The following is a 135,461-nucleotide window of genomic DNA, read 5'->3' as shown; positions in this document are numbered from 1 at the left end:
CCCAAAGGCCACCATAGCCCAGGCCAGGGCCCCAAGTATCTTGGCCATCTTCCTCTGCTTTCTCAGGTGCATTAGCAGGGAGCTGGATCACACGTTGAGCAGCCAGGACTTAAGCCAGAGCTCATATGGAACACTGCATCACAGACAGTGGCTTAACCTACTGTGCCACACCATCTTTGGATTTTCTTACTACCAACTTTAGCTACTTCTAAGTAAGTTATGTGGGGGTGTGTGTTGGGGGGCAGTGCTGTGGCATATAGCTGCCACCAGCAGTGCCAGCATATCATATAGATGCTCCACTTCCTAATCCAACTCCCTGCTAATGTGCCTGCGAAAGCAGTGGAAGATGGCCCAGGGGCTTGGGCCCCTGCATCCACATGGGAGACCCGGAAGAAGCTCCTGGCTCCTGGCTTCGGATCAGCCCAGCTCCAGTGCTTGCAGCCATTTGGGGAGTGAACCAGTAGATGGAAGATTTCATACTTTGTTTCTGTCTCTCTCTCTATGTCTCTGTCTCTCTGTAGCTCTGCCTTTCAAATAAATAAATCTTGAGGGGGAAAAGTAAGAATATTTGAGGCCAGTGCTCTGGTGTGGTGGATAAAGCCACTGTATGCAATGCTGGCATCCTATATGGGCAACAGTTCATGTCCTGGCTGCTCCACTTTTTATCCAGCTCCCTGCAAATGGTCTGGGAAAAGCAGCGGGAGATGTTCCAAGTGCTTGGGCCCCTGCCAGCACCCTTGTGGTTAAGCTTCTGGCTTCAGCCTGGCTCAGCTCTGGTTGTTGTTACCATCTGGGGAATGAACCAGCAGATGGAAGATCTTTCTGTCTCTCCCTCTTTGTAACTCTGGCTATCACATAAATAAACAAATCTTAAAAAAAAAATCTGTGAAGCCATAGCTTATAAATAAATTAACACATCTTCTATTTTGTTTATTTTAAAGGCAGAATGACAGAGAGAGAGGGAGAGGCAGAGCCCAGGCGCACGAGGTGAGTGCTCTTCTATTTGTTGGTTTACTCCCCAGATGGCAGAAGCCAGGAGCCAGGACTTCTTCTGGGTTCCCACATGTGTGCAGGGGCCCAAGCACTTGGACCATCTTCCACTGCTTTCCTAGGCTCATTAGCAGGAAGCTGAATCAGAAGTGGAGAAGCTAGGACTCAAACCAGCACCCATGTAAAATGCTGGCATTGTAGGCAGCTGCATAACCCACTAAGTGATAACTCTGGCCTCAGAAAACAAATTTTTTTAAATTACTTTATTTATCTGAGAATCAGAGTTACAGAGAAAGAGGGAGAAACATCTGTTAGTCCACTTCCCAAATGTCTCAGTGGCCATAGCTGTGCTGATCTGAAGCCAGGAGCTTCTTCCAAGGTTCCCACATGGGTGCTTTCAAGTTGATATAAAAAATTAAAAAAAAAAAAAAGAGAGAAAAGAATGAAAAAAATGAATAAAGGGCATTTGGCCTATTTGGTTAAGATTGCCCATATCCCACATTGTAGTACCTGACTTCAGTTTCCTACTAATGTGGACCCTGGAGGCAGCAGTGATGATCCAAGTAGTTGGGTTCCATTTACCCATGTGGGAGACCTGGATTGGGTCCTATTGTGAACATCTGGGGAGTGAGCCAGGGGATGGGAGCTTTCTCTGTCTATCTGTTTTCTTTCTCTATATCATCTATCTATCTTCTATCTTTCTACATTTCTATCTCTATCTCACTATCTCTGTATATCTATCTCTGTTTCATTATCTCATCATTGCTATTTTTATCATCTCTGTGTCTGTTACACAAACAAACAGGGGCCATTACTGTGGCACAGTGGGTTAATGCCCTGGCCTGAAGCACCGGCATCCCATATAGGTGCCAGTTTGAGACCCGGCTGCACCACTTCCGATCCAGCTCTCTACTATGGCCTGGGAAAGTAGTAGAAGATGGCCCAAGTCTTTGGGCCCCTGCACCCAAGTGGGAAGTCTGGAAGAAGTTCTTGGCTCCTGGCTCCTGGCTCCTGGCTCCTGGCTCCTGGCTCCTGGCTCCGGATCGGCTCAGCTCTGGCTGTTGCTCCCAACTGGGGAGTGAACCAGCAGATGGAAGACCTCGCTCTCTTTCTCTGCCTCTCCTCTCTCTGTGTAACTCTGACTTTCAAATAAATAAATAAATAAATCTTTAAAAGCAAGCAAACAAAACCTGGCTGGCTTATCAGAGAGGGAGTGGGGAATAAACATTTGGACCCTCTATCTTCCATCTCAGTGCTTCTACTAGCAAAACCTAACTAGAAGCCAATGGCGTTAGTGCAGTTCACTAGGGATGCCTTCCAGGAACAGATACAGGATGGAAAAGGGGAGAGAGGACCTGAAGAAGCAAATGGAAGGCATCAAGTTAACAGGAAGCACAACTCTGAAGTTTGGGTCTTCAGAGAAAAAGGCTTCAGATTAGAAAAGAGGGTGACAGCACCAGAAAGTACCTTGTTAGCTCATTTTTTTTTTTTTTGTAAATTTTATTTCTTTATTTTCATTTGTTTTGAAAAAGCAGAGAGACAGAAATATTTTATCTGCTGGTTCACTTCCCAAATGCCTGTAACAGCCAGGAGCCTGTCGGGTAGTGGCTTAAGCTACCGCCTGCAGTGCCGGCATCCCATATGAGCACCAGTTCAAGTCCTGGCTGCTCCAGTTCTGATCCAGCTCCCTGCTAATGCACCTGGGAAAAGAGCAGAAGATGGCCCAAGTCCTTGGGTCCTTGCACCCATGTGGGAGACCCTCATGAAACTTCTGGCTTCAGCCCGGCCCAGCCCTCCTGACCATTGCAGCCATTTGGGGAGTGAACCAGGAGATGGAATCTCTCTCTCTTTCTCTCTCTCTGCCTCTGACTCTCTGTAACTCTGCCTGTCAAATAAAAAAATAAATCTTAAAAAAATGGTCATTTTAATTGTTAGGCCAAGAACCCACTCTGAGGAACTTTTAGCTCTTCTGTTCCTGGTAGAGCTTCCAGGTGACTGTAGCCAACTGAGTGTGGCCAGCAGAGGAAATGGAAGAACCCCAATCAAACTCACAGAATACTGAGAAATCATACATCCTTTAAAGATTTACTTATTTAGGGACTGGCACTGTGGCATAGCAGGTAAAGCCACTGTCTGCAGTGCTGGCATCCCATATGGGTGCCGGTTGGAGTCCTACCTGCTCCACTTCTGATCCAGCTCTCTGCTATGGCCTGGAAAAGCATTGGAAGATGGCCCAAGTCCTTGGGTCCTTGCACCTGCGTGGAAGGCCCCGAAGAAGCTCTGGCTTTTGGTTTCTGATCAGCACAGCTCTAGCCATTGTGGCTGTTTGGGGAGTGAACCAATATCTCTGTCTCTCTGCCTCTGCCCTTCTGTAACTCTGCCTTTTAAATAAATAAATAAATCTTTAAAAAAGTTTTTTTTTTAAATCGTCTTTTTAAAAATATTTATTTATTGGCCGGTGCCGCGGCTCACTAGGCTAATCCTCCGCCTAGTGGCGCCGGCACACCGGGTTCTAGTCCCGGTCAGGGCGCCGGATTCTGTCCCGGTTGCCCCTCTTCCAGGCCAGCTCTCTGCTGTGGCCAGGGAGTGCAGTGGAGGATGGCCCAAGTGCTTGGGCCCTGCACCCCATGGGAGACCAGGAGAAGCACCTGGCTCCTGCCATTGGATCAGCGCGGTGCGCAGGTCGCAGCGCACCGACCGCGGCGGCCATTGGAGGGTGAACCAACAGCAAAAAGGAAGACCTTTCTCTCTGTCTCTCTCTCACTGTCCACTCTGCCTGTCAAAAATAAAAAAACAAATTTATTTATTTAAAAGGCTTAATGAGAGAGAGAGAGAGAGAGAGAGAGATCTTCCATCTGCTGATTCATTCCTCAAATGGCTGTAATAGCTAGGACTGGCCAGGCTGAAGCCAGGAACCAAAAACTCCATCTGGGTCTCCAATGTGGATGGCAGGGATCCAATCCAATCCCTGGGTCATCGTCTGTTGCCTTCTCAGGGACATTAGGAGAAAGCTGGATCATAAGTGGAGCAGTGAGGCCAGTGTCGTGGTGCAGGGGGTTAAGCCACTCCCTGTGATGTGACATGGGCATCCCATATCTGAGTACCATTTCCAGTCCCAGCTGCTCCACTTCCAATCCAGCTCTCTGTTAATGCATCTGGGGAAGCAGAGGAAGGTGGCCCAAATGCTTGGGGCCCTACACCCACATGGGAGACCTGGCTCCTGGCTCCTGGCTTCTGCCTGGCCCAGCACTGGCCATTGCAGCCATCTGGGGAGGGGGGGTGAACCACCAGATGGAGGAGCTCCCTTTCTCTTGTTGTCTCTGCCTCTCTTTCTGTAACACTTTCAAATAAATAAATCAATCTTTAAAAAAAAAAAAAAAAAAGGCGGCAGAAGGGAGCATCTGGATGGAAAGTGGAGCAGCCAGGACTCAAACCTGCACCCATCTGTGATGCCAATGTCTCAGTTTTTTTTTTTTTTTTCTAACACAAGTTATTTATTGTTTACTATGTAGATTGTTGGTCTTTCCTGAAAGGATACTTGTATCTTCCCAGCAAAAATTTTACATTGTTCACTACTGTATCCCAGCACCAAGAAGGTACCTGGGACTTGGGAATAGTTTAATAAATATTTGTTGGCAGATGTATGAATAAAACCAATTATCAACCTTAGAGCTGCTGTTGTGAATATTAAGGTTTTGTTGATTTATTTTTGAGAGAGAGAGAGAGAAATCTTCCATCCATTGGTTTATTCTAAATGCTTCACAAATAGCCAAGGGTGGGGCCAGACCAAAGCCAGGAGCCAGAAACTGCACCTGGATCTCCCACATGGTTGGTAAGAACTCAGAACTTGTATCATCTGCTGCCTTCCCAAGCCCATTAGCAGGAAGCTAGATTGAAAGCAGAGAAGCCAATCCTTGAACTGGCATTCTGATTTTATATATATATAGCACCAGTGTCTCATGAAGTGACTTAACCCATTGTACCATAACATCCACTCCTGTAGTGAATATTAAAAGAGGTAACTCAATTACCTGGCTTATAGTAGAACTCTATAAATTTAGGTGTTTTCCTTCCTCTTTTCCTCTCCCTCACTTCCTCCTACACAATCCTTCAGCAAGTCAGCTTGACCACAGCTTAAAAACATAACATGGGGGCAGGCGTTGTGGCACAGTGGGTTAAGCTGCCACTCGGATGCTTGCAGCCCATACTGGAGTGCCTGGTTCTAGTCCCAGCCACTCTATTCTTCCTATTCAGCCTCCTGCTAATGTACCTGTGAAGCAGATGATGGCCTAAGCACTTGAGTTCCTGCCACCCATGTAGGAGACCCACATAGAGTTCCTGGTTTACCCCTGGCTGTTGCGGGCATTTGGAGAGTGACCCAGCAGATGGAAGATCTGTCTCTTCTCTCTGTGTCACTCTGCCTTTCAAATAAATAAATGAATGCATCTTTTGTGAAAAACCCTGGCTTTTCTGTTCATTCATCACCACCACTGTAGTCAAACCACCTTTGTAGCTCACCTGGACTTCACCACTCCACCTACCAATCTATTAGCTGATCTCCTGGCCCCCCACTCCTAATCCTTTCTCCACATTCCGAGAGATCTTATACAAAAACAATTCCAAATCATCTCACGACTCAGTTTAAATATCTTCTGGTGCTTCAAATTAGCTCAGACCTTTTTCATTTAAAATTTTAAAAAGATTTCTTTATTTGAAAGGCAGGATTATGGGGAGAGAGACAGAGAGAGCAAGAGGGATCTTCCATCCACTGGTTCATTCCCCAAATGGCTTCAACAGCTGGGACTGGGTAAAGCTGGAGCCCAGATCCTAGAATGCCATCCAGGCCTCCGAAAGGCAGGGAGCCAAGGACTAGAGGCATCTTCCGCTGCTTTCCCAGGCTCAATGGCAGGGAGTTGGATTCACAGTAGAGCAGCGGGGACTGGGTGCCATTGCTGTGGAAGGCGGCTTAACCCGCTGCACCAAAATGTTGGCCTCAGCTCAGACTTCTTAGTGGCGGGGCCTCTGTCTTCCTCTTCAGAGTTAATCTGGGTGCCAACGTCGCGGCTCAATAGGCTAATCCTCCGCCTTGCAGCGCCGGCACACAGGGTTCTAGTCCCAGTCCAGGCACCAGATTCTGTCCCGGTTGCCCCTCTTCCAGGCTGGCTCTCTGCTGTGGCCGGGAAGTGCAGTGGAGGATGGCCCAAGTGCTTGGGCCCTGCACCCCATGGGAGACCAGGAGAAGCACCTGGCTCCTGCCTTCTGATCAGCGCAGTGCGCCGGTCGCAGAGCGCCAGCCACGGCGGCCATTGGAAGGTAAACCAACGGCAAAAGGAAGACCTTTCTCTCTGTCTCTCTCTCACTGTCCACTCTGCCTGTCAAAAGAAAGAAAGAAAGAAAGAAAGAAAGAAAGAAAGAAAGAAAGAAAGAAAGAAAGAAAGAGAGAGAAAGAAAGAAAGAGTTTATCTGGGGACTGGCGCTGTGGCATAGCCGGTAAAGCTGCTGCCTGAAGTGCTGGTTCGAGATCTGGCTGTTCCTCTTCTGCTCCAGCTCTCTGCTGTGGCCTGGCAAAGCAGAAGATGGCTCAAGTCCTTGTGCCCTTGCAATCGGGTGGGAGACCCAGAAGAAGCTCCTGGCTCCTGGCTTCGGATCAGCGCAGCTCTGGCCCTTTAGGGAGTACTCTAAATAAGTAAATCTTAAAAAAAAAAAAAAAAAAAAAAAAAAAAAAAAAAGAGTTCATCTGGTTTAGGCTAACTGGCTGTCCCGCTGGTTCCTGGAATTAACAGAATTAATTTTCATTTTAGCACTTTTTAGCATTCTTGATTCCTGCTTGAGAATCTCTGGCTAGTCGGCTCCTCATTGTTATTCAGATTTGTTTAAATGGGGCTTCCTCTGAGACTATCACTGATCTAAAGTGATCACTCCTTTTTCATACCCACTTTTCCTTATGTTTATTTCTCCCCCAGTATATTTTTTTAAGATTTATTTATATATCTGAAAGATTTACAGAGGGAGAAACGAGAGAGCGAGATCTCCCATCCATTGGTTCGCTTTCCAGATGGCCACAACGGCCGGAGCTGGGCCAGGCCAAAGTAAGGAGCCAGCAGCTTCCTGCGGGTCTCCCCTGTGGGCGGTAGAGGCCCAAAAACTTGGGCCATCTTCGGCTACTTTTCCAGACCATCAGCAGGGAGCTGGAATGGAAGTGGAGCAGCCGGGACCCACACGGGATGCCAGCGTTGCAGGCGGCGGCTTAACCCTCACGCCGCAATGCCGGCCCCGGACCGCCCAGATTTTAAATTTCTTGAAAACAGAGACTCTACCTGTCATTTCCCTTGCTTTAACCCTCAAGTTGGAGCAATGTCGTGTATGCTCAAAACATATTTGCTGAATAAATGAATTATGATGACGACGATGACGAAGCCTCAGACCAACTGGTCACAAGTTATAGTAATTTTCTCAAGAAATGCAGTTCCGAAGTTAGATCCTGGAAGACTGGAGACCAGGTAACAAACGCCACACGCCTCAGGGTGGTGGATGGAAGACATCGAAACTCTGGCTTCTTCCCTCCTATGCAAAAGTAGGCCTAGAATCGCTTGACCAGAAACTGCAGTTGCACCACAACTGGCATTTTCTTCGCAGCCACTTCAGCCTGGCAGCAAACGCGCAAACACCTCTAGGACCCCGGGTTCCTTTCTGTTTCTTTATGAATGAACCGGCTCCAGTGCGCGCATGCGCATCTCGCCGTTCTCCCGTTCCACGTGAGGCCCACCCTTCCCTCCTGCTGGAGACCCCGCCCTCATCCATTCTAACAGACCAATGACAAGCGGCCTTGGGGGCGGAGCCGGCGCGGCCAGGCACTGTAGTTCCCCCGGCGCCCGGCTCCCTCGCGCTAGTCGTGCTGTGTTGTGATCACGTGGCCGGCTCCGGGCGCGGCGCTTGTTTTGGTTTCCTCCAGCTTGCCCTGCAAGCCTCGAGGTTAGCTGCTTTCTTGCACCGGTTGCCGCACCTGCAAACGCCCTGGTCTCGGGTTCCTCGGGCTCCGCCCGTGCTACCCGAAGCCCTCTCGGGGCGGGCTTCTGCCATGCCGCTGCTCCGCTACAGAAAGGTGGTCATCCTCGGATACCGCTCCGTAGGTGAGTCTCCGCCCTGCGGGAGCACGGCCGCACCCCGCGTGGTGGCCGGCGGAGGCGCGCTGCCGCACCGGGAGAGCAGAGACAAGGACTGAAAGGGTGGAGGAAGAAAGGCTGGCGGTGTGTGCGGGGCTGCAGGCAGCCGGAGCACGCAAGGGTTAATGTGGGCTTGGCTGCAGGGAGAGCAGCAGGGTCTCCGGCGATACTCTGGGAATAAGGGTTGGGGTCGATTGAAGACGGTGGCGGGGCGGGAGGCGGGAGGGCGCGGTCTGCTTGGGGCAAATAGTCGCAGGTGCCCTGGGGCGGGGAAGACTTGATCCTTGGGGAACCTGGATCTTCTGGGGGGTGGGGGTGGGGGGGCGGAAAGGCCGCCTGTGGTGCTCTTGAATGCAGCCTGTAGTGCCCAGACTGGTGTGGGCGATGAGAAGAATCGCTGCTTGAGACACTCAGACCGGCCCCCGCTCCTTTGAAAGAACAAGAGGGTGTGACTGTGGCTGGATGATGTGGATACAGCTATCTTTGCTCCCCACAGGGAAGACATCCTTGGCACATCAATTTGTGGAAGGCGAGTTCTTGGAAGGTTACGACCCCACAGTGGAGAACAGTGAGTCAATTTCTACCCTGATGTGGCTGGGTTGGAACTAGTTGGGCTTAGCTGTTCCATCCAGCGTTATAATTTGGGATTTCTCTGGTGTCAAGGAGTGGATTTGTTCAGACATTGCTTCTAGCAGTCTTGTTTTATGATTGGCTAGCATGTGGATTTTGCAAGATAACCTCGTACACGAAAGTAGGGATATAGACAATAAAAACCTTGCATGTGTTTCCCGTTTCCTGGAGAGCTCCCTGGAGCTGGTCCGTCTGTGTCACTTTCACCTTCAGGGTTAAGGATGCATGGGGGCATACATCTCTAGCCCTGCAAGATGTCTCACAGTCAAGTTTTCTTTTCTTTTCAGCTTACAGCAAGATAGTGACTCTTGGCAAAGATGAGTTTCACCTACACCTGGTGGATACAGCAGGGCAGGTACCAGTTGGGGTAGGGTTTCCATATGTAGCAGCTCAGCCCTAGGTGAGTCTGCTAACCTCTGGTGCATGTGTAAAGTAGCATCAAAAGAAAAACATGTAAGCCACTAACAATGTGCTAGGCTCAGTGCAGCTGCTCCAAACATACTTGTTGAGTAGAGGTGACTAGAGTAGGGAATGCCCCAGGGAGGGTTAAGTGGATGCTGTCCCACCAACCTTTGCCATCTGAGAGGTGTGGATCTAAGGTGCTGATGTTTCTTTCTCGGTAGGATGAGTACAGCATTCTGCCCTATTCATTCATCATTGGCGTCCATGGTTATGTGCTCGTCTATTCTATCACCTCCCTGCATAGGTGAGTGACCAAGGTTGTGGAACTTGGGTGGATCTTACAGTTGTCCCAGAACTGAGGTTATAGCTCCATTTCTTGTATTTAAAGCTTCCAAGTCGTTGAAAGTCTCTACCAAAAGCTACATGAAGGCCATGGGAAAACCCGGTAAGTGGCCCTGAGGGTGGGCAAGGAGCAGAAGGAAGAACTGTGTAAGTTAGAGAGGAGGCTGGGACACAGATCCTGTGGCAGCCTGGTGGGGAGCTGTCTACCTTGACTTCAGGGAGGCTGGGGTCCACATCGATCAGGAAGAGAACCTTGCAGTAATTGCTGTTTCCTTACAGGTTGCCAGTGGTACTAGTGGGGAACAAGGCGGATCTCTCTCCAGACAGGTGTGAGTCCTTGCTACCCAGGGTGGACAGCAGTGAGCTGGAATGGAGCTCAGCAGAGCTGTAGCCACAGACCCAAAGAAATCGTTTCACCTCTTTGCTTTGCTAACTTAAAGGTTAACAGGATATAGCCCTTGAAACGCAAAAGCAGGTCCCTATTTCAAACCTAAGTCCATGGTTCACCCATGCTTACTTTGTTTACCTGCATGTTCTTCCTTCCTCAACCCTCATCCCAAACCGTGGGTACATGGGACAGGTTAGAGGAGGAGGGCTAGAGAGCACTTGGGGGTCATTGCCATCTTCCCTCCATGCTGACTTTCCACACTTGTTCGCAGAGAGGTGCAGGCAGTTGAAGGGAAGAGGCTGGCAGAGTCCTGGGGTGCGACATTTATGGAGTCATCTGCTAGAGAGAATCAGGTGCTGGTCCTGATGATTAGAAAGGTGTTGGGTGGTGCTCTTCTTAGAGCATTGCTGGGGGTGGGAGGGTGGGGTGTTTGCCTCTGAACTAGGTGGTCTTGATTTTGGACTCACTCAGTTTTTTTGCCTTGCATCTATATCCCTTATAGCTGGCTCAAAGCATCTTCACCAGAATCATCCAGGAGATCGCCCGGGTGGAGAATTCCTACGGGCCGGAGCGGCGCTGCCTCCTCATGTGAGCCCTGAAGCACAGGATGATGGCTTCAGGTCTGCCCCTGGCATTTGCCAGGCTCCAGTGGTCCAGGGCAGGGCCAGCAGGCCCTCAAAGACTTCACGGGTACTGTTGCCACCGCGCAGTGTGGCACCCTTCATGTGTATACACTTTCCCTGGGCTCCAGCAGCCTGGGCGTCACTGTTTACAGTGGGGCAAAGATGTGGGTGGGCACTGGCCTCTGGCCCCTGTTTTTTGCTGTATGAATTCTGTTCTAACCAGCAGGGCTGGGATGTGGGAGTCCTGGTCCCTGTTTATCCAGGTCCATTCCATCCTGTGTTGGTTGGGTGAGCTAAGCTGGAGGCACAGGAAGCAGAGCTGGCTCCCTGGGATGACAATGTACATATGCAAATAAACTAAGAACTCTTTTGTTGTTGACTTCTCTGAATCTGGGGAGAGTGCCGAGCCAATGGCTCCTCTTCCAAGCAGTGATGGCTGTGACCTATGGGGAGGTAGGGGGAAGCGTTCCTACCCCCATTGCTTCCTTTCTTTTAAGCACAGTTACCCTGAAACTTAACTACTTACCTTCCCTACCTTTCCATTCTGCTGGGTTCTCTGTCCCCTCGGCCGCCACTCCCACCAGTTTGTAGGCACTGGAGATCCCCTTCCCTACAGAAACACCACCCCCTAGTGGCCAGATGCCACTTGCTGACCCAGCCATCCTGGTGGGGCCTTGGCATTTGCTAGGACCAGAGGGAAGGGTTTGGGAGGAACGAAGTCCCCCATGCCTGAGTTTGTGGCAGTGGAGGAGACTAGAGGCAGGCATTAAAAGTGTTGTGAAGATCTGGATTCCCAAGAGTTGAGTAAAGGAAGAAATAATGTCCCTGGTGTATATCCCTGGTGTGTATCTCCCTGCTGCCCCCTTTCCCACTGCCTTCCATTAAAATGGACTTTGCTCCTCTCATACGTTTGGTAATCTTTTGGTAGCTTTTACACCATTGGAGTTGCCCCATCTTTTGGTAACAGGTTACTGCTTCTGCCTTTTCTTACCTCTACCACCTCAGGAGCAGGATGAGAAGTTCAGCCAGGAAGGTTTGGTCCTGTTTGCCTCTAGTTTACCCGACCCTTCCTCTTCCAAGGACTTCTAAGGGTTCTCTAAATGGTGCATTTTTACAGGGAAGACACGGACCTCTCTTGCCAACTGTGAGAAGCGTTCCTACCCCCATTGCTCTGTCCGGGCACTTACTTGGGGAGACAGGACAGAAGCTATGTGGGATTTTTTTTTTTTTCTTTTTTGCTGAGACCCAGCTCTGGCTTCTGGTTGGAGCTGGTGGTTTGTCATGTTGGTTTTCAAAGGTCCTGCCAGCTGCTTTGGCTTCTGATTCAGAATATGAAAAGAAAGGAGATGTTCGAAGAAACATAAAGAATCGTCTCAGTTGCCTATAAGGTTCTCCAGGGTTGTCACCAACTTCTCACATTAAAATCATGTCCATTTGCATCTCTGGCCTGGTGTACTTGTTACAGGGACCCACCCACCCACTGCCGCTTCGAACTCTAGCGTAAATTTACAAACATCTGAAGTTTTCTAATAAGCCATCTCCAGGCATGAAGACAGTAAAGAAAAATGGCTCATAGCTGGTTGATGGCATCTCCACCTAGATGTGTGAACTTGGGCATTCGCTTAACCTCTCTGAGTCTGTTTCTCATTTATGAAGGATGCTTCATAAATCTGCTTCATAAATCTGAAGTGACAAACACTTACATATTGTGATATGTAATGCCAAGCACAATTCTTTATATATAAAACATCAGAAACAGTGGCCGACAACTCCTGAAGGCCTTTCCGACGGTGACCTGGTTCTCCTTGCCTCTAGGCACATGAGAGTAGGGAGGGGGTACCTTCCATTTTCCAACATCTGTCTCTTGGTCAATTTAATCTACCGCAGCTGAGACAGGGGCAGAGTCACTGCTGGAGTTGGTTGCTGACCTAGGTGCTCAGCAGAGAACACGGTACTGGTGTGTAACAGGGGGCATGCCGGGTCCCTATCCTTCCTCTAAACCTGGCCGGTAGGGAGTAAGGTTTCCCGTCCAGGAGGAAACCACAAACTACATATGGCTAGTTATGCTTAACTTGGTTAAAATGAAAAGTTACCCATCTTCAAGGTGCTCGATGGTGGCAAATGGGTACTACATCAGACAGCGTCAGAGTGCAGCAAACCCTTTCTCACAAAACCAGCTCTGGACCCACACTGCCTGCTTCCTTCTCCACCATCTTCCTAGGAAAAACACGGCCCTTGGTTTGAATCACGGCCCATCTCTTCATCAGTGATAGGCAGCTCAAGCCATGTAACTCTTAAGAGAACATCTAAAGAGTATAGAAAGTATCTAACACATAGGTAATTTGTCTCCTAGCTGCCCCACGTGTAAAGTTCAGTCTTCCCAATCCTCTCACCTAAAGTTAAGGAGGCTGGGGGTGGGGGGGGGTGGGGGGAGGGCAGGGTGCCTGCCTGCAAGGAGTGTGTTTTGGGACCTTGTCTAGAGCGACAGCGCGCTGGCCAGGTATCAGCAGCGAGCCGACCTTCGTTTATTGAAAAGGGACTGGAGATGGGGGTGGGGGCACCGTGCAAAGGTTAGGGGAGCTCTCCATGTATGCTCTGGTGGGTCTATGTGTGTGTGCCCGCGGGCTGTGCGGGCATTCACAGCCCTTTCCCCACGAGGGGCTCTGGGAGCCGGAAGGAAAAGAGCCAGCATCGTCCGGTTTTCCTCGGGGCCCCTCCGGAACGTGGCAAGAACCCACGCCAAGCGCCGTGCCTCACTTTCTCCATTTGCGGACTCCAGTTCCCAGGATTCCGAGCAGCGGCCAATCTCCTGGCTCTCTCCTTCCATCCCCCTCCTCCCGGGAAATACTGCCCCTGGCCAAGGCAAGGGGGACAGTTCAAAAAGAGTTGCAAGGGCCAACGACTGCCAAAGGGACGGCATCAGAAGGCGGCCCGGGGTCCCGGGGCTCACAGACCGGGAGGCACAGGCGGCAGGTCCCGGCCCCGGCGCGGAGGAGGGGGCTCGGTTCCCACGTGTCCGCGCCGCCGCCGCCACCGCCGCCGCCGCCGCCGCCCGGCACCGCCGGGGTTAACCCGCGGCGGAAGGATCCGCGGCGTGTGCGTAGAACTGCAAAGTCACAGCCCTTCCTCCGCGAGGGCCGAGTCCCTCCGCCGCCCCGCTCCAACACAAAATAGGGCCGCCTCTCCTCCTTTCTCCCCCCCGTCTTGAGTGGGGTTCTCCGGGCAAGAGGCCCTCCCGGATTTCGCACCGGAGGCTTCGCGAATCTCCACGACCGCCGCCCAGGTCTCGGGCCAGGAAATAAGCCCCTTCGGAGGAACCACCCTACCGGCCGAGCAGGAGGCGGAGGGGGTGGGGGGGAGGCGGAGCGGCGCCGCGCTGCACTACTTTCCTCTCCGGTTGCAAATGGCTGCCTCGTTCCCCACTTTCCGCTCAGTTTCCTGACCCCCCGGCGCCGGGAGCCGGGGTTGGGCCATGCACCTCTAGGCCCCCCGCGACCACAGCCAGCCGGGGGTCGAGGGGGTGCCGCTGACCGGAGCCGGCCAGGCCGGGGGCGGGGCAGCTCCCGAGGCCAGAGGGGAAGGGAGGCGAGCGCTGGGCCTGGAGCGGCCGGCGGGGAGCGGGCAGAGGGCTCGTACCGCCCGCCCCTTCCTCTTTCTCGCCCACCTACCCTCCTCCTCCCTTCCCGGGGTGGGGGGGCCGGGGAGCAGAAGGTGGGGGGCTCGAGGCCGCCGAGGGCGAGCGCTCGGGGTCGAGGAGCCCGGCCGCTGGGTGTGTGTCAGGCTCAGCCCCGCGGCCCCGCCGGCTCCGCGTCGCCGCCGTAGCTCGCGCGGCCCCGGGGCGCCGGCCCGGGGCGGGGGAAGAAGGGCTCGGCGCTGCGGCCGGGGGGCGCTGCGGCCGGGGGGCTCCGCTTTGCTCCGGCCCGGGCGCGCGCGGCGGCGCGGCGCTCCTTCCGGGCTGCGGGGAGGCGCCTCGGCGTTCCATCTGGAGAGCCCCGGCGTTCCGCGCGAGCCCGGCGCGGGCGGCCGGGGCGCTGGCCGGGCCCCGGGACTGAGAGGCCGCCCGGCGGCGCGGATGCACAGCCTGCTTGCCCAAGATCAAAGCCACCGGTGCTCTCTTTGTGTCCGCTCGGGATTCGTCGCCCTGGGGCTGTCCATGGAAACCTAAACTGCTGGAACCCGAAGCAGAGAGCCTCCCCCCCCCCACCCCTTCAGCTGCTTGCTTTTTTTTCGTGGGGAGGGTGGCCACTCCGACCTGGATTTACCGTTCTTGGCCCCCGTGAGCCCCCCCGTGCGGGGGGCGGCTGTGATCGCTCTGGCGGTTGGAGGTCGGGGAGCGGCCCGGGCTCTGGCCATGTTCTCGGATGAGGATTTCTGGATCGCCCTGTGAAGAGGTGAGTGGAGTCTGCCCGCCCGCCAGGGCCCAGGAAAGGTTGAACTTGGGGGCACGGCCAGATGGACTCTCTTTGGCCAGAGCTGGCTTTGGGTCGGGGGAGGGGGTGGGTACCAGGCCTGGGGAGGGCTCCCTTGGCAGGCAGGGTCTGTCAAGGGAAGCCGAGCCCGGTAAGCCGGGACAGAGCTGAGGCCTGGTGTTGTGGGGTGTGCCTCTTTAAAGACGGGGGGCTCGGGGAGCCACGGGAGTTTGGGAACGTGTCCAGGGAGCCTGTCTGCCTGTTTATTTTTGTGTTGGGGGGAGTCCGGCTAAACTAGGACCCAGGCCTTGATGCCAGGAGCCAGTCCCGGGCTGCTGCCTCGCCTCCTCTCGGGGTTCCTTGTGGGTTTTGGGATGGAACAACTCGGAGTTGGGAGTGGGGGTGCCGCTGCCGGGTCAGGCTGACTTCCAGGGTGGACCCTAACGTTGCTCCTGCTTGCCCCGGTGCCCAACAGCAGTGTCTGGGAGGCTCAAGGAACCCTAACTCCTCAACAGGCCTCCCTTCTGTGGGTGAAGGGGAGGCTGTGTGGAAAGTGGCCAGTGTGATCCAGGGGCTGGTTGGGGCTGCTGCGGCCCCCGCTGTTCCACTTTAAATTACCCCTGCCCAGCAAAGTGACCCCAGCAAGGCCTAGTGCTGTCTTAGCCTGCTTCACCTCCCCTCCTCTTGGGATGGACATAATCTCCTGGGGATTATAGAGGAGGCCGTTGAGATTTGCTCCCTGCGAATGTGGGCTGCAAAAAAAAAAAAAAAAAGAAAGAAAAAGAAAAAGAAAAAAGAAAAAAAATGGCTTTTGTCTCCTGCTTTCTCTGGGGCCTGATGTGGAGAGCTGGCTGCCCAGGAGTCCCTTGGCCTGTGCTACAGGCCCCTCCCAGACCCCTTCAACCCTTTTCTAAGCAGGGACTGTTGACTAGGCCCCTAGGCCTCTCTCAGCCTTGCAGAGGTAGGGTGGCCTCTACCTCTTAGGAGGAGAAGCCAGCGGTTTCCAGCCCTGGCAGGAGGGGTTGGGGAGAAGGGGTGTGTGTATGCACACAGGAAAGGTGCAGCACGAGCCTCCTGCTTCTGGGCTCCGGGCTGAGATAGCCCCTCTCACACCTGTCATGCTGCCCAGCGGGGATTCGGCTGTGCATTTTGCTCCCTCCCTGCACCCTCTCCAACATACATGTGCTAGCTCTCTTTGAGTCTGGTCTTGGAAAGGCAGAAGTGGGGGGTTTTGCCCTTGGGAGGTGTGAGAGGTGGCACAGGGGTGGTAGAGATAGGTGAGCTGTCAGCCCTGTTCCCTGCTCCTAACCTTCCCTGGAGGATGCCTTCTGCTGTCTCCAGATAACTCCCATGGGTGAGGCTGCTCCCTGGGAAGCTGTGGCTGCCCCTGGACAGAGCCAGGGACATTCAGAGGGTCTGCAGCGCCAGTGTTGCTTCCTGGAGGGCTGACTCAAAATGGGGGTGGGGCGAGGTGTGGTTTGATCCTCAGACTGGGAACCAGGAAGTCCTGAGTCCTGCTGAAGAGCTGTTCACTCAAGGGCCTGCTTCTGCCGTGGACCTCTCCAAGTCTCTATTTCCCCCTGGGCTGGGAGAATGAGGACGAGCTGCTGGTCTGGGAGGAGGCAGAGGAGTGAGGTAGATGGAGAGTAATCCCTGCCGACCTCTTGCTGTTGGGGGCCTTTTAGGTAGGACTGAGGAGTGTCAGCACCATATTCCACTCTGGCGAGGCACTAGCCCAGTTTAGATCCAGGGAAAGACCCTCGTGGGGTGTGTGTTGTGTGTTTACTGGCTTTGAATAATGGGGCTTAAGGGGGGGCCTGTGGTCTTTTTTTTTTTTTTTTTTTTTTTTTTTTTTTTTTTGCTGAGTTATGTTCAGGGGCCTGATCATTGGGCCTTGGCATTAGGGTACAGGTGGTAGACTGGAGGTGCGCCTCCCTAGATTCTTTTTGGGACAGCCGACAGGATCCTCTGATTCTCGGTGGCTGCCTAAGTGGGATGGAGGTGGCTTCTGTACCTTCTTGGGCAGTGCCAACCTTACCAGGCGAGAGGGCTGTACTTGGGGGAGTGTGGGGGAACCTGCCCCTCTGGCCTTGTGTGAGGCAGTCCTCCTACCCACTGTACTATTGCTGTCGCTTCTTTATTTCTTGCTGCCTGTGGCTCCTTCGGCCTTGGCTTCGAGAGTAGAGCTGGTGGAGAAACTCTGCGGCAGGTGGTGGTGGTAAGATACCGGAAAGTGCAAACATCCAGAAACTGGGACCTCTTTGGACCTTTGGGGTGTGGCTGGGCCTTGAACAACTGCATAGGAAAGGGGGCCTGGCTCCTGTCCCGAGCTCCCTCGTGGAGCTCCTGCTTCCCTCGGGTTGCTTCTGGGTGCTCCTTGAAGTTCCAGAGCGGCTTTGCTGTGCGCTGGCCCAGGACCCACCCTTGCTTTCAGGTGTGGTTGTGTGGCAGGTTTGGGGATGGAGGTGGCAGGTGGCAGGTGATCTTGGCTTTCCCTGTCCAGTAGATGATGAGTGTTAGCAGGGGGGAAAAGTGGGAGAATTTCCCAGCCTACGACGTGTTGGTTCAGTGGGTGTTGCTGATAGGTGGAAATGCAGTATGAACTCGAGGGAGGAGGGCTGATTTTGTGGTTCTTGGGGGTCGTTTGCCAGTCTTGGGCACCTGGGAGGGTTCCCCCTATGCCTTTTTTAAGTGTACGTGCTGCTGAAATGAGCACTGCCCCCGTTGCACCCCAGGCAGCTCCTGTTTGGGAGGAGTGGGTTATGGTCATTCTGGGTAGAGGAGAAGGTAGGAGATCAGGCTCTGGAGTGCGCTCACCACTTATAGTCTTCTTAGGGACCGCCCCCATCAGCGCCTTCTCAGTCACCTCGAGCTCCCTCTCCTATCGCTCACCCTGGTAACTCTTCTTATTCTTTACTCCCCTCTTTGACTGTGCCGGGCTTAGTCCCACCTGTCAGCTCCAGGAAAATATGCCCAAAGGTGTGGTTCGCAAGTTTTTGAAGGATGACTCTAGCGTGTTGCATTGGCCTCTGGTACAGGCAGGCATGTCTTCCAAGAGGGGACTTGGGACCGTTACTCCCTCTGCCCCCCACCCCCCAACTCCTCAGTGTGTGTGGAAACCCTGCCTGACGGAAGAGGAAGGAAGCTACTCAGCTCTGCTATGTCCTGTCCTGTTTAGAACTCCTCCAAGTGGCAGTGTGCTTCCTGAGACTACAACTCCCAGCATGCCTAGCTCCAGGCCTGACTACACATGCTCAGTAACTCTTAAGGCACACTTACTGTTAACTACTAGGGGCAGCTGAGGAGGAAGGGCAGTTGGTGTCGCTAAGGGCAACAACCTGAGGCCTTCAGGCTGGGTTAGGGCAGGGGCCAAGGGTGGGCCTGAGCTGGATCTGGACTGACAGTGGGTGGAGATCGGGGAGTTTTCCTCTGTAGTGGTTGGGATTGGGATATCCTCATTGAGACCAGCAGAGGTGGAGGAGATCCGTTCATGCTTAGGCTTTAGTTCCAGTAGTGTGTTCCATCTCTCACAAGGTCCCAGACCACCGCTGGAAGAGGGATCTGGGCCGAACTCAGACTTCCTGGGTTGGCACCGACAGGCCTCCAGGATGGCAGTGAGGAGCAGCACAGGGGGCACAGGGCCCCCCAGAAACCAGGGACTCAGAGATGAGGCAGAGTGTGATGCTAGCTCTAAGTGGGATGTACTTCTGGTTGGATGCTGTTGCCCTGGGAACTGTTACAGAGGAGGCTGGAAGTGGGACAGCGGAGTGGGTCCCCTGAGAATCCAGAATGGGCAAACAGGGTTTATGTTTACCTGGAGAGGAACTGGATGGTGGCACAGGGCTAGGGAGAATGACTTTCCTTGTCATTAGTGTAGCATTTCTAGGTAAGGCTTTGCTCTGGGGTCTGGGTACCATGAGCTGACTTCCCCCTTGAGATTCTGGAAAAAGTGCTTATTGAGGAGACTCCCTGGACAGACAGATACCTCTTCTGGCACCAACAGGTCTCCCCGAGAGGGCCCTGCCCAGTCGGAGAGAGGGATGGCCAGCCAGAAACCGCCTGGCGAGGATAAAGACTCAGAACCGGCAGGTGAGTAGGGTGCGTCCTGGGTGTGCTGTCAGCTTTCTGTCTTCGTGGGCAACCTTAGACTCCTGGTGCTGATGTAAGGACGCGGACTATGTCTGTGTACTCGGCGGGTAATTACAGGACTTTGTTCTTTGAAACAGAAGTTTAACTGCCATCGCAGGTTCACTGATGGCTTTGGATGATCTTGCGGATCCGGGGGAGTGGACGTGGTTTGTAACTCCGGCTGACGTGAGCCGCGTTGTCTGTTGTTTCAGCTGATGGAGCTGCAGCTTCTGAGGAGCCAGGTGCCCCTGAGCCCGAGCTTCCCAGCCCTCACGTGGGGGAGGCGTCTGTCCCCAGTCCTGGGAGTCCCAGGCTTCAAGGGCCTCGCGGGGACTGCAGGTAACTCGCGTTGGGGAGTCGGGGATAGGAAGCACCCAGGAGGGTTTGATTTGCGAATCTGGGGCTCTGAAGGAAGAGGATTGTTTGGGGAGCAGGGGCCTGCTGGATCATGGGTTTGGCGGGCCTGGCACAGTGCTGATGCTTGTGTGTCCACAGTGAGGGTCCAGCGCGGCGCTGTGCTCTCTGTAACTGCGGGGAGCCTAGTCTGCATGGGCAGCGCGAGCTGCGGCGCGTTGAGTTGCCGTGTGACTGGCCCCGGTGTCCAGTGGTGTCCCCCGGGGGGAACCCAGGGCCCAGTGAGGACCTGTCACAGATTGGTTTCCCTGAGGGCCTTACACCTGCCCACCTGGGAGAACCTGGAGGTGAGTGAGGGAAGTGGGGGCAGGCCACGGGGAAGGGGCTCGGCGTGGGCACCTTGTTGTTAACTCTTTCCTTTCTGTTTACCTGTTCCTACCTGTGAAGGGTTCTGCTGGGCTCACCATTGGTGTGCTGCGTGGTCAGCAGGCGTGTGGGGGCAGGAGGGCCCAGAACTATGTGGTGTGGACAAGGCCATCTTCTCAGGGATCTCACAGGTGGGGCTGGGGTGAGGGGACTGCATAGGCATAAGGGCAGGCAGGCTGGGGTGGGCATCCTGGGGCAGGGCCAGAGGGGGCTGGCTGGCACTTGAGGCTTTGTCTCCACCCTGACAGCGCTGCTCCCACTGCACCAGGCTCGGTGCCTCCATCCCGTGCCGCTCGCCCGGTTGTCCACGGCTTTACCACTTCCCCTGTGCAGCTGCCAGTGGTTCCTTCCTGTCCATGAAGATGCTGCAGCTGCTATGCCCAGAGCACAGTGACGGGGCTGCACATCTGGGTGAGGAGCTCTGCCCTTTGGACACAGGGCAGGTGATGGGCACTCATCAGAGTGTGTGCTTATGTGCCATCAGGAAGTGTGAACGTTGTGAGCCCAGGGGTGGGGGCTCTGCCTGGCTCCCTGACTGTAATGTCTGTAGGGCCTGGGATAGTAGTAGGCACCCAGTCACTCTCTCTGTCTCATTCACCCCGTGTTGCAGAATACCTCTTGGGTGCCCAGCACCATGCTGAGTCTTGCAGAATATCTCTTGGGTGCCCAGCATCATGTCTTGTGAGGCACCTGCAGGTGACCTGTGCTGTGTGCCCTTCCCCTGCAGAGGAGGCGCGCTGTGCTGTCTGTGAGGGGCCGGGGGAATTGTTTGACCTGTTCTTCTGTACCAGCTGTGGGCATCACTATCACGGGGCCTGCCTGGACACTGCTCTGACTGCTCGCAAGCGTGCTGGCTGGCAGTGCCCTGAATGCAAAGTGTGCCAAGCCTGCAGGTAAGAACGGGAGGGCAAGAGGGAAGCACAGCTTAGGGTGGAAAATGAAGGTGGGAAGGACACTGTGGTGTTCCCCATGTCCCCACAGGAAACCTGGGAATGACTCTAAGATGCTGGTCTGTGAGACATGTGACAAAGGATACCATACTTTCTGCCTAAAACCACCCATGGAGGAGCTGCCTGCTCATTCTTGGAAGTGCAAGGTGAGTGACCCCTCTTCATGCCTAATTCTATCCCACAGACCTCTCAGAATATTCCTGTGGTAACAAGTCAAGCACAAAGGGACTTCAAGAAGTTGGCGCAGCAGTTAAGTCGCTGCTTCCAACACCCACGTCCCACATCAGAGTGTCTGGTTTGAGTCCCGGCTACTCTGCTTCCGATCCAGCTTCTTGCTGGTGTGAACCCTGGGAGGCAGCAGGTGATGATGGCTCCAGTACTTGTGTCTTTGCCACTCATGTGGGAGACCTAAATTGAGTTCTGGGCTCCTGACTTTAGCCTGGCCCAGCCTTGGCTGTTGCAGCCATTTGGGGAGTAAACCAGTGGATGAAAGATCTCCATCTCTCTCTCTTTTCTCCCCGTTCCCCCGACCTTTGTCTCTTATTTTCAAATAAGATAGAAATAAAAAGAAAAATGGTAAAAGTTTGTGGAAAATGGAGTTAAAAGGTAAGTTTATTTTGGTGTAAAGAATCTGGAAATCCACGCATATGGAGGATATCACAGAGTTCACGGAAAATGAATATTATGAAAACTATGCATAGATTTCAAAACTTTCACACCGAAATGAACTTTTCTTAAAAATTTATTTATTTATTTATTTGAAAGGCAGAGTATCAGAGAGAGACCTTCTGTCCGCTGGTTCAATCCCCAGATGGCCACATATGGGATGCCAGCACTGCAGACGGCGGCTTAAGCTGCTGCGCCACAGCGCCGGCCCCCAAAGTAAACTTTTAGAACTTTTTTTTTTAAGGGATTTGCTTATTTATCTGAAAGGCAAAGTTACAGAAAAGGAGAGACAGAGATAGCAATCTTGATCCACTGGTTCACTCCCCAAATGGCCACAATGGCCAGAACTGGACCAGGCTGAAGCTAAGAGCCAGGAACTCCAATCGGGTCTCCCATGTGGGTGGCAGGGGCCCTAGGACTTGTTCTGTCTGCTGCCACTCTCCCAGGTGCATTAGCAAGAGCTGGATCAGAAGTGTAGCAGTGGGGATTTGAATTGGAACTCCTGTTATGAGATGCCAGTATCATAAGCAGTGGCTTAACCTGCTGCATCACAAAGCTGGCCCCCAAAATAAACTTGGACTTCCATTTCCCTTGAACTTTTTGAAGTCCCCTCGTATCTTCTTCCAGTCTCTGCTGTCTGTCTGACCAGTGCCTTTTTGGCCCGCTCCCTTCTCCCTAGGCATGCCGGATATGCCGGGCCTGTGGGGCAGGCTCAGCAGAGCTGAGTCCCCACTCTGAGTGGTTTGAGAACTACTCCCTCTGTCACCGCTGTCACAGAGCCCAGGGAGGTCAGCCTGTCAGTTCTGTGGCTGGGCAACATCCCCCTGTCTGTAGCAGGTAAGGGTGCGGGCTGGCAGGAATTGGGATGGGCGGTGGGAAGGACTGGAACTTAAGTGGCCTTTGAGGAGAGAGCAAGCACTAGGGTGGGGAGGAAGGCCTGCGGCCTTCCCCCTGCTGCAGGGTACTGTCTGTGCATTGTTAGCTGGCGAGAGCCACAGTGCCTGCTTCCCTGTACCCTCTGCAGATTTTCACCCCCAGAGCCTGGTGACACCCCCACTGACGAGCCCGATGCTCTGTACGTTGCATGCCAAGGGCAGCCAAAGGGCGGGCACGTGACCTCTATGCAACCCAAGGAACCGGGGCCCCTGCAATGTGAAGCCAAACCACTAGGTGAGTAGGATTTGAGGGTCCTTTTCCTCTGTGGTGAGAGATGGCCTGTGCTTTGGTGCACACCTGAGCTAGGTAGGAGTACAGTGTCTTGTGTCTACAGGGAGAGCAGGGACCCAACTTGAGCCCCGGTTGGAGACCCCCCTGAATGAGGAGATGCCACTGCTGCCCCTCCCTGAGGAGTCACCCCTGTCCCCGCCGCCTGAGGAGTCACCTACATCCCCGCCGCCTGAGGCATCGCGCTTGTCCCCGCCACCGGAGGAGTCTCCTCTGTCTCCTCCGCCTGAGTCGTCACCCTTTTCTCCACGGGAGACGCCCCTGTCCCCGCCCCCTGAAGCATCACCCCTGTCCCCGCCATTGGAGGAGTCCCCGCTGTCCCCACCACCTGAGGAATTGCCCACTTCCCCGCCACCTGAAGCATCGCGCCTGTCTCCACCGCCTGAGGAGTCGCCCATGTCGCCCCCACCCGAGGAGTCGCCCATGTCACCACCACCGGAGGCATCTCGCCTGTTCCCACCTTTTGAAGAGTCTCCCCTGTCCCCTCCCCCTGAGGAGTCTCCCCTCTCCCCACCACCTGAGGCTTCACGCCTGTCCCCACCACCCGAGGACTCGCCCATGTCCCCACCACCTGAAGACTCACCCATGTCTCCCCCTCCTGAGGTGTCGCGCCTGTGCCCACCGCCTGAGGAGTCCCCCCTGTCCCCACCGCCTGAGGAGACTCCCACATCACCTCCCCCTGAGGCCTCACGCCTGTCCCCGCCACCGGAGGACTCACTCATGTCCCTGCCCTTGGAGGAGTCACCTCTGTCACCGTTGCCTGAGGCACTGCCACCCTGCCCCCGGCCTGAGGAACCACGACTCTGCCCGCAGTCTGGGGAGGCGCGCCTGTCTGCTCAGCCTGAGGAGCTGTGCCTGTCCCTTGCACTTGAGGAACCCCGTCTGTCCTCACAGCCTGAGGAGCTGCACCCGTCCCCTGTGCCTGAGAAGCCACACCTGTCCCCCCAGTCTGAGGAACCTCAACTGTCCCCCCGGCCTGAAGAACCACACCTGTCCCCCCAGTCTGAGGAACCTCATCTGTCCCCCCGGCCTGAAGAACTGCGCCTGTCCCCCCAGTCTGAGGAACCTCAACTATCCCCCCGGCCTGAGGAACCGCCCCTGTCTCCTGGGCCTGAGGAGCCACACCTGTCCCCTCAGCCTGAGGAACCTCAACTGTCCCCTCAATCTGAGGAACCACACCCGTCCCCTCGGCCTGAGGAGCCACACCCGTCCCCTCAGCCTGAAGAACCCGCCCTGTCCCCCCGGCCTGAGGAACCACACCTGTCCCCCTGGCCTGAGGAACCACGCCTGTCACCCCGACCTGAGGAGCCACACCTGTCCCCCAAGTCTGAGGAACCTCATCTGTTGCCTCAGCCTGAGGAACCTGCCCTGTCCCCCCGGCCTGAGGAATTGCACCTGTCCCCTCGGCCTGAGGAACCACACCTGTTGCCCGGGCCTGAGGAGCCACCCCTGCCCTCTCGGCCTGAGGAGCCGCACCTGTCCCCCCAGCCTGAGCAGCCAGGCCAATGCCCAGTCCCTGAGGCACTGCCCTTGTTCCCCCAACCTGGGGAGCCATCCTTATCTCCCTTGCTTGAAGAGCCAGCTCTGTCTGAGCCTGGGGAACCACCTCTGTCCCCTCTGCCTCAAGAGCTGCCTTTGTCTCCATCTGGGGAGCCATCTTTGTCACCTCAGCTGATGCCACCAGGTAAGGTAGTAGTCCCTGACCCTGGGATGTTGGTATCCCCTTTCTCTGGGAACATCTGAACCCCTCATGGTGCATCTGATCTAAGAGCCCCTCTTTTTTTCTTTTCCTCCAGATCCTCTTCCTCCTCCACTCTCCCCCATTATTACAGCTGTGGCCCCACCAGCCCTGTCTCCTTTGGGGGAGTTAGGGTACCCCTTTGGTGCCAAAGGGGATAGTGACCCTGAGTCACCATTGGCTGCCCCTATCCTGGAGACCCCCATTAGTCCTCCACCCGAAGCTCACTGCACTGACCCTGAGCCTGTGCCCCCCATGATCCTCCCCCCCTCCCCTGGCTCCCCACTGGGCCCGGCGTCTCCCATCCTGATGGAGCCCCTTCCCCCTCCGTGTTCTCCCCTCCTGCAGCATTCCCTGCCTGCCCCAAGTCCTCCTCCCTCCCAGTGCTCTCCTCCTGCTCTGCCATTGTCTGTGCCCTCCCCGTTGAGTCCGGTCGGGAAGGCAGAGGAGCTCTCAGATGAGCCTGAGCCGCATGAGATGGAGACTGAGAAGGCCCCAGACCCTGAGTGCCCAGCCTTGGAACCCAGTGTCACTAGTCCTCTCCTCTCCCCAATGGGGGACCTGTCCTGCCCTGCCCCCAGCCCTGCGCCAGCCCTGGAGGACTTCCCTGGCCTTGGGGAGGACGCAGCCCCTCTGGATGGGATGGATGCTGCTCGTGCACAGCCAGAGGCTGGAGAGGCCCCTGGCAGTGAACTGAAGGGCTCCCCTGTGCTCTTGGATCCTGAGGAGCTGGCCCCTGCGACCCCTATGGAGGTCTATGGCGCAGAATGCAAGCAGATAGGGCAGGGCTCTCCTTGTGATGAGCAGGAGGAGCCATGTGCAGCGGTGGCCCCCACACCACCCATTCTCATCAAATCTGATATTGTTAATGAGATCTCCAACCTGAGCCAGGGTGATGCCAGTGCCAGTTTTCCTGGTTCAGAGCCCCTGCTGGGCTCTCCTGACCCCGAAGCGGGGGGCTCCCTGTCCATGGAGCTCGGGGTGTCTACAGATGTCAGTCCAGCCCGTGACGAGGGCTCCCTGCGGCTCTGTACCGACTCGCTGCCAGAGACTGATGACTCGTTATTGTGTGAGGCCGGGACGGCCGTCAGCGGAGGCAAAGCTGAGGGGGACAAGGGGAGGCGCCGGAGCTCTCCAGCCCGCTCCCGCATCAAGCAGGTGAGGAGATGTCTCTTCGTGGGATGAGGTCAATGTGTTGGCACTGTCGGAGGTCCAGTCTTGTGCTAGCGATAACCTTCCTGCTCGGCTTACTGAATCCTGGACTTTTGGTGATTTTGTAGTCCGATGTTTGGCTTCACTAGGGAGATACTGATACATGGAGGGGGCGGTGCAGATCACCTGCCCTGGTTCATGGTCACTCAGTAGTAGAATTGGTACTCTCACGTTGGCCACTCCTCCACCTTGAGGGAGAATGGGCCGGGTTTGGACTCGAGCCACCTGCTTGTTGGTGTCTGGGAGCTTGGCTCTTGCCCTTGCCCTGAGTGGACCTCCTTGCTGTATTACCTGTCTGGCTCCGGTCTTCCATCCTAGCTTGGAGACCCAGCACGCCGACCCTTAACGTGCCCCTGTGATTGTCCTCCGCTCAGGGTCGCAGCAGCAGTTTCCCAGGAAGACGCCGGCCCCGTGGGGGAGCACACGGAGGGCGAGGCAGAGGACGGGCCCGGCTGAAATCCACTACTTCTTCAGTTGAGACTCTGGTAGTAAGGAGAGACCCGCCATTCCCCCACCCCCACCCCAGCACACTTTGGATGCCTCTTTCAGTCCAGCCTGTCGCCCCGCCTCGCCTGAGTCTGTGCTCCTGTCCATTCAGCCTCTAGGCGTCTGTCTGGAATCTCTGCCATTGGGCTGAGGTCTGGCTTGGGGGCTGGGGTGCTCTTGTGCCTCTTAGTCCTGCCTCCTGGCCTTCATCTTAGCCAGGGCTCCCCCCTCCCTGCTGAACCATGCAGGAAGGCGGTTTAGTTGGGCAGATTCACCTGCCTCACTTCCCATGACTCTCTGCCCTTAAGGTTGCTGACATGGACGGTTCCCCCAGCAAGGAGGAGGAGGAGGACGACGACGACACCATGCAGAACACCGTGGTTCTCTTCTCCAACACCGACAAGTTTGTTCTGATGCAGGTACTGTGCTGGCCTGGGGCAGTCCCGTCCTTGGCGGGGAGATCTGGTGTAGCGAATGTTGTGAGTTTTGGTGGGAGAGGCAGTGAGGAAAGCTAGGATGTCCTTGTGGGGATGCTACCTGAGTGTCAGGAACCCAGTTACTTGAGCTAGCACCGCTGCCTCCCAGGGTCCGAATTAGCAGGACATTAGAGTCAGGAGCTGGAGGCGGATGTGGAACTCAGGTAGTTTGTGCGTGTAGGCGTCCAAAAGGTGTCTTAACTCCTAGGCCAGATGGCCACCCTGTGAGTAATCCTGAAGCTGATAGGCTGGTGTCATGTATGTGAGTCTACCTCCTCTTACCTTTCTTTAAGTTCTTAGGACCTTTACCCACGTCAGGCTTTATAAATTCAAAAGTTACCTGACGAGGTGAGCGAGGCATCCTGGGAGGGAGCCATGTCTGTGGGTTGGTTGGGTAGGAGGCACAGAGCCCTGTGGTGGCTGCCAGTGTCCTAGGGCTGTGGGATGGACTGCCGACATCCCCACTCCCTGGGCTCAGGTTAGTCAGTTGGCTGGGCCTGCATGAGAGGAGACCCAGCTGGACATGTGTTTCTGCTTGTTTCCCCAGGACATGTGTGTGGTGTGCGGCAGTTTCGGCCGAGGAGCAGAGGGCCACCTCTTGGCCTGCTCGCAGTGTTCTCAGTGCTATCACCCTTACTGTGTCAACAGCAAGGTGAGTTCAGTGCCCAGGAGCACGGGCTGTGGTGTAGGGCCAGTGGGTTCTCACCTAAGTCCCTTAGCCTGGCCACACTGCTGCTTAAAGCAGCCACTGGTCATAGAAGTCATTCATGATTATCAAGCATGTCTTGGGGAGAAGTACTTTGGAACTCATGACAATTTCTCTGTGGTAGATGATGACTCGCTGGGGTAATTCAATACATCATATAAACTATGATAACTTTTTAAATTTTTTTTTTGAGAATCAGAGTTTCCACCCACTGGTTCACACCTCAAATGCCTGCAGCAGCTGGGGCTGAGATGGGAGATCGGTAGCCACTCAGGGTCTCCTGTGTGGGTTGCAGAGACCCAGCAACTTGAGCCTACCCCTGCTGCCTCCCATGGCCCATGTTCATAGGAAGCTGGAATGGGGCAGAGCCATAGGACTCAAACCCAGGCATTCTGTTACAGCTGCAGGTGTTCCAGATGGTGGCTTAGCCATTAGGCCAAAAGCTGGCCCCTAAACTATGACAGCTTTACTAGTAGGAAACACGCAATTGCCGAGAGATACATAGAACATAAAATCATGAGTACACATTTTTTGACCTAATCATGATCTGTTGTTTTGGGGTTTTGTCTACTGCTAACATTCAGTACCTTGCAGCACTAGCAGGTTCTAACTGTCAAGGGAGCACAGGCCTACCCAGTCTTGCGAGGCTTGGCTCCTGACAAGTTGCCATTCCACTCTTAGGGTGAGGCAGAGGGTGGATGGAGAAGCATCCCTGGGCTTCAGAGATCCCTGGAGCCTGAGTTCAGAGCCACTGATTTGGGAGCAGGAGCACCCCTGTGCTCCAGTGGAAGTCTGACCTGGCTGCTGAGGTCACCCCAGCCCCAGTCCGTGCACAGTCCCATCCTGCTCTGCACTCAGAGCCTGAGGCATTCTCGCCTTCTCCGTCAGATCACCAAGGTGATGCTTGTGAAGGGCTGGCGTTGTGTGGAGTGCATCGTGTGTGAGGTGTGTGGCCAGGCCTCTGACCCCTCCCGCCTGCTGCTCTGTGACGACTGCGACATTAGCTACCACACGTACTGCTTGGACCCCCCACTGCTCACTGTGCCCAAGGGTGGCTGGAAGTGCAAGTGGTAAGGAGGCCTGGGGTCTTCAGGGGACGTGGGGCCTGAGGAGCTGGAACGCCAAGGACGTGGTGGAGGCCATGTTCCTAGTGGGTGCCTCTGGGTGCCTTGAGCAGGGAAGGTGTTAAGGATCTTTGTGCTCCTCCCAGGTGTGTGTCTTGTATGCAGTGTGGGGCTGCCTCCCCTGGCTTCCACTGTGAGTGGCAGAACAGTTACACACACTGTGGGCCCTGTGCCAGTCTGGTGACCTGCCCTATCTGCCACGCTCCATACGTGGAAGAGGACCTGTTGATTCAGTGCCGCCACTGTGAACGGTGAGACGGTCCCTTTCCCCTCGAGCTGGCTCCTGCTTCCCTGCGCCAGCCTCGTGTGGTGGGGGCTCACCTCCTGTCTCTGCTCTCCCAGGTGGATGCATGCTGGCTGTGAGAGCCTCTTCACGGAGGACGATGTGGAGCAGGCAGCCGATGAAGGCTTTGACTGTGTCTCCTGCCAGCCCTACGTGGTGAAGCCTGTGGGTGAGTACCAGGTGTGGGGGAGTTGGGGCAGGGGCCTGCTGTGGGGCAGGGCCTCAACCGGCACCGCTGTGTCCTCTCTGCAGCACCTGTTGCGCCTCCAGAGTTGGTGCCTGTGAAAGTTAAAGAGCCAGGTGAGTCAGGCTCTGATGGCCATAGACACTGTCTAGTTCCAATGCCCAACTTCATCTTCTCATTTTAAGAGGAAGAAACACAGGCCCAGGGAGGGGAGAACCCGGCCCACAGCTCCCTAGAAGCTCACAGTGGAGCTTGGACCGAAGCAAGCCTCTGTTTTCCTGGGCGGTGTTCCTTTCAGCAGGCGTTGTGGGTTCTCTCCTCAGTGAAGGGGGCTGAGCAGTCTTCCTGCGTCACGAGGCAGGCGCTGCTCTCTGGCGTTTGGGGATCCAGCAAGTGGGGAGCCCAGGCCCAAATCATGAGCAAAGCTAGGCTTCTGTAGAAGCAGTCTCTTCTCCCACTCCCTGGGGTCACTGACCACTCAAGCCTCAACTGGTACCCCCTTGCTGTCCCAGCTTCTCCCTCAGGTGGGACATAGGTTGCAGATTAGAGTTGTGGGTTCTTGGGGCCACCCCACCCAGGGGTCATGTGCTTTGCTCCTGTTGCAGAGCCCCAGTACTTCCGCTTTGAAGGTGTGTGGCTGACGGAAACAGGCATGGCGGTGCTGCGTAACCTGACCATGTCGCCCCTGCACAAGCGGCGCCAGCGGCGTGGACGACTTGGCCTCCCAGGCGAGGCAGGGCTGGAGGGCTCCGAGCCGTCAGATGCCCTCGGCCCTGATGACAAGAAGGATGGGGACCTGGACACCGAAGAGCTTCTCAAGGGCGAAGGTTGGCCTGGGGACTTGGGGTGGGGGGTTGCAGAGTGGTGGGAATGCCCTGTGGGGGTTGGGACCCTGGGTGGGGTCTGCATTGTCTTTCCCAGTCGCCCTCCAGCCCCATTGGTCTTGTCCAGCCAGCACTCTGGCAAGGGGCTTGGCGCTGTCCTGCGGCAGGAGGGTGTGGTGGGCCCATGCCGCTGATCTGCCTGTCTGTCCTGTCACCATCCATAGGTGGCGTGGAGCACATGGAATGTGAAATTAAATTGGAGGGCCCTGCCAGTCCTGACGTAGAACCTGGCAAAGAGGAGACCGAGGAAAGCAAAAAACGCAAACGCAAACCCTATCGGCCTGGTGAGGTCCTGGGCTGGGCAGGCGGAGCAGCGAGCGGTGGCCCACCGGGACCCCCAGTGCTGCTCATTCCTCAGCTCTGTCTCTTCGCAGGCATTGGTGGTTTCATGGTGCGACAGCGGAAATCCCACACACGTGTGAAAAAGGGACCTGCTGCACAGGCGGAGGTGTTGAGTGGGGATGGGCAGCCCGACGAGGGTGAGACGGGTGAGGGCACCAGTGGGACCTGGGAGAAGGTGGGGATCACTGTACTTAATGGGGGCACAGCCAGGTGGCCTGGGGGGAGCTCACTGAAAGAGCCAGGAGGGTGTGGTAGGCCCAGCTCGTGCCAAGGAGGGGACCAGGCGGAAATGTGCCACCTGGCCAGGTTGGGTGCAGTGTCCCTGATGGGTCCAGAGAGGCTGACCCTGCTTGTAATATCCACAGTGATGCCTGTAGATCTGCCTGCAGAGGGCTCCGGGGAACAGGGCTTAGTGGATGGAGATGAGAAGAAGAAGCAGCAGCGGCGAGGGCGCAAGAAGAGCAAACTAGAGGACATGTTCCCTGCGTACCTTCAGGTGGGCCTCAGTCTGCCAGGGTGAGGGAGGCGGCTGTGCCATGCAGGGCAGGAAGCAGCCCCTTTCTCCCTGACTCCCCCCACAGGAAGCCTTCTTTGGGAAGGAGCTGCTGGACCTGAGCCGAAAGGCCCTTTTTGCGGTTGGGGTGGGCCGGCCGAGCTTTGGACTAGGAACACCCAAAGCCAAGGGGGATGGAGGTTCAGATAGGAAGGAGCCTCCCACCTCACAGAAAGGTTTGTTGTGTGGGAATATGGTGGGCTCCCTCTTGCTGGCAAGTGTATCTGGTGGCAGATGGGCTGGTGCTTGGGCTCCAGGAGTGCAGGGTGGCCTTGTGGAGCTGGGCACCCGCTCTGGCGCCAGGTGCAGACGGTCTCTGATTGGAGTGGTCACTGTTGCTCCTAGGAGATGATGGCCTTGATGTTGCAGACGAGGAGTCCCATGGCCCTGAGGGCAAGGCTGACACACCAGGTGAGGGCTGCTGTGGGACCAGGTTCTGTCTTGGCCTTTACCTTTGTCAGTCTTAAATTAGAGGCTGGGACCCGGCCAGTGGCCAGCGTGGTACCTGCACACTGGCTTTGGCTGATGGCTTTCTCCTGGCAATTGCAGGACCCGAGGATGGGGGTATAAAGGCATCTCCAGTGCCGAGTGACCCCGAGAAGCCAAGCACTCCAGGTGAAGGGATGCTTAGCTCTGACTTAGACAGGATCCCCACGGAAGGTGAGGCTGTGACCCATACCTCTTCGTGTGTAAGGGTCCGCTGTGGGAGAGGAAGGTCCTGGGGGGACTACACAATGTGTGCAGTTGCCTTGCTGGGAAATCCTGGCCACCCTTGGCCATGACTGTGGGTGGACCTGGGGTACCCGCTGAACTTGCCCGTCCTTGGTGTGCTTTGTCCTTCTGCCCCAGAACTGCCCAAGATGGAATCCAAGGACCTGCAGCAGCTCTTCAAGGATGTGCTGGGGTCTGAACGAGAGCAGCACCTGGGCTGTGGAACCCCTGGCCTGGAAGGCAGCCGCACACCGCTGCAGAGGCCCTTTGTCCAAGGTGATACAGGTGGGAATGGTTTGACGACTGGCATGGTCACCTTGCTCCCAGGAGGGCCAGTTTCTCGCTTGTCTAATCCTGTTCCTCTTGTAGGTGGACTCCCTTTGGGTAATCTGCCCTCCAGCAGCCCAATGGACTCCTACCCTGCCCTCTGCCAGTCTCCTTTCCTGGACTCTAGGTTGGTACCTATGCTGAACTTTGGTGGGCAGTCTCTACATCCTCTCCCTCTATCTGGGCCCATGCTCTGCAGTCCAGCGTTTCCCCACCCCTTTGTCTGGGCTGGGGCAGGGCTTGGGTGGGGCTTGGCACCCCTGCCTCCTGTGACTCTCTGCCCCTGCGCCCCAGGGAGCGCGGGGGCTTCTTCAGCCCAGAACCCGGTGAGCCAGACAGCCCTTGGACGGGCTCAGGGGGCACCACGCCCTCCACCCCCACCACCCCCACCACGGAGGGCGAGGGCGACGGGCTCTCCTATAGCCAGCGGAGTCTGCAGCGCTGGGAGAAGGATGAGGAGTTGGGCCAGCTCTCCACCATCTCCCCTGTGCTCTATGCCAACATTAACTTTCCTAATCTCAAGCAAGATTACCCAGGTACCTGTGGGACAAGGGCAGGAGGACAGCCTGGCAGTGTGGCCCATGTCTGGGTGGGTGGGCAGGGGGCATCTGCCAAGACTGTGTCCCTCCATCCCTTTGCTCTGCAGACTGGTCCAGCCGTTGCAAACAGATCATGAAGCTCTGGAGAAAGGTCCCAGCCGCTGACAAAGCCCCCTACCTGGTGAGACAGACAGGAGCATGGACCAGTGTGGAAGTTGAGAGGGAGGGAGGCGGCTCGGGGAGGTGGTTCACCTCAGCTCTCTCTCCACCCTCACCTGGAAAGCGTCTGGGCTGGAAGGGATCAGCGTCTGTGTGGGGAGTGTGAATGATGGTGTGTGGGCCGGGGGGTGGCCATGAGGCTGAGCGTTGGGCTCTCTGTGTGTCCTGTATCCCTCAGCAAAAGGCCAAAGATAACCGGGCAGCTCACCGCATCAACAAGGTGCAGAAGGTGAGTGGGGGCTGGGCCGGGCCGTGCTGTGCTGTGCTGTGCTGTGCTGTCAGGGGCCTGCAGTGGGGCCCACTGCAGCAGCCTGACTGCCCTGTGCCTGTGTGCCCTGCAGCAGGCTGAGAGCCAGATCAACAAGCAGACCAAGGTGGGCGACCCAGCCCGTAAGACTGATCGACCGGCCCTGCATCTCCGCATTCCCCCCCAGCCGGGGGCCATGGGCAGCCCGCCCCCTGCTGCCGCCCCCGCCGTTTTCATTGGCAGCCCCACTCCCCCCGCCGGCATGTCTACCTCCGCGGACGGGTTCCTGAAGCCGCCAGCGGGCACCGTGCCCGGCCCCGACTCGCCCGGTGAGCTCTTCCCCAAGCTCCCACCCCAGGTGCCCGCCCAAGTGCCTTCGCAGGACCCCTTTGGACTGGCCCCTGCCTACGCCCTGGAGCCCCGCTTCCCTGCGGCACCACCCGCCTACCCTGCCTATCCTAGTCCAGCTGGGGCCCCTGCTCAGCCCCCAGTGCCCAGTGCCTCCGCTCGTCCTGGGACTGGCCTGCCAGGGGAATTCCACAGCACTCCCCCTGGCACCCCCCGACACCAGCCCTCCACACCTGACCCCTTTCTTAAGCCCCGCTGCCCCTCACTGGACAACCTGGCTGTGCCTGAGAGCCCAGGGGTAGGGGGAGGCAAGGCTTCTGAGCCCCTGCTCTCACCCCCACCTCTTGGGGAGTCCCGCAAGGCCCTGGAGGTGAAGAAGGAAGAACTTGGGGCATCCTCCCCGAGCTATGGGCCCCCAAACCTGGGTTTTGTTGACCCACCCTCCTCAGGCCCCCACCTTGGTGGCCTGGAGTTAAAGGCCCCTGATGTCTTCAAAGCCCCTCTGACCCCTCGGGCATCTCAGGTAGAGCCCCAGAGCCCGGGCTTGGGCCTCCGGCCCCAGGAGCCACCTCCTGCCCAGGCTTTGGCTCCTTCTCCCCCGAGCCACCCAGACATCTTTCGCCCTGGCCCCTACCCTGACCCCTATGCCCAGCCCCCATTGACTCCTCGGCCCCAGCCCCAGCCCCCTGAGAGCTGCTGTGCCCTGCCCCCTCGCTCACTGCCCTCTGACCCTTTCTCCCGAGTGCCCGCCAGTCCTCAGTCCCAGTCCAGCTCCCAGTCGCCATTGACGCCCCGTCCTCTGTCTGCTGAGGCTTTCTGCCCATCCCCTGTCACCCCTCGCTTCCAGTCCCCTGACCCTTACTCCCGCCCACCCTCACGCCCTCAGTCCCGCGACCCGTTCGCCCCGTTGCATAAGCCTCCTCGACCCCAGCCCTCTGAAGTTGCCTTTAAGGCTGGGCCTCTGGCCCACACTCCCCTGGGGGCCGGGGGCTTCCCAGCAGCCCTGCCCTCGGGGCCAACCGGTGAGCTCCATGCCAAGGTCCCAAGTGGGCAGCCCCCCAGTTTTGCCCGTTCTCCTGGGACAGGCGCATTTGTGAGCACCCCATCTCCTATGCGTTTCACTTTCCCTCAGGCAGTGGGGGAGCCTTCCCTCAAGCCCCCTGCCCCTCAGCCTGGTCTCCCTCCACCCCATGGGATCAACAGCCATTTTGGGCCCGGCCCCACTTTGGGCAAGCCTCAAAGCACAAACTACGCAGTAGCCACGGGGAACTTCCACCCATCGGGCAGCCCCCTGGGGCCCGGCAGCGGGTCCACAGCGGAGGGCTATGGGCTGTCCCCGCTACGCCCCACATCAGTTCTGCCACCACCTGCACCCGACGGATCCCTCCCCTACCTGTCCCATGGAGCCTCACAGCGGGCCAGCATCACCTCTCCAGTCGAAAAGCGAGAAGAACCAGGGGCTGGAATGAGTAGCTCTTTGGTGGCACCTGAACTCCCAGGTACCCAGGACCCTGGCATGTCCAGCCTCAGCCAGACAGAGCTGGAGAAGCAGCGGCAGGTGAATGGGCACCCTGGAGCTGAGCTCCCCCACCCTCATCTACTGTCCCTGGGCCGGTCCTGTGATTGGAGTTGAATGGGCTTACCTCTTGTCTGTCATGCAGCGCCAGCGACTCCGTGAGCTGCTGATTCGGCAGCAGATCCAGCGCAACACCCTGCGGCAGGAGAAGGAAACAGCTGCGGCAGCTGCAGGAGCCGTGGGGCCCCCTGGCGGCTGGGGTGCTGAGCCTAGCAGCCCTGCCTTTGAGCAGCTGAGCCGGGGCCAGGCCCCCTTTGCTGGGACTCAGGTAGGTCAGGTGGCAAGGAGAAGTGGGGCTGTGATCCCGAAGGGTAGCCTCCCCTTCATCTTCATCTGCCTGTCTTATAGGATAAGGGCAGCCTCGTGGGCTTACCCCCCAGCAAGCTGGGTGGCTCTGTCCTGGGGCCAGGAGCCTTCCCCAGTGATGATCGACTCTCGCGGCCACCTCCCCCAGCCACGCCTTCCTCCATGGACGTGAATAGCCGGTGAGGCTCCAGGAAGTTTCCTGGGCGTAAACCAAAGGGTCCCATTGTTCCCACCATCTTATACTGCCTCTCGTTTTCCTGTCTCATCCGTCCTTCCCGGACATCACTTGGTCTCCTCACTCCTTTCCCCTCCCTGCCCTAAGCCCGTGTTCTGGCCCTTTTGCCTTCTGATTTCCTGCGTATTCTTCCAGGCAACTGGTAGGAGGCTCCCAGGCCTTCTATCAGCGAACGCCCTATCCTGGGTCCCTGCCCTTGCAGCAGCAGCAGCAGTTGTGGCAGCAACAGCAGCAGCAGCAGCAGCAGCAGGCGACAGCAGCAACCTCCATGCGACTCGCCATGTCCACTCGCTTCCCATCAGCTCCTGGACCTGAGCTTAGTCGCCAAGCCCTGGGGTCCCCCTTGGCAGGAATTCCCACCCGCTTGCCAGGCCCTGGCGAGCCAGTGCCTGGTCCAGCTGGTCCTGCCCAGTTTATCGAGTTGAGGCACAATGTACAGAAAGGACTAGGCCCTGGGGGAGCTCCATTTCCTGGTCAAGGCCCCCCTCAGAGACCTCGTTTTTACCCTGTCAGTGAAGACCCCCATCGACTGGCTCCGGAAGGGCTGCGGGGCCTGGCGCTGTCAGGCCTTCCTCCACAGAAACCTTCAGCCCCACCGGCCCCTGAGCTGAGCAACAGCCTCCATCCCCCGTCCCACACCAAGGGTCCCACCCTTCCAGCTGGCTTGGAGCTGGTCAGCCGGCCACCCTCGAGTACGGAGCTTGGCCGCCCCCCTCCTCTGGCCCTGGAGCCCGGGAAGTTAGCCTGCGAGGATCCTGAGCTGGATGATGACTTTGACGCCCACAAGGCACTAGAGGATGATGAAGAACTTGCTCACCTGGGGCTAGGTGTGGATGTGGCCAAGGGTGACGACGAACTGGGCACCCTGGAGAACCTGGAGACCAATGACCCCCACCTGGATGACCTGCTCAACGGAGATGAGTTTGATCTGCTGGCCTACACGGACCCGGAGCTGGACACTGGGGACAAGAAGGACATCTTCAACGAGCACCTGAGGCTGGTGGAGTCAGCTAACGAGAAGGCCGAGCGGGAGGCCCTGCTGCGGGGGGTTGAGCCAGGACCCTTAGGCTCTGAGGAGCACCCTGCCCCCATTGCTGATGCCGCTGAGCCCCGCCTGGCATCCGTGCTCCCAGAGGTGAAGCCCAAGGTGGAGGAGGGTGGGCGCCACCCCTCCCCTTGCCAATTCACCATCACGACCCCCAAGGTAGAGCCAGCACCTGCTACCACTTCCCTTGGCCTAGGCGTGAAGCCGGGGCAAACTGTGATGGGCAGCCGAGAGCCCCGGATTGGTACAGGGCCGTTTTCCAGCAGTGGGCATGCAGCGGAGAAAGCCCCCTTTGGGGCCACAGGAGGACCACCAGCTCACCTGCTAGCCCCCAGCCCACTGAGTGGCCCAGGGGGATCCTCCCTGTTGGATAAGTTTGAGCTCGAGAGTGGATCCCTGAGCTTGCCCGGTGGCCCTGCAGCATCTGGGGATGAGCTGGACAAGATGGAGAGCTCTCTGGTGGCCAGCGATCTACCCCTGCTCATCGAGGACCTGTTGGAACATGAGAAGAAGGAGCTGCAGCAGCGGCAGCAGCTCTCGGCACAGCTGCAGCCGACTCCGCAGCAGCAGCAGCAACAACAGCAGCATCCTCTGCTGTCCGCAGCAGGCCCTGCCCAGGCCATGCCTCTGCCCCATGAAGGCTCTTCTCCAAGTCTGTCTGGACCCCAACAGCAGCTTTCCCTGGGTATCGGAGGGGCCCGGCAGCCAGGCTTGGGCCAGCCGTTGATGCCCACCCAGCCGCCAGCCCATGCTCTCCAGCAGCGCTTGGCCCCATCCATGGCCATGGTGTCCAACCAAGGGCACATGCTAAGTGGGCAGCATGGGGGGCAGGCAAGTTTGGTGCCCCAGCAGAGCCCACAACCAGTGCTGTCCCAGAAGCCCATGGGCACCATGCCACCTTCCATGTGCATGAAGCCTCAGCAGCTGGCGGTGCAGCAACAGCTGGCTAACAGCTTCTTCCCAGATACAGGTAACCTCAGCAGGTGTCATGGCTGGTTCCTCAGGGTGATCATTGTCACCACCAAGTGTGGGCTCTGATCCTAGAGACCCTTTAAGATGATCCCTGGTCAAGGGAGGTGGGATGTTAAGGGCTTTGGCTGAATAGCCATCCTACTCACTGTAGCTTTTAAGGGAGGGAGCAGCTTCTGGCATGCAGTGGGCATTCTAGCATGTGAATGAGTAAGTGGGGGCCAGCACCACGGCTCAATAGGCTAATCCTCTGCCTACGGCGCCGGCACACTGGGTTCTAGTCCTGGTTGGGGCGCTGGATTCTGTCCCAGTCGCTCCTCTTCCTGTCTAGCTCTCTGCTCTGGCCCGAGAGTGCAGTGGAGGATGGCCCAAGTCATTGGGCTCTGCACCTGCATGGTAGACCAGGAGAAGCACCTAGCTCCGGGCTTCGGATCAGCGCAGTACGCCGGCCGCAGCGGCCATTGAGGGGGTGAACCAACGGCAAAAGGAAGACCTTTCTCTCTGTCTCTCTCACTGTCCACTCTGCCTGTCAAAAAAGAAAAAAAAAAATGAGTGGGAACTTTGCACGAGCACATCTGACAGCAAAGGCTTTGTGGGTGTGGTGAGGCTCAGAGTTAAGGTCTTGGAGAGAAGCAGGGCCAGAACAAACAATTGGGACAGTGAAAGACGGAGGGAGGTGGCAGTGGCAGGAAAACTGCTAGGCTGTTTGAATAGTGATGAGTGGGCAGTGCCAGAATTTTGGACAGGTGAGAACAGGGTGGAGGGCAGGGCCAGTATCTGTTTCCATCTACCTCGCTAATGCACCTAGGGAAGCAGCCGATGATGGCAAGAGACCCAGTTGGAGTTCTCAGCTTTTGGCTTTGACCTGGCCCAGCTCTGGCAGGCTGTTGTGACCACTGGGGAGTGAACCAGTGCATGAGAGGTCTCTGTCACTCTGCCTTTCAAATAAATAATTCCTTGGGGGGCGGGGAGGAATTGGGGGAAGAAGGGGCAGATTGGGGCAGATTGAGGAAGACCTCAAATTACCATGGCATTTCTTGAGTAACTGGTATTTGCCAAGCCGTATGCTGAAGGCTACTCACTGTCCAACTTAAGGATCACAGCAGACTCCCTGAAAAGGTAGTGTTATTCTGTGGCAGAGGAGGGCAAGCGGCTGGCAGAGCTGGATCTGAGTCCTGGTACTTACTTTGTAGTTACATTGCCTCTGAATTCCAGGACAGGGATCCGTGCCAATCTTCCAGAAAGTAGGGGAGTCAGACATGTTTTCTGAGTGGTGGAGAAATGCACAAGGGCACAGGGTTTTAGGAATGTAGGAGTTTTTGGTGGTCACTCACTCCTTGTTGACTCGGCATCCTGGACAGACTATAGACTAAGGCTACAGGTGAGGGTATGCTGTATCCAGGACAGCTGTGGCATCTAGGCCTTTGCCAGTGTGTGTATCTTGGGTTCTTTCTAGAAAATATTTATTTATTTGAAAGGCAGAGCAAGAGAGAGAAATGGCAGGCATGGGGCGGGGAGGTGGAGACAGAGGTCTTCCCCATCTGTTGGTTTATTCCTCAAATACCTGATACAGCCAAGCTGAACCAAGTGGATGGCAGCCACACAGAGGGCAGGTCCTGGATCAGAGTCAGAGTCACTGGGACGGTAACTGGTACTCAGCTGGTGCCCTGAGCCATGGGTTAGCCTGCGCCATGCCAGCCCCTGCGTCTGGGTTTGGCCACGCTAGTTGCAGAAAGACCACTACTTGAAGAGTACTTTCCAGATCCTTAAGGTTACTCATGCTCTTGTTCCTTCTGATCCTGAAAAAGAGTAGGAACCCTGATCTTTGTCAAACAGAGGGATAACCTGGGGCTTAAAGAGTGAAGTGACATTGATAGATGAACTCAACAAGTATTTCTTGAGTCCCTTTTGCGAGCACTATGCAAGTCAAAGCAGGATCGAATGTCCTGTGGATAACAGCAGTTAGCCAGGCTCAGCTAGCTCAGTGGTCCTGCCGTACTGCACCTTTACTCCATGTGGCTGGGCGAGATCAGCTTGTCGGGAGAGATAACAGATGTCCGATGGGTCTTCAGAAAAGTTCATGGAAAGTGTCAATTTTGAAAAGCACCATATGGATTTTCAAAATGTTTGCTTCAAAATAAGTTTATCTTTTCATTCCATTTTCCATGAACTTTTAAAAATATATATTTTTGAACTTTATTCATTTATTTATTGGACAAATCAAAGAGAAAGAGGAGACACAGAACTGGGGGTTGAACCCCAAGCACTCCACTGTGGAGTGTGAGCATCCCAGCTAGTGCCTGCCGTCTGTTTTCCACGAACTCTTTTTTTTGTTTTATTTTTATTTTATTTTTTTGACAGGCAGAGTGGACAGTGAGAGAGAGAGACAGAAAGAAAGGTCTTCCTTTGCCGTTGGTTCACCCTCCAATGGCCGCCGGCGGCCGGCACGCTGTGGCCGGCGCACCGCGCTGATCCTATGGCAGGAGCCAGGTACTTATCCTGGTCTCCCATGGGGCGCAGGGCCCAAGCAATTGGGCCATCCTCCACTGTACTCCCTGGCCACAGCAGAGAGCTGGCCTGGAAGAGGGGCAACCGGGACAGAATCCGGCGCCCCGACCGGGACTAGAACCCATTGTGCTGGCGCTGGCCTTCTACGAACTCTTTGAAGTTCTTTCATGCAGTGGAGCATTGACCCTCCCCGCCCCCAAAAGTCCAGCTCACTTTGCTTTTCCTTCTGCAGACCTGGATAAATTTGCTGCTGAAGATATCATTGATCCTATTGCAAAAGCCAAGATGGTGGCTCTGAAAGGCATTAAGAAAGTGATGGCTCAGGGCAGCATTGGGGTAGCACCCGGTATGAACAGGTGAGACTCTGGGCTGGCGTGGGCTGGTGCTGGTCTTTTTTTTCCTCTAGTTAACACCCATTCCCTTCTTGGCACTCCCTCCCTCCTATCTTCCTTCTTTGCCTTTTGACTCTCCCATTGCCAACACGTACTCTTTATGCTTGGTGGACTCCAGGCAGCAAGTGTCCCTACTAGCCCAGAGGCTCTCAGGGGGACCTGGCAGTGATCTGCAGAATCATGTGGCACCTGGGAGTGGCCAGGTAAGTGGCCAAGTGGGAATAGGATCTTCAGACACCATTGTTAGGTTCCGGCATGAAACAGTGACCCTTCAGCAGTATCTCTCATCATCGCAGGAGCGGAATGCCGGTGACCCCTCCCAGCCTCGTCCCAACCCACCCACTTTTGCCCAGGGAGTGATCAGTGAGTACAGGGCGTGGGAGGAAGGTGTGAGGAAGTGGTTTGGGACAGATGGAGGAAGAGAGATTGGGATCACCATGTGGTGGGACCTGACCCCTGTCTCCTCTCCCAGACGAGGCTGACCAGCGGCAGTATGAAGAGTGGCTTTTCCATACCCAGCAGCTCCTACAGATGCAGCTAAAGGTGCTTGAGGAACAGATTGGTGTGCACCGCAAGTCCCGGAAGGCCCTGTGTGCCAAGCAGCGTACTGCCAAAAAGGCTGGCCGTGAGTTCCCGGAAGCTGATGCCGAAAAGCTCAAGTTGGTTACAGAGCAGCAGAGCAAGATCCAGAAACAGCTGGATCAGGTAGGGCAGCTTGCACCTAGCAGCCAGAAGCCAGAGAAGAGGGATGGCACGGGGCAGGGGGAGGGTTGCAGGCTCCAGGCTGACCTCTCTGACTCTCCCACATTAAGGTCCGGAAACAGCAGAAAGAGCACACTAACCTCATGGCAGAGTATCGGAATAAGCAGCAGCAGCAGCAGCAGCAACAGCAGCAGCAGCAGCAGCAGCATTCAGCCGTATTGGCTCTTAGTCCTTCCCAGAGTCCCCGGCTACTCACCAAGCTCCCTGGGCAGCTACTCCCTGGCCATGGGCTACAGCCACTACAGGGGCCCCCGGGCGGGCAAGCTGGAGGTCTCCGCCTGCCCCCGGCGGGTATGGCACTACCTGGACAGCCTGGTGGCCCCTTCCTCAACTCATCTCTGGCTCAGCAGCAGCAGCAGCAACAGCAGCATTCTGGTGGGGCTGGATCCCTGGCGGGCCCTTCCGGGGGCTTCTTCCCTGGCAACCTTGCTCTTCGAAGCCTCGGACCTGACTCAAGGCTTCTGCAGGAAAGGCAGCTGCAGCTGCAGCAGCAGCGCATGCAACTGGCCCAGAAACTGCAGCAGCAGCACCAGCAGCACCTCCTAGGCCAGGTGGCAATCCAGCAGCAGCAGCAGGGGCCGGGGGTGCAGGCAAACCAGGCTCTGGGCCCCAAGCCCCAGGGGCTTCTGCCCCCTAGCAACCACCAGGGTCTTCTCGTCCAGCAGCTGTCCCCTCAACCACCCCAGGGGCCCCAAGGCATGCTGGGCCCTGCTCAGGTGGCAGTATTGCAGCAGCAACACCCTGGAGCTTTGGGTCCCCAGGGCCCTCACAGACAGGTGCTTATGACCCAGAATCGGGTGCTGAGTTCCCCCCAGCTGGCACAGCAGGGTCAGGGCCTTATGGGACACCGGCTGGTCACAGCCCAACAGCAGCAGCAGCAGCAGCAACAGCAGCAGCAGCAGCACCAACAGCAGGGATCCATGGCAGGGCTTTCCCATCTTCAGCAGGGGCTGATGTCACACAGTGGGCAGCCTAAACTGAATGCCCAGTCCATGGGCTCCCTGCAGCAGCAGCAGCTCCAGCAGCAACAGCAGCAGCTTCAGCAACAGCAGCAGCAGCTCCAGCAACAGCAGCTCCAGCAACAGCAACAGTTGCAGCAGCAGCAGCAACAGCAGCAGCAGATGGGCCTTTTGAACCAGAGTCGAACTTTACTGTCTCCGCAGCAGCCGCAGCAGCAGGTGACACTTGGCCCCGGCATGCCAGCCAAGCCTCTTCAACACTTTTCTAGCCCCGGAGCCCTGGGCCCAACCCTCCTCCTGCCGGGCAAGGAACAAAACGTAGAGACGGCGCTTCCTTCAGAGGGCACTGAGGGGTCCTCTGCCCATCAGGGAGGAGGGCCGCTAGCAGTAGGGGCTACACCTGAGCCAATGGCTGCTGAACCAGGGGAGGTAAAGCCTTCACTCTCTGGGGACTCACAACTCCTGCTTGTCCAACCCCAAGCCCAGCCTCAGCCCAGCTCCCTGCAGCTGCAGCCACCTCTGAGGCTCCCAGGACAACAACAGCAGCAGCAAGTTAACTTGCTCCACACAGCAGGCGTAGGAAGCCATGGGCAGCTAGGCAGCGGATCATCTTCTGAGGCCTCAGCCATGCCCCACCTTCTGGTCCAACCATCTGCTTCCTTAGGGGACCAGCCTGGACCCATGACCCAGAACCTTCTCGGCCCCCAGCCGCCCCTTGGGCTTGAGCGGCCCATGCAGAATAATGCAGGGCAGCAGCCTCCCAAAGCGGGACCTGTGCCTCAGCCCGGGCAGGCTCTGTCTGGGGTTGGAGTCATGCCTACAGTGGGTCAGCTTCGAGCACAGCTCCAAGGAGTCTTGGCCAAAAACCCACAGCTGCGGCACTTGAGTCCTCAGCAGCAGCAGCAGCTCCAGGCCCTCCTCGTGCAGCGGCAGCTGCAGCAGAGTCAGGCAGTACGCCAGACTCCACCGTACCAGGAGCCTGGGACCCAGTCCTCTCCCCTCCAGGGCCTCCTGAGCTGCCAGCCACAACCTGGGGGCTTCCCTGGATCCCAGACAGGCCCCCTCCAGGAGCTGGGAGCAGGACCTCGACCTCAGGGCCCACCCCGGCTCCCTGTCCCACAAGGAGCCTTATCCACAGGACCAACCCTTGGCCCTGTGCACCCCACACCTCCACCATCCAGTCCCCAAGAGCCAAAGAGACCCTCCTCACAGTTACCTTCCCCCAGTGCCCAGCTCACCCCCACCCATCCAGGGACTCCAAAGCCACAGGGGCCAACCTTGGAGTTGCCCCCGGGGAGGGTCTCACCTGCTGCCGCCCAGCACACGGATACCTTCTTTGGCAAGGGCCTGGGACCTTGGAACCCCCCAGACAACCTAGCAGAAACCCAGAAGCCAGAGCAGAGCAGCCTGGTAGCTGGGCAGCTGGAGCAGGTGAACGGACAGGCGGTGCCTGAGCCACCCCAACTCAGCATCAAGCAGGAGCCTCGGGAGGAGCCGTGTGCCCTGGGAGCCCAGGTGGTGAAGAGGGAGGCCAATGGGGAGCCAGTAGGGACACCAGGTACCAGCAACCACCTCCTGCTGGCAGGCCCCCGCTCAGAGGCTGGGCATCTGCTCTTGCAGAAGCTTCTACGAGCAAAGAATGTGCAACTCAGCGCTGGGCGGGGGCCTGAGGGGCTGCGAACTGAGATCAACGGGCACATTGACAGCAAGTTGGCTGGGCTGGAGCAGAAACTGCAGGGTACTCCCATCAACAAGGAGGTGAGTATGTGAGCTGGAGTAGGGCAGAATGAGCAGGTCCAGGTCAGACAGGACAGCTGCCTTCACTGGGCTTGTCTGGCTTAGGATGTGGCAGCAAGGAAGCCTCTGACACCGAAGCCCAAGCGGGTGCAGAAGGCGGGCGACAGGTTGGTGAGCTCCCGGAAGAAGCTGCGGAAGGAGGATGGGGTGAGGGCCAGCGAGGCCCTACTGAAACAGCTGAAACAGGTGATACCCAGGAGCCAGTCCCCCGGCCCCATCCCAGGCAAGGGGGCGCTCTGTCTCCGCACTGTGCAGTGGCGGAGACGCAAACGCCACTGGTTTCTGACATGGTCATCTCACCCCTCTTAGGAGCTCTCCCTGCTGCCCCTAACGGAGCCTACCATCACCGCCAACTTTAGCCTCTTCGCTCCCTTTGGCAGTGGCTGCCCGATCAGCGGGCAGAGCCAGCTGAGGGGAGCCTTTGGAAGTGGGGCGCTGCCCACTGGTCCCGACTACTACTCCCAGCTGCTTACCAAGGTGAGAAAAACGGCACTGGCTTTTTGGGGCTCGTGAGGTGCTGGGAGCACTGGGGGTGGAGATGGAGGACTTTAGAAATTGCTGGTGTGGTGTGGGGCCAGGAGATTGTGTCAGTCTCCCTCGGCCATCTTGCACACACCACCCCACCCCACCCTCAGAATAACCTGAGTAACCCGCCGACACCACCCTCGTCGCTGCCCCCCACCCCACCCCCATCGGTGCAGCAGAAGATGGTGAACGGTGTCACTGCGTCTGAGGAGCTGGGGGAGCACCCCAAGCACGCTCCAGCTGCCCGCGACACAGAAGGGATGCAGCGGGGTGAGTGGGGATCAGGTTGCCCCTTCCCCAGTGGGATCGCCCTGCCACTCAGCACAGGGAATGAGTGGGCTGTGTGCCTCCTTGAGGACTTGGCTGACAGTACCCGGGAGAGGAGGGGCCTGCCTGGGGGAGTCTTGGTGAAGCTGCGAGGTGTGGAGCAGGAGTCTCACCTGGATTCTGGTTTCTGCATTGGTTTTTACCTGTGTTATTTTAGCCACGTTCACTTGACTGACTTGCGTGAGCCTTGGCGTGCTCATCTGAAGGAGTTGCTGCGAGACAGAGAATGTCCTTAGAGCCCAGGGCCTGGCTCTCAGGAATGGCTCATTAGAATGCAGCTTGTCTGCCCCAGACTGGTAGGGGCCTAGGTGGCTGCTGCTGCCAGCCAGGAGCTCATCTTAGCTAAGTGCAGCCTGAAATACCAAGGTGCTGGGACCCGGAGCGGGGGCAGAGAAGCACCGTCAGCTCTGTTCACCGGCACCCTGTCTCCTTTCCTGCCCTCAGATGCTTCTGAGGTAAAGAGTCTGGACCTGCTGGCCGCCTTGCCTACCCCACCTCACAATCAGACTGAGGATGTCAGGTAGGGGTAGGGTGGGAAATGGGAGGGGGTGTGGGATGGGTGCAGGCCGCTCTATCTTCCTCTGGCCAGTGAGGGAGTTCACGGGAGGCTGGGATGTACACTGACCTCCAGGTGTGTGTGTGGGGGTGTCCACAGGGCTATAGCAACAAACTTCTCTTTGGGCCCACAGGATGGAGAGCGATGAAGACAGCGACTCCCCCGACAGCATTGTGCCAGCGTCGTCTCCCGAGAGCATCCTGGGGGAGGAGGCCCCTCGCTTCCCTCAGCTGGGCTCTGGCCGGTGGGAACAGGATGACCGGGCCCTTTCCCCTGTCATCCCCATCATCCCTCGGGCCAGCATCCCAGGTGTGTGCTGCTCTGGGCATGGGCCAGGCTGCCTCAGCTGGGTTGTCAGAGGTGGTGGGGAGGGAGGCACCTCCTTACCTGAGTCCTTATTCTGTCCTCTTCAGTCTTTGCAGACACCAAACCTTACGTGGCCCTCGACCTGGATGTCCCAGGAAAGCTACCTGCCGCAACTTGGGAAAAAGGCAAAGGAAGTGAGGTGTCCGTCATGCTCACGGTCTCTGCGGCCGCAGCCAAGGTGTGTCCCTGGGACACCTTTGGGCTAAGGGGACCTTTGTGCCGGGACAGCCGTCCCTGGAGCACGTCTGAATGGCGTTGCACACCTGCTGTGTGCGGAAGCCTGGATGGGAGGCCGCCCTGCGGGGTCTCTTGAATGTGCTGATGTGCACGGGGCATCTCCAGGTTGTGACTGCAGCAGGTGCCATGCCTAAACCTCGCAAACCCAGTCTTGTGTTGGTGGTGCTCCGGACAGGCTGTTGCGCGGGCACGTTTAAGGAGAGTGGGAGTGGCAGGGGCAGGGCTGCCTGACCCAAGGACATGGGCTATGGGTGTCTTTGTCCCATCCCCCCCTCCCACCTGCCACCAGACAGTGTTGGTTTGTCTCCCCTCCCTCCCCTGCCCCGGCAGAACCTCAATGGTGTGATGGTGGCCGTGGCAGAGCTGCTGAGCATGAAGATCCCCAACTCCTATGAGGTGCTGTTCCCCGAGAGCCCTGCCCGGGCAGGCATGGAGCCCAAGAAGGGGGAGGTCGAGGGTCCTGGTGAGTGTGGCAGGAAGCGCTGTGGGGGCCTGTGGGGACTGGTTCTGCTGTGAGACTCCTGACCCTTTCCTTCCCACAAGGAGGGAAAGAAAAGGGCCTGGGTGGCAAGAGCCCAGAGGCCGGCCCCGAGTGGCTGAAGCAGTTTGATGCAGTGCTGCCCGGCTACAGCCTCAAAAGCCAGCTGGACATCTTGAGCCTCCTGAAGCAGGTAAGTCCAGGGGAGAGAAAGCCCACGGCTGTGGGGGGGAGCGGAATATCTGGGCTGGTTGGGCGGGAAGCGGAACCGGCACTCACGGTCCAGGACACCCTCTCCTAGGAGAGTCCCGCCCCAGAGCCGCCCACCCAGCACAGCTACACCTACAACGTCTCCAATCTGGACGTGCGACAGCTCTCTGCCCCGCCCCCTGAGGAGCCCTCCCCGCCCCCATCCCCCTTGGCACCCTCTCCTGCCAGCCCGCCTGCTGAGCCCCTGGTTGAACTTCCACTGGAACCCTCGGCTGAGCCACCTGTGCCCTCCCCTCTGCTGCTGGCCTCGTCCCCTGAATCGGCGCGGCCCAAGCCCCGAGCCCGGCCCCCTGAGGAAGGTGAAGACTCCCGTCCGCCTCGCCTGAAGAAGTGGAAGGGGGTGCGCTGGAAGCGGCTGCGCCTGCTACTGACCATCCAGAAGGGCAGTGGGCGTCAGGAAGATGAGCGGGAAGTGGCCGAGTTCATGGAGCAGCTCGGCACGGCCTTGCGGCCAGACAAGGTGCCTCGGGACATGCGGCGCTGCTGCTTCTGTCACGAGGAGGGTGACGGGGCCACGGATGGGCCTGCCCGCCTGTTGAACTTGGACCTGGACCTGTGGGTGCACCTTAATTGTGCCCTGTGGTCCACGGAGGTGTATGAGACCCAGGGTGGGGCGCTGATGAACGTGGAGGTTGCCCTCCACCGAGGCCTGCTTACCAAGTGCTCCCTGTGCCAGCGAACCGGTGCCACCAGCAGCTGCAACCGCATGCGTTGCCCCAACGTCTACCACTTTGCCTGTGCCATCCGCGCCAAGTGCATGTTCTTCAAGGATAAGACCATGCTGTGTCCCATGCACAAGATCAAGGGTCCCTGTGAGCAGGAGCTGAGCTCTTTCGCGGTCTTCCGGCGGGTCTACATCGAGCGGGACGAGGTGAAGCAGATTGCTAGCATCATCCAGCGAGGAGAACGGCTGCACATGTTCCGTGTGGGGGGCCTCGTGTTCCACGCCATCGGGCAGCTGCTCCCTCACCAGATGGCCGACTTCCACAGTGCCACCGCCCTCTACCCCGTGGGCTATGAGGCCACGCGCATCTACTGGAGCCTCCGCACCAACAACCGGCGCTGTTGCTACCGCTGCTCCATCGGTGAGAACAACGGGCGGCCCGAGTTCATGGTCAAAGTCATGGAGCAAGGCCTGGAGGATCTGATCTTCACCGACGCCTCTCCCCAGGGTGAGCATGGGGCCTCAGGTGGGGACGGGACTGGGCAGGTCTTTCCCAGGGACACCGTTCAGATGGTGGTGAGAAGATACTGCACTCGCCGTGGGAGTGAGCCTCCCTCTCCCAGCTCAGGCAGGCAGGAGTGTATATCATCCTTGTCTAATCTCACACATTCTGGCTCCTTTTCTTACCCTCAGTGGGACTAAGAGGACACAGCTCTGAGATGCCATCGGCTGGTTCTCTCAACCTGAGCTCGACTTTGAGGTTCTTGTTTATTTTGAAAAACATATTTACTTACTTAGAAGCTTTTTTTTCCCCTAAGATTTATTTATTTATTTGAAAGAGTTACACAGAGAAGGAGAGGCAGAGAGAGGGGCGAGGGGAGAGGGAGAGAGGGAGGGAGGGAGAAAGGGAGAAAGACGTCTTCCATCTGCTGGTTCATCCCCAATTGGCCGAAATAGCCAGAGCTGTGCCAATCTGAAGCCAGGAGCCAGGAGCTTCTTCTGGGACTCCCACGCAGGTGCAGAGGTCCAAGCACTTGGGCCCTCCTCCACTGCTTTCCCAGACCATAGCAGAGAGCTGGATTGGAAGTGGAGCAGCCAGGACATGAACTGGCGCCCATAGTGGATGTCGGCACTACAGGCGACGGCTTTGCCGCTACGCCGCAGCACCAGCCCCACTTAAAAGCTTTCCATCTGCTGGTTTACTTCCCACGTGGCCAGACAGCCAGGGCTGGGCCAGGCTGAAGCCAGGAGTCAGGAATTCCATCCAGATCTCCCACACAAGTGGCAGTGACCCAAGAACTTGGGGGCCATCCTCTGCTGTTTTGTTCCAGGCATGCTAGCAGGGAGCTGGATTGGAAGCAGAGCAGCCAGGACTCGAATCTGTACTCCAGTAGTGGCCAGTGTCACAATGGCGCAGTAGCCTGCTGTGCCACAGCACTGGCCCCTTAGTCATGAGTTTCCTGGGCAGAATTATTTTTTGTTCTTAGTTTTAGCGTAAATAATCCAGGTAACAGTAAGAGCTGGTGCCTGTTAGTGAGCATAGTGTGCCGCAGACAAAGCTAGGTGACTGATACTTTGTCCTGCTACTGCCTGAGGTAAGTCCTATCGTTACACCCACCTAGACGCAAGGACTGAGTCTTGGAGCGATCTAAGTGTTTGGTGTAAGGTCCCACAGCCAGGACCAGGGCCAGGGCCAGGACCAGGACCAGGACCAGGACCAGGACCAGGACCAGGACCTGAACCCAGGTCTTCCCAACTGTAAAGCATACCTGTTCTTTCAACAATGACTGTGGTCTCTGCCTTCTCCCACGGGTCCTGGGTTTGCGTCTGCATCACAGGGTTCTGTGATATCCCACTCCAACATTGGAAGCCTCCTGGCTGCAGTTTTTTGAACAAAAAAAATTCTTTTTTTTTAAATAAGTATTTATTTATTAGTCTAGAGTTAGAGGAGAAGCAGAGAGAGAGAGAGAAAGGTCTTCCATCCGCTGGTTCAGTCTCCAATTAGCCACAATGGCCAGAGCTGCGCCGATCCGAAGCCAGGAGCCAGGAGCTTCTTTCGGGTCTCCCACATGGGTGCAGGGGCCCAAGGATTTGGGCCGTCCTCTGCTGCTTTCCCAGGCCACAGCAGAGAGCTGGATGGGAAGTGGAGCAGCCGAGTCTCAAACTGGTGCCCATATGGGATGCTGGCACTTCAGGCCAGAGCGTTAACCCACTGCGCCACAGCACTGGCCCCTAAGTTGTCTTTTTAAAAAATATATTTATTCAAGTGGCAGAGAAAGAGACAGTGTTACTGCTCCCCATGTGCCTGCAGTAGCTGGGGCTGTGCTGGGCTGAAGCCGGGACCAGGGAATTCAGTCTGGATCTCCCACATGGCTGGCAGGGACCCAACTGCTTGAGCCATCTCGGCCACGCCCCAGGATCTGCATGTCCTACAAGAAGCTAGAATTGTGAGCCAAGGACAGGAGTCAAATCCAGGCACCCTGGGATGAGCTGTGGGCCTGTTAATCACTAGGCCAGATGCCTGCCCCGCTCCCGGGAATAGGACCGGAAGAGTTCCTGGAGCTCCACGCACCTCTGCCGCGGGAGACAGCAGCCGTTCCGGCTGGGGTTAGAGGCTAGCAGTCAGCGGAGGTCTCCTCCAAGGGCCCCTCGCGTTCTCTCTCTCTCAGCTGTGTGGAATCGCATCATTGAGCCTGTGGCGGCCATGAGGAAAGAGGCTGACATGCTGCGGCTCTTCCCCGAGTACCTGAAAGGCGAGGAGCTCTTTGGGCTGACAGTGCACGCGGTGCTCCGCATAGCTGAATCGGTGAGGAAGAGGCCTGGGGGCGGGGCGGCCAGGGAGCACTGGGCCCGCCTGGGGCGGGCCTGGGCTGAGACCAACACGCCCTGCACCCACAGCTGCCCGGGGTGGAAAGCTGTCAGAACTACTTATTCCGCTATGGACGCCACCCTCTGATGGAGCTGCCCCTCATGATCAACCCCACTGGCTGTGCACGATCAGAACCCAAGATCCTGACACACTACAAACGGTGAGCTTGTGGCGCCGGGCTCAAGGCATGTGGGTGCGGGCGCAGGTGGGGCTCTTCGGCCACGCTCTGAAGGGTGGGGGTGCGCAGATCAGAGTTCCCTGGAGACTCGGGAGTCTGCGCGGGAGGGTGCGCAGGTGTCCCTGAAGTCTCCCTCACCTCCTCCCCAAACCTGCCTGGTGTACTGGGCTGACTTGGGATATAGGATGTAGTTATCTGGGATCCTGGGAGTGGCGTCTGGGATGTTCTGGGCAGACAGTGGGGAGATCTTAGGAACTCTGTAAGGGATCTGGTCACCTCTCCCCTCTCCTCTTCTGCTTCCGGGGGGGGCCTGTGAGTCTCCCAGATGTCAGACACTCCATGAGTGCTAGGGTCACCTTCCCTTCCCCAGGCTGAGTTGGTAATAAATAATTAGAAATATAGTGGAAAAATAATAAAACCTGACATTTGTATAGCACTTTATACTTTTTTTTTCAAAGCGTTTTCACATCCATTATCTCATTTGATCCTCACAACAACCTTATGAGGTAGGTAGGGCAGGTGGTATGACCCCCGTTTCATAGCCGAGAAAACTGAGGCCCAGCCAGGTGAAGTGACTAGACCAAGGTCACACAGACCAGACCTCCACCCTCCACCCTCCACCCCTAGACTTCTTTCTGTCTGCCACAGTAGCCTGGCCTTGGCCCCTGGGCAGAGGGGAGCAGAGTCGTGGCAGCAGGGCTGTGTCGAAAGCCTTTGGTGGCTCCTAAGCTGTGGTAGAGCGTCAGCAACTCCACCCCTCGTTGGCCCTAGTCCTTGATGCTCTACACCAGTGGTTTTCAAACCGGGAGTGCATGTGTTCCACAAAGCCTGGAACACATGAGCTGATGGGCAGAATGCGATCTTCCCCACGCAAACCTAATTCCTCCATCCTCAGATTGGATGTGACCAGAACCAGAAGAGCCCGTTTCATTGAGCTTATGTATTGGAGTTGCAACCAGCATCCTGTTAAAGGGGGTGGGAGGTGGACAGAGGTGGGGGTATGGGGGAGATTTCTACTACATTAAAAAAGAAACAAACCAAAAATGTTTGAAAACCACTGGTCTGGGATGGGCAAAAATTGGGCTGGTGCCCGCGGGTGGTGAGAAGGCACCCCGCTAGGCAGCAGTCATTCCCCTGCACTGAGCCATCTGTGAGAGCACCCCGTGTCACATCAGAGAGAGAGGTGGTCTGGAGACAGGCAGGGGTGCCACCAGCCCACTGTGGGAGACGTGGCCCCCATTTTTCAGGGCTCCCAGCATCTGCAGGAGATAGAATTTGGACATTTGCAAACCATCAGCTTAAATTCTAGGCCCAGGCTGCTTGGGGAAGAGCTCCCAGAGGAGCATGGCCTTGAGTGTGGTTTGGCAGAGGGGGGTGGGTGGGAAATGGGGAGAAGGAAGGACAGGCTCAGTGTAGGGGAATTGGTGCCCCCTTCCCTCCACCACCTCCCACCTCCCCATCCTGGGTTCTCTGTGCCACCCAGAGTGTCAGAAAGGGCCCCCGTAGCTGGCTGCTGCCTCACCCAAGCTGCAACCCAGTCGCCTCTGCTCTGCTCTGCAGTGCTCACTGCAGCACACGCCCCTAAGTGTGTGCCGCGGGTCCAGAGGTGGCGAGTGGGTGTGCTTGGCCTGGGGGAGGGCTGTCTTGTCATGGACTGTGTCACCTCCCAGGCCCCACACCCTGAACAGCACCAGCATGTCTAAGGCGTATCAGAGCACCTTCACAGGCGAGACCCACACCCCATATAGCAAGCAGTTTGTGCACTCCAAGTCGTCTCAGTACCGGCGGCTGCGCACCGAGTGGAAGAACAACGTGTATCTGGCTCGCTCCCGGATCCAGGGCCTGGGGCTCTATGCCGCCAAGGACCTAGAGAAGCACACGATGGTCATCGAGTACATTGGCACCATCATTCGCAACGAGGTGGCCAACCGGCGGGAGAAAATCTACGAGGAGCAGGTATGAGCTGGCAGAGCACTCGCTGTGGCTCCATATCCACATGCGGCCAGGGCACCAGTGGGTCCTGAACAGGTGGAAGGCTGGGGCGGAGTGGGGAGGGAGAGGCGGGAGAAGTGCGGAACATGCCAGGTGAACCCGTTGCCCCGTCCCTGTCTGATATCTCCTGTCCCTTGTCCAACCTGTACCTTTCTAGAATCGAGGCATCTACATGTTTCGAATTAACAATGAACATGTGATTGATGCTACATTGACCGGAGGCCCTGCCAGGTGAGAGAGGAATAAGGGAGGGACTTTCAGGGGTCCCTGAGGGCGGCATGGGTGGGCTGGGGTGGGGGTGGTAGGCCACAAGGAACCAAAACCGTCCCGACTCAGCTGTTTGGTGTCCCTAACTCTGTCCCAACTGCTCAGGTATATCAACCATTCCTGTGCCCCTAACTGTGTGGCTGAGGTCGTGACATTTGACAAAGAGGACAAAATCATCATCATCTCCAGCCGGCGAATCCCCAAAGGAGAAGAGGTGAGAGGAGGCGTCCCGAGGGGCGGTGGAGCAGCCCCTCCTCTGCCCTCCTCCGCCGTTGCTCGGAGGCCGCAGTTCCCAGGCTGGATCCCAGGCCGGATCGGCTCTGCTGGCCGCCCTTCTCCTGGGGCCGGGCACTGATTCTGCCCTCTCCTCTTTGCAGCTGACCTATGACTATCAGTTTGATTTTGAGGACGATCAGCACAAGATCCCCTGCCACTGTGGAGCCTGGAATTGTCGGAAATGGATGAACTGAGAAGCTTTGAGGCTACCAGGCAGGGGAGTCCACCCACCCCCAACCTCTTCCCTGAAAGGGATGAGGGGGAAGAGAGGTAGCAGCCAGAGCCAGGACCCAGGGCTGGGGCTGCCGGCTGACCGGAGCCCCTGGCACAGGAGGCTGGGGCAGAGGGCCCTAGGCCAAGCCCACCCTGGGCACCAGGGACAACCCCTTCCCCGCCACCGGCCCTTAGGCTGGCATCTCTGCCCCCAACTCCAGGAGGGGCCAGACAGAAGCAGCCATTGGGCATCTCAGGTTTGAGGGGGATACGGGCGGGGAGCTACCCAGAAGCCTCTGGGAGGCAGCAGGGAAGGGAGGAGGATGTGGGGCCTCACAGCCCTGCTGCTCCCTCTGACTCCTCCGGCCCAACTCCAGGCTGCAAAAGAGACTTGACTAAGCTTGACAATCCCAAAGGCCGGGTCCCACACCTGGCCCTGCCTGCCGGGTCCTGCCCCCACCCTCACTCCCACCCCTTTCCCTCTTGATCTGTCTCTGTCTCCCTCTTCTCCTCTGTGTTTCTGTCTCTCTATGGGTTGTGTTTCCTTGTTTTCCACTCTGACAAATGCAACGTGAACGGGAAAGAGGCGCCCGAGCTGCCCGGGGGGGCAAGCCGGGCAAGCCGGGCAAGGAGACCCCGCACCCACACCTACCTCATTTACGTGTTGGATTTTTTGCTGTTTTGAAATGTGAGACCCTCTCCAAGCCCCCGACTGCCCCTACCCTCTCCCCCACCTCACTGCCCTCTTCTGAGTGGGTGGAAGGGGGGACAGGAGGAGGAAGAAAAAACAACAACAAAAAATCCATCTTTGTTTTTAATTCTGGGCATGGGATGGTGGTTGAGGCAAATGATGGTGAAGATTGGGGATGACTGGCCCCTGGTTGCTCTGGGAGTTCCTTCTCCGTCTGGACACAGGAGGGGCATGCTAAACCTAGGACCAGGCTGTCTCCCTCCTCTTCTCCCAACCTCCTCATGCGCCCATTGGCCCTCCGGCCCCTGCATGGGGTGGGCGGGATGGGTGAGGGCTGGCCTGAGAGGCGTGCCCACACCCAGTGAGGCAGGGTGTGGCCCGGAGCTCCCACTTGCCCTCAGTCACCAAACTGCTGCTGGTCTGGTGGGAAGGGGTGGTGGTGCGGGGTGGGGAGCTTAGTGTCAGCGCGGGGAGGGTGGGGGGTATTTATCTATTTATACATGGGGTTGTACATAGTCGTGTGGGGCATGGGGGAGCCGGCTGGAGGTGAGAACCCTCCCCTCTCCCCCACCCCCCGGGGAGAGCAAATGTAAAACTACTAATTTTTGTGCTTTATATATTCTATATAAATATATCTATTTTCTTTTTACAAAACCAGTTTATAAATGGTAGGGGGGCGTGGGGCGGACACATGGAGCTCCCCTTGTGGGGGGGCCCCCTCCATTACCCAACCTACCGCCCTTTTCCTCACCCCCCCTCCCTACCCCCTGGCGATGACTGCTGTAAGGTGGGGGTGCAGAGAGAGGCCGGGCAATTCCCACCCGCTTGTATCGTTGGACTACGTTATAACGCACAAAAGTGAGCTGACCCCAGCGGGGGAGCCAGAGGCCAAGGGGTTCCCCACCTCCCCTTCCCCTTCCTGCCCAAGCTTGTGCTGCAGTTGAACCTCTTTCCAGGGGTGAGGGTAGGGTGGGGGCTGGGTGAGGCCCCAGACCCCTCCTCTAGTGGGGAGCCATGGGAATGAAGATGAAGCTTATATGCAGTTCTCTCCTAAGGGGCTGTGAGCAAAGGGCATTTTGTAATTAATATTTTCAAAAATCAAATGTCTGGAATGTAGGAGTGGGCTTGGTGGCGATGGATGGGCAGGCCTGCTGGAGGGGGAGCACAAGTTGCTGTTGTGATTTTAGGTTTGTTTTTGTTTTGTTTTGAATTGGGGGGGTCGTGAATTGGGGGTAGGGAGTTTTTTTTTTTTTTTTAAAGCTGCTTCCTCAACTGTTTCAAGCTGCAGATGTTTTAAGAGAACACCCCCACTCCGGCGGGAACCGCTGTAATTAAGTCAGTGGGGAGACTGGGCTGCCCCCAAAGCCACAGCCCTTGGACCCTTTTCCAAGAGTGAAAGGTCTAGGCTACAGGGAGGGGGAGATTGGCTCCTGTGAGTCAGGCTCTGGTTGGGGCTTGGGCCCTCGGATTGGGAAAAGGAGAAGGGGCAGACTTTGTAAGCATATGCTAGGTATCCAATAGTCCTGTAGAACTTAGGAAAGAAACCTTATACAGTTTTTAATTTTTATATAAACTATAACTCAGACCCAAGCTACAAGGTTGGAATTTTGGTTGTTGGTTTTTTTTTTTAAGTACCCTGCCTGTATAATTGCATCAGAATTCCCTACTCCCCCCCCACCCCGTGTTTGTATTTTGGGTTGGTTTACACTTGCACATACTCAATTTTCAGTTTTTCCCCTTTAGTCTTCTATTCTCCCCTCCAGGACCCTCCCCCTTTTTAAAAAATAAATCGCTGACAAGTGTGAATCCCGTGAAGACTTTATTTTGTGTTGTGTGTATCCTGTACAGCAAGGTTGGTCCTTCGTAACAACGGATGAAATGGTTCCCCTTTTTAAAGAGCCCTCTCTCCCTCCACCCCAGCGCCCCCAGTCCTTGGCATGTTTTGTATCAGCGATCATTCTGAACTGTACATAATTTATGTTGCGAGAGGCAAAGGGCAAGTTTTGGATTTTGCTTCTTCCAAGTTTGTTTTTAAACGACAAATAAAAAAAGAACATTTTAAATATAAGCGGCTCCGTCCCATAACCCTCGCCGTCAGCCGGACCGTGCGGTACGCGAGGACCCGGGGGAGGGCGGCGACCCTGGCCAGGGCCCCGCCGGAAGGGTGGGTTCCCCGCCTCCCGCCGCGGTTTTGCGCCTGCGTGACGTAGGCGGAAGTGGCGTCGCGCACCGGACGTGAGGCGGGGCCTGACCCGAGTGAGCTTCCTAAAGCGAACGAAGCCAGCGGGCTCCTCGCAATGGAGACGGTGAGAAGCGCAGAAGGGCGGCGGGGGGCGCTGTGGAGCCTGAGACCCCCGTTAGGAGACGGGCAGGACCCGGCAGGGCCGGGCAGGGGCTGGCGCTGCAGGTGTCTGTGCTGTGCCGTGACCCTGCCCCTCCGCGCCTTCGCCGGGCGAATCTCCTAGGATTGGGCCTCGCCCTTGCCTGTCCTGTGCCCGCGGTGCCCTCAGCCCGAGCGGGCAGTGACACCTAGCTCCCGTCCTGGCAGTGTCGGGCCCCTCTCCTCCCAGCTCATTGAGAGGTTGTAATCCGGCTTCGCTGGGTGGGAGCGCTGTCGTCTGTGATCCTGCGCTCAGCGGGAGGGACTCCTTGAAAGGCTTATCCTGTGTTCCAGCGCGATCACGCTCCCTTTCAGGAGCCCCAGAAGGGAGTCCGCTGTGTTCCTGCGACCAGTTTAGGTCCTGCCCCGCTCTGCAGCTCTTAACGGGCGTGTAGGCATGGCTCATGGGCCGGCGGGCTGGTTGACCGTTGGCAGAAGGTCGCCTGCAACACGTATGGACCCCCCCTAAGCCTTCTCGCTCTCTGGACCCCCCCCCTCCCCCCAGTCTTAACCGTGTATCTAGTCAGGCGAAGCAGCTACCCATCCTGGAAGAGTGGCTGTAGTGGTGTTGTCCACTCTTCTTTGGATCAGTTAAACAGGCCCCCACGTTTTGGAAGTTAACATCCGGCTGTAGAGAAGAAAACAGACCCAAGTAGTTAAAGAGATGTGCAACTGGTCCCCCCCACCCCCCAGCAAGGTCACGTCCTACGGAGTAGGAGAATTTTGTGGAAGATTAGAGACTGATTCCATTAAAGGCAAAGCAGTGATCAGTTTTTACTTATTTTGAAAATGTGGTTTAACAAAGCATTGTTAGGTAGATTTCTAATTGAGCCCTTACACTTTTAAGTACTAGATGGAGCTTCTAGCCATAGAAATGGTATGAACAAAGAAGAGGGAGTTGCAGGTGCTCAGCCTAACTGGCGTGGGGTGAGGGCAAGCCAGCCATAACTGTTAAGGTTCACCGTAATGAGTGGCATCATGATGCAAAGGACTTTGAAAGCCTGAAAGAGAGAGAGATCACCGTGGGCCTAGGAAGGAAGTTACAGAAGGGAGAGACAGTATGAGCAAGAATAGAAATTGGGGGTAAGCTAGTGGATCAGTTTGAAGGTGTTGTGTGCCCTGCTAAGTCTGAACTTTGTTTTCCAGTAAGGGAACCTGTGGGAAATACCTGAGCAAGGCAGTGCGTGTCCTTTAGGGCTGTTTCCGAAGCTTTCAGATGGATTGAACAGGAGATAGATTTGGAGCAGAGAGAACAGATTTAGAGACTTGCTGCAGAAGTGAGCAATAAAGCCGCACGTTGTGAAGGAAGAAAGACAGAGTTGAGGCATTTCTAATGTAGCAATCCAGCCAGCTCTAGGCACCCAGGAAGACAGCAGTGGCAACAATAAAAAGTGGGCACCACAGTAAGTCTAGTAGGATTGGAGGAACAAGGGTTCTACTTTGTGTTGAAGCATGGGTGGAGCCGGACATTCGTGGTTGTTAACAATCAGGAATGTGGACAAGGGATTAGGAAGAAATTGTGTCTGTGTCAGATACAGCGGGTCTCTGTAACGGTATTTTGTTCTTCCATAGTACACTGGTACTTTCTCAGGCCCCTTTATTATTAAAACAGAAGAATGAACATAAGCACTCCTCTCATGCAGAGAAACAGACAGAGAGATAAGGTCACATGTGAGTTATCCCCGGCTTTCTCGTGTTCGTATCTGTGTCACTGTTTAGCATGGATACTGCAGAAAATTTGTGGAGGGCTAGGGTGGTTGGGCTAGCGGCTAAGATGCCTGCAGACCATGGGAGGCAGTGGTGATGGCCCAGCCAGTTGGAGCCCTGCCACCCACATGGGAGACCTGGATTGAGTTTCTGGCTTCTTGCTTTGACCTGGCTAAGCCCTAGCTGTTTTGGGCATTTGTGGAGTGATCCAGCAGATGGGAGCCCTCTCTGTCTCTGTCTGTTTGCTTCTCAAATAAACAAGTAAGTGTGTGGAGATTTGAAATTAAAAAAGGCATTTATTTTGGTGCAAGAACTTGAAATCTGTGCATATTTTTCCACAATGCATTTCCATAAACTTTTCGTGGCCCCCTTATATGCATGGATTTTAAGATTTTTTTTGTGCTGAAATTAACTTTTATTTTAATTCCATTGTCCATGAACTTTTTCAAGTACCCATAACCCTTATATGTCTCTTTTCTCTGTGAATAACCTATTCTTAGGTCTCTGTTCATTTTAGTGTGCATGATTAGAGAATTAGAAAACCTAACAATTATAAGTTATGTGCAAAACTCCATGCTGGGTGTTTTGGCGGACACAAAGTAAAAGCTAGTCCTCGGTTCCAAGAATCTCTAGTCTGTTTGGATAGATAATGAACAAAACAACAGTAGCCAGTGCGGTATGTAAGAAATCATAGGATGGTTACAGTAATTTCTACAGAAGTAGCTGTTTCTGAACCTTTGTGTAGATTCTTATGAGACTGTGGCCATCTCTGTTGGCCACATCTTTGTTACTGCACAGCCCTTCCTCTCTCCTGTAAATGATAAGGCTATTATTCCAACAGCCGTGCCAAAATGCCAGACCAAGCTGATCAGCTTACACTGCCTGGAGAGTCCCCAGCCTGGCCTCGGGAAGGAGGCTTAGAGCTGGCCTTTCAACTTAACCTTGCTTGCCTGGCAGCCTTCCCGGTTCAAGCTAAGATCTTGAACTTCATGTTGCGGAGAAGCAATGGAGTTGAAATATGCCTTTAAGTTAGTTTGGGGATGTTACCCAGAACAAAACTATTGAAAATTGTCAATGCATGAAAACCATCCTGGTCCCTCCTGGGCTCCTCGGTACAATGACATTTTCAGATGTTCCCACTTGAGGGAGCAGTGCGATGGCTCTGAAGTTTGTTCTGTGTTTCAGAGCCCTCCCTAATCTCGGACTAACTCAGAAAAAAGGAAACTCAGAAAACTAGCATTGGCTCAGCAGCTGCTCCCGGTTTTAGAACAGCCATGTCCCTCATGCATCCTTCAGCCATTCAAGCTCTGCCTGGCTGGCTGACAGGTGGCTGCTGGGATGCCCCCTCTCCTCCCACCACCCAGATGTGGCCATGGTTCAATGGTGAGGGGTGTATCTGTGAGTCCAGTGCACACAACTTCTTGGTAAGTGTGTAAGGGAAAGCTGTGTTCTCTCTCTGCCTTCCATATTTTAATAATCTAGAGGGGGCCAGCCCTACACACAGATTCTTTTATAGTTGTAATTTTTAAGATCTAGTATCTAGGGGCCAGCCTCTGTGGTACATCAGGTTAAGCCGCTGTCTTCAGCACTGGCATCCCCTATGGGCACCGGTTCAAGTCCCCCCTGCTCCACCTTCCAGCCCAACTCCCTGCTAATGTGCCTGGAAAAGCAGCAGAAGATGGCCCAAGTGCTTGGCACCCACGTGGGAGACTCGAATGGAGCTCCTGGCTCCTGGCTTCGACCTGGCCTAGTCCTGGCTGTTGTAGCCATTTGGGGAGTGAACCAGCAGATGGAAGATTATCTCTCTCTCTCTCTTTCTCTCTCTTGTGTGTAAATCTTTCAAGTAAATAAATAAATCTTTAAAAAACAAAGATTGAATGTTTCATTTGGCAGAGTAGTGTATAAGAACATGAGCTTGGAAACAGACAGGCGTGTGTTCAAATCCTATTCTAGCAGACAGATTGCTCAATGTCTCCCTCGAATTTGTCTCCTAATAAGGGAAATAAGGCTAATGATAAGAATGTTTGCCTCAGGGTTGTCATGAAGGATAGGTGAGAGAGCATGTATGAAAGGCCGTGTCGTGCTTTAAAAGGCAGTCCTTAGTTTACCAGCCCCTCCCCTAATGTTGCCAGGTGGTCGCGGAAGGAGCCTGGACTCAGCTGAACCTGTGTGTCTCTTGTTTCTTGTCCAGGTCACTGCTTCTGATAGCTGCTCGGCCGTGAAAAATGAGCATTCTCAAGGTGAGTTTACTGCAGAAAATAAGCCCCCAACCCTGGACTTGTCTTTAGCAGTGTCCCCTAGGGTTCTCCCTGGGAAAATCAGAGGTGGGCCATATAATGTGCCAGACCACACAGACCTGGAGCAGTAGTTTGGCAAGAGAACCCAGGAGTGCATCTTGGGGCAGAATGGGGGTGATTAATATCTGCAAGTTATCAAACCACTTGATAGAAACTTCTGAAGGACAGGCAACTCTGAACTGACATCTCTGCTCTAGAAGTCCCTGATGTATTGTAAGTAGTCCAGAAACAATGCCACCAAGGTTTTATCACCCAGCAAGCTCATTCAAAACAGTGACTGTGCACAGGATATTATGGAAAAGCCTTGAAAGCCCTTAGAACTAATGTGGAAGGAGACGCACTAACCCTCCAAAAACCAGAGCACCCGAGAAGACCACTTCGGCGTCTGCGCAAGTGCCTGGTTAGAATGGAATGTTCCTACCCAAGGCCATCCAGAAAGAATGCACAGGCATCTCTGGTAGAGGATTTTTCCCAGGAGTACTCTAGTTCTTTCTAGAACGAGTTTCTGACCTTGGGGGTACACACTTTCCTTGGAAGTTGCATAGAGTCAGAGACCCTAGGACAGATTATTAAGGATAGCTGAGTTCTTGACGAGAATTTCTAAGTTTTCTGCTTTTGCAGCCACCATGGTCATATTTTGCATTAGCCGGATGACTGTTCGTAATTGAGCTCTGCTGCATGATGTCAGTGCCCATTTTATGTGTCTGAGTACATTCGTGTCAGCACCAAGGCGAGCGAGCCAGAAATGGAGTTGTCTGCACAGACCAAGGAGTCACATGGGCCGTGGATGACTGTGACAACCTGTAGATGTGGTGTCACCTCTGAAAAGAGGTAGCTACTGTCCACATCTGGTCAGTGAAGACCTATTTTTCCCAGATCTTCTGATTTTGGAGAGAAACTGGGAAGTTGGATTTTTATGCAAATCTTCAGATTTTTTAAACTTGGCAGCTGATTTTTTTTTTTTTTTGACAGGCAGAGTGGACAGTGAGAGAGAGACAGAGAGAAAGGTCTTCCTTTGCCGTTGGTTCACCCTCCAATGGCCGCTGCGGCTGGCACGCTGCGGCCAGCGCACTGCACGGATCTGATGGCAGGAGCCAGGTACTTATCCTGGTCTCCCATGGGGTGCAGGGCCCAAGCACTTGGGCCATCTTCCACTGCACTCCCGGGCCACAGCAGAGAGCTGGCCTGGAAGAGGGGCAACCGGGACAGAATCCGGCGCCCTGACCGGGACTAGAACCCGGTGTGCCAACGCTGTAAGGCAGAGGATTACCCTAGTGAGCCACGGTGCCGGCTGGCAGCTGATTTTTTTTTAAAGATAATATGCATTTCTATGAACTTTTTAAAAAAAAAAGTTTAGAAAGAGAGAGCGACAGAGAGAGATCTCCCATGTACTGGTTCACTCCCCAGATGCCTGCAACAGCTGGTGCTGGGCCAGGCAGAAGCCTACAGCCAAAGAATCCTGTTTGGGTTCCCTGCCGTGTGGGTGGCAGGGAGCAAGTACTTGAGCCATCATCTGGTTGCTGTCCAGGGTGCACATTAGCAGGAAGCTGGATCAAAAGCAGGGCCGGGACTCAGTCTCAGGCACTCTGGTATGTAATTTGAGCTTAAGTGATGAGATGGCTTAACCCACTGTGCCACAACACCTATCCTTGGCAACTGATTTAAACTGTTTTTAAAACACTAGGAAGAGCCGGCGCCGTGGCTCACTAAGCTAATCCTTTGCCTTGCGGCGCCGGCACACCGGGTTCTAGTCCTGGTCAGGGCGCCGGATTCTGTCCTGGTTGCCCCTCTTCCAGGCCAGCTCTCTGCTGTGGCCAGGGAGTGCAGTGGAGGATGGCCCAAGTACTTGGGCCCTGCACCCCATGGGAGACCAGGAGAAGCACCTGGCTCCTGGCTTCGGATCAGCGCAATGCGCCGGCCACAGTGCAGCGGCCATTGGAGGGTGAACCAACGGCAAAAGGAAGACCTTTCTCTCTGTCTCTCTCTCTCACTGTCCACTCTGCCTGTCAAAAAAAAAAAAAAAAAAAAAAAAAAAAAAAAAAAAAAACACTAGGAAGAGGGGCCGGCTCTGTGGCATAGCAGGTAAAGCTGCCGCCTGCAATGTCAGCATCCCATATGGGTGCTGGTTTGAGTCCCAGCTGCTCCACTTCCAATCCAGCTCCCTGCTAATGCACCTAGGAAAGCAGTAGAAGAGGGCCCAAGTCCTTGGGCCCCTGCACCCACATGGAAGACCTGGAAGAAGCTCCTGGCTCCTGACTTCAGATCGGTGCAGTTCTGACTGTTGTGGCCATTTGGAGAGTGAACCATCAGATGGAAGACCTCTCTCTCTCTCTCTCTCTCTCTCTCTCTCTCTTCCTCTGCCTCTCAGTCACTCTGCCTTTCAAATAAATAAATAAATCTTTAAAAAAAAAAAAAAAAGGAGGAATTCAAATCCAATATGTTTGTGGGTCTTTGACCTAAAATGGTAGTATATAATTATCAGTGTGGTGGATTTTCAGCTGGCATCCAAGGGGGTCTGAGATTTTGAGTTTGAAAAACAATTGTAACTTCCGGTTTAAGATGGTAGATTGCATACATTCCTTCACAGGAAAAAAAAACTACCATAAAATTTTTTTAAACGAAGGTCCAGCCCTGGGTGGTTGTTCAGTGCCAATGTCAAGCCATCACTTGGGACACCTGCATCCCCTAGTGGGAAGCCTGGGTTCGAGTCCTGGCTCAAGCTGGTTCAAGCTGTCCAATCCAGCTTCCTGCTAATGCACCTGGAAGGCAGCAGTGATGGCCCAAGGACATGGGTTCCTGCCAGCCACGTGAGAGACCTGGATGGAGTTCCTGGTTCCTGGCTATTGCCATCACATTCGAATAGTGAGCCAGCAGATGAAAGATCTCTCTCTGTGGGATACAGGCATCCCAGGTTATGGCTTAACCCTTTATACCACCCAGGTTGTGGCTGAACCCTTTGTACTGCAGTTGATCTTAGCCAAAAGGCCGAGAAACGATGGCTTAACCCTTTGTACCACAACAACAACAACAACAAAAGATGTATTTATTAACTTCAGAAATTATCTAAATCCTTCTTTAAACCAACGGCTACCAGACATTTCAAGAAAACTTCTGTAAGGAAAGTGATCCGAGCTTCTGCCCACCCACATATACAACAAAGGAAACAAACAGAATGAAAGTAGCTGAGGGGAGAAAAGTCAGTGCACAGAGAAGAACGCTTTAATACTAACACTAATATGTACTGGGTGGGGCAGGTGTAGGGGCACAGCAGATTAAGCTGCAGCTTGCAATGCCTGCATCCCACAGCAGAGTCCCTGGATCATGCCCTCATTCCATATTAAAGTACCTGGGATCGAGGCCTGCCTCTGCTTGAGATCCAGCTTCCTGCTAATGCACACCCTGGGAGGCAGCAGGTGCTAGCTACTCACATGTGCTAGCTACTCACAAAGCTCCTGGCTTTGGCCTGGCCCCAGCTGTTGCAGACGTTTGGGGAGTGAACCAGTGAATGGAAGATCTCTCTCTCTCTCTCTCTCTCTCTCTCTCTCTCTGCCTCCGCCTCTCTGTAACTCTACCTTTCAAATAAATCTTTTTTAAAAAATCCAAGCAAATCTTAAAAGATCAGTTTAGGGGGTCCAGTATGTAAATTATAGGAATTACAGAAGGAGAAAAAAAATAACAACACAGAGAGAAAATTTCAAAAACATTGCCAGAGTTGGGCCTGTGCTGCAGCTCATTAGGCTAATCCTTCACCTGAGGCGCCGGCACCCTGGGTTCTAGTCCCGGTTGGGGTGCCGGATTCTGTCCCGGTTGTTCCTCTTTCAGGCCAGCTCTCTGCTGTGGCCAGGGAGTGCAGTGGAGGATGGCCCAAGTCCTTGGGCCCTGCACCTGCATGGGAGACCAGGAGGAAGCACCTGGCTCCTGGCTTCAGATCAGCGCGATGCGCCGGCCGCAGCGCGCCAGCCACGGTGGCCATTGAGGGGTGAACCAACGGAAGAAGGAAGACCTTTCTCTCTCTCTCTCTCTCTCTCTCTCTCTCTCTCTCTCTCTCTCTCACTGTCTAACTCTGACTCGGCCTGTCAAAAAAAAAAAAAAAAACAACAACAACATTGCCCTGGCACTGAAGAATGCTGGTTGCTGTGTGAGAAGGACACACTCACTGAGTATTCATCACAGTGGATGAGATTGACCCACCCTAAGAAGCCATGAGATTTCAGAGCACTGGAAACAACAAGAAGGTTCTGTGAGTTTCCAGAGAGGAGACAGATCGCATGCAAAGAATCAGAACCAACCTGGACTCTCAGCACCGGCAGCCAGCAGACCATGGAGTAGCACTTCAGCATTCTGCAGGAAAACAAAATCCAACCTGGAATCCTGTCTCCAACCAAATTAGAAATCAAGGATAAGAGTGGAGCAAAGAGATCTACAGGCTACAAGATCCCAAAAAATTGACCCCTGCCATGCACCCCTTCTCAGGAAGCTACTGGAAGTTGTACTCCACCAATACAAGGCGCTGAGATGAGAGATGAGAACATGGGACACGGGGAGCAGGTGCGGCTGTGGAGGAGAGATGTGGAGAAAGATCTGAGGAAGACACAGCGCACAGCACAGTGGGCAGACCAGCCCAGATCCTAGCGGGTCAGAAGGCTCCGGAGGGGCTTCTCTGGGGAGTTTAATTTAACAGAATATATCTAGTGCTTTTTAGCATCTTGAAAGAATAGCTAAAACAATTGGTAAAGAGTTGGGTGTTGAATTATTTGTGACTACCAAGGTTTAAAAACTAAGCAAACGGGCCGGCGCTGTGGCGCAGCGGGTTAATGCCCTGGCCTGAAGCGCCGGCATCCCATATGGGCGCCGGTTCTAGTCCCAGCTGCTCATTTTCTGATCCAGCTCTCTGCTATGGCCTGGGAAAGTGGTAGAAGATGGCCCAAGTCCTTGGGCCCCTGCACCCATGTGGGAAACCTGGAGGAAGCTCCTGGTTCCTGGCTTTAGATCAGCACAGCTCCAGCTGTTGCAGCCATCTGGGGAGTGAACCATTGGATGGAAGACCTCTCTCTCTCTGCGTAACTCTGATTTTCAAATAAATAAAATCTTAAAAAAAAAAACAAAAACAAAAAAAAAAAACTAAGGAAACAAAAAGACAAGACCTTTGTTGACTTCAGGGAAACTAAAATTGTGAAGAAAAGATAAAATCAGTTTACTGCTTACCATGACTCTGAATAGTTCAGTCAAAATGACTTCAGCATTGATGGAACCAACATTATGGTTTAACCCCTGGAAGAGTTGGTGGGGGTGGGGGCGGGGGTGGGGACAAGATGGGAGGTGCCTGTTTGATGGGATCCTAGTAGGAAAGAGAACTAAGAAAGAAGAGAAGGAATCATGGGGGGGAATGAAAATTCATGAAGTAGCAATACACACATGTTCTTTAAGGACATAGAAATAGGCATCAAACTGGCTTTTAAAAAACTAATGTTCTCATCTCTGGGGAGTGGTGGTATAAGAAGGTTATAGGTGCCAGAGACTGCATTTTTTTTTTTTTTTTTTTTTTTTTTTTTGACAGGCAGAATGGACAGTGAGAGAGAGAGACAGAGAGAAAGGTCTTCCTTTTGCTGTTGGTTCACCCTCCAATGGCCACCATGGCTGGCACGCTGCGGCTGGCGCATTGCGCTGATCCGAAGCCAGGAGCCAGGTGCTTCTCCTGGTCTCCCATGCGGGTGCAGGGTCCAAGCACTTGGGCCATCCTCCACTGCACTTCCCGGGCCACAGCAGAGAGCTGGCCTGGAAGAGGAGAAACCGGGACAGAATCCGGCGCCCCGACCGGGACTGGAACCCGGTGTGCCAGCACCACAAGGCGAAGGATTAGCCTAGTGAGCCGCGGCGCCGGCCAGCTATTTTTTCTTAATCAAACTTGTAAAACTATTTGGTTCTTTAAACTTTGTGCCCATATAGCTTTGGTTTAAAAAAAAAAAAAAAAAAAAAAAAACCACAACTGTTGAAAATCAAACTGGCCTTGGATTTTAGAGCATGAACTTACAACCTTTGGAATCAGGTAGCTCTCGGTTTGAGTCTTTTTCGCTGCTTCCCAGTGGGAATGACCTCGCATGGTTTGTTTAGCTGCTGTACACCTGCTTTCATCTGAACCCCGGGGGGACAGGGCCGACCTCGGCGAGCTCGGTGACATACCATCTTTAAGTACATATAGCATAGGACTGAACATACCCAGGCTGTTATTTTGGAGATTTGATTCTCCAGTTTTGTGTAGGCAGTTCCAATCACAGGAAAGAAAAGGATCTCCCATTTGTCTGGAGTGGGTAGAAGGATTTTGATTCACGAGGTGAGCCTCAATTGGATTCCCATGGCGCCTGGGGCCATGCTGTTATGAGCACAGGGCTCCAACCCAGCATGGATGGGAAACAGCCCAGTTTGGACCATGACTTTCTCATTGACTGGTCTTGGGAGAATTTTAAGAAGCTTATTTGATTTTTTTTTTTTTTTTGTATTCACTGAGAAAAGACATCAAGTGAAAATGTGCTAAATATATGGAAGGAGAACTTGGATTAAAAATAAGAAAAAAACATTTAGACTGGAACAGGCTAATGAGAGCTGTTGCAGACTTCATGTTTTAGTCAGTCCTGTTTTTTTTTTTTTTTTCAACCTAAGGAGGCAACTAATAGATTTAGTCTTACTGGGGGTAGGGGTTGGATGAAATGTCCTCTAAGGGGTTTATCTAGGCTTTGTGGTAACCGTAGGAACTTAACAGAGTAGGAAGTCTTATAAAAGCTATTATTTAAGTGTTGAGAAACTAGAAACTTTTGTTCCGTGGAAGGAAGCCACTAATTGCCACACCCTATGCAGACACCCCAGACTCCAACAATAGCGTGTATACTTCCTTCATGAAGTCTCATCGCTGCTATGACCTGATACCCACAAGCTCCAAACTCGTTGTATTTGACACCTCTCTGCAGGTGAGTGAAGCAGTCTTTGTCCCATCCCCCTTCCTCGGAGCCTCTGGTCCCATACCGCTCAGCCTGTATCCTACCAACGGTGATAGCCTTGCCCTTCTATGGGGTCAGTCTCAGGTTTTTCCAAAATAAACCAACCCCTCTTTGCTGCAGTCCTGCACCCTGTGAATTCCTCTTAAACCGTTACTGTCTCGGCCACAGGTGAAGAAAGCTTTCTTTGCACTGGTGACTAATGGTGTGCGAGCTGCCCCTTTGTGGGATAGTAAGAAGCAAAGTTTTGTGGGTAAGCAAAAGTGCCTGGGACAGAGGGTTGCTGGGCAGAGGGCAAAGCTTTGGGCAGTGCTGAGGGCTTCGTCTTGGCCTCCAGGTATGCTGACCATCACGGACTTCATCAACATCCTGCACCGCTACTATAAATCTGCCTTGGTAAGGAGCCTTAGCCCAGTGACCAAAACCATGTCCCTGTCCAAAGACCCTCATTGCTCTTTCTTTTGCTTTAAGCACGCCATGGAGGTTAAGGAATCCGGGAGATTAGGTTTCCAATTCTGTTGCTTCTGTTTCCAGGTACAAATCTATGAACTAGAAGAACACAAGATAGAAACTTGGAGAGGTACGTGGAGACTTTGGTTTGTAAAAGGCCGAAAGGGGCGGAGGTTTCTCCATGGGGATACTGCAGGACCCGTCCTTTTTCCCTTTCAGAGGTGTACCTGCAAGACTCCTTTAAGCCGCTTGTCTGCATTTCTCCTAATGCCAGGTGAGCGCTGGCTATCTGTCCAGTGTGTGGCACAGCAGTTATGGTGCTGCTTGGGAATGCCCACATCCCATACCAGCGTGCATGGGTTTGAGTCCCAGCCACGGCCCTGATTCCAGCTTCCCACTAACGTGCCCTCTGGGAGGCAGCGGGTGCAGGCTGCAGCACTTGGGAGATCCAGATTGAGTGCTGACTCCTGGCTTCTGCCTGGTCTGGCATTAGGGGAGTGAACCAGTGAATGGGAGATCTGTGTCTCTCTGCCCTTTAAATATAATGAAAATAAATAAATAAAAATTAAAAAAAAGAAAAGAAAAGACATATCTTGCCGTCAGCCTAGCCAAAGCCCTAAATACTCAAAGACCAGGGGAAAGAGTAGAAGAGGAAAAGGAGATTCCTCCCATCTCTCTCTCTCTCTGGTCTGAATGCTGTCCCTCTCCTAACCCCCACTTTCCCTGTTTATATCCACACTCTAAGGAGTTGGTTAACCGCCCTCTGCCCTAGCGCTCTGGCTCGCATCATGATTCCCCCCCCCCAACCTTCCCGCAGTTTGTTTGATGCTGTCTCTTCGTTAATTCGGAACAAGATCCACAGGCTGCCAGTGATCGACCCGGAATCAGGCAACACTTTGTATATCCTCACCCACAAGCGCATCCTCAAGTTCCTCAAGTTGTTTGTAAGCGTTTCTGAGCCCAGCTCCCACTTCTTACCTACTGGGTCAAAAGGGTTATCAGGGGTGGCTGGTTGGATCTTAAAAGTCAAGCTGATGGTTCTTTCCTCAGATCACTGAGTTCCCCAAGCCAGAATTCATGACCAAGTCTTTGCAAGAGTTACAGATCGGCACCTATGCCAACATCGCCATGGTCCGCACCACCACGCCTGTCTATGTAGCCTTGGGCATCTTCGTCCAGCACCGAGTCTCAGCCCTGCCCGTGGTGGATGAGAAAGGTGAGTCATCGGGCAGGAGCGGGAGGACTTCAAGGAGGCCAGGGTGGCTCTGGGAAGATCTGCTTTCCCCTCGGCTCAGTCGGAGGGTGCTTTTGTGGGTGCCGGGGAGCCTTGGGTGCCACAGCCTCCCTGCTGAGCTGCCTCTGTCCCCCCAGGGCGTGTGGTGGACATCTACTCCAAGTTTGATGTTATCGTGAGTGACTGAGGGTGGCGGGCTGGGAGGCAGGGAAGGGGATGGGGGTGTTGAAAGTGGAGAGGGAGAAGGGGGTCTCTTTTAAGGATCTCAGAAGCTTCCAAGCACTCCAGTCCTATTTGAAAAGAAACTGAACAAGTCGGGTGTGGCTGGTGGGCATGGCCATTGATTGCCCTAAACCTTGCCAGTAAGGTTGGGTGGGCTCAGGGTCTGGCACCTGGTTCCCTAGCTTTTCCGCAAGCTCATCCTCTCTCACTGCAGAATCTGGCCGCAGAAAAGACCTACAATAACCTGGACGTGTCTGTGACCAAAGCCCTGCAGCACCGGTCACACTACTTCGAGGGCGTCCTCAAGTGCTACCTGCACGAGACCCTGGAGACCATCATTAACAGGCTGGTGGAGGCAGAGGTAGGATCGGGTGAGCCCCAGGCTGGGCTGAGAAACCGCCCACGAGCCTTCTGGCCAGGAGGGTGGGGCCAAGGGCCCCCGCTGAACCTGCTGTTTCTCCCGTGTTGCTCTGTGCCAGGTTCACCGGCTTGTCGTGGTGGATGAGAGCAATGTGGTCAAAGGCATTGTGTCGCTGTCAGACATCCTGCAGGCCCTGGTGCTCACGGGAGGAGAGAAGCCCTGAGCTGCAAGACGGGGCCAGGCAGTGCCCTGGGGGAGGTGGGGGGCCCCGGGAGTCAGACGGAGCCTTGGGAGATGACTGTGCGCTACTCAGGAGCCCCCTGCCCTTCTCCCCAGGAGCTGGGGAAGGCACAGAAGGAAGAAGGAAGAAGAAGGGGGTCTTTAGCTGCCTTACCCTCACACATACACGAGAACAACTTCCGGCCCGGCTCTGTGCCCCTCCAGTAGATTCCGATCTCCACGAGATCCCCAGACCTCACCGGCCTGTGCCTCCATTCCTGCCCTGACTGCCATAAGGTGGCACAACAGAGCTCTTCATGAAGATACTGTTGTTCATACAGGAGGCAGCGTCCACTTAGTCATGTAAGCGAGGAGGGCCTCGGGGTCCCCGGGCGCGTTCAAGGACATGGGTAGGCTGGAGAGGAGGGCAGGTTGGTTGGCCAAGGTTATTGCTTTTCGTGGCAAATCTAATTAAATGACATGAATCTCTTCCTGGTGTGGTGGTGTTTGATTTTGGTAGTTGGTAAACACTGCTGCTCTGACTTTCCCACTTAGTATGATTATTTCACTCATTGTTAATGACAACACTAACAGCATACACACTAACACACACACACACACACACACACACACACACCTGTGCCAGGTATCACCCACAGTGCTTTATCTGTACACATTGCATATCCCTTATCTGAAATGCTTGGAACCAGAAGTGTTTTGGAGTGTGTGTGTGTGTGTGTGTGTGTGTAGTAATTTGAAGTTTTTGCATAGAAATGAGATATCTTGGAGATGGGACCCAAGTCTAAACACAAAATTCATTTATTTGGGGATTTTGTAACTGATTCACAAACCTGAAGGTAATTTTTTACAGTATTTTTGATAGTTTTGTGCACGGAATGAAGTTTGTGCACTGCGGCTGAAGCCCCTGGGAGGGTCTTTTTTCCTCTTGGGATGCTGGGCAGAAGTGTGTGCCTGCATTTCCACTGTGGCCTGTCATATGAGGTCATCCTGTCAAGCACTCTGTAAATTTTGGGTTTTGGAACATTTTGGACTAGGCATACTCAACTTGCAGGAACTCATTTAATCCTCAGAGCAATAGTAGATACTGTTACTACTCCTGTTTGACAGATTTCTAAAAACTGAGACACGCAGAAGCTGAATACCTAAGCAAGGCTACACAGTTAGAAAAAAGCAAATCTAGGATTTAAACAGGGCCAGCGTTGTGGCATCCCATATGGACACTAGTTCGTGTCCTGGCTGCTCCACTTCCGATCCAGCTCCCTGCAAATGCACCCGAGAAAGCAGAAGGTGGCCTGAGTGCTTGGGCCCCTGCCACCCAACGTGGGAGACCCAGATGAAGCTCCTGGCTCCTGGCTTCAGACTAGCCCAGCTCTGGCTGTTGCAGCCATTTGGAGAGTAAACCAGCGGATGGAAAATCTCTGTATCTATCTGTGTCACTCCCTGTCTCTCTCTCTCTTTTTTCAAATTAATTAAAAAAAAAAAAAAATAAACCCAGTCTGGCTGCAGAGTTCATTGCCTCTCAATTGTCATTTTGCCTTGTTCCCCACCCTGTCCCCTATCATTCCCTTATTATCTTTTCCCTCCACTTGGACCATAGCTGGAACCCAAGGAAAGTCCTCTAACAGTGTTAAGTCTCCAGAGAGTTAAGCATACTGGGGTGGGGGTGGGGGGGTCTCCTTTGGGCAGAGAGGTCTGCCTCCATCATGAGCTTCTCTGAGAGAAGTTGGACAGTGTTGGGATTTCGCTACACTGGTGCTATATTGGAACCCACAAATCTCTTGCCTTGTATCCCAGGCAAGAATGAACTAGGGATGGGGAGAGGGGTGGGAGAATGAGGAGCAGCAGGACCATAGTCACCCGTGAAACCCATTCCCTGTGCTGAACCCACGTGGCCCACGACAGTGGTCAGCGCCAGACTGAAAGACGGCTGGACCACAGGCCGTGAGCCAAACACCCTGATTGCCTTTTTGCTGCTGCATTGTGGATCTGGTACAATTTCCCATCCACACCAGGAACAGTCCCAGGGCAACTCCTTGCCCCCACACCCACTGTGCCTGAGTCTGCTGATGTGACCCAGGGAAAAGCATCAAGGCCCTATCGGCTATGGAGAAGCCCTGTTTGTGTGTTGAAGTCTCCATGGCTGTCACTGCACATTCCCAAGCTTGGGGGAGGGAGGCTTCCAGGTTATTAGAGAATGTTTATGTGTGGGGGAGGGTTACAATGGAAAGGACAGATGTCTCGTGTCACATTCCCTTGGGGAAGAGAATTGGTCTAGGGAGGAGGCAAGGGCTTTAAAAGAGCCTGCAAGTGGGGCCTGGAGTGGAAGGAAGCACTTTCAAGCAAAGCAAAGGCCTCAAAGCAGGTGGCAGGTGCGTGGAATCAAGGGGGGTGGGTGGTGGTGAAGTAGTGGGACAGGATGTTTGGGGTCTCTCCAAAGGTCCATGCTGGGGAGCAGGGTGCCTGGGTTTTGTTGTGTTTCTCAGGGAGTCCACCCTGCCCCACAGCCACCCTTCCAGACTCTTAAAAGGAAGGGTCTGTACCCAAAGGACTCTGTGTGCTTCAGTGGAGAGCACACTGGGCTCTCTCGCTTCCCCTGAAAACCCAACCAGTCAGCCTCACTCAAAGTCTGAGGACAGAGCTGCGTCATGGACGAGGGATGAAATCTGGGTGCATCCCAGGCTTCTGTTCTCAACCTGTTCCTCTCGGGAGAGGCGAACTGTCCCGTCCTCCCGAGGAACCATTGCCACACACATTCTTTCCCCTCCCTGCACCCCTCCTGGAGTTGCTGCCATGGTTGCCAGGCATGGTTGCTAAGTCTGCATGGAAGGGTTGGCGTGGGCTGTGCTGCCACTAACATCACCATGGTGAATCAGGGGACACCTGGTATAGACTTAAGTGGGGGGAGGGACCACGTGGATGCTAGCAATAGCCCCCTAGGACAGAATAAGCCCCCAAGGTGAGCCTTTAGAGTGCTGCTTCTAGTGGGGCTCAGTGAACTGGGCATTGAGGTGGGGGAGGGGGGCTCTGCCTTGGGAAACCAACTGCTTTTAGTTCAGTTGCTAGGGGGTTAGCTTTGCCAAGGGAGCACAAAATTTCTCCTCCATCCCCTCTGAGAGGGTGAAAGTACATGAGCCTATTCTGCATCCCTCTCCCTTAAGGCTGGGCAGAGCTGTGTGAGCACAGAACAGTATAATCCCCAAGTCTTGGCCCCCTGGCTTGGATGGGGGGAGGGCTCCATGGGTGCCCAAGGACAAGTATCTGGAACGGGGGTGGTGGAGCAGCTCGGTTGGCCAAGACAGACTCCCTGCATCCTATTCCTCAGTAGCTCTGGGCTGGCAACACTAAAAAGGTGAGGCATTGAGGGTTGTAGAGGTCACTTTTTTTTTTTTTTTTTGAGACGGGTGGGGGTTGGAGGGAGGCAGCTCTCCCCCAGAGCCACACAAAAGCTTCCTGAAAGCCACCGCCTCCTCTCCACCGCATGGGAGCTGGTTAACTCATCTCATCTCTGCACCCGAATGCCACTGCCGCTAAAAATAGCCCCCCAGCCCTGGGCCAGCCCCTCCTGCACCCCAACCCCATGGAAACCAGCAGAAAGACAGAGGGTGGCAGGCAAGAGACCTTGAGTTCCATTCTCACCATTCCCTGTCAGAGGAATCAAAGTCGGAGGCAGAAAGTCAGGGGGGCAGAAGAACCCTGGTGGTCAGGCACCCCGGATCAGCAGGAGAGAAAAGGGTTAACAAGTCAGGAAGGTTGAGGAAATGGGGGCGGGCGGGCGGAGGAGTGAGGGGACCGACGTTGTCAGTTTGGCAGGAATCTGAAGTCCCTCCCCGCCTACCCACCCGGAGCGGTCCCATCAGGTTTGGGGGCCACGCAGTGGAAAGGGGCATCCAATCCTGGGCCCCAGGCGGCAGTCGTGCACGTGGGGGAGGTAGCAGCGCCGAGTCGTCCGCGCCGTGTCACATGCGCGCGCGCACACACAGACAGGCACACACGTGTGCCCGAGTATATATAGTTCCCAGTCTCTAGGCCCGCCGCTCTGCAGTGGGCGCCGGCTCCCCGGGCTCGGAGGGGGCTCCCGGGGCGGGTGGGAGGGTGGGGGGCCGGGGTGGGGTGGGGGCAGGATGCTGGAGGGTCCGCTCTTCTGCGAGGGGCGCGATAGTCCCCGGGAGCTCCGGCGTGCAGACTCTGGCAGCTGCCTCTGGCTGCAGAGGTCCAAGCTGTTTGTGATGGAAGTGAAGACCATTTCCTGTCATTATAGTCGCCAAGTCCCCTCTCGACAGCCCATGGACCTCCAGGCCAGCCACTGGGCCCGCGGGCCCCGCAGTCGCACGTGAGTGAAGGCGGGGTGAAGGGACGCGAGTTGGTGGGGCGGGGAGCGGGATCCGGACCACCCGAAGGCACCAGCGAGCGCTGTGCGCCTCCCTCCCTAAACTCCACTCCGAGGGCTGGGGCACCGACTCCTCTCGCCTCGTTTGCTGCGGGGGCCAGAGGCGTGAGAAAGGGCAAGGAGGTGAGATGGGGCAGCCGCTGTTAAAATGTGCATGGCGAGATGGCGAGGAGTCCCTTCTGGACGTCAGCCCCGACCTCCACGCACGTACACACGCACGCACACTCGCACAGACCCTTCCCAAGGGGTCTCCCCGAACCTCGGCTCGCTTCCCGCACAAACTGCTCACCTGGCTTCCCGCTCATTGTCCCAGGTGTAGGCCGCGCCCCGGATCCCCCGAGCCGTCGCCCCGCCGGCCCTGGGCTTCCAGGGTGCTGCAGGAAGCCACCAACTGGCGGGCGGGGCCCCCGGCCGAGGTCCGAGCGCGGGAGCAAGAGAAAAGGAAAGCGGCGTCGCAAGAGCGGGAGGCCAAGGAGACCGAGCGAAAGAGGCGCAAGGCTGGCGGGGCCCGACGGAGCCCCCCGGGCCAACCCCGCCCCGAGCCCCGGAACGCCCCTCGGGCCGTCCAGCCTGCGGGCCTCTCGGGTCCCTCAAGGCGGGAGCGCCTGGGGCCGGCGGGCAGAGCGGCCCGCCCGTCTGCTCCACCGCACAGCGAAACAGGGGCGGCGTGGGCGGGGCCCTGGGGGGGTCGGCGGCCAGGACCCCCTAGCTACGAGGCTCACCTGCTACTGAGAGGCGCCGCCGCGACGGCCCCACGACGCCGCTGGGACCGGCCGCCGCCCTACGTGGCTCCACCTTCCTATGAGGGTCCCCATAGGACCTTAGGGACGAAGCGAAGCCCGGAGCGCTCTCAGGCGTCGGCCGCGTCTGCCCCAGCTCCGACCCCGGCCAGGACAGAGGGAGGGAGCGCCAGGAAGAGGCTGGATCCTCGGATTTACCGGGACGTCCTCGGGGCCTGGGGTCTCCGGCAGGGCCGGGGTCTGCTCGGGGGATCTCCAGGCTGCGGAGCTGTCCGAGCAAGGCCGGCGTCTGGCAAAGGCGCCGCAGAGAGAGGGCCCGTCCTGCCTGCCGCCGGCCTGCACGGCGGGAGCGACCGCCGCTTCCAAGCCACCGCCGTGGCTGGGAGCCCGGGCAGCGGGACAGCTCCTGCGAGGCCTGCAGCTGCGCCCTCCAGCCCCCCGCGTCCCGCTCCCAGGTCCAGGCACCAGCTCGAGGGCTCGAGGGAAGGGAAAGAAGGAAGAAGAGAACAGGTGTGGCTCCCCCGGTGTTGGATGCTCTCCCCTAAAAAGCAGCCGTCCCGGCAGAGCCAGACCCTCCCCCGACCCTGGGCTCCCGGAGGCACCGGCTGGAGGGAGTCCCCGGGTCACGGGGACGGGCCAGGCCCCGCGGCCCGCCGAGCCCACACTCTGCCCCGCTGTTCCCGGCGCCCCGCTGGTGGAGAAGGCGTGTTTGTCATCGACGCCACGTGCGTGGTGATAAGGTCCCAGTACGTTCCGACCCCTCGAGCGCAGCAGGTGCAGCTTCTGCCCTCTGAGATGGTGCGTGTTGTGGGGGATGCTCCCAGCCCTCCCAAGCCCGGTCCGCAGCAAGGCGAGGGTGCTTCGGGCTCGCCCTTCCGTGTCCCGAGGCCTCAGCTGGTGAGCCTTTCACACCGGCCGGGCGAGGGGAGTGAGGGTGAGGGTGAGGCCGAGGGCGGGAAGCCGGGCGACTCCTCCTCCCTGGAGGAGCGCGCCTCCCGAATCTTAGGGCTCCCGGTCGGCGAAGTGAACCTGCGGGGCGCCCCCGCGCAGTCAGGCCGCCCCGAGCATCCCGCCTTGGGCCCCGCGGCTCCGGCAGGGGCGGGCTGCGCGCGGGGCTCGGGCGGGGCGGCGGGGCCGCGGCGAGCGGGCGGGGGCTGGGCGCGGGCCCCGGGGCCCTACGCGGGGGCCCTGCGGGAAGCCGTGTCCCGCATCCGCCGCCACACCGCCCCGGACTCGGACTCGGATGAAGCTGAGGAGCTCAGCGCCCACAGCGGCTCCTCTGATGGAAGCGACACGGAAGCCCCGCGCGCCTCCTGGCGGAACGAGATGACCCAGCCTGCGGCTGGGAACCCTGGACCCCAGGAAGGTGGGAAGAGAACCGAGATGAGCGACAGCTTCCGGGAGCTTCTGGGTGCCGTCAGCCAAACCGAGGAGGCCCTCTTCGGGGCGAGGGACCCCGCCGAGACCCCACAGGCAGATAGGGAGTAGCAGAGAAGGTCCCTTTGTGGACTTGAGTCTGCCGACCCATCCTCCCCTTCTTTCCCCGCGGCCGCCTTTTGCCTTTTTTTTTTTTTTTTTCCCTGTGTGCCTCCAACAATGCCGGTTGCCATCCCTGAAATAGACATGCAAGGGAAGGAGCATATGCCCGTTCCCAAGTTTGCTTCTGGAGAAGTGGGGGTGAGGTTCCATGCCTGCTGTGTGCGGGGCGGCGCACACGCACTGGGGGCGCAGTTGAGCAGAGCAGACCTCTGGGCAGCAGGAAGAAAGGGATGGAAAGGGTGGCAGAGGGGCCTGGGGCACAGAAGGGCTCTTGCAGGAAGTGAATGGATTCAACCAGCAAAGCAGAAAAGGGCTTGCGTTGGTGTCGCACGTCTTGGGTTTGTCTGTTCAATCCAACTCTGCCAACTTCCCAGGCCTCCCAGGGTAGGGGGGATGCACAATGAGAAATTTCCAAGGTCTGTCCTCCCATCGCTGACCTTTGGGGACCAAACGAAAGCCTCTATCTCCTCTTCCCATCAACAAGCCAGGAAAGAGGAAAGGATAAGTCACAGTCTGAGGGGTCCCCAGTGGCTGCTTTGTCCCGATACAAGAGATTCTACAGGGTTTGCAGGAGAGCTGAGTAAGTGGCAAAAGGGCTCCTACTCCACTCTCCCAGGTTGAGATGGGGGCTCCCCGAGGCAAGGTAGGACACTGGCCCTGTCACTCCCTGTCACTGCTCCCAGAGGCAGGGACAGCAGCCAGTGAACCAGCTTTGGGCCACCTGTTCCCTCCACCCCAATTTTCCTTGGTAGATCCGAAGTGTTACCACAATGTCCTAGGGCATCCACTCGCCCCCCACCCCCCACGGAAGGAACCCCGAGAATTTACTTGCCTCTCTGCCCTTTGCTGAAAGCAGGGGCAAAGTAGAGCAGCTCAGTTTCCAGGCAACCTGCAGATGTGGGGTGTGCTACTCGCTGCAGCCACGAGGAGGCGCGCGCGGGCCGCGAATTTTCCCGGTTGCGGATCCCGGACACCCCCAGCCCAGCACTGCCAGTTAATCGGGTCCCTAGTTACTGTCCCCTGCCTGGCCACCTCCAGACTGCGGGGCCGGGAGCAGGCCTCCGGCTCCTGTTTGTACTCATCACTCCAACCGGCTGGAGACTCAGACGCTGAGGATTTTTTTTCTCTCCAGTCCTGGAAACCCCGACACCCACCCCCACCTCTGCCATTTACTGGCCTTGTGACCTTGGCCAGGGCATTTCGTCCCCCGGAGCCTCCTTCTCCTCATCTGTCAATGGGGATTTAATAATCACCTACCTCGCAGGGTTGTTGTGAGGATTTAATACGATAATGTATGTAAAGCGCCTTGCTCGGTGCCCGGCACACAGTAGGCGCTCAATAAAGCTAAGCTTCCCTTTCCTTGGCCTCGGCTTGGTCTGTTCCCTGCTGCTTTCCCACCGCCGCTAGGAGAGGGGGGAACTCGTTCTTTGGTGGAAACTCCAGGATCGCCACGGTGTCCCCCAGCCGCGACCCTCCCCGCTCCGCCCCCTGACGGCTCTTCCCGCCGCCCCCCAATTCCTGGCAAGGGCTGAGTCAGCCGGGGTAAATTTAGCCACCGGCTCGGCAGACTCGGCGGGCCGGGTCCGACTCCGGCTCGCTGTGCAGGTCCCCGGCCCCAGCTCGCCAACCACTTCTGGTTGTAGTCTCCAATTAGCTCCACACGGCTGCCCACCCGCCCCAAAGCAGACCTTGCTGCGCCCTAGGGGGGAGAGTGGCGGGGCTCAGAGCTGCCCAGGACAGCTCGTCCTTGACCCGCTTCGAACCCACCGCTGCAGATTTCCAGGGGGCTCCCGCGGAGGGAGCAGAGGAAGTGGGAGCCGCGTATGTAGGATCAGAGGCCACCCCCAAACCCTCCGCCTCACGGCCAGTTCTGACCACCAAGCTTTACTGAGCAGCTACTAGAAACACACAGGCAATGGACCCGAGCCGCCAGGGCTAAGTGTGCGTGCAGGGTCAGACGGGGGAGTGCATGGATTCCAGGAGGAGATGGGGAAGCCCCTGGGTCTCCCAGGAGGTAGCCGCTGAGGTGGAATTTAGTGAAAGGTCATTTCAAGGACAGGAAATGGTCAAAAGCAGAGGCATCGGTACAGGGAAATGTGTCAGAAAATTAAACAGACATATTTGGTCTGTTTGGTCTATCAAGACTCCCTGGGTTGGGGGTGGTGCTGTGGCACAGCGGGTAAAGCCACTGCCTGCAGTGCCGGCATCCCATATGGGCACCGGTTTGAGTCCCGACTGCTCCACTTCTGATCCAGCTCTCTGCTATGGCCTGAGAAAGTAGTGGAAGACAAGTTCTTGGGCCCCTGCACCTACATGGGAGACCTGAAAGAAGCTCCAGGCTCTTGGCTTCAGATGGGCGCAGCTCTGACCATTGTGGCTATTTGGGGAGTGAACCAGTGAATGGAAGACCTCTCTCTCTCTCTCTCTCTCTCTGCCTCTGTAACTCTGCCTTGCAAATAAATAAATAAATCTTAAAAAAAAAAAAAAAAAGATTCCTGCATCCCATATTCCCAATATGGAGTGCCTGGGTTCCATATCTGGCTGCCACTGCTGACTTCAACTTCCTGCCAATGCAGACACTTGGAAGGCAACAGTAATGACTCAAGTGACTGGGTTCCTGTGGGAGACCTGAAGTGAGCACGCAACTTCTACTCCTGCCCAGCTCCAGCCATTGCAGGCACTTGGGGAGCAGCAGATGGGAATTTCTCTCTCCCCCACCCCCTGCCTCTCCAATCAATCAATCAATTTTTAAAATTTCTAGTCTCATCTAACAGCAGTTTTGAGTCCACTTGGAAAGTTAGGGGTGATAAGACGTGGGCCAGAGAAGGCTTTTGGCCTCTGGGTTTGGCAAGAGAATGCACTTTAGACTGGGAGGAAAACTGAGGACCAGGGTAGTGATGAGACATTGCTGGATTTTGCTACAACCAGGACTCTGGGGTTGGTAGAAGTGAGTTGCATTGGCCCTGGGGGTGGGGGTTCGTGCTGCCCAAGCTATTCAAAGATAAGGACACAGGTCAGTTTTTTTCTTTTTAAAATTAATTTATTTGAAAGGCAGAGTTACAGAGAGGCAGAAGCAGAGAGAGAGAGAGGTCTTCCATCTGTGGGTTTACTCCCCAAATGGCCACAATGGCCTGAGCTGGGCTGGTCCAAAGCCAGGAGCCAGGAGCTTCTTCCAGGTCTCCCACGTGGATGCAGGAGCCCAAGGCCATTCGCTACTGCTTTCCTAGGCCATAGCAGAGAGCTGGATCGGAAGTGGAGCAGCCAGGACTCAAACTGGTGCCTGTATGGGATGCCAGCACTGCAGGCAGTCACTTTACCCACTATGCCCAGGCCAGCTTCTGAGAGCTCGCCTTGCTGCTGCCATCCTCAGAGGATTGGGGTAGTGTTGTGTTGGGACAGGGACTCTGGGCCTGTGTACAAATTTGTCTCTGCCTCTTACTAGCTGTGTGACCTTGGGCAAGTTCCTTAACCTCTCTGTCCCTCAGTGCCCTCGGTTATAAAATGGGATTGTTAAAAGTGCTTTTTGGGGCCAAGGTAGGTGACACAGCACGTTAGGCTTCCATATCTGAGTGCTGGTTTAAGTCCTGCCTACTCTGCTTTGGATCTGGCTTCCTGCTAATGGATTTTTGGAGGCAGTGCATGGTGGCTCACGTGACCAATCCCCTGCCATGCACATGGGAGAGTGGATGAGGTTCTGGGCTCCTGGCATCAACTGGCCCAGCCCCATTTGTTGCAGGCATTTGGGGAATGAACCAGAGGATGGAAGGTGTTTCTCTCTCTCTCTCTCTCTCTCTCTCTCTCTCTCTCTCTCTCTCTGATGAAAATAAATATTTACAAGTAATTTTTTTTATTTATTTGAGAGACAGAGTTACAGAGAGGTAGAGACAGAGAGAGAGGTCTTCCATCTGCTGGTTCACTCCCCAGATGGCCGCAATGGCCAGAGCTGTGCCAATCCGAAGCCAGGAGCCAGGAGCTTCTTCTGGGTCTCCCACGCAGGTGCACGAGCCCAAGGACTTGCACCATTTTCTACTGCTTTCCCAGGCCGTAGCAGAGAGCTGGATAGGAAGTGGAGCAGTTGGGACTTGAACCGGTGCCCATATGGGATGCTGGCGCTGCAGGCTGGGGCTTTAACCTGCTGTACCACAGTGCCGGCCCCTACAGGTAATCTCAAAGGAGCTTTTCTCATAGAGCTGCTGGGAGAGTTCAATGCTTTCTAGTCATGTAAGTGGAGATTGTCCCTCTCCGAAGCTTTTCTGTTAGTGTTGAGGCAGTGAGGACGGGGGATAGGGAAGAGGAAGTCAAAGGAGGGCACTCTGGCCTCAGAGTGGGTGCACCGCGTTTTCGAGGACTTAGGGGCCAGTGCATCAGTGACACATGCCTTAGCTCCAGCACTGCCTCCAGCCCTGCCTCGGTGTGCAAGGATACAGCCAGCACCGGCTGCCAAGGCTCTGGGGAGGAGCCCCACTTGCAGGTCCCTCCTGGTGAGCCACATCTCCGGACTGGCCCTGTGGGGGCCTCTGTGGGTGGGAGGCGGGAGGCTGGAGGCTCCCTGCTGTGAAAATGACTTCTAAATCTGGCTGTGTCTGCCGGCCAGCCTGCCCTGAGACACGAGACACACAGAGGCCACAAACACCCCCTAGCTTGGGGCAGCCTTGCGGGCTTGAGAGAGAAAGCAAACACAGGATGATGTGGCTGGTTCCAGGCAGATCAGCCCCCGAGGGGAACAGGAGGACAGGGCCCGCTTCAGAGGTGCGAGGGAAGAGGTGGGGGGGGCGGAGAGCGAGCTGAGCCGGACGACGTGCAGGTACACAAGGTGCTCCAGAGGTGGAGACAGTGGTACCCAGTGATTGCTCTGTTCTCTCTCGTCCAGTCAGGACACACCAAAGGGACTCAGGACTGCCAGGGATCCCAAAGTGGAGCTGGGCATCCGGGAGCCGAGCTACTGATGCTGCAGGTGGCAGTGAGCTGAGCTGCAGCCTGGCTGCTGTCCGGGCCTTGGCACATCCTGGATTCCCACCCCAGGGGGATTAAACAGCCTTGCCTGTGTCCATGCATTCACCAACCTGTCCCTCTCTCCACCTGCCTGTCCATCATGGGATGCGCCTTTGGCTGCCCAGTTGAGATGCCATGAAGACACACGTGTCCCACACTGGAATGCCTTGGTTGGATACCCAGAGGCATCTTCCTGCTGACGCAGACTCTGGGAAGTAGCAGCGATAGATGGCGCAGGCGACTGGGCTCCTGCCACCCATGCGGGAGACCCAGAGGGCAATCCCAGCTCCCAGCTTCAGTCTGGCCCAGTCCTGCCCAGGTGAACCAGTAGATGAGAGCTTTTTCTTTCTTTCTTTTAAAAGATTAATTTGTTTGAAAGTCAGAGTTACAGAGAGAGAGAGAGAGAGAGAGAGAGACAGAGACAGAGACAGAGACAGAGAGGCAGTCAGAGAAAGAGGTCTTCCATCTGCTGGTTCACTCACCAAATGGCCGCAACGGCCGGAGCTGTGCCGATCTGAAGCCAGGAGCTTCTTCCGGGTCTCCCACATGGGTGCAGGGGTCCAAGGACTTGGGCCATCTTCCACTGGTTTCCCAGGTGCATTAGCAGGGAGCTGGATTGGAAGTGGAGCAGCTGGGACTCAAACTGGCACCCATATTGGATGCCGGCACTGCAAGGCTGTGCCACAGCACCAGCTCCATTGAGAGCATTTCCTGTTTCCATCGCTCAGATTTTAAAAAGACAGCGAGAGGTGTTTGACAGAGCTGGTTAAGGTGCTACCTGGGATGCCCACATCCCATACTAGATTTCTGGTTGGAGTCCTGGCTACTCTGCTTCTAACACAGCTCTCTGCTAATCTGCCCGGGGAAGCAGCAGATGATGGCTCAAGTAGTTGGGTCCCTGACACTCCTATGGGAGACCTGCATGGAGTTCTTGGCTCCTGGCTTTACCCAGCCCAGCCATTTGAGAGAGTGAACCAGTGGGTGGAAGATCTCTTTTTCTTTCTTTCTTTCTTTCTTTCTTTCTTTCTTTCTTTCTTTCTTTCTTTTCTTTTCTTTTCTTTTCTTTTCTTTTCTTTTCTTTTCTTTTCTTTCTTTCTTTCTTTCTTTCTTTCTTTCTTTCTTTCTTTCTTTTGTTTAAAGATTTATTCATTTATTTAAAAGGAAGAGTTACAAAGAAAGGGAGGGACAGAGAAAGAAAGATTGATCTTCCATCTGCTAGTTCACTCCATAAATGGTCACATTGACTGGGGATGGGCCAGGCTGAAGCCAAGAGCCTGGAACTCCACCCAGGTCTCCTACATGGAGGGCAGGGACCCAGGCACTTGAGCCATCTTCCACTGCTTTCCCAGGTGCATTATCAGGAAATTGGATCAGAAGTGGAGCCACCAGGATTTGAACCAGTGCCCATATATTTGAATCATACAGGATGCCAGTGTCATAGGCAGTGGCTTAACCTGCTGCCATACACCAGCCCCAAGGAAGATCTCTCTCTTTCTCTCTCTCTGTCACTTTCCCTTTCAAATAAATCTTTAAAAAAAATTATCTTGGGGCCAGTGCTGTGGCATAGTGGGTAAAGCCATCGCCTGCAGTGTCAGCATCCCATATGGGTGCCAGTTCGAGTCCCGGCTGCTCTACTTCTGATCCAGCTCTTGGCTATGGCCTGGGAAAGCAGTAGAAGATGACCCAAGTCCTTGGGCCCCTGCACCCACATGGGAGACCTAACAGAAGCTCCTGGCTCCTGGCTTCGGATCAGCACAGCTCTGGCCATTGCAGCCAATTAGGGAGTGAACCAGCAGATGGAAGATTCTCTCTCTCTCTCTCTCTCTCTCTCTCTGCCTCTCCTCTCTGTGTAACTCTGACTTTCAAATAGATAAATAAATCTTAAAAAAAAAAAAACCCTGCCATTTGGACCTCCCACATGCCATACCTGAATGCCTGAGTTTGAGTCCCAACTTCGCTTCTAAGTGTAGCACTAATGCATGTCCTGTGAAGCAATGATTGACGGCCCTGCTACATACATGGAAGACCCAAGTGGAGATCCTGGCTCCTGACTTTGATCTGACCCAGCCTCAGCTGGTGTGGGCATTTAGGGAGCAAACCAGCAGTTGAGATTGCTCTCTCTCTCCCTCTCTCTCTCTCTCCTTGTCCCTCTCTTTCTGCCTTTTAAATACATTTGAAGGAGGGGGCAGGCATACGATGCAGTGTTTACCTCACTGCTTGGGACAACCTAATCCCACATCAGAGTGCCTGGTTCCAGTCCCAGCTACGGTGCTTCTGATCCAAAAACCACCTGCTAACGAGCATCCTAGGAGGCAGCAGAAGATGGCTCAAGTGCTTGTGTCTCTGACACCCATGTGGGAGACCCAGATGGGGTTCCAGGATCCAGGCTTCAGCCTGGCCCAGCCCCAGCTGATGTGGCCATTTGTGGGGTAAACAGGCAAGTAGAAGATCAATCTTTCTCTCTCTGTCTCTCCCTCTCTTTATAACATGGGAAAGGGTGTGTCCCAGGTATGGGCAGAGGTAGTGAGGTGAGAAAACACATAGTTTCTTTTTTTTTTTTTTTAAGATTATTTACTTGAAAGTCAGAATTACACAGAGAGAGGAGAGGCAGAGAGAGAGAGGTCTTCCATCAGCTGGTTCACTCCCCAATTGGCCATAATGGCTGGAGCTGAGCTGATCCGAAATCAGGAGCCAGGAGCTTTCTCTGGGTCTTCCCATGTGGGTGCTGGGGCCCAAGGCCTTGGGCCATCTTCCACTGCTTTGCCATGCCACAGCAGAGAGCTGGATCAGAAATGGAGCAGCCAGGGCTCGAACTGGCGCCCATGTGGGATGCCGGCGCTGCAGGCAGTGGCTTTACCCGGTATGCCACAGCATCGGCCCCAGCATGTGGTTTCTACCGAGAACAAAGATAATGGCAAATGTGGAGGTGCAGGACATGGGTCCTGGGATCACATGTGGGTAGCCAAATCATGAAGTATTTCTTGAAAGCAAGGTTAAAAACATTTGAGCTTTAGTGAAAGGGTGGAGGGAGGGGTGAGGGCTAGAGCGTTTTGGAGCTGGGAATATCTTATTAGCTTCTCAACACTTGTTGGGTTTTTTCTTCTACTTGATCCTTGTTGGACTGGTTTCCTCGGGGCCAGATCATTAGCTGCTCAAGGAGGGGGTGCCTTTAGTTTTGCTCCATCTCCTATGAATTTTGCATGGATCAGGAGGTCAGAGGATGCTGGCATTACCAGAAAAACTGTGTCCCAGGAACACCGGTGTGACAGGGCAGGATCAGCAGCATAGGGGCAGAGCCGGTGACCCTGCCTTCTCAGCCAGGCTCCCTCCAGGGCTGTCCCAAGAGACCCCACAAGGTGGCGCTGTTCCAGCTGCAGTTCTGAGTCCTGCCAGAGTCTTCAGCGTCGCACTGGGTGATGGCCCTTCCAGAACTGTCCCCTCACGGCCTGGACATAGCGTCCAGGCCAGTCCTGAAAGAATGAACAGCTGGAGTGAGGCTGTGGAAGAAGGAGCTGGCAGATCCCAGCCTCAGTGCAGATATGGGCCTGGCCCCTCCAGCAGCTCCGCTGACAGTGCCACGTGCCGTCTTGGGCGGTTCCTGTACTCAGGATCCCAGGCAGGTCCTGCCCCAAAACTTCGTTTTCTCTCCCCTCCCCATCTTGTGCATGCACACACACCCCTGCTCCCCAGGGCCAGGCCCGAGGTCCTGGGGAACCATATCCACCTGGCCGCTCCTCTGGGGCCTGGCTCCTCCATCCAAGGCTACACCTCCCCTGGAGCTGGCTGCACAGCCACCCCAGCATGGATGCTTGGGGGTACTGTGACTCGTGCCTGCTATTCCTGGTTGGCTTCTCTGGGTCTTTCCCTTTGGTGCCCTGACAAGCCCTCTCCTGTCCTCTCTCCCGACCTCCCCACCATATCCACCATCACGCCGCTAACCCTGACAGCTCTGGGGGCCTGGCCAGAGTGGGCCTGCTATGGGACCTGCTATGGGAGGTGAGCTTTGGGCAATCCGGGAAACCACAGAACTCAGAAACATGGTTGTCTGTGGCCTGAGGACTCTGCCAGCCACATCTGCTGCCCACCCCACCCCCACCCCCAAGTAGCCGCCCTTTGCACCTGCCACAGAAGAACCAGGTCTCTCCCAGGACGCTCACCGTGCTGACCGTGGGAGACCCTGGTCGGAGGTGAGGCATTGTGGGACATTGTTCACTTTCCCAGCATGCTCCAGGGCCTGTCTTGGCCCTTGGCGGGTTTGGGTGAGGAGGGGTGGGAGGGTCGGTGCGGAGAGTGGGAGCCAGGCCCATCGAGGTCCCTGGAGTGAATGCGGCATTGTTGGCCAGGCCAGAGTCACAGATAATTACCTCAATTAGTGACAATGGGAGAGTAATAAATACAGGCTTAGTGTCTCCTACCGCACCAGGGCTCCGAAGATTAATCCAGGCTGACCGGCGGGCCCTGAAAGGCATGATGGACAATTCATTAAACTCCCCAAATGCCGCACAACCTGGGCGTGAAGGCTGAGTTAGCCCCCTGGGGGCTGCGCCTTTGTCCCGATTGTGTGTCTCCGCCACAGCCGAGCCGGGCAGCCTCCAGAGAGTGGGGAGGTGAGTGGGGCTCCCCCGGCCGGGCCGGGCGGCGGGGGGATTAGGCCTCGGTCCGGCCCTGGTTGCCCTGGCACACGGGCCCGGCCTGGCTGGAATGTCCGTGGTGGGGCACAAGCCGAGCGGAGGGGCGGGGCCGACAAGGTGGGGTAGTGGGGAGGGGGCACAGAAAACCAGGGGCAGGAGGAGTTAATTAGACCCCAGCCGAGGAGGGCGAGGGGCCGCCATAGGGCCGAGGGGGCCGCCAGGGATGGCCCCTTCACTTCCGAGGATTAATAGGGTAAAGGGAGAAGGGAGGGGTCGGGCCTTGGTGGGTGGGGGGGGTGGAGAAGTGCTGGAAGCTTCGAAGGGTGGCATTGCCCCTCTCGCTCCGCTGAGCGGGAGGCGGGAGGCTCTAACAGCCTGGGCAGGTGCCCCCTCAAGAGGCCCCAGAATGGGGACTGGCTTCCCGCACAGGGCACATGCGTGGCGAGGGGAGAACGCCCTCATCTAAGGGGAAGTAGCAAGAACAGGCTCTCTGGCGGTGGTGGGGTGGTGGGGTGTCTATTCTCAGTTGTTCCCCCACCACCCAGCACCCCAATCTGTCTGAGGCTGGACCGGGGAGCCGGAAGCAGCGTGGCCTTTCCTGGGGACATCCTAACAGGCAGCTAAGACAACACGCACTCACGGGCGCGGGAGAGCTGTGTGCGCATGCGTGACGTGGGCGTAGGTCTGGCATGCAGGGGTGCCTCAGTGAGCGCCCGCTGAATGAATGAATGAATGAATGAATGAACGAGCTTGTGTGTTGCTGAGAGGAAAAGGTCTGAGGACGGGAGGTGGTACAAGGCCCTTTCAAGCTAAGCAAACATCCAGAGTGACAAGAATCCCTATGGCACCTCCAGCTTCCAGAACGCACGCGCTCCTGGAAGCCCCACTTCCTGCAGGGCCTCAGGACGGGGCAGCCCTGGCTCCTCCCAGGAGCCACCCCACCCTGCCCCCTCCCAGGGTATGACAAGGGAGCGAGTTGGCGGCAGTTCCCTCGGGCATATTTATAACTTGCTGCTCTCTCACCAGCATCTGCTTTTAGCCCAGACGGGGGAGGGGGCAGGAGGGTGGTCTGTCTCATGCCCGGGCGCCCTGGCTGGGTGTGGAAAGAGTGAGTAAGAGTGAGTGGTGGGCAGCGTAGCATGGATATTCCAGCTCACACCACAGCCAAACAGCTTATTTTCTCCTCGTTTTGTTATTTTTCTTCCTCGGGGCCCGGGAGAGGAGACCTGAGCCAGCCTGGGTGGTGGTGGGGGGACGGAGGGAGGGGCGGCTGGACCCTAGCGTATTTGCAGTCCCACTGACAGGGTTTTTCCAGGGTGCGTGGAGCGGGCGTGAGTGGAGCCAGCTTGCTGACCCCCCTGGGGGACCATGCACCAGCCTGATGTCTAGGTCCTCTCAGCTTTTCCGCTCCCCCCACCTCCACCCCCCCCCCCGGGTTTATTTCAAGACTAACTTTTCATTCACTTACCTAAGCCAGCCTTGTGTCCAGGGTCCCTGCCAGTCTCTGATCCACTGGGTGCATGGCCCCTGGCACCTTAAGATCAGAGGTGGGCGGGAGCCAGAGGAGCATCCAGCAAAATTCTTGATGACACAACTCCCCGGGGCCACCACCCTGAGCCAGCTTCGTCCCGGGCCCTGCACACTTGTCGAGGCTTCTTTCTAGGCACAGGTGTTTCTGCCCAGGGTTAGTCCATTGCAGCCCTGGGGAGGGTAGCACCATAGTGCGTCAGACAATATCAGTAGCTCCTAGCTGCTATGGGGCACTTTGCAGCTCCTACAAAGGGTTTGCGTTTTCATTAGATCCTGTTTCATTTAGGAGGCAGCCATTCTGCATGCCCCTTACAGCACCACACTCCCCACAGCCCCCACTGATCACACAGGCCCAGCTTTCGGAAAGAAAAAGGCTACTCTGTTGTAGGCTTGAGTGAGGAAGAGTGGGGTGGGGATGGGGAGTTGTGTATCCTTAAACGTCTTGCACATGCAGATTTTGGCTTTCCACCTCACCAAGTCCACACTACGTCCCGCCTACTACATGGACAATATCTGTCAGGGTGCTTGATTCTCTGGCCGGACAGTTGCCTCCTCCAGGCAGGTCCTGTGGCTTGAACATCACTGCATTGGCAGTATTTGGCATTTACCTGGTACGGAGGCGGTGGTAGCAAGTGTTCAGATGACCCAACATTTTCTCATGTGAACCTCATCCCCTCCCTACAAGGATAAGGTGCCGTAACCGCCTCTGATCAGGCCAGTTTGTGTGTCTCCTTAGGGGGCTCTCCATTGCTCTTCCTCCAGCTCCTGTGTGTCGGTTCACCCCCAGAGACCACCACCACCACCACCCAGCTGCCAGGCCTGAAAGCTGACTCTGATTCCATTTCTTGGGAGTTCAGAGTTTAGCTGAGAGTGGTAGAGACAGTTGTCAACCCTTGGACCCCCTCTCCGACCCCTGCTGCTTCTCCAAGTGCCCCCTACATCCCCTGGCTTCTGAGAGCTGTGGGATGGAGCCACTGTCTGGATTACAGACTGGGCATTCTCTGCAGGTGCTCTTTACTGGACCCTAAGGCCTTTCGGGTGCCTCCTACCCATGATCACTAAGGTTTTCATTCTTCCCGCCGGGCTTCCCATCAAACCCGAGGCGGTATTAAGGCATAGGGCTGCAGTTGTAAGTGCTGGGCAGCTCCTGATTCTGCTCTGCTCTCCCTACACAGATCCCGAAGGCCAAGAGGGGTCAGAGTTTACGTATCCAGGGAGAAGTGGGAGGCAGTGACAGCGTCCTGGGGAGAGCAGGCTGGGACCCGCTGGTGCCCTCGGGCGGACAGGGGCGGTGCTTCACAGCTCCTCTCCTCAGAAGGGTCAGGATTCCAGACAATCGCTGGCATTTAGGAAGGAGTTAGTGTTTGTCGGATGTGAGAATTACCTAGTCCCAGAACCAGGGAGGGGATTAAAGTTAGAGATGGGCTCAGGACTGTGGGCAGGATTAGAACTCCTGCTGATGTCTATGAATGTGCACTTAGAAGTTTTCACACTGGTGCTGTCACTGTTTATGAAAATGGCCAGCTTAATGGTGTGGCTATGGTTGACACTGGGTTTCCTTTTGGTTGTATTCAGTTAAGTGTGGCCTGTGTTTGGATCTTAAGCCTCCTGTTCCACTTTTCTCTTCCACCATTGTCTCTGAGCTTTTGGGTCCCTGTCTGAAGTGCATTCGCTGTCACCTGGATGCCCCTGAGCCCAGAGTGAGGATGGGATCCTAATAGGGTCCTAATAGGGTGTTTCCCTGTTAGGAAAACCTCACCACCACCCAATGCCCTGAGCGCAGCTGGGGAAGGCAGGCTTGAGGAACCAATAGCTATACACTGGGGGCAACACCCTTTTCTGCTTGGGTTTCTTTTCCCGCTCCTTTGAACAGGGTCCTGACTGCCACTCCATCGGCACTACCGTCACAGCCCTGGGGAATTGGTCTAATCCCCACTCACTGCGTGAATGCACACGCCCGCATCTCCTAGCCAGTGGTGTTGGAGAAGGAAGACCTCTGCGGGGTCTTTTGGTTCTTTATCGGGTTCTCTTAGGAGATGTCATTAGGGCCATGGAAGGGTCAGGATCTCAGGGCCCTCGTGTGGGATCAGAAAAGCCTTCCCCTGATGATGTGTTCTATTTGTTTAAGAGCACCTAAGCCAGGCAAGGATGCAAGAAGGGTGAAGGTCGTGTTCTGAATTCAAGGAAAAGCCAACAGGTCATTGATAAAAATAGATTTTATTCTGCAGAGGAAGATACTGCACCGATGGGGGCGAGGAGCCACTAATAGCTACAGTGGGAGGAAATACTGATTCCGGTGGGCAAAGGCATCTTTGAGAAGCTGGGAAGAGTAGAGGAAAGGGTACAGGGGCCAAAGGAGAGGGGCTGGGGGGTGAGAGGTGTTGGGGGGTGGTCTCTGCAAACCAGGCTGGAACCCAGCACAATAAATAGTTTTATTTACAACAACCAAATTCGTGGCTTTGTATCCACGTGTCAGTGCAAATTATTTACACACTAATGAGAAGGCAGGACAGGAAGGGGTAGGAGGTGGCTGAGGGTGGCTCACAGCTGTTCAATGGCTTCAGGGCAGAGGCTTGGAGAACGGGGTGGGGGGCATTGCTGCTGGGTTGCCCCCCACCCTCATCCCCTTCTGGAGGGGGGCCTCCTGGTCCACATCACCACAGCTGCCTTTTCACCCCGCAATCTCCTGCTTCAGCTGCTCACGGGGAGGAGAATTCCCTGATGGCCCAGGTGTGTGTATGTGTGTGTGTGTGTGCGTGTGCCTGTGTGTGTTTTCAGGGTTTGCACCCCTAGCAAGCTGGGAGGGGGAAGGGGTGCATGGAGACCGAGAGAGAAAGGACAAAGAGGGAAAGAGAGAGGCGCAGGGGTCGCTGGTACCATGGAGCAGGGAGCTGACCTCAGAGTGGGGAAAAGACCAATCCTTCTCTCACCTGGTCAAGCAGGGGAAGGGGGCAGTGCAACAAGGGGGGTCTCCCGCGGACAGGGAGGGAGGTAGGTCTGGGGCAGATCCCTCAGAGTGGCAAGAGGGTGCGTGCCGCCCCAGGTAAGTGGTTTGAGGAGTCCCCAGGTAGATGGAGGTGGGAGGGACCATCTGCACCACCGTGGGAACGTGGCTGGAGGTACGGGGTGCGGGTGGGGACGCTTCTGAGGGTCTGGCAGGCCAGCGAGTCTGTCTGGGGGAAGCGCTGGAGGCCAGCGTTCCCCGGGCGCGAGCGAGCGCGGCGCCTCACAGACACTCGTGCAGCACGCGCGTATGCGTGCAGTTGCGGCAGCTGACATGACAGCACCAGTGGAAGGTGCAATTGCAGCGCTCGGTGACGCGCTGCGTGCGCGTGCGGTGGCCCCGACCGCAGCACAGCAGCTCGCAGCCGTCCAGAGCCGGCGACGAGCTGTTGCAGGCTCGCCCCGTGGTGCCCGCGGTGCCCAGGCGTCCGCTGTACGTGCAGAAGTTGGGCGATTTCTCAAAGTAGACCAGGTCGTGTGGGGAGGGCGGCTTGTGCGCCGGGTCCTCGGGCTCCAGGCGCAGCAGCTCCGCCCGCGAAGCGCGGTTGCTACCGCGGTTGCCGTAGAGAACGCGCGAGGCGCCGTCGAAGCGGTCGCGCAGCACGTCGCCCACGGCGCGCAGCGTGGGCAGCCGCATCCAGCACGTGCGCACGGTGCACGAGCCCGACATGCCGTGGCACTTGCACTCCTGGCGCATCTCAGAGAAGACGGTCTGTGAGGGAAGAGAGCGTGCGCGTCCCAGGGCACTGCTAGCGCCGGGGCACCCGCCCAGACACCGCCCCCTCCCGGACGCCAGCAGGCCCTCTCTCGGCAGCAGCCCCGGCCTAGCCAAGCCCAGGGAAAGGGACGTGACGAAGTGTGCCGCCGAGATTGGACAGGAGCCGCGCGTCCATCTCAGCCTCCCAGGCTTATTTTTCTCGTCTGTAGCACTGAAGGGCCGTAGGCGAGGCAGTCTGTGGGTTGCACAACTTGTAATCGCTTTGGTTGCATCTGTGCCTCTCAGCCCAGGAAGCCCTTAGCCCTCGCTCGACTGCTTATCTCTTCCCTTCCCCGGCTTCCTTCCAAGCCTCCTGCGCCCTCTGGGACGCCCTCTCCTGGTGCCCCCCCCCCCCCCCCCCCGAGCCCGCGGGTCCCAGGTCGACTCACCGTGCGGCCCGCCTCGTTGTTGTGCAGGTTCATGAGAAAGCGCAAGTCCCGCCCCTTCTCCCCGGAGTCCACGAATTCCCTGCCAAAGAGGCGGCCGAAGTCGATGTTGTCGCTGCAGCCCCCCCAGTGCCAGTCGGGGCCCCCGGGGCCGCGCCGCCGATAGTCGCACGTGCAAGACTCGATGGAACCCTCGGAGCAGGAGCGCGCCACCGAGTGGGTGACCCCCGCAGAGGTGATGGCGAAGATAAAAGCTGTTTCCCGGCAGCCTGTGGATGAAAAGCACAAGATCAGGAACAGTGTTCCTGAGGGGGGCTCGGCCTGGGACCCCGCGGTCCTGAGAGCTGGGACCCGGGTCGCCTTTAGCAAGTAGGTGTGTGGGCGGGCGCACACCCGTAATCACGACTCGCCGACTTCTCCGCGCGCATTTTGACTGGAGCTCAAATGGGGCAGCCCCAGAGAGAAAATCCGAAAGCAGGGGAGCAGGAGGACTTTGCATCGGCAAGTTCTCGCTTCAGCCCAAACTTGCCATCTATGTGGCTCACGCAAAGCCGCGCTGGGCAGGAGGCAAGACGCGTTCCTCTACACAACAGCTCCCGGACATCGCTGGGACGGGGTGGGGGTGGGGAGAGCTCGCCGACCGGCGGCCCCCCCCCGACCAGCAGCTCCTTTTCTCTGGGGCGATGGTTCAGAAGAATCAAGCTTCGTGCCCAAGGCATACAGTTGGAAAGCGCTCGGTTAGAAAGAGCGTGCCCTGGAGCCCGCGCTGGGCTCTGGGCGCTCGGCAGGTGGACAGAGTGACCTTACAGCGCCCGGGACGTCTTCCCTGCACTCGCTCGCCCTCCCGCCGGTGCCCCGGGGGTGGGGGTAACCCTGCGTTTCCTCTGCTCCCGGAAGCAGCGCCTTCCTGGCACCCACCTCGGTTGACGATCTTGCCGAAGAGGTGGGGCCCCGGCGCGGTGGGGCAGTTCCAGCGGCGGTTCCGGAATTGCCACTTGCACTCGCGCACGGCGCTCTGCAGCCCCCCGCTCACGCTGTGCAGGATGCCTGGGTTCTGCCGGATCAGGCGCCGCTGTTTGCGGCTCAGGAGCTGCAGACTGGGCTCCAGCACCAGCTGCAGGCTCTTGGAGTCAGTTAGCAGGTTCGTGGAGGAAGCGACGTTTACGATGCCCCTGGGAGGACACGAAACTGGAGCTCAGGTTCCCCAAGCGGACCCGCACCTTAACGGTAAACGCCGTCTTCACTCTGTCCGTCTGCCTGGGGCTCTGTGTAGGGAGGCAGCCGTCGGAAGATAAATAATAAGGTAATGACCCCGTGCTGCCGAGCTCGCCTGTTTGAAATAACCAGGCATGTGTGTCCGGGAGCCCACCATGCAGGGTCTGGACAGAGATATAGGGAACCCGGAGGCTGAGTGGCCACCTGTGTTCCCCCAGCCTCCTCTCTGCCAGCCGAAGCATGGAGCTCCGAACCTGCAGTCCTTGCCCGCCCAGGGCATGCAATGCTTGAGCCCCACCCCTCTACTCGCATCCCTTCTAAGACCATGCCTGGCCCTTGCCTTTCCCTGGTGGTGAGACTTCTGATGTGGACACCAACGTGAAGCCTGCCTTGGGACTCAAAAGGGAAGAACGGTGTTAGAAGGGAGTGGGCTCCCTGTCCTGGGTATGGTGGGTCTCTGCAGGCGGGTAGTTCACCCCACTGCGGGAGAGCTGTAGCCTGGGGTGGGGAGTGGGGCTGCAGTGCGCGCCAGCGTGCCCCGGGATGTCGGCGCAGCTAGCCAGTTGGCTGACGGATCCCAGAGCGTGGGAGCTGGGTAGGGTTGACCCCTGGCTCTGCGCCCCGGGACAAGTGGTGACCCCGACCAGCTCACTTACCACCATCGGCCGCTGCTGTTGGCCGCCAGAGCTGCGGGCAGGGCGGCCAGCGCCAGTAGCAGCGCAGGAGAAACCCAGCTGGGCAGCAGCGCCCAGCACCCCATGGCCTGCCTGGCCTTGCCCGCTCTGTGCTGTAGTTGCGGCGGCTTTGGCGGCTGCCCGCGACAGTGGGGCGGGACGCGGCTGTGGCGGCAGTGGCGAAAGTTCGCAGTCTGGCTTTAAGGAACCTGGAGGCGGGCGGCCAGCAGCATGGCTCGCGGTCCCGGCTGGTGGGCTGAAGCGGCCACGGCGGGCGGCACCGCCTCTTATAGTTGCGGCGCTGGCTGAAGTGACGAGAGGAGGCTGCCCCGCGGGGCCGCACTGTGGCACCAGGGCACACCGGTCAGGGCGCAGACAATGGGCGGCGAGCGGGGTCCTGGCTCCCGCCCGTCTGAGCCGAGAGCTGACGGGCTGGCCGTCGGGGCTCATCCCCCCGCCCCCTGCCCGGTGGCCCCCGCCTCCGGGCCTGCACTGGCCGCCGACCCCTCCCCTTGGGACGCCCTCCCACGCGCGCCCGCCTCACTTCTCTCCGCGTCCGGAGCCCGTCGGGGCTAGCATCCGCCAGGGGGCGCGGCGACAATGTGCTTGCTGGGAGAACCCGCCAGGCGCCCAACCCGCCTCGCCGCTTGCGGTGGGGCTGTCCCCTCGACGTCACCCCGGGTCCCGCCGGCGTCCCTTCTCTCCCCCATCCTGAGTAGCGGAAGGAAAGTTGTGGTTCTGGTCAGCAACTCCGGGGGACGCTTCCCCACCCAGGAACTCCCGACGGCTGGACAGGGAAGGAAAAGGGGGAGACTGGAGGGGGTGTGTATGCGTGGGTGGGGCTGTGGTCAGGGAAATCCCGGTGATTGGGGGTGGGGGGGGGTTTAAGCCCAGCCGTGGAGAGAAACCGGTTTGTGCATGCCGGCAAGGAGCGCATGAGTGGGCTAAGTGTGACAATGTGAGTGCGAGCGAATGAGGGTGTGTTCTAGAGGGGGTGCATTGCTCTCCGTGTGTCTGCCTGTGCAGAAACTTCTTGTTCTGAGATGTTTGGAACTTTTCCAAAGAATTTTGGAATTCAGCTCACACCAGAAGAGATCAAGTCATCCCAGCCCTGCGGTGGCCTGGGGCTGTGTGTCAGGAAGGAGGTGGAGCTTGTTGAGGGACGCACAGCCAGCCAGCAGCGTCTGGGACTGTGTGGAGGTGGGTGGATGAGTGAGCGCAGGGGGAGACAAAGTATGTGTATATGTGTCACTCTGTCGCTCTCTTTCCCTTGCGCCATCTTACGGTGTGTCATCCTGTGGCGGCGTGTGTGGACCTGCTCCTGTGATTGGGGGAGGGAGCCGAGCCTACAGCCATGGCGGTGTCTGAGCAGCTGGGTCTCAGAGCACTGGCTGGGCTCAGAGAGGATGGCAGAAGGGATGAGAGGCGTGGGTGCGGCAGGAGAGGATTGTAGAGAGGCTGCTTCTGTCCGAACAGAAGGCTGGGGTAGGGCACTTGTGCCTCGACCTGTGTGCTTCTCTCTGGATTTTTCTGTCTTCCTCCCAAACTCCGCTTTTCTCCAGTCTGGCCACACTGGGCTGTCTGGACCCACTCCATCCGATGTACCGACCCTTCTCTCTCCTTTCTCCCAGGGGCTCCAGCTCAACGGCAAGTCCACTCCAGGGCTTCCTATTGGAGAAGTGCCTGCTTTTCTCTGTATGGCCACAGGAGACAACGCCAGGCTGGTGACCACAGCCTCTTCCCTCCTCCACCACACAGAGGTCTCTGCCTCTCTGTCTCTTCTTTTTCCCCAATTTAGAGGAGAAAAAAGAGACCCAGCATTTGTTTGAGGCCACAGCTAATAGGGCCAGATCATTTTGACTCAAAGCTCCTGTGTGCTGATTGCTTCCTACCAGGGACCTACCAGCAGTCTGGTGCCCTTCTGAAATGGACAAACAGATCAAAGTGGTTGCTAGGACCTTCTAGTCTTCCTTTTGGGTCCTCTTTTCTTCCTCTCACTTGTCCTTGAAGACTTACTTACTTACTTATTTTAAAAAGATGTATTTAAGAGGCAGAGTTATAGACCAAGAGAGGGAGAGACACAGAAAGAGCTCTTCCATCTGCTGGCTCACTCCCCAAATGGTCACAACAGCCAGGGCTGGGCCAGGCTGAAGCCAGGGGCTTCCTCTGGGTTTCCCACACAGGTGCAGGGCCCAAACTCTTGAGCCATCTTCTACTGCTATCCCAGGCCCCATCTGCAGGGAGCTGGATCGAAGCGAAGCAGCCGGGACTTGAACCGGCACCCATATGCCCACAGTGCCAGCCCCTGAAGATGCTTTCTGACTCATTTACCCAGGCCTGACCCTAAAGTGTCTGAAGTCCTAGAAATGACCAAGCTTCCCTTGCAAGGCGAGAAGATCATTCTGAGGAGTAAATGCCTGGGAAGCCTAAATGCTATTCTTGGGACACTTAGCATTTTAAAAGAGATGCGTATGAATCCAAATGAAGTGTGACAGAGGCTAGTTTTGAGGATCCTGTTCTTCTCTGACCCTCTGACCAGCCCAGGGTACCTGGCCTCTCCAGTGATTCATCCCTGAAGGACAAGGTGTAGTGGCTCAGTATCATCCACAGTCCCAAGCCTATAGTCTCAGCAGAAAACACCTGCCGGAGATTGCCCAAGTAGATGAGCAGTACCATGAGCAGTCTTCCTTTGCCCCTTAGCAACATCTTCCCATGGAGGCCTGGAGAGGTTGATAGACCCCCACCTGGAAGGGGGACGGGTGGGCCTGGAAGACAAGGAAGTCCTGTCTGTGGCCATTGGCATTAAGCAGAGGTAGGAAGAGAGAAATGGGGCCCATATCCTTTGTCCAGCATTGTGACCTCCAGGAGTAGGAAGGAAGTGAGGAAGGGCTTGAGGCTTGGATTCACACTATGAATGACCTAACCCTGTTTCTGGGAAGAGCAAATCACCTTACGAATACATCTCCCCACCCCCCACCCGCATCACCAGTTTGCTGGCGTGTACCCATACACCTGCTAACACACTGTGACAGCGCCTGTCTGAAAAGCCACAAAACTGATCCCATATGGCCATCCAAGATTGCTGCATTTCTCTGCTCGTGCCAATTCCTTTTTCTTTTCACCCCAGTCACACCTCTGAACTCACCTGCTTGGCAGAATCATCCATGAACCTCCGTGTTGCCCTGCCCAATAGTCAGTTCTCGGTGCTCACTGCAGTCACTTTTCTGGAACAGTAGGCACAGCTAAACACTTCCTCCTTCTTGAAATGCATCTCCACTTGGTTCTGGAACAGCCGTTCCTACCTCACTGGCTGCTTATCACTCTCTATCTGGTTCTTCCTTGTTTATCCAATTTCTAAACACTGGGACACACCCAAAGTTCAATCTGAGCTTCTTCGCTAGCTACTCAAACTCCGCTGGTGAACTGTCCAGACTCACATTCCCTAGTTTATATGCGTCTCTGCACTCTGGTCTTCCATGTCTACCACTTGAATCAGCATCAGAATTCACTGAATCCTTGATTCCTACTTGTCCCAACTGCTCATTCTTCAGTCTTTTCCACCGCAGTAAATAGCAACTCCAGGGGCCAGTGCTGCAGCATAGTGGGTAAAGCTGCTGCCTGCAGTGCCAGCATCCCATATGGGCGTCGGTTCTAGTCCCAGCTGCTCCTCTTCCAATCTAGCTCTCTGCTGTGGCCTGGGGAAGCAGTAGAAGATGGCCCAAGTCCTTGGGCCTCTGCACCCATGTGGGAGACCCGGAAGAAGCTCCTGGTTCCTGGCTTCAGATTGGCGCAGCTCTGGCCATTGTGGCCAATTGGGGAGTGAACCAGTGAATGGAAGACCTCTCTCGCTGTCTCTCTGCCTCTCCTCTCTCTGTGTAACTCTTTCAAAAAAATAAATAAATATTTTTTAAAAAATAAATAAATATTTTTTTAAAAAAATAGCAACTCCATCCTTTCAGGACAAAGGCCTAGGACAATGGCCTTCTCAAAGTTCTCCTTGCTCCTATCCTTGACACACACACACACACACCCCACAGTCCATTCCCCTCACAGCAGCCAGAGCCATCTTTTCCAAAATGGAAGTCATATCATGTCATTCAAATCTTCCGATACCCCATGTCATTCAGTGCAAAAATCAAAATCTTTCCAGTAGCTTCTCAGGCCCCTGGTTTTCTCTGAGTTCATCCTCCTTTGCTTTCCGCCATGTCTCCCCATGGATTCCTCCCCTCTTGCCACACTGGCCTTCTTGGCATGCTCACTTGCCTGGATCTGTGCACCTGCTCTCCTGTTTTCTGGAATGCTCTCCAAGTATTCATTCCCTCTCTTCCTTTCCCTCTGTCTTTATCAAGACCCCACTACCAACCTCCTTTACCCCACTTTATTTTTCTCTGTATCGCTTTTGACCACAGATAACTTTAAGGGCTTGAAAAAAAAATCTATAGCAAATTTCTATTCTGGACAAGGGATAGGAGTGAGCTGTTGGAGGAGGGGAGCAGCTTTGCCTGGACCCTGGGATGGGGTGGAGGGAGGAAGCAGGGGACCAAGGCTGCAAGTTTGTGGGTGGGGAAGCCTACATTCATTCGAAGCGTCAGCAGGCAGCACTGCCCCATTGGGTTGGGAAGGCACTAGCAGAGAAGGGGGACATGTCCTAGGGTGACCCCCACAGACTGCTGGAGCTCACTGCCGATTATAGGGGGGAGGGGGCGCTGCCTGAGTCCAGCACGGTCTGGTCGCAGACCCTTTGGTGCCTCCTGGTGGTGGCCTGCGGTGCTGCAGCAGGCTTTCGAGGCGGAGGGTAGGCAGCGCGGCTGAGCTCACCGCTTCAGGCGCATCCATCCCTCCTGGGCCTATAATTTGGGTTCCCCGGGCCTGGCCGCCCCTATCAGCGGCTTAGCAACAGATGAGTCACCCGGGACCCTGGGCCAAGGCAAACATGGGGGGAGGAGGAGGAGGAGGAGGTTCCCCAGGCTGCGCCCGGCTTTAGCCACCGCCTCGGTTGCTTGATCCCCCCAATCTCCAGGGGCCCCTACCCTTTTCTCTGACCCCCGCCCTCCAGAGCCCCAGTGTTCTTCTCCACACTGCTCTCTATCCACTCTGTGGCCTCACGATGGGAAGAGCAGCCCTCCATGCCGCTCATCCACGTGCACTCCCTCCCTGCCGTGCCGACAGCCCCCTGCGAGCCCCCTCCCGTGAAGGCCCCAACCCTTGTCAAGGTCTCTCTGGTTCCCGCCCCTCCTCTTTCCTGGAGCTGGCCGCGTGCTTGGGGTATTAGGCAATGGGCGTGCACCCGCAGCCCTCTCCAGGCCCCGCCTGTCCCACCGCCCTTGAGCTGCCTGCGGGTCAGCGCTCAGGCCAGCCGGTCGGACTGAGGGCACTGTGGGCCAGCTCAGGCCACCCAGTCAGCCTGCCTGTGGCCGCTCGTCCCCAGGCCGGGTCTCATCTGGGACAGGGAGCTGGAGTAGGGGTGCTGGGATTTGGAACAGTCCAGCACGGAGGGCACAGGGGTCACTGAGGAGTTGAAACCTATGGTACTGGTTCTGAGCCTGGCCCCTTGTTGGCACCTGACAGCAATGCTGTGTGAACACGACAAAGGTAGAATCCATAGGCAAAGCAAAAGACACCAGCGAGATCAACAACCACCAAAACCACTCGAGGGAAATCTGGAGACAAATGGAGAAGTTCCAGTGTCCATGAGGTCCCCATGGAAAAAGGGGTCTAGGATCCCCTACTCCAGGGACACTGGTGGATTTCAGGAAAAGGGGCCAGGACATTGGCAGGGACCACGGAATCCAGGTTTATGGATGAAAGCTACTGAGATAGGGCTTCAGCTTCTAGCGGCCTCAAAAGCCACATGTGGTTTGGCTCTTGTCCTCTAAATGGGAGGGGGGTCCACAGCACTTGGGCTCCGTCCCCCCATCCTCCCGCTGTGCAGAGGTGCAAAATGAGAGCAAAGCATCCCTCTCGGTCCAGGCTGCCCAGTGCCAGGGACCATGGCACTCTCACTTCCCTGGCCTGTGCAGGGCTTGGCACAAGAAGGTGCTCAGGAAAATCCCAACATGCGTTAAATCCCCCATCTTCCATCTTGGACGCGGCGCCCCCTGCAGCCCAAGGCAGGACCTGCAGCCTCACAGCCGGCTCTCCAGTAGAGTTGTGCTACCACCACCAAGGAAGAGGCCTCTGGCTGCGGGCATCAGCCCCGTGCCTCTGCCTCCTGGGGAGCCGTGTCTGAGTCAACGCGCCTCGCCTGGGGTGCGCGGGGCCAGCCGTGCCTTGGGTTGTGGTCTGGCAGGGGCTGGGGGTGGCTGGGAAGCCTGGGGCCCCTCTCTGGCAAAAATAGCCCGCAGTGGTTAGAGTTGCAAGGGTGACTCAGGCGGGAGCTCGGTGGCGCCTAACCCCTTCGTTGCCACCGCTAGAGCTCCTGGAGGCGATTTGCCTCTGCCTGTGTATCCCAGGACCGGGGTCTTTCCTGACTGCCTGGGGCTGGGCTCAGTTTGGGATCCCGAGACCCTCTTCAGCCTGTGTGAAGTGCACCTGCCACCTCGCAGCAGGGATCCTCAGAAGGGTAGGAAGATCGCTGTGGGCCAGGATGCCTGCAAGGCAGGCTGAAGAGCTATGGGGCTACCTGAACCTCAGCTGGGGCCAAACTCCAAGGCCAAAGCTGACCCCTCCCAAGGGGGAGGTGCAGGGCTCTGAGATGGGCGGTTGCCAAGCCCACAGTCCTAAGCCTCTCCAGCTGGCTCCCAGCGCCCTGCGGACGGCTGCGCTCCCAGCTCCGGACTCTGCAAGCCGCTGTCCAACCCCGGAAGCCAGACGCCCGTTCAGCTCCGTCCTCGGCTTGTCGAAGGAGCCTGCCAGTCACCTCGCTCTTGGTGGTGAAACTGAGGCAAAGATGATGAAAGGTTTGGCCACCGGGACGCGGTCCCGGCTTGCCGGTCTGGGTGGCTGCATTCTCCTTTGCAGCTTTGGGGACCCCAGCGCAGGTGAGAGGAACTCGGGCCATTTCCCTGCTCTGCGAGGCTGAGCTCGACGCGGGCGTCGGGGGAGAGGGTGTGTGTGTAGGCTGGGAGGAGGGGGAGCGGTTGCGTTCCCCTGGTCAAGGCGGGGAGGGGGGAGGGGGGAGGGGATGCCCCGGGCTCGGGGAGGGGCCGCAGCTCCGTCAGCCGGGCCGAGCCTCGGGGAGCTGTGCGCCAGCAGAGCCAGAGCTGCAGTTCTGCGCTTGCCGGCTCTCTCCTAGCTCTCTCGAGCACTCCCTCCCTTCCTCCCGCCCTTCCTTCCCCGCGGCCGCCGCGGCGCTGGGGGAAGCTGGCGGAGAGGAGTGGCCCAGCCCTGGAAGAATGCAGCGTTGCCGAGGGGGCAGAACCCGGAGCAGTCTCCCCAGAGTTTGAGCAGCCCGAGCCTAGTCCAGGCGGCCCAGCCGCGCCGGTCACGGACCCAGCACCGGAACCGCTGGAGGTAATCGGAGCCCAGAAAGCAAGGGAGGGGCAGGGGCGCGAGCCCCTGGGGACGGAACCGGTGCACTGTCAGACCAGACAGACCGACGGACGCCCACCCGCAAGCGCGGAGAGCCAGAGACACTGCCAGGGATAAAGACAGAGCATAAAAGGGTGCCTCCAAGTTTGGTGGGCAATGAAGTGGCTGCAAAGGGGGGTGGGGACCAGACGGGCAGCCCGCTGAGGAGGGGCGCAAGTAGTTGGGAAAGGCGGGGACTCAGCTTTGCCCACACCGGGTTCCACACCGGAGAGAACCCGGCTCCCCTCCCGCTTCTAGCTGCACCTGGAGCGTCCCCTCCCTCCTTCCCCACTGAGCGGGGAGGTGCCAGGGGGAGTGGGGGAGCCCACTCTCCATTCTCCTTTGACAATACCTGCACTCCGTGGCCTCTGGGGGCGTGGGAGCCAGTTATGGGTGGGGGGAGAGCTCGGAGAGGGAGCAGTGGGAGGCGGTGGTCCGTGTGTCTGAGTTTGAATGTGTGCGTGTGTGTCTGTGTGTACATTGTGTCTGACCGGGCAGGGCTCCAGGGCTTGCGTGAGGTCTGGGTTCTTCCTCTTTCAGCCGTCCAGGACTGTGGGAATGGGTTTTATTTGGGGATGGGTGATTAGAGCCAGAACGGGTTAGGAGCCCCGAGCAAGCCACCCTTGTCCCCAATCTCACATCAGATCTCTCTTCCCTGTCCACAGGCCCTGACCACATCTGCCCACCGGAGCCTCCGGGCTTCGACATGCTGGAGGAGCCCCAGCAGCGGACTCTGCCCTTGGGCCTCGCGGGTCTCCTGCTCCTTGCGGTGTGCAGTCGGTGAGCAGCACCCCCCCCCCCCCGCCCCGCGGTGGTACCTCTGAGCCCTCCTCCGAACACCTGCCCTCGGGGAGTGCAGGCCGGGAGTGGAGGCGGTGGAGGGGGTCCGGACACCAGAGACGCCCTTTCTGTTCCCAGGGCGCTCAGCAATGAGATTCTGGGCCTGAAGCTGCCCGGGGAGCCGCCGCTGACGGCCAACACCGTGTGCTTGACGCTGTCCGGCCTAAGCAAGCGCCAGTTGGGCCTGTGCCTGCGCAGCCCCGACGTGACGGCCTCTGCGCTTCAGGGTCTGCACGTCGCCGTGCACGAGTGCCAGCACCAGCTGCGCGACCAGCGCTGGAACTGCTCGGCACTCGAGGGCGGCGGCCGCCTGCCGCACCACAGCGCCATCCTCAAGCGCGGTGAGCCTGGAGGGGCGGGGTCTGCGCCGCCGCCGAGGCTGGGGTGCGGGGGGCAGGCCGAGGCGAGCGGAGGCGGGAAGGGACGGGTTCAAGGCTCCGGGAGGGGCCTCTCCGGGAATTCCCCCCGGGAGCCGGGCTGAGCCGGGTCTGGCCACCCGTCTGGGCCCCTACGGTGCTGACTCCCACCTGCTCGCTGCCGGCAAGGCAGCTGGGTCCTCGCTCCCCTACCCCAGGGCTCCCCCCCTTTCCTGCCTCCGCCCTGCTCAATCTGGGTTGCACCTGTGAACAAGAGACGCCCCCAGCCCTGGAAGCTTCAAACGCCCCCATTCTGCTCCTCCCCGCCCCCATTTCTCTCTCCCCTCCCTCCTCTCTGGACAAGTCCAGGCTGGTGTCCCCAGAGCCTCAGCGGGGGTGGAGTGACGCCCCCAACCGTTTAAGGGTTAAACCTGCTCCCCTAATTGCTGGGGTTCCCAGGAGCCAAAGCTGGGAACAAAGACCCTGATAGCTTTGAAGCTGGGGAGCAGCCCCCTCCTCTGAGCTGTGGAGTTCCCAGGTGTCCCTCACCTGAGCAGGTGAGGAATGGCTGGAGGGGCAGAGAACAGGTCACTGCTGGTCTGGTCTGGAAGGCATGGTCTGGGAGGCATCACAGCCTCTCCCCACGCCCTGCTCCCCAGGAGCAAAGATCCGTGGGGGGCTCCGCCCAGGGGGTGGGGGCAGTGCTTCGGGGACTATAGGGTTAATAGGCAGATGCCGTCTGCAGGGGAATTCCCAGGACGTGTGCAAACAGCTTTGTTCTTGGAACGCTGAGGTTGGGGGATCCGGAGGCTGGTCCAGGCCCTGGGTCCTGGGCACTGAGGAGCCTGGCCTCTACTCCTTTCATCTTCTCAGGGCTCCTACAGGGTGGCGAGGGACCCTCTACTGCTGAGAGCCTGGCATAGGAGAAGGCTTTGCCTTTAGATGGGGCGTGTGTCTATCCAAGCCTGGGAAGGGCTTATCATCTTGTGCTTCCGTGACCCCCCAAAAAAACATAACACAGAAGCCAATCTTTTAAGAGGGCATTAGGAAAAATCCCCTCCACCCCATCCCTCTCCGCTCCCCAGTATTTTATAAGGTAATAGCAGGTTAGGATAAACAGTCTTGATGGGCAAATATAAAACTCAGACCTGGGCAGTTCCACAGCTTGAGTGCTTTGGGGGTGTTGGGGTGGTGGAGGGTAGCTTGATTAAAAGACTGATTAACATAATCCTGAAGAAATAAAAAGAACCCCAAAGGCTTCTCCCCACCCCACCACCCTCACCCCCTAAAGTTTCCTGCAGGGCTGGGGAATTTCGAAGGCTTTCAGATGTGGAACTCAGTGAACTCATCTTCAAAGACCTCAGGGACTCCCTCTTAGTCATCCCAATCCCAGGGTCTCCTCCCCCCTGGGCGAGCTCTTTCATCCACACCTGAAAACCACAGACTTTTAAGAGGGATAATGGGTCTCCAAAAATCATCTGGATCCACCGTCTTCCCTTACAGTTAGGGAAATCAGGCTCTGGGCTTTCTGATCTGCCCGGCAGGGTCAGGAATCAGTTAGGAATCGCCTTCCCACCCTCAGGTGCCTGTCAATGTCCCCTCCACCATTTGCCTTTCTTTTCCCCCTCCCCCCCAACCAGGTTTCCGCGAGAGTGCCTTCTCCTTCTCCATGCTGGCTGCTGGGGTAATGCATGCAGTAGCCACAGCCTGCAGCCTGGGCAAGCTGGTGAGCTGTGGCTGTGGCTGGAAGGGCAGCGGTGAACAGGATCGGCTCAGGTCCAAACTGCTGCAGCTGCAGGCGCTGTCCCGGGGCAAGAGTTTTCCCCACTCCCTGCCCAGCCCTGGCCCCGGCTCAGGCTCCAGCCCTGGCCCCCAGGACACGTGGGAATGGGGTGGCTGTAACCATGACATGGACTTTGGAGAGAAGTTCTCTCGGGACTTCTTGGATTCCAGGGAAGCTCCCCGGGACATCCAGGCGAGAATGAGAATCCATAACAACAGGGTGGGGCGCCAGGTATGTGAATGCATCTTGACCTGGGTTCCCTGGCTTTCTTGAGTCCTGGCTAGCCGCTGAGAAGCACAGCAGAGCAGTAGCATGTGGGATGGTGGCGGCCCCTCAGCATCTGCAAGACACCCAGCCTCAGCTCAGCATCTGCAAACAGCCAACGCACCCAGCTTGGCACCTGCTGGCTTTGCAAAGCCCTTTCTCTTCTGCCATCCCAATCATTCTTGCCTCCTGGGTGCTGGGCCTCTGGGCTGCCCTCACCTCCACCTCTTTCCTCTCTGATGTTCTAGGTGGTAACTGAAAACCTGAAGCGGAAATGCAAGTGCCATGGCACTTCGGGCAGCTGCCAGTTTAAAACCTGCTGGAGGGCAGCCCCAGAGTTCCGGGCCGTGGGGGCAGCGCTGAGGGAGCGGCTGGGCCGAGCCATCTTCATTGACACCCACAACCGCAATTCCGGAGCCTTCCAACCCCGCCTGCGTCCCCGGCGCCTCTCAGGAGAGCTGGTCTACTTTGAGAAGTCTCCCGACTTCTGCGAGCGAGACCCCACGGTGGGCTCCCCGGGCACGAGAGGCCGGGCTTGCAACAAGACCAGCCGCCTGCTGGATGGCTGCGGGAGCCTGTGCTGCGGCCGCGGGCACAACGTGCTCCGGCAGACGCGAGTTGAGCGCTGCCACTGCCGCTTCCACTGGTGCTGCTATGTGCTGTGTGACGAGTGCAAAGTCACGGAATGGGTCAATGTGTGCAAGTGAGGCCAGCCTCAACCTAGGGGCTGGGGAAGGGAAGTCCTTGGCTCTGGTTTCTGTCCAGGGTCCTCCTTGGCTCCTGGAAGTTCAAAAGCTTTTGAGGGTAGTAGGGGTCAGGTGAAGTCTCCCCAACCCCTGCCAAGTTAGCTGGATTTGGGAGAAATGTGCCATCCCTCTTCCTTAAACACCTGAATGGCCCAAGATGAAATGCAGTCTTGGGCACCCTTTAATCCTGATTCTCGTTCCTTGTTTTTGACTACTCCTCTCTCTCCTGAGTGATAACCCCAGATATGCAGAAGTTAGAGGTGGAGCCAGTAAGACCTATATCTGAAAGGAGACCCCCTCACTGTTATCTACTGTTCACAGCTCCTCTACAGTAGCCTGGCTCTCCTCTTGAAAGGTAATGAGAGACAGTGATGGAAAGATTTGTCTTGGGGGACAAGATGGGAGGGTGGGATAGGGTCTTCTCCCCTGAATCCTGTCCAGGCCCTTAGGGAATGAGCTTCCTTCCATTCAGGTGTTAAAATAGACCCTCCAAAGGAAGGGTTTTTTTTTTTTTTTTTTTTTTTTTTTTTTTTTAACCTAAGACTCTTGGAGCCTTTTTCCTTCTTCAGCAGGAGGGTTGAGAATGGATAATTTATTGTACTGAGACTTGTTCTTGGTTCCTGTTTGAAAATAAAATAAATTAAGCTACTGGGTTGGTGAGTCCAAATGGTGATTGTTATCTCCCCATGCTTGGGATCTCAGCCCCTGGTCGCTTTTCCAGGTGCCTCCTACCCCTTCACTCAATGAGTGCCAAAAATTTGAAATGGCCTACAGTGGGGTTGGTTGGCAGTTTTGGTGGGAGGGGCTGCAGATCCAAATGTAGGCCTTGTTTACTTGCTCCTGATTTCACCTCCATCACTGCTGTAGAACAAGAGCTGGCACATTTTTTTTTTTCTAGTAAATATATGATGAGGCTTGTGGTCTTTGTCTCAGCCACTCAACTCTGCTGTTACAGATGAGAACCAGCCATAGCCCATATATGAGTATATGAGTGTGGCTGTGTCCAGTTAAGCTTCACTTGTAAAATTGGGATGTGGGACAGGATTTGTCCTTTGCCTGTAGTTTGCTGACTGCCTGCTCTAGACTATCAGATCACCTCTGTTCTGGAAATGTCGAGTCCTAAATGTATCTCAACATTGAACCTGGACCCAAAAAGAACAGGTATTTTTCTCTTCTGATTACAAATAGAGAACTTGGGAGGTAGATGTAAGATGGATGGGGAACATATCAAAAGGAATTCCTGTATTTTTTTTTTCAGAGATGTACTTTATGTATTTGAAAGGCACAGTTACACAGAGAGAAAGGGAGAGAGAGAGAGAGAGAGAGGTCTTCCATCCGCTGCACAGCTGGGGCTGGGCCAGGCTGAAGCCAGGAGCCAGGAGCTTCTTCTGGGCCTCCCACATGGGTGCAGGGGCCCAAGCACTTGGGCCATTTTCTGCTGCTTTCTCAGGAGCATTAGCAGGGAGCTGGATTGGAAATGGAGCAGCTGGGACTCAAACTGGCAACTACATGAGATTCTGGCACTGCAGGTGGAGGCTTAAGCCTCTATACCCTGAAAGACAGAGATCTTAACATCTGTTGGTTCACTCCTCAAATAGCTGCAACAGCCAAGTGTGGGCCATAGTGAAGCCATAGCTGTCAGCTCCTTCCAGTTCTCCCACCTGAGAATGAGCAGGGGCTCATTACTTGAGCCCCATCTTCCATTGCTCACCATGCACATTAGCTGGGAGCTGGATCAGAAGCAGAGTAGCTGGGACTTGAACTGGCATTCAGATAGGACATGGGGGCACTGCAATTGGTGGCTTCATTCACTGCACCACAATGCCTGCCCCATTCAGAACTTTTGCATTTTTTAAAAGATTTATTTGAAAGTCAGTTACACAGAGAGAGGAGAGGCAGAGAGAGAAGTCTTCCATCCGCTGGTTCACTCCCCAGATGGTTGCAACAGCCGGAGCTGTGTCGATCCAAAGCCAGGAGCCAGGAGCTTCTTCCAGGTCTCCCACATGGGTGCAGGGGCCCAAGGACTTGGGTCATCTTCTACTGCTTCCCCAGGCCACAGCAGAGAGCTGGATCAGAAGAGGAGCAACCGGGACACGAACTGGAGCCCATATGGGATGCAGGTGCAGCAGGTGGAGGATTAATCTACTGCACCACAGTGCCGGCCCCGTCCCAGCTTTTTCTAATCCTTCCTTCTTCTGTACTTCTTTGACTCTTTTCCCCCCAGCTTTCTCCCTTTTCTTTCGTCAGATGCACACTTTGTGGCAAACTTCAGCCCCAAACCACAACCTTGACAAATTCCAAATGGATTTTGTCAGCAAGGCCACATCCCCACCCTTGCTCCCGGCACATGCACTGGGCTCGGGCCCAGGCCTGGAGTCAGTGATGGGGTAGGAGGATGCAACCCACAGAGCCACTAGCTACGGTTTCAGCTTTTATTAGGCTCCAGTGGCAGCCACAGGGAGGTAAGAAGGCTGATGAACCATAAGCCTGGCTTCTACCCTCCTTCAGCTTGGGATACTTTTCCCTCTGGTTCCTATCTGGTAGCTGGGAAGTTGGGGAGTGGCAGTGGTCATCTAATTTTCAGCTGGACAGCCCCGTCAGCTGCAGTGGCCACTTTCTCCCCCCACTCTGGAGAGGGGAGAAGTTCAGTAGAGCTGGATGATTCTCTAGTTCCCATTGATCGGCTCCACCTCACAGACACGTTTCCTGCTGCTAGCCATGTCAGAATGTCACCATTTCCAGCCTCCTGTCACATCTAGGCTACAGCCTTGCGGGCAGCTGAAGTCTCAGGCAGGACCACCCACAGACAAGTTCCATCTCCCTGTTGGCGTCCCTGAAGGCTTGTTGGTGGGGTTGGGGCACTAGGGAAGAGGGGTTGAAAAGCATAGTTTTGGTTGTCAGTACAGGGCCATAACTTGGTACAGTGTTATTAGAAACATTTCTATGGAAAGAAATGAAAAGAGCAATCGTGTAAAGGAATCACGAGGCCTGGTCTAGGGTTCCCTAATCACACTGGAGGTCTTTCATCTTGAAAAACACAGAGCTAAAGGCTGGGTGCTGTGGGTAAGCTGCCACCTGCAGCGCTGGCATCTCATATGAGCACCGGTTGGAATCCTGGCTGCTCCACTTCCGATCCAGCTTCCTGCTAGTGCGCCTGGGAAAGGAGCACAAAATGGCCCAAGTGCTTGGGTCCCTGCACCTACATGGGAGACTTGAAGGAAGCTCCTGGCCCCTGGGTTCCATTTGGCCCAGTCCTGGCCATTTTGGGGAGTGAACCAGCAGATGGAAGACACCTCTCTCTCTGCCTCTGCCTCTCCCTCTCTTACACAACACACACACACACACACACACACACAGGGCCCAGCATTATGGCAAAGCAGGCGGGTTGAGCCGCACCTTGTGTGGTAAGCATACCCTATCAGGCACTCAACTTACCATCCAACTTCCTGCTGATGCTCCTGGGAAGGCAGCAGAGAAAGGGCCAAATACTTGGACCCCAGCCACCCATGTAGGAGGCTCCAGGATGGAGTTCTTGGCTCCTGGCTCTCTGTCTCTCGGCCTTCCAAACAAATTATAAATCTTTAAAAATAAATGAAATGGAATCTAGGGACAGGCATTTGGCACATCCATTTCAGCTGTCATTTGGGACACCTGCAGCTGTCAGAATGCTTGGGTACAAGGCCCGGCTCTGACTCCACTTTCCATTCTGGCTTCCTGCTCATGAGCATTCTGGGAGGCAACAGGTGATGGCTTAAATAACAGGGCCCTTGCTCCCCATGTGGGAGATCTGGATTGAGTTTCTAGATCCTGTCTTTGGCTTGGCCTAGCACTGGTTGTTGCAGACATTTGGGGAGTGGAGATGGGAGATCTCACTCTCTCTGTCTCTCTCTGCCTCTCAAACAAAATATATAAAAACAAAAAACATTTAATTGAAGAGAAAGAGAGAGATCCTATTCACTGATTCACTACCCAAATGCCCACAGCAGCTGGGGCTGGGCCAGGAGCCAGGAACTCGGTCCAGGTCTCCCACATGGGTGGCAAGAACCCAAGTACTTGAGCCGTCACCTGTTTGCATTAACAGAAAGCTATGTTCAGGCCGGTGCCACAGCTCAATAGGCTAATCCTCCGCCTGCGGTGCCAGCACACCGGGTTCTAGTCCCGGTCGGGTGCCAGATTCTGTCCCGGTTGCTCCTCTTCCTGTCCAGCTCTCTGCTGTGGCCCGGGAAGGCAGTGAAGGATGGCCCAAGTCCTTGGGCCCTGCACCTGCATGGAAGACTAGGAGAAGCACCTGGCTCCTGGCTTCAGATCAGCGCGGTACACCGGCTGCAGGGCGCCGGCCACAGTGGCCATTGGGGGGTGAATCAACGGAAAAAGGAAGACCTTTCTCTCTGTCTCTCACTGTCCATTCTGCTTGTCAAACAAACAAACAAAAAAAAAAAAAAAAAAAGGAAAGAAAGCTATGTTCAAGAAGGGGAGCTGTGACTTGAACCCAGGCTCCCCAATATGAGATGCCAGTAGCCCACATGGCAACTTAACTCTAGGCCAAATGTTCACCAACCCAACTGTTAGTTGTTTTTTTTGTTGTTGTTATTGTTGTTCTTAAAAGATTTATTTATTTATCTGAATGTCAGAGTTACACAGAGAGAGAAGGAGAGGCAGAGAGAGAGAGGTCTTCCATCTGTTGGTTCACTCCCCTAGATGGCCACAATGGCCAGAGCTGAACCAATCCTGGCCAGGAGCCAGGAGCTTCTTCCAGGTCTCCCATGTGGGTGCAGGGGCCCAAGGACTTGGGCCATCTTCTGCTGCTTTCTTAGGCACTGGCCACCCAACTGTTAGTTTTTAAAAGACTAAATCTTAGAATGGTTTCCTATGTAGGAAAGCTAATTTTAAAACTAAAAGTTAATTAAAAATAAAGACTGGGGGCTGGTGCTGTGATGCAGCATGTTAAAGCCCCAGCCTGCAGTGCCAGTATCCCATATGGGTACCAGTTTGAGTCCCCACTGCTCCACTTCCAATCCAGCTCTCTGTTAATGGCCTGGGAAAGCAGTGGAAGATGGACCAAGTGCTTGGACCCCTGAACCCATTTGGGAGACCTGGAAGAAGCTCCTGGCTTCAGATCAGCACAGCTCCGGCTATTGCAGCCATTTGGGGAGTGAACCAGCAGATGGAAGACCTCTCTCTCTTTGTCTCTACCTCTCTCTGTAACTGTCTTTCAAATAAATAGATCTTAAAAAAAAAAAAAAAAGACTGGAGTGGGTGTTGGTCAGTTGGGTGCTGTAGTTAAGATACCAGTTGGATGGTCATGTCGCATATTGGAAGTCTCTGAGTTTGAGTGCCAGCTCCTCTTCTTAGCCAATTTCCCAGAGGAAGCATCTAGTGATGGTTCAGGTACTTGGGTCCCTGTCATCCAGAGACTTGTATTGCGTTCTTGGTTCCTAGCTTCAGCCTAGTGCAGCTGTTGTGATGTTGAAGGGGTAAAATGGTAGATGGATGGTCTCTTTCTCTCTTTCAAATAAATTTAAAAATTAAAATAAATACTAAAAGCGAAAAGGAAAAGCAGAGAATCTAATAAGGGAAAAGCCTTCAATAGAAACCACCAGAACAGATATAACTGCGTTTGTTATAAACAGCTTCCTTCTTGTCCATCTCATTCCCTGCCATTTTAAATTAGGGTCCTGTTGGCCTCACATTGTAAGGTCATATTATTCTTCAGGTTAACGCAAGAGAGCAAACAGATTGGAATATATAGAAGGAATTGGGGGGCCGGTGCTGTGGCACAGAGGGTTAAAGCCCTGGCCTGCAACACCAGCTTCCTATATCGTCACCAGTTCGAGTCCCAGCTGCTCCACTTTTGATCCAGCTCTCTTCTATAGCCTGGGAAAGCAGTGGAGGATGGCCCAAGTCCTTGGGCCCCTGTGTCCACATGGGAGATCCAGAGGAAGCTCCTGGCTCCTGGTTTTGGATCAGCTTAGCTCGTGCCATTGCGGCCATTTGGGAGAGTGAACCAACGCATGGAAGACCTCTCTCTCTCTCTCTCTCTCTCTCTCTCTCTACATCTTTCTGTAACTCTTTCAAATAAATAAAATATTAAAAAAAAAAAAGGACAGGTAAGCACATATACAAGGTAGCAACAGGAGCAAGACATGGTATGGCATCTACTAGCATAACTTTTAAAGTATATTTATTTATTTGAAAGGAAGAGTAACAGAGAGAGAGAGTTCTTCCAATTGCTGGTTCAGTCCCCAAACATCCACCACAGCAAGGCTGGGCCAGGCCAAAGGTAGGAGCCAGGAACTCCATCCAGGTCTCCCACATGGGTAGCAGGAACACAAGTCCTCAGACTGGCATCTGCTGCTTCCCAGGTACATGAGCAGGAAGCTGGATAGAAAGCAGGGCAGCTGGAATTCCAACATGGGATATTGGGATCTCCGGCAGCAGCTTAACCTGCAGTATCACAATGACAGCTCCTACCAGTCTCACTCTTCCTAGAAGATCAGAAAAAGGCAAAAAATTAAGAAAAGCAACAATTTCGGCTCAAGACTTCTGCTGTACATGAGAGAGGGCACTTAAAGAACTTTCTTCTGCTCTTAGCATTACTAATGTTCTTGTAGCACGGCTGTGACTATCACAACCCCGCGTTGCATATCTAGCCCAGGTGCAAAGTGAGTGAGGGGGAAATGCAGACAGGGAGGAATTGAGGAATGGGGTGCAAAGTCGTTCATTTTCCTTGAGATACCAAAGTCCAAACTGGTCTAGGTACACTTCCTTAAGCCACACCTCTGACTTAGGAATCAGCTGTTTCAAATGCCAGCTTCCTAGCTGGCCCAGAGTCCAATTGTTTCTGCTAGTCTCTTAAATTCATCGTTCTTCCTCCTCTTCCTCCTGAGAAAGGACTCCTGGACTCAGACCCGGAAGTCAGTCTCTAGTGAGGGTATAAGCAACCAGGCGGGCTCTCAGGGCCGGCAGCTGGACCAAATTAAGTCACAAAGTTTGGGGCCCCGCACTAAGGCACAGAAGGTTTAAAGCCTGCAGGGCCAACATCCCATATGGGCGCTGGTTCGAGTCCCGGCTGCGGCTGCTCCACTTCCGATCCAGCTCTCTGCTATGGCTTGGGAAAGCAGCAGCAGATGACCCAAGTCCTTGGGCCCCTGCACACGCGTTGGAGACCCGGAAGAAGCTCCTGGCTTGTACAGGCTCAAGTTCAGGCCATTGCTGTCACTTGGGGAGTGAACCAGCGGATGGAAGACCTCTCTCTCTGGCTCTACCTCTCTCAGTAACTCTCAAATAAATCTAAAAAAAAAAAAAAAAAAAAAAAAAAAAGACACAAAGATGGCCTGGCAGGTAAAGGCGGGGCCGTGACACACTGTTTCCCCATACCTGTTCCCAGCTGTGCCCAAGGAGCCCTTGGGCCCCTCAGCCCAAGCGCAGCCTCCACACAGCCCCCAGTCCTTAAGCTCCAGGGATGGCCCTGGAGCTCGGACCCTCGGCCCCGTCCCCTCGGTCTCATCCCGGTTCTCCAGCTCTGCCCGCCGCCGCCTCCAGCCTCCACACCGGCCCCCGCCCTGACTCCAGCGCCTGGCTGCTTCTGCTGCAGCCGCTGCCATGGTGACGGCTCTCGCGAGAACTACCGCTCGCCGCCGCGCACCTCTCGCGCGATCGTGGAGGTGGGAAGTATCCCGGACTGGGGAGGGTGGGGGTTCGCGGCACAGCTCTAGTCGCCGTCGCGGCTTCCGGTGCTAGGTGGAGGGAAGGAAGGAGGGACCGGGGAGCGGGCTGGGGGAGCAGCGGCGCCGAAGTCGGCAAGGGTAGCGGGAGGGAGCGGAGCAAGAGGCCGGCGGAACCTGCGGGGGCGGAGGCGGCGGTCGCAGCGGCGGAGCTGGGATCGGGACCAGGTGAGGGGTTGAGGGGAGAAGGTGGGTTCCCTTAGAGAAGGGGCTCGGTCGCGGGTGGGGGCTGAGGGAATCGAGCCCCTTTGGCCACCGCCCGGCGCTGCCTGGCGAGAGGCGGTGTGGCCCTCCCCACCTGCAGCTAGAGGAGGGGGCGTCAGGCCAGCCCCAGGGCTGCCTCCGCATTGGAAGGACGCCGAGCGGAGATGGGGGTGGGGGGCGCACCCGGGTTTGTCCTGCGCGTCGCACAAGGGGGCCACCTGGGCTGCAATTAGCTTCTAGCCTTGCAGGCGGTGGGCTTTCCGGGGGTGGGGTGGGGGAGCGGTCCGGGGAGATGCGTTGCGGAGGCGGTGAGGGCTGTTTTTTTTTTTTTTTTTTTTTTTTTGTTAATCTGTGAAAGGGCTAGGGAATGCTGCTCGCCCTTGTTCCCTCGCCCTCCCCCCACTTTAGCAAAAGGAGACCAGAGAAAAGCCTGGCACTTGTGACACCCCTCCCCCCAACATGGGCCGGGTGCGTAGGGAGAGGGAGCCTGGGGTCAGCCAGTGGGGGGCCAGGCGGGTGGGGTTCCCCTCAAGGGGCGTGCTGTTCTTGTGGAGGTTGCGCTTTCGGGTCCTGGCTGGCAGCCGCAGGTTGGGAAGAGGGCAGCAGGTGGGGAGAGGAGGGGGAGGGGGAGGGGGATCTGATCTTGCACGGCTGGAGAGGGGAGGTGGTGCCTTCCTCCCCCAGGCGAGGCGGGGGCGGTCTCATAGGAGGAGGGAGCATCTTGTCACAGGCCCTGAGTTTGTGTCTTCCAATCGGCTTTCCTTCTTTAGGAAGTACCAGGATTCCCGGAACAGAAAATGGAGACATTGCCTAATGCCAGGCATCCGAGGGGAGGAAGGGGGAGGTGGGGAGTTGTAGTTTCCAGTTGCAAAGGGCCACTTGCTGGAAGCTCTCCTTTGGGAGGAGTTCTATGCTTTCTGGGTTGTGCTGCCAGGCCAGGCGAGACCAGGCGGGGTAAGGTGGTAGAGGTGGAGGAGTGTTTTATTGGTCCCAAGTGAGAAGCAATAGCCGGTCACTCGGGTGAGGGAGAGGTGTAATTTAAAACCCCTATTTGCCGCTGTTGGATTGGGTCACCCCTGGTCCAAGGCATGAAACTTTTATTGGGAGTCTGATTGCCTGGGGTCAGTGCAGTGGGACAGAATCTAGTTGGGTAGGTGGTGATCGCCTTTGCTGCCATTTTGTTTTGGGCCTGCTGGTGAGAAAGGATCTCCACTTGTTACGACTGGCCCAGGGTTGATCATTGCACATTGGACCTGAGTTTGGACACCATGTCTGTCAAAAGCTCTTTTGGAGAAAGAAAGTAATCCATCTGAGGTGCAGCGTTTCACAGACTGAATTATTGACCTTGAATTCAGCCAGGAAGGGCTCCCATGTATCCAATTCACATGCCCTCTGCCTTCCACCGTAGAATTATTACCTTGCGTAGTAAAAAAAAAAAAATTATGTATATGTCTGGCTTTTCCAAAGAGATGAAAGCTTTTTGTGTGCAGGAATTGGATTTTTATCTCAGTTCCCACAATGCCTAGGCACACAGTAGGCACTCATAATGAATGCAACGTGTGAATGGATGGTACTCAGTACAGTTTAAGAAAAAGGGAAGATGTTGCTTGGCTGTTACTGAAAGTGCCTAGAAATAGCTGATCTAGGATTCAAGGCTTCTTGGCCTTCATAACCGAGCGACCTTAGCATCTCCACCTTCTCAGTAGGCACAAAACTGGCAGAGATGATGGTAACCAGCCCCAACAGAAAAATATTTTGTGAGCACAGTCATTATTTATCTGAAATCCCAGATTTCCTGTTACCCCTGTGGGCAAAGGGCTCTCTTCATGAGACCCAGGTCCTCCCAGGTGGTGTCTGTGACCTGGAGCTTATGGTGGAAGGGCCCATGTGTGTGGTGCCTGGCGCAAAAGTGGCGGCAGTGCGTGGAAGCTGCTGTCGTGCTGAAAGGAGAGCAGGCTGGGAAAGGTAGAAGTGCAGTGTGCAGTACACAAAGGGTCAAACTGCAGTGTGTTCCTCTGCCCTCCTCTCCTTTCCACCCGAGTCAGAAGAGGAAATGGACTCAGAGGAGAGAGGGCGGGATGTACTCGGTAGGAGGAACTTCTCTAAAATTTGTTAAAGCTGGGCATATAATCGAGGGAAATGGTGGGAGCAGCTTCCCTGAGTGAATTCAGAGGCAGCCCTGGGTTCAAAGTGTATCTCTCTGCTGGGCTCTCCTTGCCATGTTTGTTTGCAGGTAATTTTAGAGTGGTGTAGTGATGAAAGAGTAGGTCTTGGAATCAGACAAAACTGGTTCAAATTCTGCTTCTGCTAGGTAATAGTTGCTTTTTCCTTGGTAAAATTCTCTCTCTCTTAGCTTCGTTGTCATCCATAAAGAAAATAGTAGGACTGTGAGAATTAAAGGAGATCATGAATGTACTTAGTATTTTACAGAGCACATAGTAAGTACCAAATAAGTGTTAGCTGCTATTAATAACCCATTGTCATAATAGTAATAATCATGCTAGGAACAGTCAGGACTGCCTTAAAAGAGATGAGGTTTACAAAGGAGCAACGTGCTGCCTGAGGCGCCTGTGTAAAGGGGTCATTGTAGCCCTGGGTGTGTGCTGGTGGTAGGGAGGCTTAAGAGCAGTGAGATCTTTGCTTGGTGTGAGCCTCACAGAGGCTCCTGCTGCCTGAGTAGGAGGTGACGCTGGAGCAAGGCAGGGGCGCTGAGCCCACCACTTGGATACAGGGTGAGGACACGAGCTCAGGACAGTGTTCACATTAGAAAGAGCAGCCTGACTCAAGTATGATTGGCCTGTCCATAAAGTAGCATCCCGATTGGCCGCATTTAGAGATTTAGAGATTGTGATACCTGTTAATTCCTTATCAGACCTTCTTCTTCTTCTCTCTTTTTTTTTTTTTTAAGATTTATTTATTTATTTGAGAGGAAGAGTTACAGACAGAGAAGTCTTCTATCTGTTGGTTCACTCCCCAGGTGGCCACAATGGCCAGAGCTGCACCGATCTGAAGCCAGGAGCCAGGAGCTTTCTCTAGGTCTCCCATGCGGGTTCAGGGGCCCAAGCACTTGGGCCATCCTCCATGGCTCTCCCATGCCACAGCAGAGAGCTGGATAGGAAGTGGGACAGCTGGGACTCGAACTTGTGCCCATATGGGATGCCGTTACTGCATGCAGCAGTTTAACCATTATGCCATAGCACTGGCACCTTTTAATTTTAATTTTTTAAAAGATGTATTTATTTGAAAGGCAGACTTACAGAGAGGAAGAGATAGAGATCTTCTGTTTGCTGGTTCACTTCCCAAATGGCTGCAAAAGCCAGGGCTAGGCCAGGCTGAGGCCACGAGTGTGGAACTCCATCCAGGTCTCCCATATGGATGGCAAGGGTCCAGGCACTTGGCTATCCTCTGCTGCCTTCCCAGGTGCATTATCAAGGAGCTGGATCAGATGTGGAACAGCCAGGACTTGAACTGGCGCCTATATGGAATGCTGCTTTTATAGGTGGTGGTGGCTTAACCCCCCACACCACAGTGCCAACTCAGAAAACTTTCTGGTAGTGAAAAGGCATGGGGAACATTGGGAAAGGGTCCTGCAAATGTCTAAAGGCTTCGCATGATAGTCCGGGGAAGAATTGGCCAACGTAGGGATTTAGTGACTGTGTTAGAGCTTTGTTGTGGGCCACACCATATGGACGGGAAAGGAAATGGCTCAAGGTCTCAGGGAGCTGGTGTTATCCCCATATTCCTGAAGAATGGTGAAATGGCAGATCTTGTGGTACCTTTAGCACTCCTACCCTTTTATTAGCACATGTATATGAGCAGCAAGAATGAATGCTGAAACTTCAACGTGCTCTCACTTTGCCATAGCTTTTTTTTTAAAGCAAATTTTACCTTAAATAAAACCTTAATTAAAGTCTAATATGTAAGATTAATAAAAGTGTAGCTCTTGTGATGCTGGAGAATGGAGGGGTTTGAGAGCCCCTCTTCTGTCTCCCTCTCCCCAGGCAGCCTCTAAGTCCCCTCCAAGAAACTCTAAGGCTCTGAGAGCATGCAAACCACTTCTCCAGTTTTTTTTTTTTTTTTTTAAGTTTTATTCATTTTTATATGCTTGAGAGAGAGAGAGAGAAATCTTCCATCTGCTGGTTCTCTCCCCAAAATGCCTGTAAAAACCAGGGATAGGTAGGCCAACCTGAAGCCAGGAGCAAGGAGCTCAATCCAGGTCTTCTACCTGGGTAGCAGGGACCCAAGTACTTGAGCCATCACCTGGTACTTCTCAGGGTGTACATTAGCAGGAATGCTGGGTAGGATGCAGGTATCCTCTCATTTTTTTTTTTTTAAGATTGATCGATTGATTTGAAAGACCGAGTTAGAGACAGAGGCAGAGAGAGAGGTCTTCATCCTCTGGTTCACTCTCCAGATGGCTGCAATAGCCAGAGCTACGCCGATCCAAAGGCAGGAGCCAGAAGCTGAATTGGAAGTAGAGCAGCTGGGACTTGAACCGGTGCCCATATGGGATGCTAGCGAGGCAGGCGGCAGCTCTACTGGCTACGCCACAGCACTGGTTCCTACCTGGCATCTTTACCACTGCATCCAACTCCCATTCCTACTTCTACAGTTTGTCACATACAAGGGAAGGATCATGGACTGCCTATAGAATATATATATATATATATATATACACACACATATATATATTTAAAAGATCTATTTATTTACTGAAAAGTCAGGCAGAAGAAAGAGGGGTGGATATGTATATAATCATCCCTCTACTGGTTCACTCCCCAGATGGCTGCAATAACCAGGGCTGGGCCAAGCTGCAGCCAGGAGCCAGGAACTCCATCCTGGTCTCTACATGGATGGCAGGAGCCCAAGTACTTGGGTCATCTTCCACTGCTTCCCAGGTGCATTAGCAGGGAGCTGGATCAGAAGCAGAGTAGCTGGTACTTGAACCAGTGCTCTGATGTGGACTGCTGGTGTTGCAAGCAACAACTAACCTGCTACCCTATAACTCTGACCCCTTATAATTCTATCTTGCAGTTTTGCCACCTCAGTAGAACTGTGCATGGGGGCTGGTGCTGTGGCACATCAGGTTAAAGCCCCAGCCTGCAGCACCAGCATCCCAAATGGGCACTGATTTGAGTCCCGCTGCTCTACTCCGATCCGGCTTCCTGCTGATGGTCTGGGGAAGCAGTAGAAGTCCTTGGGCCCCTGCGCCTGCATGGGAAACCTGGAAAAGGTCCCTAGCTTTGGATGGGCCCAGTTCCGGCCGATTTGGCCATTTGGGGAGTGAACCAGCTGATGGAAGACCTCTCTGTCTCTCCCTCTCTCCATAACTCTTTCAAATAAATAAAATAAATCCTTTTTTTTTTTTTAAAGATTTATTTGTTATTTATTTGAAAGTCAGAGCTACACAGAGAGAGAAGGAGAGTCAGAGAGAGACGTCTTCCATCTGCTGGTTCGCTCCCCCATGTCGCTCCCCCTCTTTGTAGAGGAGCAACACTGAACCTTGCCTAGGCTTCATATCCGAGTCACGGCACCATTATGTCGCTCCCCCTCTTCATGGAGGAACGACACAGGACCCTGCCTAGGCTTCATATCCAAGTCACGGCACCATTATGTCGCTCCCCCTCTTCGTGGAGGAACGACACTAAACCCTGCCTAGGCTTCATATCCGAGTCACGGCACCATTATGTCGCTCCCCGTCTTCGTGGAGGAACGACACAGGATTCTGCGTTGTTCTTTCGTCTGCTCGGCCCTCCCGGGTTTGCTGCTGGTTCTTCCCGGGTTGGCTGCCGTCCCTTCCACCTCCGTGGAAGGGCGGTTCCCCCTGGCCACTTTCCCCACTTCCACAGGGGAGCGGCACACCACCGGCCGGCTCTCTCGGGGGCTGCACAGGTGTTCCTTCAGATAGATGTTCCCCTTAGATGTTCCTGGTGCATGTTGTCTCTCTCCTCCTTTATAGTCCTCTTCCGCCAACAACTGTTAGCAACCTCAGAGGACTGGACCATGGTGTCTAGACACTGATTCCTGCTCAGCCATCTTGTGGCTGATGGGATCGATATCTCTAGCAGACCTGTTGTGCACTGGAGGCACATTGGGAAGTTCCAGCTCTGGAAAGCAAGACAGACAAACATGTGAATAGGTAAGTCCTGGAGGAGAGAGGTGTTTGAGGAGCTCACTCCCCGTGGTAGACAGTTCCTGTTCTTGTGTATCACTAGCTTGTTCTATACTGAACGGCTTTGTCTGAATCAAATCATGGCTTCCTGTTTCATCTGTTCATTTGTCAGCTCCATGTGCCATGGGACCAGGTTGGGGGCAAAGGTTTATTATGGCTTAAGGCTAATTACTGATAGATTTTTCAGAGATTCTATAATTGGGAAAGTATATTGTACTGGATATCCAAGGTTATAGATACAGGAGTTGGAGCAGCCACAGAGCATCAGGAGATGTAGCTCCAGAAAGCTGGTAAGAATCTAAGAATGGGGCAAGCTGAAAGCTTTGGTCACAGGTCAGTGCCACAGAATGTTCCAGAAAAAAAAAAAAAAGAATCTGTGGTGCGGGTTTTGTAGCACAGTGGTTAAGCTGCTACTCGGAACACCCTCACCCCATACCAGAGTGCCTGGTTCAAGCCCCACCTACTCCACACATTTTAAAAAGACTTATATATTTATTTGAAAGGCAAAATAACACAGAGAGAGAGAGATATCAATCTCCCATCTGCTGGGCCATCTGCTGCTGCTTTCTCAGGGACATTAGCAGGGAGCTGGATCGGAAGTAGAATAGCCAGACTCGAACCAGCATTCATAGGGAGTGCTAGTGCTAGCATCATGCGCAGGTGGTGACGTAACCCGCTGTGCCACAGTATTGGCCCGTACCCCACACTTGTGATCCAGCTTCCTGCTAATGCACCTGGGAAGCAGCAGGTAAAGGCCCAAGTGCTTCAGTCCCTGCCACCCACATGGAAGACCCCACTGGAAGTTCCTGGCTTCAATTTGGCCCAGCCCTGACTGTTGCAGGCATTTGGGGAATGAGCCTTTGGATAGAATCACTCCCTCTCCCTTTCTCCCTCGCTCCCGCTTTCCTTCTTTCCCTCCCTCCCTCTCTCGCTTTCTCTCTTTCTCACTCACTCCCTCCCTCCCTCTGCCCTTTTCTGTCACTCTTTCAAATAAACAAATGCATTTAAAAAATATATATATTTATTTATTCATTTGAAAGCCCTTACATGTTTCTTCCTCTCTCAGATACAATTGGCGCTGCTCCAGGCTTGCTATGCTTAGGGCAGTTCACTTCCCTTTGTCAACAAGCTGCTTTCACGATGTGCTCTTCCTGAATCTGGCTGCTTTGGTGGATGTCAAAGATGAGCCACGTTTTACATGAGGGTGGTGTGCAAATTTCTCCTTTAACTTCTGGTTATAATCTGCTTGCTTTTTCTCATGATGTAAGCACGCCCAGCTTCTCAGAAACAGCTTTGCACAGACAAATGTTCCTTTCATCAGATCCACACATAATGTACTTGATGTCAGAAATCCATTTGACACAGCATGATGTATTCACTTTGTGTGATAGACTTTCTGCTTCACCTTTTGTCAAGAGGAAAGGTTCGAATAGATTTATTCAGCAGGAAGCTGGAGTCAGCAGCCGGAGCTGGGTATTGAACCCAGGCACTCTGATGTGGGATGTGATGTCTTAACTGCTAGGCCAAATTCCCATCTCTGCTTGCTGCTTTATTTATTGGTTTTTGAAGATTTATTTACTTTATTTGACAAGCTGAGAGAGTGAGAGCACTTCCATCCATTGGTTCACTTCCCAAATGGCTGCAGCAACTTGGGCTGAGCCAGACCAAAGCCAGGAGCCAGGAGCCAGGAACCCTACCTGGTCTCCTACATGGGTGGCTAATTGCACCATCTTCCACTGCCTTCCCTGGCACATTAGCAGGAAACTGGCTCAGAAGCAGAGCAGCCTAAACTTCAAGCCATTGTACCACAGCAGGCCTCCTGCCTGCTACTTTAAATGCTGATGTTCCCCGGGTTTCTCCCTTTTATCCTTTCTCTAATTGCACTATATATATTATCCCTAGATAGAAAAGTCCTCAAATTCACCAAAAAATGAAAAGATAAGTTTATTTTGGTGCAAAAATGGAAATCCACGAGCAGCTTTTTCGTAATACGTATTTTACACAAACTTATTTTTTTTTAATTTATTCATTTATCTGAAAGGCAGAGAGAGAGAAAGAGATACATATCTTCTATCCGCTAATTCACTCCCCAAATGGCCACAATGGCCAGAGCTGGGCCGGTTAGGAGCCAGGAGCTTCTTCCAGATCTCCCACATGAGTGGCAGGGGCCCAAGCACTTGGGCCATTTTCTGCTGCTTTCCCAGGCCACTACAGGGAGCTGGATTGGAAGTCTAGCAGCCAGAGGCCGGCGCCGCGGCTCACTAGGCTAATCCTCCGCCTTGCGGCGCTGGCACACCGGGTTCTAGTCCCGGTTGGGGCACCGGATTCTGTCCCTGTTGCCCCACTTCCAGGCCAGCTCTTTGCTGTGGCCAGGGAGTGCAGTGGAGGATGGCCCAAGTGCTTGGGCCCTGCACCCCATGGGAGACCAGGAAAAGCACCTGGCTCCTGGCTTCTGCCATCGGATCAGCGCGGTGCGCCGGCCGCAGCGCGCCGGCCGCGACGGCCATTGGAGGGTGAACCAACGGCAAAGGAAGACCTTTCTCTCTGTCTCTGTCTCTCTCTCACTGTCCACTCTGCCTGTCAAAAAATAAAAAAAATAAAAAAAAAAATAAAAAAAGAAATAATGGAAGTCTAGCAGCCAGGTCCCAAACCGACACCTATATGGGATGCTGGCATCACAGATAGAGGCTTAACCTGCTGCGCTGCAACGCTGGCCTCTCCATGGACTTTTTGAATAGCCTATGTATGTGTGATTTCAAATTTTTTTTTCTGTCAAAATAAACTCAGATTTTTCTTATAAAAACAAACCCTTTTATTTAGTTTATTTGAGAGGCAGAGAGTGGGCAAGAGAGACAGCATGCTCCCATTCACCAGTTAACTCCCCATTATAGGGAGGGGCAGAGCTAACCAGTGGGGAGCTCAGTCCAGGTCTCCCCTGTGAGTAACAGGAGTACAACCATCTGAAGCATCACTGCTGCCTCACAGGCTCTTCATTAGCAGGAAGCTGGAATTAGGAGCTGCAGCTGGAGAAAAACCCCTGGCACTCTGATGTGGGGTGGGCACTTTGCAAACAGTGTCTTAAATCCTAGGCAGATATTCACCCCCTGAACTCACCTTTATTTATTTACTTTTTTAAAGATTTATTTATTTATCTGAAAGGCAGAGTGTGAGAGAGAGAGGGAGAGTGTTTCCATCTACTGGTTCACTCCTCAAATGGCTGCAGTGGTCGAGGTTGAGCCAGTCAGGAGCTGGGACCTTCATCTGGGTCTCCTACGTGGATTCAAGGACACAAGGACTTGGGCCACCTCCTGCTGCTTTCCCAGGCCATCAACAGGGAATTGGATTGGAAATGGAGTAGATGGGCCTCAAACCAGCACCCATATGGGATGCCAGCTTAACCCACTGCACCAAAGCACTGGCACCTAAAATTACCTTTATATATATATATATATATATATATATATATATATATATATATATGTTTACTTACTTATTTGAAAGACAGAAGGCAGAGTTACAGAGAGGCAGAAACAGAGAGAGAGAGAGGTCTTCCACCCGCTGGTTCACTTCTCAAATGGCCACAATGGCCAGAGCTGGGCTGATCCGAAGCCAGGAGCTAGGAGCTTCTTCCTGGTCTCCCACGCTGGTGCAGGGACCCAAGGACTTGGGCCATCCTTTACTGTTTTCCCGGGCTATAATAGCAGAGAGCTGGATCGGAAGTGGAGCAGCTGGGACTTGAACTGGTACCCATATGGGATGCCAGCACTGCAGGTGGTGGCTTTACCCACTACACCACAGCACCCCCCCATAGCAACTGTGTCTTTTAAAAATGTTTAAATTGTAAATTTTATGTATATTTAACCATAGTTAAAAATAGAACAGAACACTTCTTGGTTTTTGTTGTTTTAAACTACCAGCTTAAAGATTTATTTATTTTATTTGAAAAGCAGAGTGGCAGGGAGAGCCAGAGACACAGAGAGATCTTCTGTCCACTGATTTCACTCTCTACATGGCCACAATGACCTGGTTAGGCCAAAGCCAGGAACCAGTCCTAATTTGCCGCGTGAGTGGCAGGGGCCCAGACACTTGGGGCTTCTTCTACTGCTTTCCCAGGTGCATTAACAGGGAGCCAGATCTGAAGTGGAGCAGCTGGGACTCAAATCAGTGCACATGTGGGTTGCTGTCCCTGCAGAGGGCAACTTAACCTGCTGCACGATGGTGCTGGCCCCTAGGCTGATCAATTTGTTATTCCTTAGGGATGAGGAAGGGCCATCTTCACTGAGAACATCTCAAGCCTTGTCCCCAGATATGAACAAAATAGGGGTTCTTTAGGAGGAAAGGGGAGATTGAGTACTGGGTAGGCAGCCAGCAGTTGCTGCTGGCCTGGGTCATGTTGATTTCTCTTTTCTCCTATGGCTTTAGTTACCATCTGCACAAAGGACTCCCAGATACTCATCTCAGACTTGTCTCCTGAGCTTCATACCTTAGCACCTCAAAATCAGTGTTTAATTAATTAATTTTGAAGATTGATTTATTTGAAAGGCAGAGTTACAGAGGCAGAGAGAGAGAGAGATCTTCTATCCGCTGGCTCCCTCCCCAGTTGGCTGCAATGGCCAGAGCTGTGCCAAGAGCCAGGAGCTTCTTCTAGGCCTCCCACGCGGTTGCAGGGGCCCACGGACTTGGGTGCGTCCTCTGCCACTCTTCCAGGATGTAACAGAGAGCTGGACTGGGAATGGAGCATCCGGGACTTGAACTGGTGCCCACAATAAGATGCCAGCGCTGTGGGCGGTGGCTTTTACCCTCTATGCCACAGCACTGGCCCCAGTGTTTAATTAAAAAAAAAAAAAAAAAAAACTTATTCACCTTCAGATTTGTTCCTCTTATATTTCCTATCAGAAGAAATGTCAGGACTGGCTCCATAGTGTAGCAGGTTAATCCAGCGCTGGTATACAGTATGGGCACCAGTTCAAATCCTGGCTGCTCCACTTTTGATCTAGTTCCTTGCTAATGCACCTGGAAAAGCAGAAGAGGATGGCTCAAGTGCTTGGGCCTCTGCACCATGTAGGAGACCTGATGGACCTCTGGGCTCTGGTGCAGCCCTTGGTGGTTGTGGCAATCTAGGGAGTGAACCAGCAGATAGAAGGTTTATCTCTCACTCTTCCCCTCTCTATAATTGCTTTTCAGATAAATAAAACAAAAAAAGAAATGTAACCCAGTCACCTAGACCGGAAATCTGAGAATCATGTGGTGTGGGTTTTTTTTTTTTTTTTTTTTTTTTTTTTTTAAGATTTATTTAAAAAGCAGATACATGGAGAGAGAAGAGAGATGGGAAGTGTAAGAGAGATATCTTCTATCTTCCATATTTGGTTCATTCCCCAAATAGTTGTAACAGCCCTGGTTGGACCAAGCTGAGACTCCATCTGGGTCTCCAACATGGACGGCAGCAGCCCAAGTATTTGGGGCATCCTCGCCTTTCCAGGCACATTAGCAGGAAGCTGGATTGGAAACAGAACAGCTGGGACTTGAACCAGTGCTCCCATATGGGATGCTGGGCCAAAACCAGGGGCCAGGAACTTCATCCGGGTCTCCCATGTGGGTGCAGGGTCCCAGGCACTTCGGGTATCTTCCACTGCCTTGCCAGTCACATTAGCAGGGAGCTGGATGGGAAGTGAAATAGCTGGGACTTGAACTGGCACCCATATGGGATGGCTTAACCCTCTGCGGCACAGTGCTGGCCCATGGATGCTGGTATCTCAAGTGACAGCTTAACCTGCTGTGCTACAAAGCTGGGCCCTGGGAATCGTCTTTTACTCTTCTGCTTTTCCTTCCTACTTTTTAAATTTAACTTAATTTGTTAAAGATTTATTGGAGTCAGTGCTGTGGCACAGTGGATAAAGCCTCTGACTGCAGTGTCAGCATCCCATGCGGATGCTGGTTTGAGCCCCGGCTGCTCTACTTCCTATCCAGTTCCCTGCTAATGTGCCTGGGAAAGCAGTGGAAGAAGGCCCAAATCCTTGGGCTCCTGTACCCAAATGGGAGACCCAGAAGAAGCTTCAGGCTCCTGGCTTCAGATTGGCCCAGCTCTGCCATTGCAGCCATTTGGTAAGTGAACCAGTGGATGGAAGATCTCTCTGTCCCTCTGCCTCTGCCTCTCTGTAACTCTGCCTTTCAAATAAATAAATAAATCTTTAAAAAAACAGAGATTTATTTATTTATTTATTTGAAAGGCAGAGCAACAGAGAGAAAGGGAGACATACACACACACACACACACACAGATCTTCCATCTGCTAATTCACTCCCCAAATGCCTGCAACAGCCAGGGCTAGGCCAGGGCAAGGCCAGAAGCCAGGAATTCCATCCCGGTCTCCCATGTGGGTGGAAGGAACCCAGGTACTTGGGCCGTGCCCTGCTGCCTGCCAGGCACATGAGCAGGAAGCTGGTTAGGAAGCACAGAGTAGCTGTACTCAAACCAGGCAATCTGACATGGGATGCAAGCTGCTTAAGCTGTGACTTAACCTGCTGTCTCCAGTTTTTCACCTTTCTAATTTATTCCTGAAACTGCTGCCAGAATGACCTTTTGCGAGGTCATTTGCATGAACATGTCTGTCCACATTACTCAGCCTGGCCTTTGAGGCCTTTTATGATCCAGCTCCTGCTTCTCTCTCCAGCTCCATCTTGAAAGTCAGAGACATAGAGAGAGAAGGAGAGGCAGAAAGAGAGAGAGAGAGAGGTCTTCCATCCACTGGTTCACTTCCCAGATGACTGCATTGGCTGAAGCTGTGTGATCCGAAGCCAGGAGCTAGGAGCTTCTTCGGGTCATCCATAGCAGAGAGCTGGATTGGAAATGGAGCAGCAGGGTCTTGAACCAGCGCCTATATGGGATGCTGGCACTACAGGCGGCAGCCCCTCATACTGTTTTCTCTTCTGCATTCCTTCTTTATTTATTTTTTAAACTTTTTTTGTTTTATTTGAAACAAATGCCCCACAACAGCCAGGTCTGGGTCAGACAAAAATCAGGAGCTGGTGACTCAATCTAGGTCTCCCATGTGGGTGGCAGGGACTCAGGTACTTGAGCCGTCACCTGCTGCCCTCCAGGGTGCACCTTAGCAGGAAGCTGGGAACAGAAGCAGGAGAGACTTGGAGGAGCTGGAAACACCAAGCAGCCGCTTAACTGCCTGCGCCTCGTCGCATCTTGCCTGGGTATTTCGGATTCTTCAGGAGTCAGCTCAAGTGTGACCTGAAAATCCTGCCTGCAAATTGTCCTTTCCCCTCCATCGTTAACTGTTCGCGCTTTCTGTCCCCATACGACTGTGTATTTACCCCACTCTTCTTACATCATCTCCTTACATCATCTTATAATCTTTTGTTTTCTGTTCTTTCTCCCCTGCTAGACTTGAGTTTCACAAAGGCAGAAACATTCCAAAGGCAGGAATTTAATAGCCTTGTTAGATATGCACTGACTATAATAAACTAGGGATACTGAGAGGAAGACAGTCTGAGTCCCCTGGAAGTCACTGAGCCGCTGAGCCAGGAGTTCTTGTGTTCTGATTTCAGTGTTCTTGAGACAAAAACTTTGGAGTTTACAGATGCCTTAAGCCAGCTGCACCCAGGAAACAAAATACAGGCGTACCCTATTTTTGTTTTCTTAAGTGATACTGGCTTTTTTGCTTAGCTGTGCTAAAAATAGCATCTCTATTAGTGCTGTCTTAATTTGCAAATTATCTTTGGACAAAGCTGTTTTTACCACATCCTGCCTGGCACCAGAGGCTTTGGAGACTCTGATCTTCCTTTCCCTGGAGACTGACGAGGAGGAGGTGGTGCTGGGCCAGGAGTTCTCTCAGTGATGTCCTGGGCCACAGGCCTGAGTCAGTCCCTAGAATCGTGGAGGGGAGAATGTGTGTGGCACACTGGGCTGTGACCAGGTGTGTCCCTGTAACACACTCAAGCTGTGAAGAGAGCAGCCAAAGCAGCAGCTTGCTTCTCCTGGAGTGGTAGGGTTGAATGTGAAGCTTAGATCGTGCAGTGTGGGGCTGGTGTGTGGCATAGCAGGTAAAGCTGCTGCCTACAATTCTACCAGCATTCCAAATGGGTTCAAATCCCGGCTACTCCACTTCTGATCCAGCTTCCTGTTAATGCGCCTGGGAAAGCAGTATAAGATGGCCCAGGTGCAATCACATGGGAGACCCAGAAGCAGCTCCTGGTTCCTGACACAGCCCTGGCCATTGCGGCCATTTGGGGAGTGAACCAGCAGATGGAAGATCTCTCTCAGCTTTTGTCTCTCTGTGACTCTGACTTCCAAATAAATAAATAAATAAATCTTTTTAAAAAGGTGAGATGTCGTTGAAAAAAAAAAAAACATGCAGCGTGCTTGATTGAGTTCTTGCAGTGTCTCTCACAGATTGTACAGGATCACAGTTTTGAAGCTCATATGGCTCTTAGCCCTGATAACAAAAGTTTCTGATTATAAAGTGGAGTGTTGCAATGTCAACATTTTTGTCCGCAGAGCTATTAACTGTATTCCGTTTTTCATCTGGAACCAGTCACCTTCAGTGTTAGCTGCTATTCCTGGTTCCCAGCAGCCCCTGGAGCCCTGGCGTCTTGCCCTGTCAACACAGGAGCACCATCTGTGGTGAAAGCATAACCATAGACTGTGCAGTCCATACGGGGAGGGCAGAAAGCAGGCTTCTTAGCCATTCTGCTTCCTATAGCTTTTCCTGGGAATACATTATTGTGAGGGTGAGTGTTGGCTGGATAGCCAGGCCTTGTGTTCATGGCACAAAGCTGCAAGCCGCTCCTGCCTAGTGGTGGGGCAGCATGCCGTCTGCTAACAGGCAGGACAGAGGAAGCATTCCCCTTTGAAATGCTCTTCTAAGTCGAGCTCCCAATTATGCTTAAAGTCATAGTGTTCATTAATTTCAAGGCCCTGGGCAGCCCCAGGGGGACACATGGTAGCTTCCAGATATTTTATACTTTTTTTTTCTTTCATTGCATATTAAGTGGCAAGAGAAAATTCTGCCAATTACAGTCTTCCAATCCCTTTATAGTGTTCCTACACCAGTCTTGGGGTCAGATATGCACGGAAAATGGCTGAGAATTAACAGGACACCAAGGCAGCCATCTGTGGATTACATGGAGATACCAGGTACTGCTGGGCCCGAGAAATAACATGAGGACATCCCTACATGAGGCTTGAGTAAGCCAGCGTGTGTGATTTTGTTCCTTGGCACAGGGGTAAGGGCAGAGTAGTCCTTACCAGTAGGGAATATGCAGTCACACTGGGGAGACAGCAGATATACACACTAGGAAAGAAGGAAAACTTCTCTAAGGTCGTAGGGACCCCCTGAGTGGTTCAGATCATTTAGGGGCCTGGGTACAGCATGCCAGGAAATAGGAAGAGGTCACCGGCATCAGCTTTTGTCTTTAAAAAGATTTTTTTAATAATAAAGATTTATTTTATTTATTTGAAAAAGTTACAGAGAGAGGTAGGGACAGAGAAGTCTTTCATCTGCTGGTTCACTCCCCAAATGGCCACAGTGGCTGGAGCTGAGCCAATCTGAAGCCAGGAGCCAGGAACTTTTTCTGGGTCTCCCACTGGGGTGCAGGGACAAGGACTTGGGTCATCCTCCACTGCTTTCCCAGGCGCATAAGCAGGGAGATAGATCAGAAGTGGAGCATGTGGGACTCAAACTGGTGCCCATAAGGGATGCTAGTGCTGTAGGCCAGGACTTTAACTTGCTACACCACAGCGCCAGCCCCTAGAAGATTTTTTTATTCAAAAGGGGGAGAGAGATTTTCCATCCACCGGTTCACTCCCCAGATGGTCACAACCGCCAGGGCTGGGCAAGGCTGAAGCCAGGAGCAAGAAACTCCAGGGATACCCACATGGGTAGCAGGGACCCAAGTACTTGGGCTGTCCTCCATTTTACAGGTGCATCAGCGGGAAGCTGAGTGGGGAGCAGAGCAGCCAGGACTCAAACCAGCACTCTGATGTGGGATTCTGGTGTCACAAGTGGTGGCTTAACCCACTGTCTCTGTGCCACAGTTCGGCCCCGGGGATCAGCCTTTGAACCAGGACTTCAGCATTATGGCTTGTCAAGGAAGCACATGAAGGGACAGTGTGTGTGTGTTGTGGGGCAAGGAGTATTATCCCCTTACATCTTCAACTACTGCTGTGCTCAGGATTGGTTATCATTTCATCATGCAAGGCAGCTAGCTGGGTGTGTGGTACAAATTCTTCTCAGAACCTCGGCCGAAGTCTGACACCAAACCTATAAAGCAAATAGCCATATTATCTGGAGCTGAAAGCAAGGCCACTTGTGCAGGAGGCAGAGTAAAGACCAGGAAGACCTGGGCAAGGTTTGCATTTCTGGAGACCATGGTAGCAGAATCAGAAGTCTTTTGGTTTTTTATTTTTACTTTTTAAATTTTTTTGACAGAGTTAGAGACAGAGAGAGAGTTATAGACAGTGAGAGAGAGACAGAGAGAAAGGTCTTCCTTTTGTTGGTTCACTTCCCTAATGGCCACTACAGCTGGCGCTGTGATGATCCAAAGCCAGGAGCCGGGTGCTTCTTCCCAGTCTCCCATGTGGGTGCAGGGACCCAAGCACTTGGGCCATCCTCTGCTGACCTCCCGGGCCACAGCAGAGAGCTGGACTGGAAGAGGAGAAACCAGGACTAGTACCCGGTACCCCAACCGGAACTAGAACCCGGGGTGCTGGCGCTGCAGATGGAGGATTAGCCAAGTGAGCCACGGCACTGGCCAGAATCAGAAGTCTTAACTATCCCACATTTCCAGGGCTGGTGAGATCTGACCTTATTAGCTGGGCTGTTGTCCCTCCTGCCTCTGGGATCCTTGGGCATCTGTCTACCTGGGTGGGTAGTGGCAGGAAGGGCAGGGAGGATGGCTAGTGGGCGATTTGGCTGCGGTTGAGCCAGGCCTGTTCCCTAGGGTGTTAGGGGCAGGGCTCATCTGGGGAACCTGCTGGGAACACCACGCCTGTCTCATTAGTGGATGTCTGGGGAGGCCTTTGAAGATGAAACACTCATTGTTTCTGTTTTTTGGAGAAACTAGTACTCTGGTCTCCAGGGGCTGTTGATCTGACTTCTTTGCACTGGTCTGGAATTCGTTGCAAACTGAGTAGGGGAATAAAAACACCAAAATACAAGCCCGAAGAAGTTTTTGAAAAAAATAAGCTCCCTCCAAACCCCCATGCTTCTGCTTGTGAGTAGATTCCCCCCATCCACCTTTCACATTCTTGGGTTTGGGTGCACTCTGTTGTGGCCCGTCCTTTCGCTTGCTGGGTTTGGAGTGAGTGTGCGCCTCTCGTTTCCAGTCTCTATAGAGAAAGCCAGCAGCTGGCATATGGTGGTTGCTGAATAAGCTGGCTGCTAACACATGCCTCCTGCAGGCACAGAGGACTGGCTGGCATGGCTGATTCTGAAGCCCCATTTCACTATTGCTTCAAAGATGCACTTCAAGTGGCTCTTCTGGGCTGCAAGGAAGGGAGGAAGAGTGAGTGAATGTGTGATTCTGTCTGTTGGAGGCAATGATTGGGGTGTGCAGACAGCCATTTTGTACCTTCACAGAGGTTCTTAGTGCCCCCCCTCCCCCCCCCCCGCCTTTCAGCAAGTATTTGTGAAGTGCCTGCTCCATACCAGGCATTCAGTCTCCGTGAGCTGCCAGTGAAGTTTGTGTAGACCCTAGAAGTCAGTTGTTACTTAACTACTATGTGCAAGGTTCTGATCTAGGTACTGGGGACACAGCAGTGAACAGCTGACACTGTAGTAGGAATAGTAAAATAAGACAAGAAACAATATACAGTGTGGCAGGTAAGTGGGTAAGTGGGCTGAAGAAAAGTATAGTGGGATAAATGAGATAGGGAGTGGGGTGTGTGTATGTGTGTGTGTGATACAGGTCATCATGGAAAACCTCTTTGAGAGGTGATGTCAAAACATTGAAACAGATAGCTGAAGGAGGTGAGGGCATACATAATCCAGGAAAGTTACCTGGGAGAGGAGTGCTCCAGGCAAGAACAAAAGCTTTGAGGCAGGACAGTGTTGGGGAATTGGCATGGAACAGGCAAAGGGGAGAGTGCCAGGAGATCCAACAAGAGAAGCAGAGGTGTGTGGAGCATGTGAGGCCCTGTAGGCCATGGCCATGGGCTGTGGGCCACACCGAGAAGGAGCTGTGAGGCCAGGAGTGGGGGTTTGAACAGAGCCACATGACCTGATGTTGGTTTTAACGTTTACCATCACTCTGGCTGCTCTGCAGGGACTAGGTGAGCACCTGGCTGCAGGTGACCTGTGGAACAGTCTGGATGGGCCATTGTGGGCCTAGGATTTCCCTGGCTGAGGACAGAAGGATAGCCTGTCCCTGTGTCACCTCCTGGCTCTCAGTGTATGGTGTTGTATGGACAGGTGCACTGTCAGCAGCTGGCATTTTACATAGTGTGAAAGCTCAACTGCCTTCTTACTTCTTCCTCATGTATTTTGGTGTGGAAAGAAGATGGAATTATAGAACTAACTATACAGGATGGGAAGAAGCAGTCTCTTGATCAGAGCAGAGCATAAACCTTGGGAACCTGGCAAGCCTGAACCTTGTCAGCAGTCACAGAGCCACTCCTCATTCCACTGTCTCTCCTCTCCCACCCTTTCCAGAAGTATCAGGGTAAGGCTGGGAGGGGGAGGAGCATTAAGGAGCTCTCAGTGCCTTGGGGTGCAGTGTAGAATGTCAGAACTGAAGGGACTTTAGAAATCATCTGGTTCAACCCCCTCGGTTCACAGGTGCAGATAGGGAAAGGTGAAGTAACTTGCCCAGTCACACGATTAAATTACTGGCAGAGCGAGGATCTGAGTGTTCACTGCTCTGTCTGCTCAGGCTGTGTCTGAGTGGGCATCTGGACTCTCGGTTGTCCTGGATGAATTTCAGCCACGACTTTAGCAGATTCCACTCATGTGAAGTCCTTAACAAGCAGAGGTGATAACGAGTTTGCATTTCCTTTGCCCAGGATCAAGTCCTCCACACCAGGGACCAGGCCAGCACCGGGTTGCCACTGCCCCCACTTGGGCCCCACTGCCCTTGGAAAGCAGCTGCTGTGATCATGGGCAATATCTTTGGAAACCTTCTTAAGAGCCTGATTGGCAAGAAGGAGATGCGCATCCTGATGGTGGGGCTGGATGCTGCGGGGAAGACCACCATCCTGTACAAGCTGAAGCTGGGCGAGATCGTCACCACCATCCCTACCATCGGTAAGGGCAGAGCTCGGAGGCAGGCTTCTGCGCAGTCCTGGGGCGGGGCCAGGACCTATTCCTGGACCCCTGTGCGGCCTCTTCTCCCCCGGCAAGCCCATGCGACCTGTGGGGTTCAGAGTGGGATGATTGTTCAGTTTACTAGCAGGTGCTGGGGCTGCTGTCTGCCCACCTACTCAGGCCCTCCCTGATGCGGGAACTTCCACAGCCTGGCACTCAGTCATTGCCCTCGGGCACCAGCGTTGATTTGTTCTCTGTGTTGTTTGGAAAGCAGGTGAAGGGCTTTGATGTTTCTGCCAGAGGCCTGGGATTGCTTCGGGTTAGATCTTTGGCAGCTGATCCTGGTTAAGACCTGCCTAAGGGAGGGAGAACATTTGTTGTGAGTGAGGCTGCAGGTCCTTGGAGGCTGGTTCTGCTTTTGGGACTCCTGGGATCATGGCTTGCTTCTTTTTCTTCACTGCCCTGCAGGCCCCACATCTTAACTGAGACAGACTCTGGTGGCCAAGGTACAGGAGTGGAGCTGAGTCATTTCTTTGTAGGAAGAAGAGCCAAAGGCTGAGCAGACAAGTGGGGACGATTGATTCATTTTTCTCAGTCAACTATGAACTCCTCATCGTCGTCTGCTTCTTACTTTAGGTTGTCTTCTTGGCCTTTGGGCTACCAGGTCAGGGGTCACGAGGTCTGTGGAAGGTTTAGTGTTCCATTGTTGGTGTCATGGCCTGGCGGCTGAGGGAACAGACCCAAACCCTTCGGGGTTTGCATGCTATGGTGATTGTCTGCTTTCCTGTAGGGTTCAACGTGGAGACGGTGGAGTATAAGAACATCAGCTTCACAGTGTGGGATGTGGGTGGCCAGGACAAGATTCGGCCCCTCTGGAGACACTACTTCCAGAACACTCAAGGTACGGCAGATGAAGTGCCTGGGAGTGGCCTGGGTGGTTCAGGTGTGAGCAGAGAGTGTGGCTGCCTTCCTTGGCTGTGGGCAGGAAACACTTGCCCGGCTACAGCTCCCCGGGGGTCATAGCCAAGAGGAAAGGGAGCAGATATTTGGAGGGTGTGAGGAGGGTGCTGTCTTTGCTGGTGGCGGTGGTGGGATGGTGCACCTTTCCTGTCTGTGTAGCCCATGCTCTGCTTCCCTAGGGTTGATATTTGTGGTTGACAGCAATGACCGGGAGCGAGTAAATGAGGCCCGGGAGGAACTGATGCGGATGCTGGCGGAGGACGAACTCCGGGATGCTGTGCTCCTTGTCTTTGCAAACAAACAGGTGAGACTTTTCCTCCCACCCCTACCCGTGGTCCCCGAACCTGGGGGAGGGCAGTCTGGCTGTGGAGGTCATGGGGCCTTGGGTTGCATCGTGTGGGAAGCCCTGTGACTATGCTCTCAGTGTGGGAAACATGAGCAGTCAGTTGATGCCCCATCCTCACTCCCCACCCAGCCTCATTTAGCAATATGTCCACCCACATACAACACCTCAAATCTTTCTTTGGTCTTTCCTGTTTTCCACCTTGGTCCCTTGCCCCTGCTGTCAGGTCGGATTCTTGGGTGAATGTCAGTCACCCCTCCACTCTCCACCAACCCCTTATTTGGTTTCCATCTCATCAGTAGAATGATTATTTGGTGCCCTGGATCTGGTGCGGGGATCCAAGGGTGACTTAAGTCCAGAGTTGCTCCTTAGAGTCTTGTTGGGGGCTTCCCAAAATGCAGGAGGGGAGAAGGTACTAGCACATGTATCTTTGGTAGACGGGTACCCTGAGAAGCCTTGGAAAGATCCTGAGGCTCCTTTCTGTGTGTCTCCCTTGTGCTCCAGGATCTGCCTAACGCTATGAATGCTGCTGAGATCACGGACAAGCTGGGCCTGCATTCCCTACGTCACCGCAACTGGTACATTCAGGCCACCTGTGCCACCAGCGGGGATGGGCTGTACGAAGGCCTGGACTGGCTGGCCAATCAGCTCAAAAACAAGAAGTGAGAGCCAGGCAGCCCCGTCCAACGACCCCATCAATCCCTGACATACCTACTGTCTCCCTCCCCAAGCTCCACCCTGCCTTCCTATTGCAAGTGTGGCCAGGGCCGTGGGTATCGTGTCCGCATGCCCAGCAAGAGCCTCGCCTCCCCTGCCCCCTTCCCTCTCCTTCATTCCCGCGTCCACTGACATGACCAGTCCCCAATTGCTGTCCTGATGATGAATCATTCCAATTTACCGGATTTAAAACAAAAACAAGGTTGTTATGGTTTCATGGGATGGCCCCCGTCTCTCTCACCCTCTGGGTTTTGGGAGGTAGGGTGGAGTACTCTTTCCGTTTTCTTCGTTTGGCACTGGTTGCTGTGCTCTTGGCATCTGAGTCCTTTCCCTGTCCCCACAAGCCCCTCACCTCCTCCCTGTCTTCCTTTCCTTCGCCACCCTCTCCCTGCTCTACATGGGAATTGCACGGGCCTCTGTGTGTGCGTGCATGTGTGCGCCTGTATATACATGTATAGAGAGATATATATGTGGGGATGGGGGAAGCAGGGAGGCGAGGGAGTGCAGCTCAGGGCTTGCAGCCAGGACGCTGCCCCCTGGAGCCTGTCACCTGCCCCTCAGGTGTGGGTGAGGTAGAGGGAAGATGGGAGGCAAGGCAGGTTTTAATCAGGCTGGACCACCCCAGCCTCGGGCTGGCTCCTCTGCTCTCTGCAGAGGTTATGTTTTCCTGGATAGGACAGATGCTGGATTCTCCGCCACCCCATCTTCCTTGTAGCTCGCTCCCTCTCCTCTGTTTAGGGTGTGTGAGTGTAGGGGGTGACGTTTATCTCCAGATGACTCTTCCCAAGGAGATGCCGTTCTGCCCTGCCCTGCTAGGGGGCAGGAGAGAGGAGGCCACTCCTGTGTCAGCCCAGAGTGTTCCACGGGTCCTCCCCACCGTTCTTAGCTCAGGAGCTTGAAGGGGACATGGAGTAGGGAGGGCCTCAGGTGTCCCATCTTTTTCTCTTTTGCTAGGAGGAGGTGAGGCCAGGGTCAGCCCTGTCCCCTCCTCCCAGCCCTGCTGACCTGGAGGGACAGGTGGTGCACGTGGCCGTTGTGGGAAGCTCTGCTGGCCTTGCTAGGGCTCACTGCATGGGCTGCTGAGTGCTGCAGAGTGGGAACAACACACAGGCCTCCATGTGGAGCCCTCTGTCCTCTAGCTCTCTTTTCCAAGTCCAGAATGTGTTAAAGGAGAAGGGTTTTCGCTGTTTCCTGGGCATCAGTCCCTAACTGCTACCCCTTCCACCCAACAGCTTTCCCCTGTCCTGATGCACTTTTCGTAAGTGGATGGATCTCGGGCTTGGAGCGCAGGAAGTAGGACCTTAAAGTGGTTGTTGGTGCTGGTGGGC

General features: G+C 55.1%; 7 protein-coding genes across 27 annotated transcripts in view; 6 read left to right on the top strand and 1 right to left on the bottom strand.

Annotated features, from left to right (window-relative positions):
• The first annotated feature begins 7,819 nt into the window (after positions 1–7,819).
• RHEBL1 (RHEB like 1) lies at positions 7,820–10,908 on the top strand. 2 transcript variants are annotated; one of them, XM_002711086.5, is made up of 8 exons: positions 7,820–8,120; positions 8,650–8,721; positions 9,071–9,138; positions 9,407–9,489; positions 9,574–9,630; positions 9,807–9,854; positions 10,187–10,268; positions 10,418–10,908. In XM_002711086.5, exons 1-8 carry the CDS (start codon positions 8,069–8,071, stop codon positions 10,505–10,507), a joined length of 552 nt encoding a protein of 183 aa, XP_002711132.1. In that variant the 5' UTR covers positions 7,820–8,068; the 3' UTR covers positions 10,508–10,908. The 2 variants fall into 2 exon arrangements, with proteins under 2 accessions (XP_002711132.1, XP_008254636.1); XM_008256414.4 differs by lacking the exon at positions 10,187–10,268 and having other exon boundaries at positions 7,899–8,120.
• A 3,883-nt stretch (positions 10,909–14,791) lies between these two features.
• On the top strand, positions 14,792–55,600 carry KMT2D (lysine methyltransferase 2D). 15 transcript variants are annotated; one of them, XM_070052187.1, is made up of 57 exons: positions 14,792–14,929; positions 18,951–19,036; positions 19,288–19,414; positions 19,571–19,776; positions 19,877–19,986; positions 20,104–20,266; positions 20,583–20,748; positions 20,837–20,951; positions 22,151–22,308; positions 22,496–22,641; positions 22,742–24,379; positions 24,492–25,591; positions 26,020–26,133; positions 26,440–26,550; positions 27,155–27,259; positions 28,202–28,383; positions 28,524–28,688; positions 28,780–28,889; positions 28,973–29,020; positions 29,510–29,731; positions 29,953–30,072; positions 30,163–30,276; positions 30,496–30,626; positions 30,712–30,859; positions 31,029–31,094; positions 31,233–31,343; positions 31,533–31,679; positions 31,764–31,848; positions 32,016–32,257; positions 32,368–32,441; positions 32,658–32,708; positions 32,821–33,055; positions 34,574–34,632; positions 34,736–34,918; positions 34,999–35,135; positions 35,327–37,206; positions 39,946–40,069; positions 40,224–40,308; positions 40,402–40,468; positions 40,578–40,810; positions 40,918–43,584; positions 43,669–43,809; positions 43,933–44,100; positions 44,259–44,418; positions 44,920–44,995; positions 45,165–45,340; positions 45,445–45,575; positions 45,965–46,097; positions 46,178–46,305; positions 46,414–47,554; positions 49,716–49,852; positions 49,945–50,075; positions 50,552–50,599; positions 51,764–52,049; positions 52,243–52,316; positions 52,458–52,566; positions 52,730–54,384. In XM_070052187.1, the coding sequence occupies exons 2-57, from the start codon at positions 18,988–18,990 to the stop codon at positions 52,820–52,822; spliced, it is 15,126 nt and encodes a 5,041-aa protein (XP_069908288.1). In that variant the 5' UTR covers positions 14,792–14,929; positions 18,951–18,987; the 3' UTR covers positions 52,823–54,384. The 15 variants fall into 15 exon arrangements, with proteins under 15 accessions (XP_069908288.1, XP_051701385.1, XP_069908287.1 ...); XM_051845425.2 differs by having other exon boundaries at positions 32,821–34,632; positions 40,918–42,045; positions 43,447–43,584; XM_070052186.1 differs by having other exon boundaries at positions 26,020–26,130; positions 30,163–30,267; positions 31,533–31,670; positions 32,821–34,632.
• A 114-nt stretch (positions 55,601–55,714) lies between these two features.
• Positions 55,715–69,880, top strand: PRKAG1 (protein kinase AMP-activated non-catalytic subunit gamma 1). 6 transcript variants are annotated; one of them, XM_051845426.2, is made up of 13 exons: positions 55,741–55,838; positions 57,485–57,583; positions 59,811–59,859; positions 66,769–66,878; positions 67,077–67,158; positions 67,243–67,301; positions 67,440–67,485; positions 67,575–67,629; positions 68,173–68,299; positions 68,406–68,571; positions 68,727–68,764; positions 69,026–69,172; positions 69,291–69,880. In XM_051845426.2, exons 4-13 carry the CDS (start codon positions 66,807–66,809, stop codon positions 69,393–69,395), a joined length of 897 nt encoding a protein of 298 aa, XP_051701386.1. In that variant the 5' UTR covers positions 55,741–55,838; positions 57,485–57,583; positions 59,811–59,859; positions 66,769–66,806; the 3' UTR covers positions 69,396–69,880. The 6 variants fall into 6 exon arrangements, with proteins under 6 accessions (XP_002711135.1, XP_051701386.1, XP_008254631.1 ...); XM_002711089.5 differs by lacking the exon at positions 57,485–57,583 and having other exon boundaries at positions 55,715–55,838; XM_051845428.2 differs by lacking the exon at positions 66,769–66,878 and having other exon boundaries at positions 55,754–55,838.
• Positions 69,881–73,502: 3,622 nt separating this feature from the next.
• Positions 73,503–77,437, top strand: DDN (dendrin). The gene is made up of 2 exons (XM_008256408.4): positions 73,503–73,742; positions 74,113–77,437. The coding sequence occupies exons 1-2, from the start codon at positions 73,534–73,536 to the stop codon at positions 76,025–76,027; spliced, it is 2,124 nt and encodes a 707-aa protein (XP_008254630.3). The 5' UTR covers positions 73,503–73,533; the 3' UTR covers positions 76,028–77,437.
• A 12,026-nt stretch (positions 77,438–89,463) lies between these two features.
• WNT1 (Wnt family member 1) lies at positions 89,464–98,384 on the bottom strand. Its single transcript, XM_051845409.2, has 5 exons — positions 93,811–98,384; positions 93,249–93,608; positions 92,296–92,549; positions 91,381–91,646; positions 89,464–90,946 (listed from the first exon to the last, which is right to left on the bottom strand). Exons 2-5 carry the CDS (start codon positions 93,350–93,352, stop codon positions 90,458–90,460), a joined length of 1,113 nt encoding a protein of 370 aa, XP_051701369.1. The 5' UTR covers positions 93,353–93,608; positions 93,811–98,384; the 3' UTR covers positions 89,464–90,457.
• Positions 98,385–98,392: 8 nt separating this feature from the next.
• On the top strand, positions 98,393–105,413 carry WNT10B (Wnt family member 10B). Its single transcript, XM_002711076.5, has 6 exons — positions 98,393–100,246; positions 100,501–100,718; positions 101,441–101,555; positions 101,694–101,956; positions 103,612–103,985; positions 104,267–105,413. The coding sequence occupies exons 3-6, from the start codon at positions 101,482–101,484 to the stop codon at positions 104,723–104,725; spliced, it is 1,170 nt and encodes a 389-aa protein (XP_002711122.1). The 5' UTR covers positions 98,393–100,246; positions 100,501–100,718; positions 101,441–101,481; the 3' UTR covers positions 104,726–105,413.
• A 7,005-nt stretch (positions 105,414–112,418) lies between these two features.
• Positions 112,419–135,461, top strand: part of ARF3 (ARF GTPase 3) — a 24,386-nt gene continuing 1,343 nt past the window's right edge. Inside the window, exons 1-5 of the mRNA XM_051845412.2 lie at positions 112,419–112,656; positions 131,873–132,113; positions 132,904–133,014; positions 133,253–133,377; positions 133,921–135,461. The exon at positions 133,921–135,461 is cut by the window's right edge and continues 1,343 nt beyond it. Coding sequence (XP_051701372.1) covers positions 131,966–132,113; positions 132,904–133,014; positions 133,253–133,377; positions 133,921–134,082 — 546 coding nt within the window. The 5' untranslated portion in view covers positions 112,419–112,656; positions 131,873–131,965 and the 3' untranslated portion in view covers positions 134,083–135,461. The remainder of the gene's footprint in view (positions 112,657–131,872; positions 132,114–132,903; positions 133,015–133,252; positions 133,378–133,920) is intronic.

Source organism: Oryctolagus cuniculus, chromosome 11, assembly GCF_964237555.1.
Source record: "Oryctolagus cuniculus chromosome 11, mOryCun1.1, whole genome shotgun sequence".
NCBI classification, from domain to species: domain Eukaryota; kingdom Metazoa; phylum Chordata; class Mammalia; order Lagomorpha; family Leporidae; genus Oryctolagus; species Oryctolagus cuniculus.
The sequence above is the reverse complement of the archived record's forward strand: the minus strand, read 5'-3'. Positions and strand labels throughout refer to the sequence as shown.

What these genes read in the sequence shown, in the direction of transcription:
- RHEBL1 (XM_002711086.5), top strand. Translation starts at nt 8,069, where the DNA reads ATGCCGCTGCTCCGCTACAGAAAGGTGGTCATCCTCGGATACCGCTCC. An exon ending in CGACCCCACAGTGGAGAACA is followed by an intron (nt 8,722 to 9,070) that starts GTGAGTCAATTT and finishes TTTTCTTTTCAG; the next exon opens with CTTACAGCAAGATAGTGACT. An exon ending in TGGTGGATACAGCAGGGCAG is followed by an intron (nt 9,139 to 9,406) that starts GTACCAGTTGGG and finishes CTTTCTCGGTAG; the next exon opens with GATGAGTACAGCATTCTGCC.
- KMT2D (XM_051845413.2), top strand. Translation starts at nt 18,988, where the DNA reads ATGGCCAGCCAGAAACCGCCTGGCGAGGATAAAGACTCAGAACCGGCA. An exon ending in TCTCCTTTCCTGGACTCTAG is followed by an intron (nt 31,849 to 32,015) that starts GTTGGTACCTAT and finishes CCTGCGCCCCAG; the next exon opens with GGAGCGCGGGGGCTTCTTCA. An exon ending in AATCAGACTGAGGATGTCAG is followed by an intron (nt 44,996 to 45,164) that starts GTAGGGGTAGGG and finishes TTGGGCCCACAG; the next exon opens with GATGGAGAGCGATGAAGACA.
- PRKAG1 (XM_002711089.5), top strand. An exon ending in GCTACTATAAATCTGCCTTG is followed by an intron (nt 67,302 to 67,439) that starts GTAAGGAGCCTT and finishes TTCTGTTTCCAG; the next exon opens with GTACAAATCTATGAACTAGA. An exon ending in TGCATTTCTCCTAATGCCAG is followed by an intron (nt 67,630 to 68,172) that starts GTGAGCGCTGGC and finishes ACCTTCCCGCAG; the next exon opens with TTTGTTTGATGCTGTCTCTT.
- DDN (XM_008256408.4), top strand. Translation starts at nt 73,534, where the DNA reads ATGCTGGAGGGTCCGCTCTTCTGCGAGGGGCGCGATAGTCCCCGGGAG. An exon ending in CGCGGGCCCCGCAGTCGCAC is followed by an intron (nt 73,743 to 74,112) that starts GTGAGTGAAGGC and finishes TCATTGTCCCAG; the next exon opens with GTGTAGGCCGCGCCCCGGAT.
- WNT1 (XM_051845409.2), bottom strand. Translation starts at nt 93,352, where the DNA reads ATGGGGTGCTGGGCGCTGCTGCCCAGCTGGGTTTCTCCTGCGCTGCTA. An exon ending in AACAGCAGCGGCCGATGGTG is followed by an intron (nt 92,550 to 93,248) that starts GTAAGTGAGCTG and finishes GTGTCCTCCCAG; the next exon opens with GGGCATCGTAAACGTCGCTT. An exon ending in ACAACGAGGCGGGCCGCACG is followed by an intron (nt 90,947 to 91,380) that starts GTGAGTCGACCT and finishes CTTCCCTCACAG; the next exon opens with ACCGTCTTCTCTGAGATGCG.
- WNT10B (XM_002711076.5), top strand. Translation starts at nt 101,482, where the DNA reads ATGCTGGAGGAGCCCCAGCAGCGGACTCTGCCCTTGGGCCTCGCGGGT. An exon ending in CTCCTTGCGGTGTGCAGTCG is followed by an intron (nt 101,556 to 101,693) that starts GTGAGCAGCACC and finishes TTCTGTTCCCAG; the next exon opens with GGCGCTCAGCAATGAGATTC. An exon ending in ACAACAGGGTGGGGCGCCAG is followed by an intron (nt 103,986 to 104,266) that starts GTATGTGAATGC and finishes CTGATGTTCTAG; the next exon opens with GTGGTAACTGAAAACCTGAA.